A 102,678-nucleotide genomic window follows, 5' to 3' on the forward strand; every position below is an offset into this window, starting at 1 on the left:
ATAAACTAATAAAGTTAGAACAGATACTAAAAACGAAAAAGTCCCATTCACTTATTTTTTTTTTATTTTTATTTTTTTGTTTTTTTTTTTTAAATTTTATTTTATTTTATTTGAGAACATACTGTACAGAGGGGTTACAATTACATGGGCAGGATAATGCATACATTTCTTACCAAGCATTGCAGCCTCCTCCTTTGTTTACCCGTCACCTCCCTTCCCAGCCTCCCCCCTCCCTCCCACCCAATCATACCCCCCTCCCCCCCCCCCACCGACATTGTAAAGCTGGTTTTGACATGACATTTTGTACTTCTCATTGTTGCAACAGGTCCACCTGAATCCTTAAATGACTTGTTTGTCCCCATCTCCTCCACATGTTATACTGACATCAAATATAGTGAAAGCGGGGGTTACACTGTGGAGGAGGGACATACAAAGCAACAAAGAAATAATCTTATAAATGCGTTAGAAACACATGCATGAAAGAAACAAAAACATTAAAATACATATTTGAGGTTTCGTTTTCCTAACATCACATTATCTGACTTTTTCCGCTTGACTCATACCTATACTAGATATTGCAAATAAGGGAAACCATGGGACCTATGTTTCTTTGGGCCTGGCTTACTTCACTTAATATAATTTTTTCCAAGCCTTTCCATTTCCTAACAAATGGGGAAATGTCATTCTTTCTGATGGAGGCATAGAATTCCATTGTGTATATATACCACATCTTCTTGATCCATTCATCTACTGAGGGGCATCTGGGTTGGTTCCATGTCTTAGCTATGGTAAATAATGCTGCAATAAACATAGTTGTGCTGGTAGCTTTAGTGTGGCCTTGTTTGTGATCATTTGGGTAAATGCCCAAAAGTGGGATTGCTGGGTCATTGGGGAGCTCTATGTGGAGTCTTTTGAGGAACCTCCATACTGCTTTCCAAAGTGGTTGAACAAGTTTACATTCCCACCAACAATGAAGTAAGGTTCCTTTCTGTCCACATCCCCTCCAGCATCTGTTGTTGTTAGAGTTCTTGATTTTTGCTGTTCTAACTGGAGTGAGGTGATATCTCAATGTTGTTTTGATTTGCATTTCTTTTATGGCTAGGGATGTTGAACATTTCTTCATGTGTCTATTGGCCATCCTTCTTTCTTCTTCAGAGAAGCTTCTCTTTAAGTCTTTCGCCCACTTACTTATTGGGCAGTTGTTTCTTTGAGGATTTGTTGTTGGGTGGTTTAATTTTTTGAGTTCCAAGTATATTTTAGATATGAGACCCTTGTCCGTTGTATGGCTAGTAAAGATCTTCTCCCAGTCCGTGGGCTTTCTATTGATCTTGCTAGCTATGTCATTTGCCCTGCAGAAGCTCTGCAACCTTATACAATCCCATTTGTCCAGCCTTTCTTTGATTTGTTGTGTTTCCGGGTCTCTATTCAGAAAATTTCGGCTTGAGCCAAGGAGACCCAGGGTTTCTCCTATTCCATCCTGTAATGTTTTCAGAGTGTCTGCTTTGAGTTCAAGGTCTTTGATCCATTTGGAGTTGATTCTGGTGCAGGGTGATATATAAGGATCTAGCTTTAGTTTTCTACATGTCCATTCACTTATTTATAACTCCAAATTTATTTCCTCCGTCCAGACCTTTCTCTGACCCTTAGACTTGTATATCCATGCATATTCAAGCTCTGCTGCATTTGCTCACCCTTCTCTCCATTTGTGCCCTCCCTATTGCCCTCCTCCCCCAAACATTTTTGTGAGGGGCAGTTTCTTTTGCTGTTTGTTTGGTGTGGAGGAAGAGGTTTGAGGAAGCTGGGGTTTTTTTTTGGACAACCAAGTGGAGCAAACAGATGTGAGCTCACAGTGGTGGCTTATATCTGTAATCCTAGCTTCTCCAGAGGCTGAACTCTTAGGATCGTGGTTCAAAGTCAGCCTTGGCAGGAAAAGTTTATGACTTATTGCCAATTAACAACCCAAAAAGCTGGAAGTAGAGAGGTGGCTCAGGTGGTAGAGCTCTAGCCTTGAGCACAAAAGCTAAAGGATAGTGCCTAGACCCTGAGTTCAAGCCCCAGGAATGGCAAAAAAAAAAAAAAAAAAGGAATTATTTGTTAGAATACATATTCCACATTCACCATTATGTCTTTAGTGTGCAGTACAGTGCTTGATATGCAACAGAGGATTTGTGACTATTGGTTATATTAGTATTTCCTGGAGAACTGAAATCACTTCTAATTTTGATTAAAAAAATTTCTGAGAACTGATGTGCTTTCTAAACTCTAGTTCAGTGTCTTTCAATTTTTTTTTTTTTTGGGTCCAGTTGTGGGGCCTGAACTCTGGGCCTGGGCACTGTCCCTCAGCTCTTCAGCTCAAGGCTAGTGCTCTACCACTTGAGCCACAGCGCCACTTCCGGCTTTTTTCTTTTTGCTTATGTGGTGCTGAGGAATCGAACCCAGGGTCTCATGCATGCAAGGCAAGCGCTCTACCACTGAGCCACCTTCCCAGCCCCAGTGTCTTTCAATTCTTTACTTCATGAGAACCATGAGAAGAGGTGGGCTGCTGGCCGCTACCCCCAGTTTCTGATCCAGTGGGTCAAGACTGCAGTAGAAAATTATTATTGAAGTATTATTATTACTATTATTACACATGCACATGAGCCAGTTCTGGGGTTTGAAATCAGGGCCTGGGCACTATTCCTATTCTTTTTTTTGCTTAAGGCCAAGTCACTGCTCTACTTCTGGCCTTATTTGTAGATAAGCGCCTCAGATGAGAGTCTCATGGACTTTCTACAGCCTCCTGAGTAGCTAGGATTAGATGTGAGCCAGTGGTACCCAGTGTGAATTATTATTCTTGACAAGTTCCTAAATGTTGTTGGTGATACTATTTCTGGATCCACACTTTGAGAAAAGCTGTCCTAAACTGACCTCTATCTTGTTGAAATCACTGTCATTATTAGACAAGCTACAGATTGAACTGCTTGGTTTGGCCCTTGGTAGGTGCCAAGTAACCCTGCTTAATTGGTTCAGTCTTTAATTTCCTCTCTTTCTCATGGCTTCACCCTTGTGAGTCCAATATTGAAGTTTAGAGGAATGAGTCATAGTTTAATAAAGACGCATTTCATAGATACCAGGTTTGTCTTTGCCTTGGAAGCTAGACTTAGCTGACTTGTTTTTTCAATGCAGTTTCCTCATCTGCAAAATAAGAACCCAAACTGTACTTATCTGATGGGACTGTTGTAGAGATAAAAAAATAAGTATAGGGCTGGGAAGGTGGCTCAGTGGTAGAGCGCTTGCCTTGCATGCCTGAGGCCCTGGGTTTGATTCCTCAGCACCACATAAGCAAAAAGAAAAAAGCTGGAAGTGGCGCTGTGGCTCAAGTGGTAGAGTGCTAGCTTTGAGCTGAATTGCTGAGGGACAGCGCCCAGGCCCAGAGTTCAGGCACCAAGACCAGACCCAAAAAAATAATAATAAGTATAGGGCTGGGATGTAGCTCAGTGGCAAAGCATTTGCCTAGCAAGTACAACGTCCTAGGTTTGATCCCCAGTACCAAAAAAGAAAAGACAAAAAAATACAGTTAAAAAAAATAAGTATAAAGCTTCTCACTCAAGCTGGGTGCCAGTGGTTCACACCTGTAATCCTAGCTACTCAGGAGCCTGAGATCTGAGAATTGTGGTTCGAAGCCAGCTGAGCCAAGAAAGTCTCCTGGAGACTTTTTTTTTTTTTTTTTTTGGGTCCGGTCATGGGGCCTGAACTCTGGGCCTGGGCGCTGTCCCTCAGCTCTTCAGCTCAAGGCTAGCGCTCTACCACTTGAGCCACAGCGCCACTTCCGGCTTTTTTCTTTTTGCTTATGTGGTGCTAAGGAATCGAACCCAGGGCCTCTGGCATGCAAGGCATGTGCTCTACCACTAAGCCACCTTCCCAGCCCATCCTGGAGACTCTTATCTCCAGTCAACCCACTCAAAAACCAGAAGTGGTGCTGTGGCTCAAGTGGGAGAGCACTATCCTTGAGCACAAAGAGGCTCAGGGACAGTGTCCAGGCCCTGATTTCAAGTTTCACAACTGACAAAAACAAACAAGAAACCCTTCTCACTCAAATCCAACGCCTGTGGGAAGAGACATCTCTACTAATTGATCTTTCCTTAGTCTCCACATTTCTTTCAAGCATACTTCCTGTTAAAAATCCTGTTATTTGTTGCCCTGACTTTCGCTATCACACTATAAGCTCTTGATAGGGCATGCTAGCCTTGAGAAAAAATAAAACAAAACAGCTAAGGGGACAGTGTCCAGGCCCTGAGCCCCAATACTGGCATGCACACACACACACACACCACCACCACCACCACCACCACCACCAACAACAACAACAAGAACAACAAATAACATTGTTGTGCACATTTTACAATTTGATTACAAACACTCACTGGAGGAATTTCTCTAGGTATTCTGTATTCAAAAACATATACTCTCGGGGCTGGGAAGGTGGCTCAGTGGTAGAGCACTTGCCTTGCATGCATGAGGCCCTGGGTTCGATTCCTCAGCACCACATAAGCAGAAAAAGCTAGAAATGGTGCTGTGGCTCAAGTGGTAGAGCACTAGCCTTGAGCTGAAGACCTGAGGGACAGTGCCCAGGCCGAGTTCAGGCACCATGACTGGCAAAAAAACAAAAAAAATATACTCTCTTCTGAAAAGCTTATTTTAATCTTCAGATGCCAAAAAGCTGGGGATTGTGTCTCCCTCTTTTCTTTACTTCTAAAAGAGCCAAACAAAGGATGTGCTCCTATAAGAGTACCTATAAACTAGTCTTTACTAATTTCTGTCCTTTTTTTCCCCTCACTCTATTTCCTTTATTCTTTTATATTGTATCCCTATGGAAAGAAGAGGAGACAAATAACTAAACTGAGCATTATCTTGTCCTGTCTCTCCAGGAGCTCCAAATTCTGAGAGATTCTGTAGATATGAGCCACTGCAGATTTTGTTGCTAAGCATGGACATGCTAGACCAGGAATAATTCTCCTTTATCTAGAACCATTCCTCTGAAATAAAGTCAAAGGACTTGCCAGTAGTAGCCTGGCAGAATATTTTACTTCAATTATCAATTGTGGCATCTATTTTTCTCCCTTCCTTTCCTACCTCCCCCTCTTCCTCTTTAAGATTTCCCAGAACCTGTACTTGAATAGAATTCTGGAAATAATGGCTACAAGCACAAGCTGATACACCCTTTGAGGATGGCATTCTGATTTCTAACTCTTCTAGGAAGAAATCGTTCCTGGCTTTATTCCCAGATCATTTTCTGTCTCCATCAAAGTATGAAGTTACTGTATTTTGAAAATCTGTGGTCTCCAAACTGGTTGATCACTACTTAATGGCACATCTTAGTGAGCTCTGTAACTGTCAAAGGATTTGTCTCTGTGTCCTGCAAATCATGATTTCAAAAAGGCTTCTAGTTGTTTAATCCAATTGATCAATAATCCTGTGATGTCTAAAAAATAAAAAAAAATACTGTGATGTCTGACTTACTAGGAAGAGATACAAAAAAGCCATTGTATGTATTTGATGGATGATAACACACACACACACTTTATTTTTTGTCGGTTGTGCGGCTTGAACTCAGGGTCTGGGCAGTGTCCCTGAATTCTTTTGCTCAAATGCTAGCGCTCTACTACTTACTTCCCGTTTTCTGGTGGTTAATTAGTGGTAAGAGTCTCAGGGACTTCCCTGCCGGGGCTGGCTTTGAATGGCAATGCTCAGCTCTCAGCCTCCTGAGTAGTTAGCATTACAGGCATGAGCCACCAGTGCTCAGCTGCAATCGGCTATTCTCAGTCTGCTCACTTCCCTTTTTGGAGCACAAGCTCATGGTTATTCGGATTCTCTCCGCGACCCCGGACTTTCACAGGCTCTGACAGGTCCTCAGAGGAACAACAACTGCGTTTCATTTGTGGTAGAAAGAGACTCCCTGGCAGGTGCTGCGGCTGGGCTCACTGCGCAGGCGCTCAGCGGGACTTGAAACTCAACGATCCTCCGCGGCACCGCCCCTCTGCCGCCGGCCGCTAGGATTGGACGAGGGCTGAACTCGGTTGGCCAATGGCGAGGCGGCGCGCAGGGTCCCGGAAGTGGCGGCGCGGTGGGGCCGGGGTGGTCCCGGCTTCCGCGCCTGGCAGGGGGCGGCGGCAGGGTCTTGTCTGGCTTCGGTGGCGCCATGAGCTCCTTCCAGGGGCAGATGGCCGAGTATCCCACCATCTCCATAGACCGCTTCGACAGGGAGAACCTGAGAGCCCGTGCCTACTTCCTGTCCCACTGTCACAAAGGTGAGTCCTCCGCGCCCCCAGTCTGGGGCTGCCGGGGTCAGAGGTCGGTGCCGCCTTGCAGAACTGTGATCAGGGGCTGCTATTGCATTTTTGTTTTATTGTCTTACTTTTGTGTTGGTTCTGGGGCTTGAACTCAGCGCCTCACACTCTTCTTTGGCTTCTGTGCTGAAAGCTGCCTCTGCCACTTGAGCCCCTGTTGGGTTCTTCTGGTCGCTCTGCTAGTAGAGATGGAGATTTTTGAGGTTGACTGAGCTCTTCTCCTGTACTCCTCCACTTCTCTTGACCCTGTGTAAGAAAAACAGATTCCAGGTTAACCAGTTACACCCTCAAACGTTAGTTAGCAAGCACCCTGCCTCCTCCATAGACACAGCCAAACAACCTCCTCGGCTTGACAAATACCAGCTACTGTTCATTTAGCTATCATCACTTACAGAGCTCGGGCCTGCTTTGAACTGGCCATCCTCCTGCCTCTGCCTGCCCAGGCATGCACCGCTACTGTTGGCTTCCCTCACTTTTCAGAAGTTCTGTCCACCTCCAACAGAAGACCGGTGGTGCTAGTCGTAGTTTGTTGTTAGCATTTGTTAGAATGACTCATAAATCACCAATTCTACCAACAAAAGCAGTTTTATTCACAGTGCTAATTAGCACAACCATTAGCACTGATGAGAAATCAAGATAAACTGGAATGCTCCAGTGGCAGCCTCTTCCAGTGCTACCTTCCACAACAGCTTGAGAAGGAAGGTCTGAACTCTACTGTAGAAGAGTGAAGCCGACTCCCTCTCTCTCTCTCTCTCTCTCTCTCTCTCTTTCTCTCTCTCTCTCTCTCTCTCACACACACACACACACACACACACACACACACACCCCAACACTACTTATACTTACCTAGTAAGCTGGAGGCTTTAAGTTAAATCCCAGGACTGGAGGACAGGAGGGGAGAAGAGGGCCGGGAGGAGAAGAGAAAAGAAGAAAGAGAAGAAAAATAGAGGCAAAATAGTACTGTGACCAGTTGAGGTCTGTGATTTTTCAGAATAATATTTGTGGTTTGGTTTTATTGAGAAACTACTGCTGGATGAGGATGCCTTGGTTTTTATGGTTTTGGGTTGAGTCTAGAATTCAAAGTGTGATAGCTGTTAAGAAGAAAATTCCTTAGTCCTGAGCCTCAGATTCCCTTAGGACCAATTGGGAAGGGGATTAGGGTGAGGGAGGATCCATGATGCAAAGCTATAGGGTGCCACCTACTGAGTTAGTTCAGAAACATGGAGTACAATCTTGATTCACCTTCCTTTTTTTTTTTTTTCCTTTTTTTTTTCTCTGTGACACAGCTTCTTCGGAAATGGATTCCTGGTTGGGTTAATGTTGCTGACTTCTTGGTTTTCACTGGGTACAGGAAGCCCCAATTATGTATTCCTTCAGTGGTGGTGGTAATTAAGAGATCAGACATGGTTTGATTTCGTTCCACAATTTAGAAGTGTTTGGTTGTCTAGGTCTTTACAAGCCAAGGATTTGGAAAGTATAATAATACATACTTTGTATAGAGTATTGCTTAAGGGTTGGCTTTTTCATTTGTCTCTGTGGATTGGAGGGTTGAGGCTCAAGTCTACGTGACTGTGACATCCCACCTTTGAGTCCTGAAGTCACTGGAATGATTTCCTAGCAGAATCCCTGGAAGCAAGCTTGGAAGTCTAGGTGAACTAACTTTGTGGTGGAAACTGAGCGAGGCCCAGGGTGTTGTGAGAAGACAGTGAAGAGAAGGACTCTCAGTTCTCCACACATGAAATTTCAGTTCCTTCTTCTACCAAAAACTATTTCTGTTTCAGTGCTTGGAATCAAACACAGGGCCTCAAGTATTTCTAGGCAAGTGCCCTACCCTCAACTATACCTCGACATTTTTTTTTTCTGTTTCTTTTTTTTTTTTGGTGCTGATCCTAGGGCTAGAACTCAGAGCCTGAGTGCTGTCTCTAAGCTCTTTTGCTCAAGGCTAGTACTCTACCACGTGAGCCACAGCTCCACTTCTGGCTTTTTGGTAGTCTCATGGACTTTCTTGCCTGGGCTGGCTTTGAACTGTGATCGTCAGATCTCAGCCTCCTAAGTAGCTAGGACTTTTCAGTTTGATTGGTCTCACTGTGTAAACCAAGCTAACTTCAAGCTGATCTTCTAGGCTGTCTGGTGCCTGTCTGGGCTAAATTGCCTTCTTTTCTTTTTTTAAAAATAGCAATAGTCTTGTTTAATCATAGAGCACCAATAGATATTAGATAGGTACATGGAAATTTCTGATTAGGAACCACATCTCTTGCATAATTCTAAGGTTACTTGGAATCCTTTAAGGTTTTTTTTTTTTAAGAGGGAAAACATACATTTGAGATGTGATTATTTAATTTCAATGTAGTAGTTCAAGGTTGGACAGTGTTTAGTGATTCCCGTCCTTTTACCCAAAGGATTCATCAGCCAGGTGCTGGTGGCTTATGCCTGTAATCCTAGCTACTCAGGAGGCTGAGATCTGAGGATTACAGTTCAAACCCAGCCCAAGCAAGGAAGTCTGTGAGGCTTTTTTTTTTTTTGTCTGTCGTGGGCCTTGAACTCTGGGCCTGAGCGCTGTCTCTCAGCTCTTCAGCTCAAGGCTAGCACTCTACCACTTGAGCTAGATTCTTACCACTAAAAAACTGGAAGTTGAGCTGTGGCTCAAAGTGGTAGAGCACTAACTAGCCTTAAGCAAAAAAAGCTCAGGAACAGCTCCCAGGCCTTGAGTTCAAACCCCAGTGCTTCACAACAACAACCAAAAAGGGTTTGTCATCTAGAGAAGAAAGAGCCAGTGGTCAGTGGAGAGGAAGGTTCTGTATTTTCTCTCACTAGGAACTTTAAGATGGCAGTTCCAGTGGCTTAGGCCAAGGAATCCTCTGATAAAGAACATGTTTATGATTCCTATTCTTTTGCTTGTAGATCACATGAAAGGATTAAGAGCCCCTACCTTGAAAAGAAGGTTGGAATGCAGGTAATAAGATACTACTGCTGCTGCTGCTGCTGCTGCTGTGTGTGGGTAATAATTGAGAGAAAATATCAGAATATCTAGACAACAAAGTACATGCATCATAAGGGACAATGCAATGCGATGGAAGTTTACCACCTGAGCTTATATCCAGATGGGAGAACTTGAACCAGTACCCGAATTCCAGGCCCTCTGCCACCTCTCAGTCAACCTTCCTAAAAGATAACTTAAAAAAAAAAAAAAAAAGATAACTTCTATTTAGGCTTTGTACCATGGGTTAGCTTCGATTGCTTTTGAACTTTCTTTTTTTTTGGTCAGTTGTGGGGCTTGAACTCTGGCCTTGAGTACTGTCCCTGCACTCTTCAGCTCAAGGCCAAAGCTCTACCAGTTGAGCCACAGCACTACTTCTGGTTTTCTAGTGGTTTATTGGAGATAAAGAGTCTCAGGGGCTTTCTTGCCGGGGCTGGCTTTGAACAACGATCCTCAGATCTCAGCCTCCTGAGAACTAGGATTACAGGTGTGGTGAGCCACCAGCACCCAGCTGCTTTTGAACTTCTGTGAATAGAATCATACCCAATAGACTCTTTGTTTTTGCAGTACTAGGATTTGAAGTTAGGGCCTTGTGCTTGCTAGACAGGTACTCTCCCACTTGAGCCACACTCCAGTATTATCATATTTACTTTCTTCTATATAACTTTTATTTTCATGTGGTTCTTCCATACTAGGGCTGAAGCAACAACTCATTTGTTTTCATTTTATAGGTGTGTGTGTGTGTGTGTGTGTGTGTGTGTGTGTGTGTGTGTGTGTGTGTGTGTGTGTATGTATGTGTGTGTTTGGAGAGACAGAGGGAGACAGAGAGAGAGAGAGAGAAGAGAGAGGATGGTGTTCCATTATCAAGAATTCTATGTACCATTGTTTTATTTTCTTTCTTTTTTGGGGGGCAGGGAAGAAGTTTAAGCTCAGGACTCTAAGCCTGCTAGACAGGTGTTCTAGGGTGTCGCGCCTCAACCCTTTTTATGTTCTTGTTATTTTTCAAATAAGGTCTTTCTTGTGTTTGCCTAAGACAGTCTTCTGACTTATGCTTTCTGGTGCAGCTGGAACTAATAGCACGCACCTCCACACCTGGCTTGTTGAAATGGGGTTTCATTTACTTTTTTGTTCAGACTCCTCCCAATGTCTGCCTCCTGAGTATTTGTCATTGAATATTTTCTTAAACCTGAATGATTAGATTCTCTTCCTGAAGTTGTTGCCTCAATCTAAATTCCAAATTCTCAAGTATTATAGCCTGGAGAGCTAGCTTCAACTGAAGTTCATGCAATGCTTCTACCATATTTTGTGATTTAGGCACTTTCAAAGATATGCTCAGATTTAAGATGAGGTAGCTTCCTTTCCACTCAAAGAAGGATCTGGTTTTTGTTTAGTTTTGTTGTAGTGGGATTTGAACTCAGTGCCTTGGGCTTGCCAAACAGGCACTTAACTAACCACTTGAGCCATGCCTTCAGTCCAAGCCTGTGCTTTTGAGGGACATTTCAGTTCTAGACCATAACAGATATGTTGGGACTTCAGCTTAACGCTTTCTGTGCTAGCAATTTCTCAGTTATTAGAGAAAACCAATGTAAAGAAATAGATTTTGGAGTCCCCAAGGTGGCTCATTTTGGATCAAACTTAATTTTTTTGTCTTTTCCTTTCAGCTTGAAGGTTTTCTTGTACTGTTCTCCTGTTACCAAGGAGTTGCTGTTAACTAGCCCAAGATACAGATTCTGGGAGAAGCGAATAGTAAGTTTTGCTGTTTTGAATACTGTTAATTCTTGGGGAAGTAGGGGAGAAGTTTTAAGGGTAGATTGAAGAAAGCATTGGAATGATTCACAACGCAACTCTTTACCCACTACAGTGACCAAGTTAATTGAACAATTTAAGGGAGACATTTAGTCTTTTGTCACTCCACAGTTTAGGGAAAGTCAGCATTTAGATGTTGTTAATTTGTTTTTCTTCAAAAGTTTAACCTAGATCTTTTGCTTTGTTTATTTAGTCTTAAGGACCCTACATGTATTCTAATATTTTACAATATAGAACATCATTAGTATAATTGCTCAGTCTGTTTATTCAGCTCATGAGCTAAATCAGGAAAAATAAACATTTTATAGGTTAGTAATAAGAAAGGCATAAAAATGGCAGAATAAGAAAAGTAGAATGAAGCTAGGTGTGGTAGCACACACATGTAATCATGGGACACTGAGGCAGGAGGATTAAGAGCTTGCAGGCCAACCTGATCTGCATAGTAAGACTGTCTGAAAAAAAAATACAGAAGGAAGAAAAAGAGAAAAGAAAAAAATAGAACTTTTTTTTTTCCTGATCCTAAGGTTTGACCTTAGGGCTTCGGTTCTGTCCTTGAGCTTTCTCTCCCCCCCACAACCCCAGGCTAGCAGTATGCCACTTAAGCCACATCTCTGCTTGTGACTTTCGGGTGATTGACTGAAGATAACAGTCTCAAGGATGTTCCTGCCAAACTGGCTTTGAATCACAATCCTCAGATTTTAGCCTCCTGAGTAGCTAGGATTACAAGCTTGAGTCACTGTGGGTCCTTGGCTCAGAGTAGATAACTTTTTTTTCTTGTTAGAATTTACTTTATTGTTATTATAGAAGTGATATACAGAGAAGTCATTCCCTCCCGCCCATCTCCACCCACAAGTTCTATAGTTCACTTTCATCAATGTCCTGTGCACTCCACTGCTGTACTTTTTCACCTTCCTCCCACCTTCCCACAGATTTGCATGTGAATACACCATATATAAGGTAAAGAATTCAGTGTCATCAGAAAAAGAAAAGAACAAATAAAAAAAAGTCTTTTGTCAGAATAGATCACTTTTAATCTAGCAGAATGAAATAGAAAATGCATATATAGACAAGATTGTGCAGTTGAGTTGTTATTATAAATATGTGACATTCATTATTATAAAATCTGTAATAGTCATTATTATGAATATGAGCAGATATAATACAAATCTTGATCAAGAGATGAGCTCTCAGCTGAGTTTTAATAAAATAAGAAAGATCTATTACATTTTTTTATTTATTTGATTATTTATGTGCTATGTACTGCTGGTCTTGGGGCTTGACCTCAGGGCCTAGAGGCTATGTTCCTGAACTTACTGTGCTCAAGGATAGCCTTCTACCACTTGAGCCATTCTATTTCTAGTTTGTTTGTTTTGTTTTGATAGTTAATGGGAGATAAGAGTTTTACAGACTTTCCTGCCTGGGCTGACATCAGACTTTGATCTTTACATCTCTTATACACAAGAGCTACCACCATTAATCTACAAAAGACACAGATAAAACACAAGCATGAATAAAGATTCAAATAGAATGAAAAGGAAGGAAATATGCCAAGCAGTATTTCAAAACATCTGAGTGATAATTTTTATATCTTAGGTAACTAGAGCTGAAGGGCAAAATCAGGCGTTTGAAAGGTCAGGACTGTGGGGTTTGTTTTTGCAATTTACTGTAATTTCAGATCAGAACAATGTGACTATAGATGCAGTTGATAAAATGGTCTCATACAGTGAAAACTTATCAACACCTGCTGTGCCTCAGGCTTCTTCAGAGAAGGAGGGCCCCGTGTGGGTAGGGTTTAAGGAACTCTGTGAACTGTCAGAGAGTACACAGCTGTCATGGAGAGTGATTGATGTCAGACTGTTGAAAACTTTCAAGTTCCACCTCTCCTCTGCTGCCCCACAGTTGGGCAAGCTGATATGTGTGTAAATCCCTACACATGCATGTATACGCATGTGCATATGCAAACACACATGTATATATACACATCAATGTGAAGTTCAAACAAAGCCAACCCAGGCCAACCCCTTTGCCACAATAAAAACTTACTCTCAGCTGGGTGCTGGTAGCTCATGCTTGTCATCCTAGCTACTCAGGAGGGTGAGATTTGAGGATTACAATTTGAAACAGCATGGACAGACAAATCCATGAGACTCTTCTCTACAGTTTAGCAGAAAAAAAGTGAAAAGTAGAGCTGTGGCTCAAGTAGTAGTATGCCAACCTTGAACAAAAAAAGGAAGCAAGGCTTTGGGTTTCAGCCCTAGTATTGGTTTGTGTGTGCATGTACACACACAAATGTCCACGTCGAAGATATAAGACATTTAATCCATATTGCTAGATCACCTTGGTTTGCTTGTTTTTATCTTTTTTGCCAGTCCTGGGGTTTGAACTCAGGGCCTGAGCACAGTCCCTGAGCTTCTTTTTGCTCAAGTCTAGCACTCTACCACTTGAGCCACAGAACTACTTCAGCTTTTATTGTTTATGTGGTACTGAAGAATTGAACCCAGGGCCTTGTGCATGCTAGGCAAGCACTCTACTACTAAGCCACATTCCTAGCCAGATCACCTTAATGTTATAAATCTGCTCTCCAAGAATCATAGGGGCTGGGAATGTGGCTGAGAGGTAGGGTGCTCACCTAGCATGCACAAGGCCCTGGGTTCAATTCTTCAGTACCACATAAACAGAAAAACTTGTGGCTCAAGTGGTAGAATGTTAGTCTTGAGCAAAAGAAGCTCAAGGACAGTGCCCAGGCCCTGAGTTAAAGCCCCAGGACTGGCAAAAAAAAAAAAAAAAAAGAAGAAAAAACCATCATAGCAGTTACAGTGATAGATTAAAAAAGAATTGGCTCAGCAGTTTTAGTAAACTTTGGCCAACAGTCAAAAACCTGGCAAGCAAGCACACAGGACAGGCTACTCCCTATTTATCCCTAAGGAACCCGTAGCAGGCCCCGCCCTCTGCTTAGATTGCTTGGTGATTGGCTAGTTTGAATAGGGTAAAATGTATTTACATAAGGTGATTTTGAAATAAGATTAACAGTAAACAAGTAATCTCAAAATATCCCCCCCCCTCACCCTCTGCTAATTCTTGTACTATCTAAGATGTGTCTTAATTCCATCTTGAAAAGAAACAAGTTTAAGACAAAAACCTTACATTTCAAAAATCCTTCCTTATCCCAAAGCAGTTCTTTTCCTTAACAAGAGCCTAGCCACCAGGCCAAAGCAGGAACTTTTAAGCAACTTTTAAGAAAAGACAGTGTTTCTTATGCTTAATACAGGTTTTTGTTTTTTTGTTTTTGTTTTGTTTTGTTTTTTGGTTGTGGGGCCTGACCTCTGGGCCTGGGCGCTGTCCCTCAGCTCTTCAGCTCAAGGCTAGTGCTCTACCACTTGAGCCACTTCTGGCTTTTTCTGCTTATGTGGTGTTGAGGAATTGAACCCAGGGTCTCATGCATGTGAGGCGAGCACTCTACCACTGAGCCACCTTCCCAGCCCCAGTACTGGTATTTTTGCTTTATCATGTTTCGAACATAATGAAGTCAAATTGCTCTGTGTGGAATCTATGTAACTTCTTCCCTTAGTTCTCTCTAGTCTGCAAAGCATGAAGAACTGATAGCATGCTTCATCTCGTATTTCAACAGGTATCAATTGAAATTGAAACTCCTACCCAGGTATCTTTGGTGGATGAAGCCACAGGCGAGGTAACTATGAATTGTTTTTGGATTTTCTTCTTACTGCAACAATGATAGAATTGCTCTTTCTTTTTGACTTTGAATGCTCATTTAACCGTCCATTAAAATTATTAAACTTTCTGGGGAAAAAAAGCAACCAAGACATTTGTGATTGTTTTAGACCCTGTGAGCTGCTATCACAAATCTGCGGTAGGCTGGGGCGTCTTGCATAATTCTGCTTTACAGAAGGCTGCTATGCACTGTGTTGTCCTGTAAGAGAGGGGCAGAAAGCTCCCCTTTAAAGGGCAGGTCCCCACATGCACCTCCATGTTTACTGCAGCACTGTTCACAATAGCTAGGATATGGAAACAACCCAGATGCCCCACCACAGATGAATGGATCCAAAAATTGTGGTATCTATACACAATGGCATATTATGCAGTCATTAAAAATGACAAAATAATGGCATTTGCAGGGAAATGGATGGAGCTAGAAGAAATCATGTTGAGCGAGGTAAGCCAAGAGCAAAGAGACAAAGGGTACATGATCTCCCTGATAAGCGGATGTTAAATCCAAAATGTTAGGTGATACAACAAAATTAACAGGACTTAAGAAACAAAGAACTTCCACTCATCTGCTCGAACCACTACTACATAACCCCATGCTGCTGATCACATGTATGGTGTATATGTGTACACCGTTATATGTTATAGACCGTGATAGACAATTTGCTCCAGGAAAGTTAGAATGAACTTGTGACTTTAAATGAGCATCATTATTCCACAATACTGTGAAATTTGGGAAATTATATAATCACTTAATCACAATAAAAAAAAAAAAAAACACCAGAAAACTAGAAGTGGCGCTATGGCTCAAGTGGTAGAGCATGAGCCTTGAGCTGAATTGTTCAGGGACAGCTCCCAGGCCTAGAGCTCAAGCCCCACGACTGACCAAAAAAAAATGAGAGATCTTTCATGCGATTGTTTCTAACAATATTTATAAGATTATGTCTTTGTTGCCTTGTATGTCCCTCCCCCATGGTACAACCCCTGCTTTCACTATATATGATGTTGGCATATGTGGAGGGGAAGGGAAAAAACAAATTGTTAAAACAGGGATACAGGAGGACCCATTGCAACAATGAGATGTACAAGTCGTTATGTCAAAAACGAACTTTACAACTTTGGTGGGGGGGGGATGGGAGGGGAAGGGGAGGTTATAAAGGGACTGGAAGGGGAAACAAAGGAGGAGGCTACAATGCTTGATAAGAAATGTGCTCATTATCTTACCTATGTAGTTGTAACTCCTCTGTACAGCATGTTCACAATAAAAATAAATTAAAATAAAAATAAAGGGCAGGTCCCCAGTTCAAGCCCCACAATTGACAAAAATAAATTAAAAAATAAAGTAAAATAAAATAAAGGGCAGTGACCCTATCGGGGAGGTCCTCCTTTCAGAACTGAGCCCCTCCCTCTGAACAGCCAGGTAAAATCACTTTGGGAGCTAAGAAAAATTCACCCTATACATTCATTCAGTCCATAAAAGTACTTACTGCCCACATTGAAAGATTTGAGCATGACATTATTATTATTATTTGTTTTACCAGTTCACAATGGGAACTCTAGTTATTATGTGATATAATGGGCACATTTATTACCTTTTTTCATATATATTTTTTATTGTAAAAATACTATACAGAGGGGTTACAGTTACATGAGTAGGGTAACGAGTACATTTCCTATCAAGCATTGTTACCTCCTCCTTTCATTTATTACATTTTGTTACAATTTTTAGGATGTGAAATAATGGTTAATATTTTTACTTGTTTTTTTTTTGGGGGGGGGGTCTGGTCGTGGGGCTTGAACTCTGGGCCTGGGCGCTGTCCCTCTGCTCTTCAGCTCAAGGCTAGCACTCTACCACTCAAGCCACAGCGCCACTTCCGGCTTTTTTCTTTTTGCTTATGTGGTGCTGAGGAACCGAACCCAGGGCCTCAGGCATGCAAGGCAAGCGCTCTACCACTGAGCCACCTTCCCAGCCCAATGGTTAATATTTTTAAAGTGAATTTATTTCTCTTTGTTTTGTTTTGTCGGCCATGGGCTTGAACTCTAGGCCCGGTCGCTGTCCCTGACCTCTTCAGCTCAAGGTGAGTGCTCAACCACTTGAGCCACAGCGCCACATCTGTTTTTCTGGTGGTTAATTGAAGATAAGAGTCTCATGGACTTTCCTGCCCAGGCTGGCTTTAAACCGTGGTCCTCAGATCTCAGCCTCCTGAGTAGCTAGTGCCACCAGTGCCCAGCTCATTGTAACTTCTTTTTTTTTTTTTGGGTCCAGTTGTGGGGCCTGAACTCTGGGCCTGGGCGCTGTCCCTCAGCTCTTCAGCTCAAGGCTAGCGCTCTACTACTTGAGCCACAGTGCCACTTCCGGCTTTTTTCTTTTTGCTTATGTGGTGCTGAGGAATCGAACCCAGGGCCTCATGCATGCAAGGCAAGCGCTCTACCACTGACCCCCTTCCCAGCCCTCATTGTAACTTTTTATTGAGTCATTTTCTTTTTACTTTCTTTTTTTGTGCCAGTCCTGGGGTTTGAACTCAGGGCCTGGGTACTGTCCTTGAGCTTTTTTGCTCAAGGCTAGTACTCTACCACTTGAGCCATGCTCCACTGTTGCTTTTTAGTGGTTAATTGTAGAGAAGAGTCCTATAGACTTTCCTGCCTGGGCTGACTTCTAATTTTGATCCTCAGATCTCAGCTTCCTGAGTAGCTAGGATTACAGGCGGTAAGCCACTGAGCACCTGGCTCAGACCACATTTTGTTTATCCATTCATTCATTGCTTGACCCACATTAAGATATATTATTGAGAGTTATCTGCTTTATTTATGTAAGTTTTGGTGATTACTTCAGTTGTTATGTTTTTCTTTTCAGACGGAGGAGATTGTTGTGACTCTCTTACCAGCAGGTCACTGCCCAGGATCAGTTATGTAAGTGGGGCTCTCTACTTTGTTTCTTTACTATAGATAAACATGTATTTTATTTGTAGAAATCATGTTTTAGGATCTGAAAGATTGCTATGGGTAGGGAGATTTGCCCATTTTCCTGGCCAAGTTCAATCTCTAAATTGAACTTGGGAACCTTGGTGAAGGTTGAATTTGAAATGTGGCTTTCTGCTTGGTGGCAGTCTTCAGTAGTTACTTCTCCAGTTATTTTGCTCAGTCTTAGCACCTGGAGCTTTCTCTTCAAGAACGAGATCCCCAGGTTTAATTTTGAGGGGAAAGTTAACTACAGGACACACTAACTACATGTCAGTAGTATCTGCATTGTTACTCCTATCTCCGTGTGTGTGTGTTTGTGTGTGTGTGTGTGTGAGAGAGTGATATACTGTTTTTTATAAAGGATGTGTGTAGTAGGAAGCACTTTCCGTGGATTTGGCAGGTAGAGTATGAGGACAGTAGACCTTGTCATCAGCCATCTATGGTTCCAAGAATAGTACCAGTGAGGAAACACCCGCTCATGCTTGGGTTGCAGAGCTCAGTGGCGTACTACGCATGCGTGATTCATTTTCTCCCTCAGTGACCCAAGTTCCGCTAAAGACATGCCACGGAGCTCAGAAATTCCACTTTATCGCTTCATTTAATCGCATGCCCTTTCATCGTGTTTTTTGGGGGTGGGGATGGGGTGCTGGTTGGTGTTTGGAAGGTAGATCTTCACACAGTTAAGGGCAGGGAAACACTGAGCAGATCACACAGAAGTTTAATTAGGCCATCGCCCAGGGAACAGGAGCATCCTGCATCCGCGCAGCCGCCTCGCCCACCTGCGGGACTTAAAAATCACTGCTTTTCCCTCCTAGCTGGGGGCTGGATGTAAATAATAAACATCTGAAGTATGTGTAGGGTCCTGTGCCTAATCACATTGACTCAAGCGTGGTGTATGCGGAGAGCACTGCTGTGGTACAACTCCTTTGAATGAAGAACTCATCATCTAACAAAATGAATACCTGGAGGCTGAAGTGTGGGGGGTGTGTGTGTGTGAGTGTGAGTGTGTGTGTGTGGGGTGAGATCAAGAGGAGGGGGCAGATGAACGGAGAGAGGAAGGGTGTGCGAAGGCAGTCATAATACTCATTGTATAGATGTGAAAATGGGACCAGGGAACATGAGGGCAGGGATGGATGGGTTTGGGGAGAGACTGAGGGAGAAGGGGAACAATGATCAAGATGCGTTGCACCCACAAACTGACATGTTGAATTGAAGCCCTTTGTACAACTGTTTAAAGATAGTAAAAACAATTGTTTTTGAAATGTCTTTTGATTTTAAAAAACATTAGCTTTTTAGTGTCACTTGGTCAAAACCATGTATAATAAATCCATGCATAAGGCAGGTTTCCTCTTCTTCCTTTACTAGGACTTTGTCTGAGACTTGCAATATTTCCTCTTCAGGTTTTTGTTCCAGGGCAACAATGGAACTGTGTTATACACAGGAGATTTCAGACTGGCTAAAGGAGAAGCTTCTAGAATGGAGCTTCTGCACTCTGGGGGCAGGTACTGGACTTTCTCTACTTCTTGACTTTCCTAAGGAAATGTTACTGTTCTTTTCCCACCAAACACAAGCTTTTGTTCCTATTGAAAATCAAATATGGGATCTGGTGTGTTGGCACATGCCTGTAATCCCACCCAGTTACTCAGGAGACAGAGGTAGAAAGACAAAGTTAGCATTCAATCTTAACTGAAAAACTGTAAAGCAAAGGAACTGTTGGCATGGCCTTGGAAGTTCAAGGCACTGTGTCAATTCCCTCGTGCTACAGAATGAAATGAAAAAAATTGATTGTAATGATTAAATTGTTCAACTTGAAATGGGCCCATAGAACTTTCTGTGGGTTGAATGGAGTAGATGGCTTTGTCAAAATTGATTGGATCCTTCATTTAAATCTGTAGTCTAGCCGGGCGCTGGTGGCTCACGCCTATAACCCTAGCTACTCAGGAGGCTGAGATCTGAGGATCGCGGTTCAAAGCCAGCCCGGGCAGGAGAGACCTTGAGACTCCTATCTCCAATAAACCACCAGAAAACTGGAAGTGGCGCTGTAGCTCAAGTAGTAGAGCGCTCGCCTTGAGCTGAAGAGCTGAGGGACAGCGCCCAGGCCCAGAGTTCAAGCCCCACGACTGGCAAAAAAAAAAAAATCTATAGTTTGTTGTTTAGAAAAGATTTCCTCATAAAATGGCTTAATGTAATTAGAATTCCAAATGGAACAGAGCTCCCTGTAAAATAATTTTACATGTAGTTTATGTCACATGATATGTATGACTCACACGCCTTTTCTTTTTCAGGGTGAAAGACATCCAGAGCGTTTATTTAGATACTACTTTCTGCGACCCAAGATTTTATCAAATTCCAAGCCGAGTAAGTCTGCCTGGGGAAATGGGTGATGGCTGGGCATAGCTGAGTGTCTAGCTGGATAAGTGTGGGATGACTTGTGTTGGAGAGAGAGGGACGGGGTAAGGTTCTTCAGAGTGTTCAGTGTTTCCTAAAACTCCTATGTAGGAGGAGTGCTTAAGTGGAATCTTAGAGCTGGTTCGAAGCTGGATCACAAGGAGTCCGTACCACGTGGTGTGGCTGAACTGCAAGGCAGCGTATGGCTATGAGTATCTATTTACCAACCTCGGTGAAGAACTTGGGGTCCAGGTACTGTGGCCTTTGCTCTTCCCTTCCATCCTCCCTACTTCATCCTCCTTTCCTGTCACCCCTCCTCCCCTTCCTATCTCTCCCTCTCTGCCTTCCCCTTCCCCTGTGCCTCTGAGTAATTTCTGGTCACCTGCTTCTATTGGTTATTTCCTGCAGGTGCACGTGGACAAGCTGGACATGTTTAGAAATATGCCCGACATCCTCCACCATCTCACGACAGATCGCAGCACTCAGGTCCATGCGTGTCGGCATCCAAAGGTACTGTGTGTGTGTGAATGAGTACTTCCTATTTTCTCAGCATCCCTGCAGGGCAGAAACCTTCCTGTATATCAAGGACTCATAGATTCTGGTTTTTATTTTTTTCTTGGGTGCTGTCAAGGCTGGCACTCTACCACACTTCTACTGCAGGCTTCTTGGTGGCATAGAGTCTCATGAAATAGTCTTCCCTGAGCTAGGTTCAAACCATGATTCTCATATCTTGCCTCCTGAGTTGCTAGAATCACAAGCATGAGCCACGGTGCGTGGAGAGATTGTTTTGAGGTTTTTCATGATCCTAAGGTATTAAGTGGAAATCATACATCTATGTATAACTGTATCCCATGAACATATGCTTCAGGATTAATAATAGGCAAACTCTGAGTTCTTCTTTGTAATGAAATTTAGCCTGAGACATTTATTTGTAATAAAAGTAGTTACATGGTATAGCCTACAACTTATACAATATGTTCATGTTCCACTACTATTTTTTGTTGTTGTTGGTCATGGGGCTTGAACTCTAGGCACGTGAACTACAGGGCCACTTCCAGTTTTCTGGTGGTTAATTAGAGATTAAAAAAAAAAAAAAAACCTTAAAAAAATCCTTTTAGTTTTATCTTGAAAGCTTTTTTTATTTTTTGTCAGTCATGGAGCTTGAACACAGGGCCCAGGTGCTGTCCCTGAGCCTCTGTGCTCAAGGCTAGTGCTATTTCTGGCTTTTTCTGAGTAATTTATTGGAGATAAGAGTCTCTTGTAGACTTTCCTGCCTGGGCTGGCTTTGAATGGTGATCCTCAGATCTCAGTCTCCTGAGTAGGTAGGATTACAGGTCTTAGCCACTGTCACCTGGCTTTAAAAAACCTTTTTAAGTAGTAAAGTTGACAGATTTGTTCAAAGAAGATGATTGCCTTCAGCACAGAAGCCCTTTTACACCAGGATAGTTCTCTCACATAACTGCAGTCTGATTCCCTGACTCAGGAACTTTAGCATCAGTATAGTACTAGTAGTAGCTAGAGTGCAGAATTCCTGTTCAGACTTCTCCTGCTGTCCTTTATAGATTTTGGAGAGAGGAGCCATCCAGGAGTTCACTAAGGGTGATACATTGCTGTCAGTCTGCCTTGAATGGTCTCTGGATCCGGTGTCCAGCCTTTTTCTTTCTCATTCTGAATTCGGAACCGTCCAGCCCAATCATCTTTCAAAATGTTTCTCAAGTTGGAATCACTCACTTGTTTCTTCATGTCTGAAAACTTAACCTATATTTATATAATTTTACAATTATATGTTTTATATATATATATATATATATATATATATATATATATAATGTTATTGAAAATCTGTAATATGTGTTCATCTTCTTTTAGGCAGAAGAATATTTTCATTGGAATAAATTACCCTGTGGGATGATTTCCAAAACTAAAGTTCCACTGCACACAATCAGTATTAAGCCATCCACCATGTGGTTTGGAGAAAGAACGAGGAAAACAAATGTAATTGTGAGGTAAGAAAGCAATGACACACAGGGCACTGGTGGCTCACACCTGTAATCTTACCTACTCAGGAGGCTGAGATCCCAGGGTTATGATTCAAAGCCACCTGGGGCAGAAAAGTCTGTTAGACTCTTGTGTCCAATTAACCAACACACACAAAAAGCTGGAAGTGGATCTGTGGCTCAAGTGGTAGAGGGCCAGCCTTGAGCAGAAAAAACAAAGCAAGAGCTTAAGTCCCTAAGTTCAAACCCTAGTACTAGCATAAAAACAAATAAAATTTTAAAAGGGGATATGCTCTAATTCTAGGAAATAATTTCTTTAATCCACAACTTAAACTAAAGGGATGTTACTTCCAGTTCCATACTAGCCGGTGTACCCAGAAGTCTGTTGTAGTGAGAAGATGAGATGTGATGGTTGGAGCTCCAGGGAATCTAAGTGCTGTCTGTGAATTAGAGTTGTTGATGGAGAGCGTGGAATTCATTGGAAAGAGGCCTTTCCAATGATCATACCTGAGCGGCGTTGAGTTGTTTAGAATGTTGGAGAACAGATTTCTACTTTAGAAAAAGTTTACTCCTGTCCCAAGAAGTTGTTTCTGGTTATTTGATGGTGTTATCCTGGAATAGCCTAAATGGGAAAGGCGTTGAACTTGGTTCACTTTTTTTTTTTCCTCAGTGACTTTTTTTTTAATGTTGGTTGTGGGGCTTGAACTTGGCCTGGGCACTGTTCCTTAGCTCTTCAGCTCAAGGCTAGCACTCTGCCACTTGAGCCACAGTGCCACTTCTGTTTTTTTTGGTAGTTAATTGGAAATAAGAGTCTCACGGACTTTTCCTGCCTGGGCTGGCTTTGAACTGTGATCCTCAGATCTCAGCCTCCTCAGTAACTAGGATTACAGGTGTGAGCCACTAGCACCCTGATTTCAGTGACCTTTTTTTTTTTTTTTTTTAAGATTCTTGAAACACTTTACCATTTGTTTTCCAGGAAAAATACAACCACCACCCATCAGAAAAATATAAGTGCATTTAATTATAATCTCATTAGTATTGAATATGGTTTAATCTTTGCTGATGTTATTTGGAAAATGGTATTACATTATCACAGTATTTATTTGTGATGAACACTTCTGCATAGTTATTAGTCAATGCTTTCTCTTTTGAAACTAATTATCACATCTTTCCTTTTCAACTCTGATAATGTATTCATTCACTTGCTCAACTATCTATTTAGTGCTTGTCCTGGGGCATGAACTCTGGGCCTGAGCACTGTTCTTGAGCTTTTGTGCTCAAGGCTAGTGCTCCACTAGTTGAGCTACAGCTCCACATGCAGCATTTGTTGCTTAATTGTAGGTAAGTCTCACAGACTTTACTGCCTGGGCTGGCTTTGAACTACAATTTCAGATCTCAGCCTCCTAAGTGGGTAGGATTACAGATGTGAGCCACTTGTGCCTGGCCTATTTTTTAATTGTTATTATAAAGGTGATTTACAGAGGGGTTTACAATTATATAAGTTGGGTAAAGAGTACATTTCTTTTTGGACAGTGATACTTCTTTTGTTTCTTAAGGAAAAAACAACTTGTTTCCACTTCCTGGAATTCACTTTGATACATGTCTTATATGATCAGAGGCACAGTCACTGATGTTTTCGTGTTGTGTGTTTGTTTGCTTTAGGACGGGGGAGAGTTCCTACAGAGCCTGCTTCTCCTTCCACTCCTCCTTCAGTGAGGTAAGGCGCTCCCCTAGCTCAGGCCTGAGCTGTTGTGCAGCATTCAGGGTGAGAAGGCTTCCTTCATGTCTGTTCATTGATCTCCTTTCCTTTCAGATTAAGTTTTAGAAACAGGTGATTCTTCTTGTGCATGGATTCCATATTTATCTGTTTGCTGATTTATGACACATCTGTCAACTCCACATCAATATTTACAGTGCTTTAGGCATCTTGGCAGACATAGTGAAAATGTGGACCACTTGATAACACATGTGATTGGCAGCACCAGTTGAACCAGGTGACACAATGCCTTTTTTTTTTTTTGCTGGTCCTGGGGATTGAACTCAGGGCCGGCCTGGGCACTGTCCCTGAGCCTCACTGTACTCAAGGCTAGCACTCTACCACTTGAGCCACAGTACCACTTCTGACTTTTTCTGAGTAGTTTATTGGAGATAAGTATCTCACAGACTTTTCTACTTAGGGCTGGCTTTGAACTTCAGTCCTCAGATCTTAGCCTCCTGAGTAGCTAGGATTACAGGATTGAGCCACCAGCGTCTGGCCATTGTCTTCTTGTTTTAGCTTTTTGTATTACAAACAAGGGTTCTTTTTGTAATCTAATGAATGCCATCATTTTCAAGTTTTTTTTTTTGGTCAGTTATGGGACCTGAACTCTGGGCCTGGTTGTTGTCCCTCAGCTCTTCAGCTCAAGGCTAGTGCTCTACCACTTAAGCCACAGTGCCATTTCGGCTCTTTCTGCTTATGTAGTGCTGAGGAATCAAACCCAGGGCCTCATGCATGCAAGGCAAGCACTTTACCACTGAGCTACCTCTTCCCAGCCCATTTTTCAAGTGTTTATGCTTTTTATTTTTCTGTCAGTCATGGGACTTGAACTTAAGGCCTGGGTGCTTTCCCTGAGCTTTTTTGCTCAAAGCTAGCTAGCACTCTACCACTTAACCCACAGTGCCACTTCCAGTTTTTAGGTGGTTAATTGGAGGTAAGAATCTCATGGACTTTGCTGCCTAGGCTAGCTTTGAATTTGGATCCTCAGATCTCAGCCTTCTGGGTAGCTAGGATTCTAGGCATGAGCCACCAGCACCTGGCTTTTTAAATTTAATTTTTAAAATTTATTATTATAAAGGTGATATACAGAGGGGAGTATATTTCTTTCTGGACAGTGCCATCCCTTCCTATGCTCTCTTCCAGTTTTCCCTTCATGATCTTGTTTTTTTTTTTTTTTTTCTTCATTTCCTGGAATTCATTTCAATAAACATAATTTTATACTATCAGATGCACACACCTTGTTTTCTTATTTGCATTCTAGTTAACTCAGTTATAGTTAACTCACCTGAAATATTTGTTAAATATGAGCATCTGACTTTTTTGGAGGAGACAAGGAGATTCTATACTGAAAATATGGAATCTTTGAGTCCCATTAATCAGGGGCCTGTAGCCCTTCCTGTGGAGCAGATCCCCTGAGTGGAGTTGGAGTGTCCTGGCTCCCAAGACCTGCTGCAGCTCCGTGATGCAGCGAATTTGGAGAGGGGCCCCCTATGTTGCCTATTTTTCTCAAGAGGTTCCGGATGATGTCCCATGTGTAGCCAGCACCAAGAACCACAACCATACAAATTTTGCTTCTCTTTCCCATGGCTTCCTCTTAAGCCTTCTTCAACACCCCAGATTTTTACTGTAGAGATTAATTGTTCCTTTTATGTTCCCTCTAGATAAAAGATTTCTTGAGCTACATCCGTCCTGTGAACGCATACCCAAATGTCATTCCTGTAGGTATAACTCTGGATAAAGTTAAAGAAATGTGAGTAGTTCCTACTTGTGGGCCATGCCGCTCCCTTGCTGGGTTTTGTCTAGGAGACAAAAGGGTGCTTTTGCCTCCAAGTTTAAAAATGTAGAACCTATTTCTTTCATTCATTTCCATGTTTCCTTTCCATTCTTTGCATAGCTGAATGTCCAGGAAGTGTTGCCATGTTGTCCTCAGTTGAGTCTTAGCTCCACCATTTCCTTATGTGACTTGGTCAGACAAGATGGCAATTTAACTGACAGAAGAGGCCTAATGTTGAGAACCAAATATGCCATAAAGGGTTAAACTTGAACATACGATGGAGTGGTTGTTAAATGCGTCCCCCCTAGCTTATATTTCTATGGAGCAATTGTGTGGTAGGCAGAGAATGACCTCCTTTTGCACAAAGAAGTGGTAGCACAGCAGAGGTTCTAGAAGGTTCCAGGAGATGGATATGAACAGGGATTGTGGGATGTGGAGGCCTTGTGGTGGGCAAGGGATCTTTGAGGCTCTCTACAGGTGGGATGTTAGGTTTTTGCTACCTGGCAGAAGCAAGCAGGTGCAATGAGGGGAAAACCCCTTCAAATCTTACTTCTGTGTCTTAGCTTTCAGCCTGTGGCTCTAGAATGAGATCAAATTCCTGCAAGATGTAAATAAATCCCATTGAGTAGGATCTGGGAAACAGCAGTGTTTTGTGAATGCCAGAGGCCATTGTCTTACTGTTTTAGGATAGGGTCCTACTGGTCTGTGTTGTAAGAGCAAAGATCAAAGGTTTGTTTTAGTCTACTAGGAATTCCTTCACCTCTGCCAATTCTACTGGTTTGTATTCAAGGACTTGTATTTACCACTTATATACTGAAGTCATGTTGTCATTATTAAGCATTATTTTCAGTGTTTAAAAGTAGTGGTACGCTGGGTACTGGTGCCTCACACCCATAATCCTAATATTCAGGAGGCTAAGATCTGAGGATTATGGGCAGGAAAGTTCATGAGACTTTTATCTCTAGTTAACCCCCAGAAAGCCAGAAGTGACGCTGTGTGTCAAAAAGTGGGAGAACACTGGCCTTGAGCAAAAGAGAACTCAAGGACAGAGCCCAGGCCCTGAATTAAACGTTCACAAGGGACAAAAAATAAAAAATAACAATAGAAAAGTAGTGGTGTGTTTTCTCCTGTGCCATTTTTTCTAAGATCTATAAGTGATGTTTGCCTCCCAGCAGCTCTTCCCAAAGGAAACATCAAATATTCTCATTAATTTCAGCTTAAAGCCTTTATGTCGGTCTTCCCAAAGCACTGAACCAAAGTATAAACCCCTTGGAAAGCTGAAGAGAGCTAGAAAAATCTACCTAGACTCAGGTAAGAATGGTCCTGGGTTCAGTGGTGTGGATTTCCTGCAAAGACTGCTTCTCAGGGTGTTCTGGTTCGTGAATGTGACCTTGACAATTAAAAAAAAAAAAGTAAAGCTCATGCCTGTAATCCTATCTCAGGAGGCTGAGATCTGATGATTGCTGTTTGAAGCCAACTTGTGTAGGAAAGTCTGTGAGACTCTAATTTCCAATAAACTAATCAGAAAAAGCCAGAAATGGCACTGTGGCTCAAGTGGTAGAGCACTAGCCTTGAACACAAAGAGGGCTCAGACAGCGCCCAGGCTTTGAGTTCAAGCCCCAGGACTAGGAGGGAAGGAAGAGTGAAGGAGTTAAAACTCCTGGAGGAGTCTACAATGAGTAAGTTTTGGCCAAATAAGTGAATTGGCAGCTTTTGAAAGGGACAAATTCTCTGAAACAGCCAAAATTACTCAAGAACATTAACTTGACTACTTAGTCCTATTACTATTAAAGACACCAAATTTGTAGTTAAAACTTTTCCCCAGTGAAAATCTTGGTCTAGGTAAATTCTACGATGCTAATTCACCATAAGCTTTCCCAGAAAACAGGATAGAGGAACACTTCACAACAAATGCAGCAGTGTTCTGATATCAAACTATACAAGGTTCGTCAGAATATCCTAAAATAAGAGGCCTTTTAATTTGTCTTTGATGAAGAGCAGAACCTCTATTCTGTGCAGTTCCAACAATTAAAAACATAGGTAATGCTACAAATGAAATGATCATTGAAAGCACAAGCTGACTCCCTTTCCCTTTATCTCGTCTTTGTCTTGTACACCTGTCTCACTTGCTCCACAGAGGAGGAAGACGATCTCTTTGATGACCCCCTGCCAGTACCTTTAAGGCACAAGGCTGCACACCCAATAACTCTTGAGCCTGGGGTATTTCCAATGACTGCACTATCACAAAACCAGCCAGAGAAACTGATGCAAAGCATCAAATGCTGCAAAGCAGAGAGTATTCAAAGCTCTTCTTTGGCCAACTTTATAGACTGTGAAGAATCCAACAGTGAAAGTGAAGAAGAATCAGAAATCCCACCTACACTGCCTAGAGCTCTGGGCTCTGAAGAATTTCCCCAGCAGAGTGCTGATGTGGATGTACCACAATGGGAAGTATTCTTTAAAAGAAATGATGACATCACAGATGAGGGTTTGGAAATTTTCCCTTCTTCCACAGAGACAGGGGGCTCTCAGTCACCCAAGCTTTTCAGCGACTCTGATGGGGAATCAACCCATGTTTCCTCCCAGAATTCTTCTCAGTCAACACATATAACAGAACAAGGAAGTCAAGGCTGGGATAGCCAGTCTGATACTGTTTTGTTATCTTCCCAAGAGAAAAATATGGGGGATCTGACCTCTTTGAACAAAGGTGTCAAGAAAGCAAAAGCCAAAGAGAACATTCCTGTCTCACAGATGGAACAAAATGTACTCTTCCCAAAGGACATTCACTCTGATGTTAAGAGCAGAGAGCAAGAAACAAGCATAGTTCCTAGTGTGGAAGGACCAGCTATTGTGAGCGATGAGGAACAGCTGCCTGTGGAGGAAAGGTTGCTGAGTCTTAGCTCAAGTGCAGATTCACAGAATTCCTCTGACTTTGAAGTTCCCTGCACTCCAGAAGCTGAGTTACCTAGACAAGAACACCTACGTTATTTATATGAGAAACTGGCAAAAGGTCAGAGTATAGTAGTTGACAAAAGAAAATGCTCACTTTTAGATACTTAAGAGTTAAAACGCTGTCCTACAACAGTCATTAAAAATATTTCACAAAATGGTAAGTTACAATGAGTCAAAATTTTCAAGTCAGCCGGGTGCCAGTGGCTCACACTTGTAATCCTAGCTACTCAGGAGTCTGAGATCTGAGGATCGAGGTTCAAAGCCAGCCTGGGCAGGAAAGTCCATGAGACTCTGATCTACAATAAACCACCAGAAAACTGGAAGTGGCGCTGTGGCTCAAGTGGTAGAGCGCTCGCCTTGAGCTGAAGAGCTGAGGGACGGTGCCCAGGCCGAGTTCAAGCCTTCAGCACTGACCAAAAAAATTATTTTTCAAGTCATTTTTAAAAGGAAGGATCTAAAGGGAAACATGAAAAAGAACAGAGGAAGGAAATAAACACCTAAAATGATAGAACTACATCTGAAAAAGTAATTACACTAGCTGGATGCTGGTGGCTCACGCCTGTACTCCTAGCTACTCAAGAGGTTGAGATCTGAGGTTTGTGGTTCAAAGCCAGCCGGGGCAGGAAAACTCCATGAGACTATTATCTCCAATTAACTACCAGAAAACTAGAAGTGGCACTGTGGCTCAAGTGGTAGAGTGCTTGCCTTGAGCTGAAGAGCTCAGGGACAGTGTCCAGGCCCAGAGTTCAAGCCCCATGAGTGACAAAACAAAAAAAAAATAATTACACTAAATATAATTACTACACACGAATGAAAAAACAGACTCAGGGATAGAACTAGAGCCCACCTCTGTGATGTCTACAAGAAACTTAAACCAAGTGATCAAGTTAAAAGTGAAGGGATAGAAGAAAAGGCATATCATATAAACATTTAAAGAGAAGTGGCTATATTATCAGATAGTTTCCTAATGACATAAGGTCCGCTTCATTAAGAAAACATAATAATCCTAAATGTGTATGCTTTAACAGTTTCAAATATATGGAGCCAAACCAGCTGAGAAATTTAAGTTCAATATGTTAATATACTTCTCTTAGTAAGAGAACTAGTATATATACAAAAAATAAGAATTGAGTGAAACTATTGACCAGCTAGACCTAACTGAAATTTAGAGGATACTCCAACTGAAATTTAGAGGATACTCCAACATCTTTTGGAAGTATGAATAGAAAATTCACCGCATTACATATCCTCAGTCATGAAAAATAGTTTAGGAGAATTAACTTGAATCTATTACAATAAAACTATTGGTTCTAGGGGAGGAAAATCAGGATCTTATCTCAAAAGATGTTGGACCTCTTTAAAAATAATAATTTTATTATTAAAGTTTTGTGGAGAGGTATTACCAATTCATAAGTCAGTTAATGACATGGACAATGTCCCCACCCCCTTTGCTTACTGTTGTACCTCTTAAAAAAAACTTGGAGCTGGGTGAGGGTCTACAAGCTTGTAATCTCAGCTACTCAGGAGGCTTAGGCAGCAGGATCTTAAGTTCTAGGCCAGCCAGGGCAACTTAGCAAGATCTTGGTATGAATAGGGTGATAAAAATAGAACAATTAGGATAGTTGAGAATTAAATGGCTAGACTGGCTGGAGCTTCGCATCTATACAAGACAAGTGTGCATAGGTGAGCAAACTGGTGAGCAAGCTGACTGATAAAAAAGCTGAATCTGGGTGTCCATCCCAAGATGAAGGTGAAGAAATGCTCGCTCAGTCTTGAGTTTCCACTGCAAGGCAAGGCAAGGTACAGAGGCTAGAGCTGAGTCTGTCTGAGTCTCCACTCCGAGACAAGGAAGGGTGAAGAAGTGAGTGACCTGGCTGCCCAGAGCTCAGCATCTGGGCCTGCCCTAGTCAATGAGGAGCACTGGAGTGTGTGAGCCAGATCTACAGAGCACCTAACCTGGTTGGCTACACACAAGTGGCAGACACTGTTTGTCCTTTATCTTCCAAAACATTCAACTGGAGGTCTAGGAAGAAAACAAAACTTCAGTACAGTCAAGCCAGAGCTATCACTGGATTCCCTGAGCCAGGCAAAGCTGAGGCACGTAGAGGGACAGTGATTAACCACTAGTTGGCTCAGACTTCTGCCATCCAGTCCCTTTTTGCTGTCACATTCTGGGAACTACCCCACTAAATCCAGGCAGAGTAGCTCAACTCTGGAGTTGCTGCTATTAAACAAGATCTTCCCTGCCTCACTCCAGCTGGTGACCCTGACCTAGGCCTAAACTGCAGGCAGAAATCTAAGGACCACCCAGGTGCCAGTGGCTCACACCTGTAAGCTTAGCTACTTAGAAAAGGTTGAGATCTGACAATCATGGTTTGAAGCCAGTACAGGCCGAAAGTCCGTGAGACACTTATCTCCAATAAACTATGCAACAGTCAGAAGTGTGCTGTGGCTTAAATGGTTGAGTATTAGCATTGAGCAAAAAGGCTCAGGGACAGTGTCTGGTCCCTTGAGTTCAAACCCCAGGGCCGACAGAAAGAAAAAAACTAAGGACTAGAGACTAGAGGAAATCATCCATTATATTGCTACAATGCAGCATTCACTCTTCAACAAGGAAAAAATAAATTTAAAAATATTTTTCAAATATTTTATATTGTCATTTCTTTACTCTCCTATCTTTTGTTTATAAATTGTTTATCAGGTGCTTTATTCTGTCTCCTCCTTTTTCCTTATTTTCTATCCCTTTGCAACCCTTGACAACACCACCTTCTAGAAGAATTGAAATACAGGAACTGGAGGCACATCTTAAGTGGTAGAGCACCACCAGACTTGAGCAAAAAAGTCAAGTGAGAGCATGAGGTCTAGTTCTTTTTTTTTTTTGGGTCCAGTCGTGGGGCCTGAACTCTGGGCCTGGGCGCTGTCCCTCAGCTCTTCAGCTCAAGGCTAGCGCTCTACCACTTGAGCCACTTCCGGCTTTTTTCTTATGTGGTGCTGGGGAATCGAACCCAGGGCCTCAGGCATGCAAGGCAAGTGCTCTACCACTGAGCCACCTTCCCAGCCCCTGAGGTCTAGTTCAAGTCCAAGTGCTGACACACAGAAAATTGAAATACATTTGTGCACAATAGTATATTATCTGCAGTGCTCAAAACTTCACTGTCAAGCCAGGTGCCGGTGGCTCACACCTGTAATCTTAGCTACTCAGGAGGCTGAGATCCGAGGATCGCGGTTTAAAGCTAGCCTAGGCAGGAAACTCCGTGAAACTCTTAAATCTCCAATAAACCACCAGAAAACTGGAAGTGGTGCTGTAGCTCAAGTGGTAGAGCACTAGCCTTGAGCTGAAGAGCTGAGGGACAGCGCCCAGGCCCAGAGTTCAAGCCCCATGACCTCATTTCTCCTAATTTTCTAACTCCTATTCAAATAAAACTTATTTTTCTAACCCTCCACTGTGCCATTAGAGAATGGTAGTTCCATTTATATATAACATGATTGGTTGTGTAGATAATATTGCCAATAGTATATTATACTTCATGTATGTATCTGGTTTGTTGAAATGGTGAATTGTTATTTCTAAATTAGACCCCTAGGGGGTGAGAAGTGGATGCTAATCCTGCCAATACTAGTCTTGCCAGGACATATGAAACAATTCAGTGGAAAGACATCAGGTTACTAAAGGCTGCCAGCCAATGAATTGACTACAGATGACCAAATACCAAAGTAGAAACACAAAATATGAGAAAATAAACATGGTATGAAAAAATTAAACAGTCATGCAAGAAAGGATCAGAATGATAGTGGATTAAAGGAAATCTCAATTACTCAGGACTATGGCAAGAATGATCAATGAGATGAAAGAAGACATGCATAAATGTCCAAAAAAATAAAATACAAGAAAACAAAAGACATAGAAATTTAATTCAGAGATGATACAATTAGAAGTGGCAAGTAACCTATAAAGTCAAGTCCATCAGAATAACAGCAGATTTCTCAACAGAAACCATTAAAGCAGGGATGGAATGAGATATTTTAAGTGCTGAAGTAACTAGTATCCTAGATAACTATTTAGCAAACCTATCATTCATAAATGTAAAATAAAACCCTTCTGCGATAAACAGAAACAAGTGATTTATGACTCCTAAAGCACTGCAGAAGATACTCAAAAGGAAACCTATACACAAAAGATGAAGATAGGGGCTGGAAAGATGGCTCAGTGGTAGAGTGCTTGCCTTGCATGCATGAGGCCCTGGGTTCAATTCCTCAGCACCACATAAGCAGAAAAAGCCGGAAGTGGTGCTGTGGCTCAAGTGGTAGAGTGATTGCCTTGAGCTGAAGAGCTGAGGGAAAGCATCCAGGCCCAGAGTTCAAGCCCCACAACCAACAACAACAAACAATCAAAAAAAAATGAAGATACATGAAAATACAGAGGGGGAAAAAAAATCACAGCAGATGAGTAGATAAGCAAGTGAAAAGCAGGACTCATGCTACAGTAATAGCAGGAATTACTCTATATCTTTCAATACCAACTCTGAATGCTGTCATCTCAGTTTTCCCAAAGACAGTCTGGTGAGTTGGAGTAAAAAGCAAGACCACCATTTACTGCATACAAGAACCATATCTTACTGGAAAAAAAAACAACACACACACACACACACAAAACCAAAAGGGTGGAAAAATGTCTTCCAAGCAAATGGACTCTGGAAACAGTCCATTGATAGGTATACTTATCAAAGTATGTATCAAATCAACATTAGAAGACTGACCATTTCATACTTAATAAAGAACAATCGTGAAAATAACAGTTGTTAACATGTGTACCAAATGTAGCTCACCAAACTTCATTAAACCAACACTACTAGATTTAAAAGCACAGAAAGACTCCCCAACACAATACTAGGGGAATTCACCTCCTCACGCTCACACACACACAAATATCAGTTAAAAATCAACAAACTTCAGAATTCAGTTGGAAGTAAGCTGGGTGCCAGTGACTCATGCCTGTAATCCTACCTACTCAGGAAGCTAAGATCTAAAGATTTTGGTTCAAAGCTAGCTCAGGCAGAGTCTTACCTCCAGTTAATCACCAAAAAGCCAGAAGTTGAGCTGTGGTTCAAGTGGTAGTGCACCAGCCTTGAGCAAAAAGAAGCTTAAGGACAGTGCCCAGGCCCTGAGTTGAAGCCCCAGGACTGGCACAAACAACAAAAAAGTCATGTATGGTTTTAGGCCTAGAAGCTGTGATTGTTTTCATCAGTTGTTGGGGCCTCTGGGTGCTGTTCCTCAGCTCTTCAGCTCAAAGCTAGTGCTCTACCATTGAGCCACAGCACCACTTCTGGCTTTTTTTCTTATGTGATGTTGAGGAATCAAGCTCAGCACCTCATGAATGTGAGGCAAGCACTCTACCACTGAGCCAACTTCCCAGCCCCAGCAGAATGATCTTGACCATGTTAAAGTTACTCAATCAGGCCAGGCACTGGAGCATCATGCCTATAATCCTAGGACGCTGAGATCTGAGGAGTGCAATTCAAAGCCAGCTGGGGCGGCAAAGTCTGTGACTGATCTTCAATTAACCACTCGAGCCATAGCTCAAGTGGTAGAGCACTAGCTTTAAGCAAGAGCTCAGGGACAGCGCCCAGGCCTTGAGTTTCAAGCTCTAAACCAAAACAAAAATAAAAACAAACTTACACAACCATCCAAAGCCTGTTACCTTCTGTGTAATATAAGAATGAAAAAAAAATTTGGGAGATTTATAAGAAGTACATGAGTATATGAGTAAAGAGTACAAACCTTAATGAGTATTAGCTCTGAATTCTAAAATTTCTTAGCATTTCCAGGGAGTATTTAGCATAAAATAATTACATACCTGCTGACTTAACTGCTCACAAGTTTCAGAAGAAACATAGATATGTTTTGCTATTTAATTGTACATTTAATGCTCTAATGATTGAGTGCTTAAAAGGAAAATAAAATTTAAATCAACTACAGAAACCTGGGATTCATACTGTCAGAAGATAACAATGAAATCCTTTTGTGTATAACTAATGTAAGTTGATTTTTTAATAAAGGAAGATCAGCTGGGCGTCAGTGGCTCATGCCTGTCATCCTAGCTACTCTGGAGGCTGAGATCTGAGGATTACTGTTCAAAGCCAGCCCAGGTAGGAAAGGCGGTGAGACTCTTATCCTTAATTGCCAGAAAACCCGAAGTGGTGCTATGGCTCAAAAGTGGTAGAGTGCTTACCTTGAGCTGAAGAGCTGAGGGACAGCGCCAAAGCCAAGTTCAAGCCCCATGACCGACATTTAAAAAAAAAAAAAAAAGGAAGATCATAAAATGTTTAACTTGAGAGAATGGTAACTTAAAGTAAGCTTGGCACAGGGGCAACCTGCAAGCCCGCGAAGCTTCCTCACTACTGCACTACATGAATAATTTCTCATAAAACACAAGAAATGTCCTTAAAATGTTTTGATACAGTTCACAGAATTTTGATTAGTAAACATAGTATGAAGTCTCAAACATGCAAACACTGTTTCCCACATTGTGAACACCCAAAGTCACATAATTGCAATATAACAATAAAATACAGCTTCTCCCAAGGTTAAGGATGAAGTTCTGCCTTCTTGTACTCAGTTCAGTTTCACACTTCATAGGTCACTGAAGCCTCCAGCAGTGGGTGTAGGTAGAACTTATTCAGGAACGCTGAAAACTACATTTATTTGGTACATTTATTTTCATGTTGGTCACCAAGATTAGAAAATCCAAAATCAGAGATGCAGATGGTTCTTTCCTATTGAGGTCTTACAATAGTGAGGAAAATCTGATTTCACTTTTTACAGATCAACTAATAAAAGATCTCAATTCAGGCACATAATTCGGCCAAGTTTAGCTTTATTTCATTGAAAAATTCTTGTTCAAATATAGAGTATTTTTTGGAAGAATCTGTAGGTGGAAAGGAGACATAAGCCTGCCTAACACAGAGGGTAGTATTATCAGTGGGTATTACCTTACCTCCAGGTACTGTCGCTCCCTAAATGTCTTGCTGCACTGTTTAGAGCAGAGGTACTCAACACAGATCTCTATGTACATGGCACTTAAGAGAATGCCATTTCCCTTGCCTGTGATGCCAAAAAAAGTCCTCCTAGTCCCATGGTCCTGTCCTTCCAAGGAAGCTTTGTGTCCAGCCATTCTGAACTTTCAGAGGGATTTTTATTTTCGAGGATTTGATTTACTTTTAGAGCATTAAAATATCTTTAGAGAATTATAGGTTCAGATGATGTAGATTGCTTTCAAAATATAAATTAGAAATTTTACATTTCATTTTATGACTTGTGTATATAAGTGAAATGCCAGTGTTTTAAGGAAAAAGTAAAAAAAATTGTGTAAAAAACTCAATATCTCCTATTGTTCAAGATTAGTATTAAACAGGAATAACAACACAGAAATAAAAATAGAATGTGTTTATCTGCACAAATGGGATCAACTGTTTCTCTGAAATCAGGGTGAATGCTGCATCTCAGCAATTGTAACCTTATGAGTTCAAAAACATGCAAGGGGCCGCTTTCCTGACCACACAGACCAAGCATTCATGTTCATCCATAAATAGTTTGTCTTCCACGTTTGGTTTCTAATCACCAAATACATATACTTCAAGTTAGAAATCAGTCTTTGTGACCCTGAGTCCTCTTCAGAATCAACAGTGATGATTTTGGCAAATGTCTTGAAATAATGGACTTTAAATTAACAGGAATAATCTTGATAATATCAAAGAGTCTCAAATGCTTTAAATATGAACATTACGGAATAAAATACGGTTCTCATCAGGTCTCCTTCCTGAAATCTCAGTTGAGGTAACCCCTGCAGGTCACTGCCCCGCATTTGCATACAGTTCTGGCCCTCTTTCTGGCAGGGCTATGGTCAAGGGAGTCTGAAGATATATCTCCAGAACCTGAATATGCAGGAAAAAGACAAAAAAAAAAAAAAAAAAGAGAAAAGAAAAGAGGAGAGAGCTGACTAGAATGCACTTAAAATGTTCTTTTAAGGTAACAAACTCAACATCATCACTCAATACCATTAGAGTAAGTTAATACCCTTTGTATTTATAAATGTGGATATTCTGAGATAGATATGAATTGTTTTCTAAGGATGAGCTAGTAAGAGGTACAACTGGTACTTGGCTATCCTTGTGGGAGTGGCTACGTGATGTGAAATTTATGAGAAAATCCAACAGAAAACCCCTTTTTCCTGACAGCACAGCAATCATATGTGAAGGTCATCATTCTTAGAGAAACAGAGGAAAGGAAATATTCCCATTGTTACAATCAAGCAAATAGCATTAAATGTTCTCTCAAAAGTCAGGTTCAAGGAGGAGTAGGTTCACATGTCATTTAAAATCATACTTTGAATCTTGTGAATACATACATATATATACATACATACATATGTATATATACACATACATACACACACACACACACACACACACATATATATATATATATATATATATATATATATATATATCTTAGTAAATCTTCACAGATGAGGGCATATGAATACAAGTGGCATTGAGAAAGTTGCTGCAGTAACTTCCAAAATGGAAGTTTTGAAAACAAATCAGTAGGCAATGTGGTATGTAAGAAAGACCATTCATTCCCTAGCCAAGTCAACCAGATTTCGCCTCTAGCTCTAGCCACCAGATGAACTTTGGACCTTATGTAAGGTAACAAAGTCTTACAGCCTCAGTTGATTTCATCTTTTTTTTTTCTTTTTTTGGTGCCAGTGGCCAGGCCTTATATATACTCTTACTTGGCTTGTTCACTCCTAGCACTCTACCACTTGAACCATGCCTTCAGTCCAGAATTATACTGGTTAATTGGAGTCTCTTGGACTTTTCTACTCCAACTAACTTTCAACTGGGATATCAGATAGCAGACTCCTGAGTAACTAGGATTAGAGGTGTGAGCCACTGGTACCTGGCAATTTGTTTCATTTATATTAATTTGGTTGGGGTAATCTAAGGTCTTAGATATACTTCCTCATACTGAAATGAACACCAATAAAACTATACTTGAAAACCATACCTTTCATTTGATAATCAAAAGTCAGCTCTTCTCCAGCATGTATGGTTCTTGTGGAAAACAATGCAATTCGGGGAAGACGAGTATCAAGGTTGTCAATGAAAACATTGAACACCTGAAGATTTGGGTCACACTAAAAGAGGAACAGGAGAGCCATGTAAGTGAAAGTGATGTCAAGGAGCTCTTTTACATGCCATACACAAAAATTTCAACTTACCGGTATTTTTTTTTTGTACCAATTCTAGAGCTTGAACTCAGGGCCTGGGTGCTATCCCTGAGCTAGCACCCCACACTTGACCTTTTTTGGTGCTTAACTGGAGATATCTCATGAACTTTCCTGCCCAAGCTGACTTTGAACCCTGACCTAAAGATCTCAGCCTCCTGCGTTGCAAGGATTACAGGTGTGAGCCACTGGAGCCCAGCTCAGAGTATTTTTTTTGTTTTTTTTGGTTAGTCGTGGGGCCTGAACTCTGGGCCTGGGCACTGTCCCTGTGCTCTTCAGCTCAAGGCTAGTGCTCTACCACTTGAGCCACAGCACCACTTCTGGCTTTTTCTGCTTATGTCGTGCTGAGGCATCGAACCCAGGGCCTCAAGCATGCAAGGCAAGCACTCTACCACTGAGCCACCTTCCCGGCCCTCAGAGCATTCATTTTTAAAGTTCTGTGGGCTAAGTTGTTTATCATGGAATGCATCTTCAAAAATAGTTTTCACTTATAGAAACTTTAGATACACATGAGGGAAAATAATGCAGTAATTCTGTAAATACAACTATGCAGCTTAACTATTAATGGGTCTGCCAATCTTGTTCATCTAGTCTCATTTTACTCTGGAGACTTTTAGTACAAGTCCAAATTAACATTATTGTTTAATCTGTAACTATTTTGATTCAAATTTTATGTCACAGAGTTTTACTGCTTAAATATTTATTTAGATCTGTTCAACATTTTGAGAACTGTATACTACCGTATGGAATATGCAAGTAGAGAGATTAGGGAATTATATAGAGAAATCAAAACAAGTGTTTAATAATAATATATTAGTTAATTAATAATATATTTATGTTGGGAGGTGGCTATCTTTGAGTTCTGTATCCAGTTACCTTCAGATTCAATAAAAATGAATTAAAATGTGTAAAAATGATACTTGTACTGAACATGTACAAACTGATTTCTCTCGCCAGTATTCCCTAAATAATAGAGTGCAACCAATAGCAACCCTCTACTTATATTATTAGCAATCTAGTCATGATTTAAAGAATAAGAGAAAATGTGCAGGTTGTAGTCAAATACTATAGTAGTATTATTTAAGCTACTGGAGCATTGAAGTATTTTGGTGCCTGCAGAGAATCCTGAAGCCAATCCTGAGATACTAAAGGATTACTGCACCTCAAGTTTATTAAGAAAAAAGTTTTAGCCAGTATGGTACAGTGGCTCATCTTAAGCCACTGTAAGATGGACTGGATTATAGTTCGAGGCTAGCCTTCTCAACCAGTTCATGAGATGTCAACCAATAGCTCAGCATGGTATAATGTATGTCATCCTGTTATGTAGGAGGCTGAGGCCAGCACGGGGGGAAAAAATGTGTGAGACTTTGTCTCAACAGAAGCGGGTATGGTGGTGCATACCTGTCATCTAGCTATTACAGAAAGTATAATATAGATCATGGCCCACATACAGACATGGGCTAAAAGTGAGAACCTATCTCAAAATAACCAGGGCAAAAAAGACTGGAGGTGTAGCTCAGTAGTAAAATGCCTGTTTAGCAAGCATGAGGCCCTGAATTCAAACCCCAGTTCTTTAAATAGCAAACAAACTTTTGTTTTTGTCAGGCCTAGAGCTTGAACTCAGGCCTGAGCAGTTCCTGAGCTTCTTTTGCTCAAGGCTAGCACTATTATCACTTAAACCACAGTGCCACTTCCAGCCTTTTCTGTGTATGTGGTACTGAGGAATTGAACCCAGGGTTTCATGCACGCTAGGCAAGCACTCTACCACTAATTCCCTGCCCCAGCAAACAAACTTTAAGAAGTTTAAAGACTAAAAATGCAGTTAAGTTTCTTACATCTCATTGCTAAATCACACACCAGTTTCTTGGTATGCCATCAACCAGAAGTTTTAACATGATTACATCTTTATAAAGTCAGCTAACTTTACTCCTAGGTGAATTTTATTATCTATATTAGCTATAAAATAGAGTTCATATTGAACACATTGCTTCTCTACCTAGCACCTAGAATATAAGATTCTGTTAGGATTACAACTCTTAAGTTCTTTCAAGTGTGAATTAAACATTTAAGGAATGCTAATAATTTGGAAAACTGATCCTAAATGCTTTCTATACTCCACAAACCCTTAATTATATACATAACATGTTCACATTCTAAGAAACTACATTTATATTCAGCTGCACAGTCGTGACCCTGGGTGGATGCCTGAACTGCACATAATGCCAAATGCTTATTATGTACTATACTTACAATAAAATGAACTTACATATTAGGCACAGTAAGAGACTAACAATAGTGTGACTAACACTATAATAAAATTAAGCAACTGTGATGTGTCCCTCAAAATCAAGTTGTCTTTTCTCCTTTAGAAACACTCTTCACCTTTTTTGCATATCCAAATTGCTTATATCAGTGCTCTTTGTGTGAGGCTAACTTAAGTAAAATAAGGGCCCTTTGAAGACAAGCACTGTGATACTTTGACAGTTAACCCAGTGAGCTAGAGACTAACAAGTGTGTAGGTTTATACAGTGTGGACATGCCGGACAGAGAGCTGACTCACATTATAGATAGGGTGACATTGAACAGTGACAGAGCTCATCTTTCAGAATGGCATGTAACTGAATATTTATCAATTATTTAAATTTTCCACTGAGCATTGGCAACTGACATCAATAACAAACTATGGGAAGGAAGGGAAAATGGTCTAAGAGTTCACCAGGTCAGCTTCCCTAAAACATGATTAGACTCTTGCATAAACATTTTACTTCACTTCCTCCTCTGATGTGGTGATAGTATTTACTTTATTGTTAGAACATTAACATGAACTAACCTAAGACTCGTGCAAACACGTTGGGTTTTTCTGGCACTCTATCCCTTGGGCCACACCACCAGCCCTTTCTCCTTTTACTATTTTCCAGACAGGGTCTCAGGTTTATGCCCAAATCAGTTTCACATTTATGCTTGCTACATAGCTGGGATGGCAGGCAGCATTTATTGGTTAAGATACCTTGCAAATTTTTTTTTGGCCTGGGCTGGCCTCAACAGTGATCTGACCCAATCTCTACCTCCTGAATAGCTAGGGTTACAGATGTGAACTACAATACCCAACCAAAACATGGTCTTCTAAGCACCTTGATGTTTACCTTGCTAGAACAGCAGTAAACCATGGCATAGCAGAAGAGGCCCTTAATATTACAATACTTGGGAAGAGTTTATAGTTTTAAAGGTACTTATCCTTTATGGAAAAGTTATTAAAAAACAGGACCAAGTTGAATTGGTCTTGTCTATAAGTATTTCTTACACTGTGATTCACAAAATGGGAAATATTTCCGTAGCGAGCTGCATCCACTGTGAATTCATCAGATTCATAGTCCAGATCAAAGAGGTATGTGATTCCTTTGTTGTCATAGAGCTGTCCTCGTCTTTCAGCTTCTTCACTTGTGATTACCTAAGGAGAAAAAGCTACTATAGTTTTTTTTCTTCTTTATTTTTTTGAGACAGAGAAATCTTTCTATGTTTCTCAGACTGTTCTCAAACTCCTGAGCTCAAGTGATCTTCCCACCTCAGCCTCCTCAGCAGCTGGGACTCCCGGTCACATCATACCAGCAAAACCATAGCACTTTATGTTATGGTTTTTTATTACTGCTGATCTTAAGAAACATTCATTGCCTAAAAATATATATTGCCTAAAAATGTTTACTGAAAAATTCAAGTGTCATCAAAACAAATGTTCACAAAAAAACTAAAAGCTTTTTTTTTTTTCTTTTTTTGGTCGGTCGTGGAGCTTGAACTCTGGGCTTGGGCGCTGTCCCTGCACTGTTCAACTAAAGGTGAGCGCTCTACTGCTTGAGCCACAGTGCCACTTCCAATTTTCTAGTGGTTTATTGGAGATAAGAGTCTCACGGACTTTCCTGCCCAGGCTGGCTTTGAACCATGATCCTCAGATCTCAGCCTCCTGAATAGCTAGGATTACAGGCGTGAGCCACCGGTGCCCAGCTTCTAAGAGTTATTTTTGAAGTGGGGAAAAAATAATTTGTTAAATAAAACATGGGACAATGAATATGTAGAAGCATAAAAGCACTACTTTTATTATGATTAGGGCCATTCAATACCCTTTACAACTATAGCTCTCTGCAGCCTATAACTGAAGAGTACTACATTTATGAGTATGTGTTCCAAATGTGCTCTGAAGGTATTGTTTTCCTATAACCAATCTCTATGCAGTTATAAATGGAAGTATGTTACAATACAGGAGAGAAGCTAGGATAAATATGCAGGAGCTAGGGATATAACTCAGTGGTAGGGCATCTGCGTACCATGTGTGAGGTCCTGGGTACAATCCCAGTGCTACAGAGGGAAAATGTCATCTAGAATTCTGCTCTTAAGAACCTAGCTTTATCATAAAAACAGCTCAAGAAACCAAAAATCTATCAACCAAATCTAGTTGCTGCTTTCATTCAGTACATATTTTCTTTTTCTTTTCTTTTTTTTGGTCAGTTGTGGAGCCTGAACACAGTTCCTGAGCACTGTCGCTGAGCTTTGCACTTAAGGCTCATGCTTTATCACTTTGAGCCACAGGTCTACTCCCGGTTTTCTGGTGGTTAACTGAAGTCTCATGGACTTTCCTGCCCAGGCTGGTTTTGAACTGTGATCCTCAGATCTCAGCCTCCTGAGTAGCTAAGATTACAAGCATGAGCCACTAGTACCCAGCCTCAGCCAAAATTTAAAAAAGAAAAAAGAAATGAGATTGTCATACTCATCCCCAAAACAGGCAAAGACCCAACAAAAAAAAAGAGAACTACAGACCAGTCTCTTTGATGAACACAGATGCAAAGCTCCTCAATAAAATTCTAGCCAACAGAATCCAGAAACATAAAAAAAAATCATACATTATGACTAAGTAGGCTTCATCCCAGAGATGCAGGGATGGTTTAACATACGTAAATCAATAAGTGTAATCTATCACATCAACAGATCCAAGATCAAGAACCACATGATTATCTCCATTGACCGAGAATAGGCTTTTGATAAAATACAGCACTCATTCATGTTAAAAGCTGTGGAAAAAATAGGAATAGAAGGAATATTCCATAAAACAATAAAAGCCTTACATGACAAACCAACAGTCAGTATTATACTTAATGGGGAAAAACTACAACCAATTCCCCTAAAAACAGGAACAAGGCAAGGATGCCCACTGTCTCCACTCCTCAATATAGTTCTGGAATCCTTAGCCAGAGCAATAAGGCAAGAAAAAGACATTAAAGGGATGGATCCACATAGGGGAGGAAGAAGTTAAACTATCTCTTTTTGCAGATGACATGATTTTATACCTTAATGATCCCCAAAGCTCCATCCCCAAATGTTTAGAGCTTAAACCACTTCGGCAAAGTATCAAGATGCAAAATTAACACACAAAAATCAGTTGCCTTTCTGTACACCAACAATGTACAAGCAGAAAGGGAAATCAAGGAAACAACTCCATTCACAATAAGCTCAAAAAAAAAAATAAAGTATCTAGGAATTAACCTAATCAAAGATGTAAAAAGTCTATTTCATGAAAACTTATAAAAGCCTAAAAAAAGGAATCATAGGGGATACCAGGAAATGGAAAGACCTCCCATGTTCCTGGATAGGCAGAATTAACAGAATGAAAATGGTCATACTGCCAAAATTGATATATACATTCAATGCAATTCCCATTAAAATTCCAATGACTGAAGTAGAGAAAACAGTCCAAAAATTCATATGGAACAACAAAAGACCTAAAATAGCCAAAACAATTCTAGGCATAAGAAAAAATGCAGGAGGGATCACGATACTGGACTTCAAGCTCTACTAAAGAGCCATAATAACAAAGACAGCTTGGTACTGGCACAAAAAGAGACCCGAAGATCAATGGAATAGATTAGAGGACCCAGAAATAAAGCTGCATATGTATAGTCAGTTGATATTTGACAAAGGAGCCTGATACTCTGAAACTACTGCAGGACAGAATAGGAGAGACACTTGAACTTATAGGCACAGGCAGGAACTTCCTGAACAAGAGTCCCAGTGTCACAAATTGGAGAGAGACTTGATAAATGGGGCTACCTTAAAATAAAAAGGGTTTGCACAGATAAAGAAATAGCAACCAAACTAGAAAGAAAGTCAACTAATTGGGAAAAAAATATTTACCAGCAATATATCAGACAAGGGTCTAATATCTATTATATACAGGGAACTCAAGAAACTAACCCCTCACAAATCTAACAAACCAATCTTGAAATGAGCAAGGGAACTAAAGAGAGACTTCTCAGAACAGGTAAAAATGGCAAAGAAACACATGAGGAAATGTTTGTCATCCGTGGCTGTAAAGGAAATGCAAATAAAAACAACACTGACATACCACCTTACCCCAGTCAGAATGGCCCACATCCTAAATTCAGCCAAAGACAAATGCTAGAGGGGATGCGGAGAAAGAGGAATCCTACTGCATTGCTGGTGGGAATGTATACTTATACAACCACTTTGGAAAGCAGTCTGGAGGTACCTCAGAAAGCTAAATATAGACCTCCCCTATGACCCAGCCATACCACTCCTAGGCATCTACCCTGAACAACAGGAACCAGTATACAAAGACACATGCACCTCCATGTTTATTGCAGCACTATTCATAATAGCCAAGATTTCGAAACAACCCAGATGCCCCACTACTGATGAGTGGGGATCCAAAAACTGGGTACCTATATACAATAGAATATTATGCAGCCATTAGAAAGGACAAAATAATGGCATTTGCAGGGAAATGGATGGAACCAGAGCAAATTATTATTTTGTCAGTCATGGGGCTTGAACTCTGGGCCTGGGCGCTGTCCCTCAGCTCTTCAGCTCAAGGCTAGCACTCTACCACTTGAGCCACAGTGCCACTTCCGGTTTTCTGGTGGTTTATTGGAGATAAGAGTCTCATGGACTTTCTTGCCCGGGCTGGCTCTGAACTGCTGATCCTCAGATCTCAGCCTCCTGAACAGCTAGGATTACACGGGTGCCCGGAGGTAAGGTAAGCCAAGAATAGATTGACAAATGGCACATGGTCTCCCTGATATGTGGATGCTTAAGCCAAAATGCAAGAAGATATGAAAAGCAAACAGGGCTCAAGAAACAAAGGACAGCCACTCATTTTGTCTTACCATCACTAAATGACTCCATGTTCTTGTCCATATATATGGTAGATATATACACACAACAGGGGGAAGCCAGGAGGAGGAACAGAATAAGTGGGAAACAGAACAATATACAACCAAGGGGCCCATCAGCTGCACTGGACATAGAAGCAAAAGTAGTAAGCAACCCAAAGACAGTGATGGGAAGGGAGGAATGAGCGGGGAAGAGGGAACAGCCTACACTAAGCAAAAGGAAAGAAATGTAAACATCACCTGATGTGGAAGAAATAATTTGTATTGTCACAGCTCATAGAATTCACAAACTTTATAGACCATGATAATGATAATTTGCCTTGTGAAGGTTAAAATGTGGTTGTGACTTTAACTATCACTATTCCACAATACTGTGAAATATGTGAAATTTATGTAATCATCTAATCTCAATTTTAAAAAAAAGTGGGAGAAGGGAAGGATTAGGAGCAATGGATGACAATGTTGTCAGACACCTTGTATTCATATACTGTTTTGTAGAATGGGAACTTCTTTGTATAACTAGTTAAAGGTAATAATAATAAAAAAAAGTTAAAAAATGAGATCATATAAGATCTGGTAATTTCTAAGTATGAGAAAAAAAGATTCAAAGCAGGGATTTCATTTCAAAATTCTAGATTAATAGAGATAATTAAACATGACTCAATTTCAAAGAATCAAAGTAACCAGTCAGATAATCCCAGAAATGGTGACCCTTGTTATCTTTGTCACAGCTTAACCATCATTCAGTTCAAGATACTGTAGTGCAATGAAAAGAATAATTCTGGAGTTTTGAATCCTGCCTCTTGTTTTCTACTGAGGCTTATTACTCAATTGGCCTTGAGCAAATTACTCAATTTCTCTGTACCACAGTTTCTTTAGAATTGAGAGAACTCGTAAAATATGGTGCTTATTACAAGAGTATGGTGGCACATGAGAAATACTAGTTTATAGTTGTGCATACATATAGTTATATGCATACATATAAAAGTAAATTTGCTAGTATCTGACAATTTACAAAATGGTTTGTAATTCAAAGTGGCTGAGTTATAAAGAGATTTTTCTTATGGATACATGAATGTATATTTTATAATACTCATAAACCACTGGTCTATTAGATAACATTATGTTGATTCAGAGTATTTAATAAACTTAACCATTATTTGGCCAAATGAGTGAGGTAAATTATGCCTTCTAATTTCAAAGTCAGAATGTGTTTAGGATTTTCTTATGACGTGTATGGAAAGACAGACATTATATTTTAAAAAATATGCATCTGTGCTCAATGAATATGGATGTTTGTTGAAAGATGACTCTATTTTTTGCACATAAAACAATATTTCTCATCATGCTAGTGAACCCTTCTCCTAAACCTGAAAATGAGCTCCTATATATCTACAAATGATAATACAAAGACATATGAAATATTTATGTTGCTGCAGAACCAGGTATAAACCTTAAATATTGTTATGCAGTAAACTGAATATACCTCTCCAACATACTCCATGACAAAACTCATCCTTTTAATCTTCACAAGGGTTTTCACACCCCAGCCGCGGCCATTGCTAGTTCGAAAGATGCAAAGTGAATACTGCGTGCCTTTTTGTACAATCCTATTGGGACAATCTGGTCCACACTGGCACCTTGAGTTGCATTCATAGATGGGGGTACCAGGTGGGATTCTGATTTGTTGGTTCTTATTGTAAGCAAAAAGAACTCCAGCTTCCGTAGGACAGCATTTCTCATGGAAGCAATCTGTGCATGAACAACCAAAGGTAACTTCGCTGACTAAATTGATCCCGGGGGCTGGCTTGTATTCATTTATGTAGAAGAAGTCTGAAGGTGGGCCCTCCAAGTCAACAGTATTTTCAACTAATATCATTCCTTTATGAGTCTTGCTTCTGTTGAGTTCTTCTTGCCACCTCTGCAGAGCTAGTCTTTGTTTAGCTTTCTTCACAATATACTCAGCAACAGCAGGTTTTAAAGCTTTGTGGTCGTCTTTGGGAATTATGGCTTTGCCTTTCTTTACCTGAGATAAATAGTCATGCTTGTCATTATAAAATTGTTGAAGCAGTAATGGACACTTGAGATTTTGCAAAGGTTCCCAAGTATTTGTGGAATCTGGCCATCCTTTCCATTTTACAAGATAATATTCCATATCCTTAAAATATAAAAGAAAATGCAAATCAGATTATGACTGTGTCAATTACTTGAAAAAATGAGATATCACCATTTTTCTTAGTAAAAAGTTTAGAGTATGTACATGTTCACAAGTTCCTGACAGATAGCAAGTACAAATCATACAAATAAAACTACTTGCCCTTATGTTATGTAAAATACAGAATTTAGATATAGTACAACATGTTTGCTAACAGGTGAGAAGTATCTTACCTGGAGAAAGATAAAGGCACTGAAATTCACAAATACTTTCCTAAATAGTAAATTAGGCTAAACAAAAAAAGTATTTAGCTTGATTGTGGAAAGAGATGGTCCAAAGCTCACTAACTCCTAGGCTGATGTCTCGTTTGGCCCACTCGGATGCAGGTGGTTCTTTATGATCATAACTTCATGCTGGTCACTGGACATTAGGGAACTTATATTTCCTGATGTCATGGTCAGATATTCTTTAAATATTCTCAGCATTCGTTGTCCAAGTCACTGCTACACAATGTAGCACTATGGAGAACCTGAAGTGGGGCTAACATACTCAATTGAAATGTGCTTTAAGTATAATACACATTGAATTTCAAAGACATAATATGAAAAAGGAAAACACCTGACTTAAAACATACTAACTGCATGCTGAAATTGTATACATACACATATACACATATATGTATTCCACACATGAAATTATATGTAATGTGTGTGTGTGTGTGTGCGCGTGCGTGCATGAGCACATGTGGTGCTAGGGATGAAACCCAGGACTTGTTCACATTCTACTCAACAAGCAATTATTCGTATGAAAGAACTCTGCTTCACTTTCAAAACTGAATGCAATATATGCTTTCTTCTGTTAAAATGTGTTAAAAATATTGTCTGAAGATATATACAAAATCCATATTGGAAATATACAGCAATAAGTCTAGGGCACACTAAAATATTTGTCAAATTGGGCTTAAAGCTTAAAACTGTCTCTCATAATTTGGTACTTTTACACTACGATAGATCTTAAGACTTCTATTCTTTTTTTTTTTTGGGTCCGGTCATGGGGCCTGAACTCTGGGCCTGGGCGCTATTCCTCAGCTCTTCAGCTCCAGGCTAGCGCTCTACCACTTGAGTCACAGCACCACTTCCGGGTTTTTTCTTTTTGCTTATGTGGTGCTGAGGAATTGAACCCAGGGCTTCAGGCATGCAAGGCAAGTGCTCTACCACTGAGCCAACTTCCCAGCCCTTCTATTCTTCTTAATTCTAAATTTAATTTTTTTTCTGATGCCACAAAAAAGCAATGTAACCTTGGTCCTGGTTTTATTGCTATACTTTTTTTCCTACCATTGCCCTGAACTATGCCAAATAAATGTTGCCAGAAAATCCATGAAAGAAAAGGAAACAATGGCTTTAAGTCACATGATAAATTATCATCTAGAAAAACTAAAAATATGTCACTCAAGTTTATTTCCCAAATAGTACACAGTAGTCCCAAATAGTACACAGTAGTGGTTATTTAAGTCATTTGTACTTTAAGTGACTAAGTTTTATTGTAAATCATATTAGTAACTATGTAACTTATGGATAATAAATATACATAAAAATGTAAATGTTTTGGAAAATGGCACAAAATAGCACAAAAAACGTTTTATTTTGGGCTTGTAGATTTTTATCTTTAAAATTAAAAAATGGCATTTCCATTTTGAAAAGATAGTTTTTACCCAGAAAAATCACTGACTTTATGAAACAAATTCAATAACCTAAAATTCCAAATAAAACTTCACAACTCCTAGGCTTATCTATTATATCAGTATCTTATTCTTATCTGTAAGCAACTCTGTATTACCTACAGAAATGGAATACAGTGAAGTGGTGAAGTGAACCATAAGTTACCCCTGTGTAATTTGGAATGCAGTTATGCATTTCTTCTTTAAGACACTAGATTCTACTGCATTTGACATAAGCTCAATTAAATCACACAGTCTAATATTTCTACTAAGTACTTGAAAGGTTGCTCAGTAGGAAGCATGATGAAATATAGGGCATTATAGTAGTAAAATCTCATTGGGAGAACAGGCAACGTGTGGGATAGAAACTTGAGATATATTTAAATGTCAAAATACTTTAAGACAGTCAATTACAGTAAAAGAGAAAGAGAAAAGTAAATGTAGGACAGATGACCAGAAAAGAGAAGTAGAACAAACTACTCCATGAAAGACTGAACTTATGTAAGGAATACTGCACAATACTGTCCAACAACTTGTATAAATATTAGTTTAGGGATAAGATTTATACAAGTTGCTGGGCACTGGTGGCTCACGCCTGTAATCCAAACTACTCTGGAGGTTGAATGAGGATCATGAGGATCAAAGTTTGAAGTGTGAGAAAAGCTCTTTTCTATTAAAGTAGTTTGCTTCCTTTCTGTCAATCTTGTAAGAATTGTTTTTCTGAAAAGTGTCTGCTTTGGCCCATGGGCCCTTGTTAATTTCACTTTAGTTACATATATCCTTTTCCTGAGCACTTTCATTAAAACATCCTGTTAGAAATTCCTTAAATTTTAGTTGCATCCTGTTAATTAAGCTGCATCCTGTTAATTAAGCTGCATCCTTTTGCAGATGGTGAACCTGAGCTCAGCCAATGTGAGCAGAGGGGTGGGGCTTTGCTGAGTTAGAGATTAAAAAGGGAGCAGCAGGCCTGCTCTGTGTGCTTGCTTGCCAGATTTTTGGCTAGTGGTGTACCATTCTGATCCTAATTATTACTCAGGCTGAAATCCTAGGATCTTGGTTCAAAAAGCCAGCTCAGGCAGGAAGGTCTGTAAGACTCGTATCTCCAATTAATCACCAGAAAACTGGCAGTGGAGCTGTAGCTCAAAGAAGTAGAACACTAGCCTTGAGCAAAACAGCTCAGGGACAGCACCCAGGCCTTGAGTTAAAAACTTCAGAAACACCCACCACCACCACCACCACCAAAGTAGGACCTACTTGTCCTAAAGTTGGAATATCAAAATTTCTTCTTCATTCTCCTTTCCAACTTGCGTGTGTGTGTGTGTGTGTGTGTGTGTGTGTGTGTGTGTGTGTGTGTGAATAATATTTGAACTCAGGGACTGCTTGCCAGACAGGTGTTCTACCACTTGAGCCACACCTCTAACCCTTTTTGCTTTGGTCATTTTTGAGACAGGGCAACCTAGACTGTGATCTTATTTATGCTTCTTGTATAGCTGGGATGAGAAGTACACATCATCACAGTTCTATTGAGATGGTTCTTGCAAACTCTGCCTGGACTGGTCTCAAATCATAATCTTCCTTATCTCAAACTCCTGAGTAGCAAAGATTATAAGTGTGAGCCACCACACAGGGCTCCTTGTGTCCACCCGCCCCCCCCCCCCTCCAGACCACTTTCTGTCTACCATTTAATCTGGACTGTCCTTGGATGCCTTTTGCACTAAAGTGTTTATCCTCATTTTACCATCTGATGAATACTATATACTGTTCCACAACCAATGTCACATATATAACATTTTAGATAGTTTCAGAATTTGGAGTTCCATGTTAAGAAGTACTGTGCTAAATACTCTCTCTGGCAACAGCACCACTCCAATGGTTTAGACTATAAGTTATGTTGATGACACCCAACACTACCTACAAACACCCAATTCTAACAGCCTACTTGATGTACAACAGGTTCTTAGAGTAATCTAGACGGAATTCACCACTGTACTTCCTAAAGGGATTTAGATGAGACTGAAATAAGGAAGTGTTCACTAGGCAAACTGAGAGGTGTCATTCTAATTAGGGAGAAATTTGTGACATGGAAGCAGAAGGAGGAAATGGTCTAGTATGTTCAAGTACAAGCAGTAATTCAGTATAGCTACAGGACAGTCTATCAATGATACTGTAATGTGAAATTGAGCCACACAGGCATCCAGGGGCCTATTCCTTCTCCCAGTCCAATTCATCAGTTTCATTAAAGGAGGGCTTCTTCCTATCCATCTCTGTTACTGTAGCTTTAGTTACTTCTGGCTTCAATTCTTGCCTAGATTATCTTATCTAGATTATTGCATTAATTTTCTAAACAAATTTCCTGCCTTCAAACTGACCACTTTAATCCACAAAACTAGGTACTCTTTGTTTTCTTACTTGAAAATTATTAATAGTTCCACTATTGCTTACAAAATATGGTTCCAAATTTCCTATTAAAATGAAGAAAGCTTTTCTGAAATGGGGATGTAGCTCACTGTTCCAGCACTTGCCTAGCATGTTCAAGGTCCTGGGTTAGATCCTAAACACTGTAAAACAAAATCCCCTAACTCTTCCTTAGTAGGGTGGTAGTTCATACCTGTTAAGTCTCAGCTACCCTGGAGGCTATGGGACTTGAGCTCACAAGTCTGTTACCAGCCTGAACAACACAGGGATACCTTGTCTAGAAAACAAGGCCCCTGGTGCCTCTATGGCTCAATCTGGCGTTATAGAATCGTTAATAAACTAACCTGTAGCCATCCTGAAGTACTGCTTATAGTTTAACATTCCAGACTATTTGCTTCTTTTCTAATTACCCAATTAAATTGGCCTTTCACTCAGTGAACATGTATTTCAGTCTCATCCTTTTAGATGTAACCTGTTCATCTTTTAAAACAGGTCAAATACTACAGCTGGTTCTTTTATTTGTGACAGTAATGGCACTGGGGTTTGAACTCAGGTGCTCCTAATTACTAGACAGACCATACCATTTGAGCCACACACCCCAACCCAAATGTCACCTCTCTGTGAAATCCTTCCTATTCCTCTTGCCCCAAAAGAACTGCTGTCAACCATGTGTTCTCGTTTCTAATTTAAACTACAAGCAGTTTGTGAGAAGAGATGAAGCTTTACTCCTCTTGCAGGAAGGACTACCTTTCCTGCCAGCTTGCTTCAACCTCTTCTGACAGTTCTTCCTGCAAGTATTTCTTGTTGTCCTTCAGGATTCATTTTCTCTTGTTCTCATTTGCTTTACTTAGATGGTCATTTACCACTTCACCAATTCACAGTACAACAGCCAGAGTAATATTCTCAGCACATGCATCTCATCATGTCATTTCCCTGCTTAAAGCTACTACATAGCTCCTTGCAGTCTCGATTGCCTATGAGAAGTTGCATTTCCCAAGTCACATCAATTCTATAGCTCATCTCACTCTCTTCTTGTCGACTATTGACACTTGCTATTCCTTGAAGATTCTGTATCAAGATCCAATCCACTTACCTTCATTCTTTAGGCCTAAGTATCCTTAATGGAATAAGTTAGATCCTTAGGTTATAGAAGCACTCACCTCAACTATAATAGAGTACTTGGTATAAGCACTTAATTCTCTCAGAATTTCGTTATCTTATAAACTCCATATTATCATGCCCTATACTCATGTCCTTTAATGCTGAGATTCCTAGTTCCTAGTGCAAGACACGGCAGATGGCCAATAAATAACTGTTGAGATAACAAATGGGTAAATTTACCCATTCCCAGGAGTTCAATCTTTATCTTTTTGACAATTATTTCAAGGTCTCTTTTTCTAATTACATCTCACTTTTGATTTGGAGCCATATTTTCACCTTTACTTAAAAGTGTACTCAAGTTATTTCCCTCAGATCCAATTTCCTTCTCTAATATTCTTGGATCTTGAACAATAATAATATTTAAACCAATTCTATGCAAATCAGAAACTCATACTTTTCTAGATGTAGCTCCTTGATTGCAGAATCCTACTACCCCAACTACAAATCAAATATTCATAAATTTTACCTTTAAACAAGCCAGGTGCTAGTAGCTCATGCTTGTAATCCTAGCTATTCAGGAAGCTGAGATCTGAGCATCATGGTTCAAAGCCATCCTGAATAGCAAAGATTACAGACAGACTTAGGAATGCAGTCTTAAAATGGGTACCATGTTGAACTTGGGCAACTGTACCTGAAATGGAGCCTCGAAAGAGGTGAAGGTCATAGAAAGATTTGGGTGTCATGAGACAAACTGGTATAAGCAGAAGCCATTAGGAAAGAGGTCACCCAGACAGCAACTACAAAGTGAGAAGAAGGCCAAGCATAGAACCTTGGAAATTATCTACATTTCAGAGAAAGGTTGGATAGAAGACAGTACAAGATTTGTAAAGAACATTGGAAATTGTAATCCTAGCTATGTGGGAGACAGGAAAGAGAGAACACAGTTTGAAGCCAGCCCAAGCAAATGAGATTCCATCTTAACAAATGGCTGGGTGCAGTGGTGCATACCTGTCATCCTCAATGAACAGTGGAAGGAAGAAGGAAGGCTGGCCCACTTCAAAATAAATGCAAAAAAACACACTGGGAGTGTGTCTTAAGAGATAGAGTGCCTGATTTCAAATACAAGGTCTTCAGTTCAATTAACCAAACAAAAACAGGGTTGGGAATGTGGCATAGTGGTAGAGTGCTCACCTAGCATGCATGAAGCCCTGGGTTCAATTCCTCAGTACTACATAAACAGGAAAAGCCAGAAGTGGTGCTGTGGCTCAAGTGGTAGAGTGCCAGCCTTGATCACTGAGAGGCTCAGGAACAAAGCCCTGGCCCTGAGTGCAAGCCCCAGGACTGGTAAAAAAAAAAAAAAAAGGAGTACTGATACAGGCTAATGATAGTAAACACTGACATAATCACCAAATGTCACTGTCTTATTCTAGGTATTTTATACTAACTCATTTCATGTTAATTATACCTTGTGAGATGGCAATGTTACTCTATTTTATAGACAAAGAAGCAGAAGGACAGAGAGAAAGCTAGAATTTGAGCCACAGACAAGAATTTCAATGAGGAAAATGGAGCAACAGTGTTGAATGTGGAAAGACTTGAGGCCTTCAAACTTGACATTAGAAGGTCAATGAAAAGAGCACAAATCAAAAATGGGTTAAAAAGTAATGGAATTGTGTGGGCATATGCTGATGATCCCCGATACTGTAGATATAAGAGGATCATTGTTTGAGGCCCGAATATCAGGGTTCAAGGCAAGCACAGCAAAGTTAGCATAGATTTTATCCAAAAAACAAACTAAAAGTAAGAGGCATTTTTTAGGACAATGAAAAATGCTAAAATGACTAATTTCAGTATACTAAGCTTTGAATTGTAAATGTTATCTATGTGAATTGTATGATAGTATGCAAATTACATCTCAGTGATGCTAAGATGTAATGGGAAGTGAATATAGGAATACAGGAATGCTTGCATGAGTGGTAAGGGAATATAAAAAAAGATTTCTGGGCTAGGAATGTAGCTTACTGCTAAGAGTGCTTGCCTAGCATGCATGAAGCCCTAGGTTTGATTCCTCAGCACAATATATAAAGAAAAAGCTGAAAGTAGCTGGCCTTGAGCAAAAGAAGCTCAGGACAGTGCCCAGGCCGAGTTCAAGCCCCAGGACTGGCAAAAAATATAAGTAAATAAAAAAATTCTGTGGACAAGGTAATATTTGAATATGTTTATTGAGACAAATCAGTGAGAATGGAGCTTGCTATTAAAAAAGACACCAAGTTGGTATTGTAGCATGTGTCAGTTAATCTCAGCACTTTAGAGGCTGAGGCAGGATGGCCAGGAGTCAGAGGCTAGCATGGCTAGCCTAGCGAGACTTTCTCTCAAAAACTGAAGATACTGTCACAGGTCAAAGTCAGGATATTGAATAGGAAGAAAACAAAACACATCTTTAAAATGAAGAGTGCATACAGATAACTGGTGGGAAGATGAGGACTTTAGTCTTCAAAGATCTGTTCACTGAGGTAGAAGAGGAAGTATTCGGCTGAATATGAGAAAACAAGGGGTAGAGGAAGTGATCCAGAAAAACCAATAAATACTGAGAAAATAGGTATGAATGGTGGAAATAAAATAGATTAAAAAAAAACCTGTTGGGCTGAGAAGGTGGCTCAGTGGCAGAGTGCTTGCCTTGTATGCATGAGGCCCTGGGTTCGATTCCTCAGCACTACATAAGCAGAAAAAGCCGAAGTGGCACTGTGGCTCAAGTGGTAGAGCGCTTGCCTTGAGCTAAAGAGCTTAGGGACAGCACCCAACCCAGAGTTCAAGCCCCACAACCAATCAAAAACAAAAAAACAAAAAACAAAAAAAACCCTGTCAAGTAGAATTGATAGGTATGAGAATAGAAGTACTTGAAGGAGCCAAAACGTATGATCATCTGATTTCTCAGTGATGTGAATTTTTCCACAGCTTGTAAATGCCCTGGAGGATGGCTGGGCTGTTTCAGGAGCAGAGGGATGCTGAGGGCAGAGGTAAAAGTGCTTAATGGATGTAAGCGTTACTAAGCAGGAAAGGCAATGATACCAAAAGATAGACATTTTAGAGGAGAACTAGATTTGGTGACAGTTCAACAGAAGAAACAACAGAGTTAAAGCAGGATTCTTGACTCCTTCACCTGAAGAAACAGATTATTTACCAAGATAGTTCTTCACCAGAAGAAGTTATAAATGAATTTCTGAAAAATATATTTTACATGTTTTACATCTTAAAAAGCTTCTTATTTAATCATGGCACTCAATGTATGTATGTGAAAATGGAGTCACATAACTTGAAGGGATAAATGAGATTGGGAAAGATGGGGAGAGCAATGAAAAGGGTGACACTGATCATTTGCAGCCCCCTCCCTCTGTGCCCTCTTCCCAAAAACTTGTTTCCATTCCATGGTATTCATTTTGATAAACAGTTCAGTAGTTGGAAGAGCTCAATTCTTAAGAAGACTAAAGGAAAACCCAGAGAAGTTAGATGAACTTGCTGACATCAGTTGTGAGGTACTAAACAAAAGCCCCAAATGCCTTTGAAACTCAGGACATTGTTATACCACTGAATCTATTAAAATCTGATGTGTGAAATAACAAATGGTAATGCTTCTTGAGGACATTTAGCAACACTAACATTGGTTGAAATTCTAGGCTCATTTCAGGAGATCATGGGGGAGCTATAATGCAGGAACAAAATGACTGAAAGGAGAGACCAACTGTTTGCTTTGGTAATCCACATGGAGATAAGACTTGGATGTAGAGGGACAAAAGCACCTTAATATATTCTAGTGTTAGCGTTTTATGCTTCAAATTCCTGTCAGTATTACTTGGAAAATAGGTAACGGGACAGTATCAATGAATCACTACCTAGAATTTGAAACATTAAGAAGAGTTTGCTTATTTCCTTATTTATCGTTATGTCACAGAAATAGGAAATACTGAAGTGTGAATAGGTCTCTTTTAAGGATCTAGATATTTGCCTTACCTTTTCTACCTTGTAGTCACACAAGTATTCCACCTCATAATTGTTTTGATTCTTTTTGGTGACTCCCATCGATTTACATGTGAGCTTTTCTTGTCTACATAATTCCTGAAGAGTATCAAGTGAAACTAGGCAAGGAACACACCACACTACAATAAGAAAATAGAGTTCTTTACTAATGAAATAGCTACTCAGTTAAAACAAAATATGAGATACTTAAAACCTTTACATTTCTACCCTTCAACTGGTAATTTTGGTCTAAAAGTCAGTATGATAAGAAACCAATCATGTGTGTTCAAAAAAAAGCATTAAAGAACTGTGGTATTAGTTTTCTTGTGCTTTCTAATAGATTTTTATCCTACTATGTTTAACTGATTATTGGTTAATTTCTATTAAACCATGTGAGAAAGCCTTCATGTCTGTAAGCTATCTAAAGATTACATATAGAGGTCGATATGATGTAATGTTTTTGACTTTCCCATTATATTCTACATAGAATTACTATCTGAATAACACATATCTCTGGGTCATACTTAATGTTAAAAGTACATTGAAAAAAATATATATTTATTTTTTGGCTGGTCCTGGAGCTGGAAATCTGGTCCTGGGCACTGTCTCTGAGCTTCTTTTGCTCAAGGTGAGCATGCTACGACTTGAGCCACGGTCTCACTTCCAGCTTTTTTGAGTAGTTTTTAAATTGGAGATGGACTTTTCTGCCCAGGCTGGCTTCAAATTGTGATACTTGGCTCTCAGCCTCCTGAGTAGTTAGAATTACAGTGTGAGCCACCAGCACCTGGCCTAAAATATATTTTAAAAAATCGTAATTAAAAAGTAACTTTTCTGCCAGGAGCTCTTATCCAATTAACTACAAAAAAGAAAAAGGCTGGGAGCCCAGCTGTGGCTCAAAAGTGATACAACACCAGTCATGAGCAACAAAATTCAGGGACAGGGGCTGGGAAGGTGGCTCAGAGGTAGTGTTTGCCTTGCATGCATAAGGCCCTGGGTTCGATTCCTCAGCATCACATAAGCAGAAAAAGCCAGAAGTGGTGTTGTGTCTCAAGTAGTAGAGCGCTAGCCTTGAGCTGAAGAGCTGACGGATAGCGCCCAGGCCCAGAGTTCAAGCCCCATGACTGACAAAAAATAAAACAAAAAATTCAGGGACCGCAACCAAGCCCTGAGTTCAAGCTCAGAACCAGAAAAAAACCAAAACCCCAAACAAAAAATTATATAATCCTAATAATAATCTTTATTATGATAAGCATTCCCTTTAGTCTTTATTTTTCCTTTCATTAAGCTGTTGGGGTCTAGCATAATTTGACCCTTGTGACGAACAGCTGTTAGACCCTTCATTGACTCCAGTGAAAGACCACAGTTAAGCAGCCAAACTATGCTAGACTACCTGCTCTGAATCCTCCATTGTCTTGAGGAATCTACATAGCAACTACAACTGCTTAATGAGGTATTCTCTGGCTCCCCTGTGTATTGTCCCAGTTAGTACCAACCAGGTCAACTAGCTTGTGCAGGATTGTTATTATTATTTGCCACCACAAGCCTCAGAGAACTCTCAGCCTTCAGCCATTTCTACCTTGGCCAGAGGGAGAGCCTTTCCCTGGCTACCAGCAGCAGGACAAGGGCATGGAGTCATGCTGTGAATGCTGTGGTTGAGCAAGCACACTCTGTACTTACATGCTGGTGCATGCACCCTGGCCACACTTTCCTGGCCATATAAACAGGCTTTTCAGCTCACTCTGGGAGCCAGCTGGAAGATACTACCATGAGCTCGCTGGTGTTGCAACAGCAGACCCAATAAAAGGCTTTTCTCCAGTAGTCTTTTCTTGTCTCATTTTGAGATTTGTCTTTAGTAGAGGGAGCTGTGCTGATAACAAGCAGGACAGGGGAAATGGCAGCAGAGCAGTAGCAGTGGCAAAGGTGGCATCAGCCTGGCAGCTACAGGGGTGATGGACAGGTGAAGGGTTCCAGAAAGCCAAGGCAGAAATGAACAGGAGCAGAGGACACAAGAGACAGGAAGATCTGTGAAAAGCTGGAGAAGAGAAACTGAGAGTCCTGCTCACTGAAAAGTTCCAGAAAGCTGCCGCCAAGCTTGAAGGGCTAAATTGTTAGCCACCCTGGGCCCAAGAGCTGTAATATTTGCAGCTTAAGGTGAAGGGTCCTACTAAGGCCTGTGCAAATACATCAGCGATAGCTGCTTGCTGGGTCTGCTGATGGAGGCAAAGGGTTATAGAATAGCTTCCAAAGGCTCCCGCTGGGTAAAGCCCGCAGCCTTAAGCCCCTGAGTGCCCAGAGTAGGGCTTCCAAAGCCATAGCTGCAACAGGCTGCTAGCTCTCTGATCATGGTGCTTTAAACCTCTTGGGTCTGCCAGTCCAGCCCCTAACAAGGGTGGGAACCATCAAGTTCATAGGCCCACAAAGTCATATGGTCTGGCCATGCCAAGCCAACCACAGACAATCAACACATTGAGCTTTACAATTTTTATAGCAACAAAAATTTATATGTGAATCATAAAAGAAGACCAATTTTGAGGAACAAACAAAGCCCTCAGCCTTGTAGTACTAGATAGCAGGTACTACAAGAGGCTCGCTGCTCAAGGCCACGATTTCTATCCAGGTAGAGCTCAAAAGGACCAGTTTAACTGAGTAGGCCACACAAACACGGTGGCTTTAAAAGCAACAGCCTGTATCGACAGAGAACGAGATGTCCCTTGACTATTTATGAAACAATAGCACTACCATAAAAATCCCTGCACCAGTTAGCACTAACCCCACCATCCCTAAAAGAAGTACTATTTTAAAAGGGAAAATAACAATAATAATAATGAAGTCATAATGGGGTGAAAAAACACCTCGGAATTCTAGAATGTACTGCAAAGTTCCAAGCTTTCCGAGTGCCTAATCACACACACACACACACACACACACACACACACACACACACACACACACGCGTTAATTTTCCAGCTGCCAAAAAATAAAACTCCAAGTTCCTGCTGGGCAAAATAAGTTTCAGGGCAAGCCAGAGGTCGCACTCACAAATGACCACTCTCGGGGCCTCTCCTCCCCGTGTGGCCCCCGCGGGAGGGGGGCCGGCCCATCCTAGCACCCGTCCTCCCACCGACCCCCACGCCTACAGGCCCGGGCTCTTTCCAGTCGAAAGCAGCCAGCAGCGAGCCACAGCCTCAGCCCTGCCCGCGGGCGCCCGGGAGGGATCTGGGGGAGGCGGACACGGAGGGGCGGCGCGAGGGGGCCGCGACACGGAGAGGGGCGCGAGGGGCGACACCATGGGGGGGCAGATACGTAAAGGGAGGGACGACTGGGGGGGGACACAACCGGGGGGGGCAATAGAGGGGCGACCGGGGGGGGGGGAACAACACGGAGGGGCGACCGGGGAGGGGGGACAACACAGAGGGACGATCGGGGGAGGGGGACAACACAGAGGGGCGACCGGGCGGGGACAAGGCACGGAGGGGCGGCCCGGGGGAGGGACCCAACCCGGAGGGGCGGCCCGGGGGAGGGACCCAACCCGGAGGGGCGGCCCGGGGGAGGGACACAACCCGGAGGGGCGACCCGGGGAGGGACCCAACCCGGAGGGGCGGCCCAGGGGAGGGACACAACCCGGAGGGGCGGCCCGGGGGAGGGACCCAACCCGGAGGGGCGGCCGAGGGGGGGGGGGACACGGCACGGAGGGGCGGCCCGGGGGAGGGACACAACCCGGAGGGGCGGCCCGGGGGAGGGACCCAACCCGGAGGGGCGACCCGGGGGAGGGACACAACCCGGAGGGGCGACCCGGGGGAGGGACCCAACCCGGAGGGGCGACCCGGGGGGGGGGGGGGGGGGGAACACGGCACGGAGGGGCGGCCCGGGGGAGGGACACAACCCGGAGGGGCGGCCGGGGGGGGGGGCGGGGAGGGCACAACACCGAGGGCCCCGGGGAGGCGAGGAGGCAGCGGGCCGGGGCCGGGGCCGGGGCCGGGGCCGGGTGAGGCAGAGGCTGAGCACCGCGCGGGGAGCTGGCGGAGAGTCGGGTGTTCGCGGAGCGAGGACGACGTCCCACCAGGCGGCCGTGCGGTTAGCCCGCGAGATGGCGGGGACGCTGGCCGGGCCTCGGGCGCATGCCTGGGTACGGGGAGGGCGAAGCGGCGTGGGGTGGGGGTCGCGCTCCAGTCTCACCTCTCCGCGCTCCGGCCCCGGCTGTCGCCATCTTGGGGAGCATTCATTCAAATTCGCGCGGTCGAACCGAACAGCTCCGCCAGACGACGCTCCGCCCCCGGCGCGGCCCCGCGTGGGACTCGGAAGGCCGAGGCTGGAGGCTGAACTCCGCGATGCGTCGTGACGTCAGCGGGGGGCGCAACCCAGGCGACGACCAGCGCGCCTGCGCGAACCCACGGCACACGAGTGGAGAGGGGCGGGGCGAGCGCCAGCGTGTGGGCGTGGCCTCTCGCCTGGGCATATTTGGACCTTTCTCGGGAAGCGCTTTTCCCACGTTGCTGCGCGTACCGTGCAAACCCAGAGGACGTGCATCCTGGGGGAAGGGTGCGGGGGGGAGCTTCCCTCCCGCTCCCGTTCTCAGCCACCCGAACCCAAAAGCGCTTGTGAAGAAAGTCAGTGAGATTCCCAGCAGCTGAGATTCTCATCAGCACGGGGCCTGGGCAGTGTGTATTTATTTGAAAGCTTCCCGGGTAATTCTAACGTGCCCCGCAGCCTGAAACACGGGAATCGGAGATTTCAGTGCAGATTTGAATTCGCAAGTTACGGTGGGAAGCCCGTGGGTTTGTCTGTTGCTGTTGCTGGCCGGGACTGTGGGCACACTTCGGGGGCCAGGCTGCAGCTACTCCAAGGACCTCCTAACTGGTCTTCACTCTAGACCCCTGGACCCCACCAAGCCCCTATCTGTCCTTCGTGTTATCTATCGGTGATTATTCTAAACATCTTGAAGCAAATCTTGAGCAAGTCGTGAGAACTTGGTAGGCAGCCAACTGACATCTACTAATGATTTCTAAAAGATTTTTGTGAAAACTTACATGTTTCAAAGCATGATGGATACATTGGAAATGCTGGGAATAACTGTAGGACAGTATAAGCATGTTTAATCATTTGATTCCATTATAAAATACTGCCTGGCCATCTGTCTGAAAAATAAGGGCTGTTTATGAAACTTTTACATCTTAATATGTTAAAACCAAAACAGATTTCCCTGAAAGTTTCAATTTTGTACCCAAAAATGTAGAAGATAAAAGAATATAAAATCACTGTGATTTTAACTTATTTCTACATATTTAACCACTTCCTGTAATGACCATTTTGTTATCTTGATGGTTTTGGTTTGGTTTTTGCCTTGCAGGGTGTCTTGCTTGATCAGGACAGAACCACTTGAGCCAAGCCCACAGCCCTTCTTGACTTTTTTTTTTTTTTTTAATAGAATCTTGCTTTTTCCAAGATCTCAATCCAGGCTAGTCTGGATTTCTGTTTCTCTTATCTTACTTTGTGCCACTCCTTTTACACTGTTCTTTAGAACTTTCTCCCACTCATTCAGAAATCTTTTCTTCAGCATCTCCTTTGTGCTGTCAAGGGCTGAAATTCTAAGAATGGACAAAAAAAAAAAACTGTCTTCGTGGAACCTATTTCATAGTGTGGGAGTGGAGCACATCTAACCCTGAGGCCATTTAACGTTTGCAAAGACATTTGGTTTGAGCTTGGTATTGGTATAAAGAGACCCAAAGATCAATGGAACAGACCAAAAGACCCAAAAATAAGACCATATGCTTAGAGTTATCTGATATTTGATAAGGGAGACAAAGATATGCAGTGGAAAAAAGGATAGGCTCTTCAATAATTGGTGTTGGGAGAACTGGGCACCCATATGCAGAAAACTAAAAGTGGTTGACACCATGCACTAATATCAACTCAAAGTAGTTCAAAGGCCACAATGTCAGACTTGAAACTTTGAAATTACTGCAAGAGGGAGTATAGGAAAAACACTAGAATTCATAAATATAGCAGAAACTTTTTGAAAAGCATTCCAAGGGCACAGCAGATAGGAGATAGGTTTGACAAATGGTATTACATCAAACTAAGGTTTCTGCACAGCAAAGGACATAGTTACTAACCTACAAAGACAGCCAACAGACTGGGAGATCTTTACCATCAATACATCAAACAAAGGCCTAATATCCAAAATATACAAGATGCACAAGAAACTAAGCCCTCACCCAAAGTTAATAAGCCAATCATTAAATGGGCAAAGACACTAAGGAGAGACTTCTCAGTAGAGACAAGAATGGTAAAGAAACACAGGAGGAAATACTCATCATCCCTAGCTATAAAGGAAATGCAAATCAAAACTCTGAGATTCCATCTCACCCCGGTTAGATTGACTATGTAAATTTGAACAACAAATGTTGGTGGGGATGTAGGGAAAAGGAACTCTATTACACTATTGATGAGCATGTAAACTAATACAATCATTCTAGACAATAGTCTGGAAGTTCCTCAAAAAAATAAACACACGGGCTGGGAAGGTGGCTCAGTGGTAGAGCGTTTGCCTTGCATGCATGAGGTCCTGGGTTCGATTCCTCAGTACCACATAAACAAAAAGAAAAAAGCTGGAAGTGGTGCTGTGGCTCAAGTGGTAGAGCGCTAGCGTTGAGCTGAAGAGCTGAGGGACAGCGCCCAGGCCCAGAGTTCAGGCCCCACAACCGGACCCAAAAAAAAAAAATGTAAACATAGATCTTCCCTCTGACTCAGCCATAACACTCCTGGGCATCTACCCAAGATGTCACAAGCCAGGATGCCCTACATTCATGTTCGTTGCTAGTCAGATAGCCCAGATGCCCTATAATAGATGAGTGGATGAAAAAAAAAAAGTGGTATTCATTTACAATGGAATTTACATAACCATTAAAAAGTATTATGTCATTTTCAGGGAAATGGATGGACGTAGAACAAATGTTACATGTGGAAGCTAGATCTAAAATACATTGAGATTATACATGACTGTAGGCATCCACACACAGTGAGACCAAAGGATATTCTTGGGAGAGGAACACAAAGTGCGATACCTATGTGTGTCTGTTCATTATTTTTGTTGTTTTTTTTTGGTCAGTCGTGGGCCTTGAACTCTGGGCCTGAGCACTGTCCCTTAGTTCTTCAGCTTAAGGCTAGCGCTCTACCACTTGAGCTACAGCGCCACTTCGTGTGTCTATTCATATAATATTTATCAAAATGAACTCTAGGAAAGGGAAACAAAGATTTTTTTTTCCTTTTTGATTTCTTTTGTTTATCTATCTTTGGGAGAGTAAGGAGGCACAGAAATTGTGGGACAGAGTCCACAAATGCAGCTGTGGTACCCACCAGACACTGTTGAGAATGAACTCTACAACTTGTGGTGGGGACAGGAAGGAAAAACTGGGACAGAGAGGGAAGGGGTGACATTGTCGAAGAAGAAACATAATCTACCAGCTTGTCTTTTGGCTGAGAATTGAGACCACTGATATGCAGATACTACTAAAAAGCATATAGCAATTCCTGCCATTTTATTGGCACATAAGGATGATTTATATTTTTTAAGCTTTGAAGTGTAATTTTATTATATGGTTTTGCTTTTTTAAAAAGATTTCTACATAGCCTACATTGTCCTTGAACTCATGTTGGAAGTTTTCATAACTGGTAAAAATATTATCCAAGAACTTAGCCTTAGCTACACACAGCCATAACATTTGAATACATTTTAAAAACAGCATTTCACTGTCAAAGTAATTTTTTTCCTTATGTTGCCTAGGCTCAAGCAATGCTGCCATCTCAGTGTCCCCAGCAGCTGGGTCTCCAAGTGTGTGCTACTATGTTTGGTTGTAAAGTTATCTCATCGTAGTTCTGTTATAATCAAAGAATGAATGGAAACTCCTCTTGGGAGCAAATCTAGATCTGGTGATAGGTTTCAGTTCTTCCTGTAGAATGTTGCTGTTAAGACTCAGAGAATAAACATTTTTATTACACCATGAAGTGTCCCAGGGCCCTAGTGAATATTCTTTTTTTTTTTTTTTGGGGGGGGGTCTGGTCGTGGGGCCTGAACTCTGGGCCTGGGCACTGTCCCTCAGCTCTTCAGCTCAAGGTGAGCGCTCTACCACTTGAGCCACAGTGCCACTTCCGGCTTCGAACCCAGGGCCTCATGCACGCAAGGCAAGCGCTCTACCACTGAGCCACCTTCCCAGCCCTCTAGTGAATATTCTGAAGAGAGCATGGCTAGTCTCAATATAAACACAAGAAAAACGTGTTTGGTCTTCTAGATTTTGTGTTTTGATAAATAACTAGGAAAAAACCCAGGCTGGATACATGGCTCAAATGGTAGAGTACAAGCCAAGTGGGTACAAGGTCCTTGAGTTGCAAAAAAGTTAAACAAAAATGTTATTGTTGAGGCCCTGGGTTCAATCTTCACCACTTGAAAATTGAACCCAGGGCTTTATAAGCTATAAGTGAGCTATACTCTTGCCCTGGTATCTTAACTGCATATGTGTTAAGAGTTTAAATATGAAATGACTCCCACGAACTCATGAGCTGTGGGCTTGGCTGGCAGCTGATGGACTTTGGGGAAGTGATTGGAACCTGTGATCTCTGAGCTCATCAATGGACTCATCCCTTGATGGCATTATTGGAAGGCCGTGTAAAGTAGGACAAGAGGCTTCCTTGGTGGAGAAACATCACTGGGGGCCATGTCCTCTTGGGCTGTATCTTGTCTGGGCCTTTCCCTAGAGCATTCCCTTTCCTTCATTTCCTACTGTTCACACTCAAGTAGCCTTTGCAACATGCCCCCAGCCATGAAATTCTGCCTCACTACTGGGGATCAACATTCAAACCCCCAAGCAAAATAAGTAACTCCTCTCTTTTAATGCTTGAACATAGCAACAAACAGCTGAGTAGCAAAGAAATGAGGGTGAGTCCTTGGGTGATACATCTTGTGCTGAGCCTTTCCTGTAATCCCTAACTATGCTCCTGATCTTGTGTGTGAGTGACTCCACCGTGGCTTGCCATGGTAGGGTGAAATCTCTGAAACGAAACAAAATGGACCTTTCTTACCTCTTAGTTGTTTATGCTAGCCTTGATGAGAAAGCTAACAATACTATATACTTCTGCATTTTTTCTATTAATATAAAACTTAATTGTTTTCTTAAGTACCTTCTAAGAATCAAGAAAAGTATTTGTAAAATGGAAAGTTAGAAAAGTATAAAAATGCTAAAACATAGGATAAAATTTCAACCAATTCAATTCTAACAGCTTTATGGCCAAAATGCATGACAAAACTTAACAAAAAAGACGGCAACACTTACCAATATATTGTATTTTAATAGAAAAATGGCTATACAGGTCATTGAAAAAGTATTTTAATATAATCAGCACTTATACATAAAACCAAATAATATGAATAGCTCAAAAGTTATCTGAAACATTAAGATGCAACCTCAATGGTGATTGCTTCACATTTCCCAGTCTCTTGATCTGTGCATGTCACATGTAAAGATCCATCCCTAAGCAAACAAACAAAAATGAACATTCCATGAGCTTATTTTACAAAACCAGAAAGTCATTAATATGCTACTAAGGGCTTTTGAGTGAACATAATAGTTAAGCATATTAAGACAAAGAAGGAACATCATTTCATTGTCTATAAATTTAGTGGATGTTCTGAGGAAGTTCTTGGAGCTCCTCCCAGACCACTGCTGATTTAACAGCTGTTTCCTTGGAAATTCATGGTGATAAACATCCTATTTTTAGACTTTATAGAAATTCAAGATACAGCATGCCAGTTTCAAGCTCAGACTAAGGAAAACCACCCTTAATGAAATCAATATTCTTTCTAATTAATATTCTTGTTCCTAATGTTAATGTAGAAAGGATATACTAAACACATAGTAATATGATGGTCCGTTGTATTAGAAGGGTTAGTATTAGCAGTGTTAGAATGGTGTGCTATATTAGAACTGGATGCAATTAGGTTATTTCTTGTAGCTGTACTGTAGCACCAACATACCCTTCCATGAGGCAAAGGGTATCAATGGCATTACCTTAGAAAATTATGTGAAAACTGACAAAAATTACATTGCTAAGTAACATGGGGAGTTTCTTAGGTTGACTATACTGAAAAATGAAGAGCTCATAAAATATTCACAATGCAAATCACTTGAGATATACTCTTCTTTGAAGAACGTGATTCATTGACAATATTCCCTGAAATTCTTTAATTAACGACTTGCTAAGAATGAGGACTCAACAAACCCACAAAATTGGTCAAGTTTCAAAGTGTATTTTCTTAACTTTGTAAGTAGTTCAATTCTGTACCTTTTCATAGTAAGAACAGCTAATATATCACGTAATCCATTTTCTTTTTTATCTAAATCCTGAAGAACAACCTGTTTATACAAAAATAGTACAAAGATGATTTGGTACATTGAGATATTAATGAAAAGACACAGTTACTACTGCAAAAAGTAAACTTCCTTTCTTTCTTGGTTTTTTAGAGGAGTGCAGTTTCAACTCAGGACCTTGTACTTGTTAGGCAATGCTCTAACACTTGAGCCAAATCTCCAGACCTTTTTGCTTTACTTTTGGAATAAGGTCTAAAGTTTATGTACAGGTTGGCCTGCCCTCCTGTTTATGCTTCCTGCATAGCCGGAATGACAGGTGTGTGTCACTGAGCCCAGAAAGCCACTGAGTCAAGACTATAAGACTGCTATATGAAATTAGAGACCTAGTATACAAGAAAACTGAATATATCTGTAAAGCAGAATTATCAGGAGGAACTTATTTATTTTTAGTTACCAAATTTATGTAAAGATGTAGAATAAATTGTAAACTTCAGATGGTTTGGTGCAACGTACAGAAAAGGTAATGGTTACCCCAAATATGCATGCAGTGCCTTGGTGACCACAGCTACTCCATGGCTTTGAGGAATCAGCCTAAGCCTTAATTCCTGTGTGTGTGTGTGTGTGTGTGTGTGATTATGCTTTGGTTGGGAAAATAAAATGTAAAGCTATATAATAACTACACACCACACCACTAAAAATCATTCTTTTTTTCCAGAATAATGACACATTTTAGTCTGGTTTCTGGGCTTTTCTCTGAATGGGTATATTAAAAAACAAATGGAAGGCTTGGGGACATGTGACTCAAGTGATAGAGCACCAGCCTCGCAAACACAAGGCCCTGGGGTCAAACCCCTAGAACCACACATACAACAAAGAAAAAAATCAAGTAGATGCTAGAGGTGGTAACAAACCTGTAGGCCCAGCATTTAGCAGGCTAAGGCAGACCTATTTCAAAAGACCAAAATCCAAACCCAAACAACAAAAAGAAATATCCTCATACTCCACATTCTCTGTTACCTGCATTTGTTTTATTTTGACTATGAAAGTAAATTTATACTCATCTCCTACATTACCAATTATAAAAGAGAGATCATGTTTATAAAGCACAATACGTGGCATTTAGTAAAGAAAAAAAAGGTAATTTAATTGCTAAAGTGGGTCAAAAGCACAGAGAATCAATTAACTGTACTTTGTTTTTTGTTTCCCATAACTCTTTCAAATTAAAAATCAATTATTTTCCCCCACTGTTTCAGAAATGAGTTTCATAAAATAGCAGGTGCTCTATATATTCAGATATTAAACTGAATCCAGAAGGAAAGGCTAAACAGTTGCAAGTAACTGCGGCAATGCAGTTGTGTATTCACCTGTGCAAACTTGCTTTCTTCTGTTGCAGTGTTCTCCCCCTCAGACTCATAGAGTTCAAGGCAAACAGATGACAGAGCACCAGGGGCTTGTAAGGTGTGCTGTCTTCGAGCTGGCAAAGGTGTTCCAGATGGGAACAGTACTGTGAATCTGTTGAGTCCTGACTCATCCACACCCTAGTAAGCAGGAAATCAAAATGTATGTCCTATGACATTTACCTTTACACGCACAAAAAATGCTTGTGATGAACTCTTATTATTACAAATCAAATAAAAATTCTTTGTGGCTAATTTGGAAATTAGCCAAAGTAAAGAGAACAGCAATAATACTCAATTCCACCCCACTTTATATAAAAAAGTACTGAAACCTGAAACACACCTCACTCTACCCATGACAGAGATTGACAATGCAAATTGTACTTAACTTTCATCTCCCTAAGAAATTAGCATAATAAAATATAAATACGTTCTTGGGCTGGGAAGGTGGCTCAGTGGTAGAGCACTTGCCTTGCATCCATGAGGCCCTGGGTTCAATTCCCCAGCACCACATAAGTAAAAAGAAAAAAGCCAGGAGTGGCGCTGTGGCTCAAGTGGTAGAGCGCTAGCCTTGAGCTGAAGAGCTGAGGGACAGTGCCCAGGCCCAGAGTTCAGGCCCCATGACTGGATCCAAAAAAATAAAATAAAATAAATAAATAAATAAATAAATATATATATATATATGTTCTTTAAAAATTATAAAACTAAATTTAAATTCTTGACCTATATACATAGCTTATAACAAATTAGGGTTATATGAAGAGTTACAGCAACTATTTGTACTCCTTTTACAGAAAGGCTAACTTTACCTTCACTAAGATGTCTTTGGCTGAACACTCAATCACAAGAGAGTCTTCCACTGAGATGTTTTCTTTCCCAATGAGAATCCCTGCTTCCAGAGCTGCGCCAATAGGGATAACCTCATCTGGAGGGATAGAACTGAGAAGCTCCACAGCTGGGAAAAGGTCTTTAATCAGCTGCTGGAGCTTTGGGATTCGAGAAGACCCTCCACAAAGGACAACCTGGAACAGGGAATTTAACAGGCTAAGTCATCTTCAGCAAACCTAACAAGTGGGTTTTAGCATGCTATGTCACATAAAACTTAAGATAAAGAAACTTCACTGTATAAATACAGTGTGTACTACTAGATATTTGCCTATAACTATAACACTATATGTGAGGCTTAACCATAAACTTAATAAAAATATACTTTGTGTTATTCCAACATTTTATCTATTTGTTTATTCATTCATTCATTTTTGGTGCCGGTCCTGGGGCTTGAACTCAAGGTGTGGGCACTGTCCCTGAACTTCTTTTGCAAGGCTAGCACTCTACCACTTGAACCATGGCGCCACTTTTAACTTTTCTCTTCATTACTTAAGAAATAAGAGTCCCACAGACTTTCCTGACCAGGCTGGCTTCAAACTGCTTTCCTAAGATCTCAGCCTCCCGAGTAACTAGGATTACGGGCATGAGCCACCAGTGCCGTGGTTTATTCCACCATTTAAAAATAAATGTGTAAATAGATTGCTAACTTTTCTATGTGAAAAATGTGCCACAAACTTTTTGCCTTCATTGAAGCATACTATGGGTTCTGAGGAAACAGATGTCTTGTGGTTTTAAGATCTTGGTGTGATCTCACTAAATCTCATTGCTGAGACTCACGTGGAATGTGTCTTTAGCGTCCTCAATGACTCATTCATTTACTACTGACTAAATGAGATTTAGAATACTGAATATTCCAAATCTGAGACTATTCCTAGAATAATGAGGATATAGAAGCATACCTTGTTGATATTCTGTGCTGTGAATCCACTTTGATCTAAGAGCTCTTGGATTGCTTCTATACACTTATTGAAAAGCGGAGAACAGAGGAGTTCAAATCGTGCTCTGTACATGTGGATATCGTACATGGGAACACAAACACACAGAGAAAAGGCTCAGTAAGGATTCTTTCTCTTGTGAAGATTAATGGTAAAACTGGGTGTGATGGTTCTCAGGCAGATTTATAATAGTGTAGGGTATTTACATGTAGATAAAGACAATGTACTATCAAAGTCAATGCAAAGTGGCCTTGTCCATGGCCCACTTATAAGTTTTCCAAAAAATATCTCAGACCATATGCCCAATATATGGCATTCCCAACAAGCCCACTGACCCAAATGGAATAGTTATTTTGAATGTTTTTCTGTTTTTGAATGTTGTAACCATTTAACTCCTAATTACTTTTCTTTATAGTCTGATATGGTGCTGTACCTAAGTATAGTCCTTTTGTACTGCTTGAGAAACCTGAATGCTGGCAAATAATTTTAAAACAGATTTGTTCATGAATGTCGTCTCTTAATTTCATGCTCAAGTTCTCAAAAGGTAGATAAGTAATTTTAAAATCTATGCTATCAACAGATGCTAAAATATGCTTTTATGGCTGAAAACTATGAGATAAATGCAAAATTTCCTTAAGGAAAATTTATAAAACTTCCCTTTCCTCCTTCTTTTTTTAAAAATATGGTTTTGAATTCAGGACGTGGACACTGTCTCTGAGATTTTTTGCTCAAGGCTAGAGCTCTACCACTTCGATCCACAGTTCTGCTTCCAGATTTTAGGTATTGTAGATAAGACAGTCTTATGGTCTTTCCTGCCTTGGTTGGCTTCAAACTGCGATGCTGAGATCTCAGCCTCCTGGATTGCTAGGATTATACGTGTGAGCCACCAATGCCCTGCTTCTATTTCTTCTGTAACTACTAATATTAGTAAGGATATTCTGAGCATTTGGACAAACAGCACTAATATGGGAATATAAAAAACATTCCTCTCATGAGTTCAATAGGACTCTCTATCAAAATTTTGGGATATAGCACAAAATCTTCCTTTGGAGAGGCAGAATAGTACTGTACAACAGAACTTTCTGGTAGCTACTGGCCACACAGTACAGAGTACTTAACTGCAGCCAGTGCTGAGTAAGAAATTGGGTTTTACATTTACATTGCTATGGAAAGCTATTGAATTAGCAGCTGATACAGACTCTTCAAGAGGTCCTGGGAGAGTGAAGGATCAATTAAGAGGAAGAGGTAGCAGGGAGGCATATTTGTAATCTGGGCAAAAAAAAGTTAATCTGGGTATGGTGGTATATACCTGTCATTATATAAAATTATGGTACAGGTTGGTCCAGGGAAAGAAAAATGAAACCCTATCTTAAAAATAACCAGCTCAAAAAGGGCTGCAGGTGTGGTTCAAGTGGTAGAGAACCTAACTAGCAAAAGCAAAGCCAAATTCAAACCCTAGTCCTGCCAGAAAAGGAAGAGATGGAAAGTAAAGCTAACTAGTTACTAGGTTAACTAAAGGTAGCTGCTATTATTGGTAGTGAGGGTCTACTAGGAAAGGCTAAGGCAAGGTCCAGACATCTGCCTTTTGTATTTTCTGGGCAAATCACTTGTAAGCAATATGTAAAAGACTTGGATATTAAGAAAATGGTTATAGACATTAAATCTATGCCCAATAAATGTCATCACAGCTATAAAAAATGTAAAATACTGACAAGACTGAGCAAACAAAAACAAGGCAGTTGTTAATCTTCGCTGCATCATAATAGAGTATGAATGCTGCAGTCAAACTGTGGATTGAGTTCCATGTCCATCACTTACTAGCTCATTCTGCTCTTCATGAGTAAAATAATGATATAGTAGTACCTACCACCGAGCTGTCATGAAGATAGGACATGTTAGAAGGAAGGACTTAATCCATCCTGCCACCAACATTAAGTAGTAAGGAGAGATTAGCAAGCTCTCCTTCAACTTCTGCAACAAAGATCTGACAGGTGGGGCTGCAAGTTGGAGAAATCTGAATATATTGGACTAATAAATCCCATCTCACCTTTGAATCTAGGTGACTTTTTCACACATAGCTAACAGTAGATTAAAGTAACAGCAAGCAATCTCAACTGATGTAATTATATTTAGGAAATGAGCTATTTAAATCTAATAAAAATTGGACCCCAGTAGTATAAAAAGCCACATCTCCCTGTGATAGATCATGAATATATTCCAAGCTACAAAACAAACATACAACTTAAGGTGAGAGAGTTATACCTCTCATGCAACATGCTCTTAGCATGTTTCAGTGTGTTTTACCTGGACACATTGCAGTCAAAATCCTGACCTTCGTATAACGAATCAAGGAAACAATTGGCACTTCCTAAGGTCGACAGGGAATGCTTTGCCACCTCAGCGCTGTTCATCAACTTCATCATGGCTCTGGCATTTCTCCTCACATCGTGTTTGAAGGATCTAAATTAAAAACATAACCTTTGAAGTATAAAATTATGGAGTCATTTCGAATCTCAACTAAAATCTAGAAAATAATCTAATGTAACTAAAATCTAGACAACGGCTTTTAGAGCAATAATAAATTCATAAATCAGGGTTGAGATGTAGCTCAGTGGCAAAGTGCTTGCCTAGCAAGTGCAATGTCCTGGGTTTGATCCCCGGTACCAGAAAAAGAAAGGCAAAAAAAATTAATTCATAAACCAATACCATATGGCACATGTTAGTATTTGATTTTGTTTTTGTTTTTTGTTGGTCATGGGGTTTGAACTCTGGGCCTGAGCACTGTCCCTCAGCTCTTCAGCTCAAGGCTAGCACTCTACCACTTGAGCTCCAGGGCCACTTCATGTTAGTATTTGAATTCTAGTAATATTTTCTGCAATCAAAAGAAAGGTTCTGCTAGGAGTGGTGGTTCACACCTAAAACCCAGCTACCAGGGAAGTGGGATCATGGTTTGAGGTCAACCTGACCCAAACATTTTTGAGACCCTCATCTCAAACAAAATGGTTCCAATGTAAAAGTTCAGCTACTTGGGAAAAAGGGATTAGGAGGAGGAAATCTGAGGTCAACCCAGGCAAAAAAATTACCAAGATCTCATCTCAACAAAATGAACTGGGCGTAGTAGTGCATATCTGTCATCCTAGCCATGTGGGAAGCATAAGTAGGAGGATTATAGTTTGAGGATAGCTCCAGGGAAAAAATAAAACTCTATCTGAAAAATACCCTAAAAACATAAGGGGCTGGAGGTGTAGCTCAAGCGGCAGAGTGTTTGATAACCTGAGATCAAACCCAAATACCACCACCACACACACACACACACACACACACACACACACACACACACACACACACAAAGGAAGGAAGGAAGCAACATATAAAGGACTTGTAAAAGACATGTAAAAGAAGGAAGCAAGCAGCTGAGTGTAGTGGTAAGCATCTGCAATCCTGGCTATGCAAAGAAGCATAAATAGGAGGATTGTGATTCAGGCCTGCTCAATCACAGACATGAGATCCTTATTTGAAAAAAAAAAGCAAAAAGGGCTCGTAGCATTGTTCAAGTACTTGCTTAGAATAACATGGTCCTGAGGTTAATTAAATAAAAATGTTGATAACATACTATACCCCTCACAAGAGCCTAGCTTTTGAAAACCATTCAGATGGCCGTAAGGTCTTGCTGCCTGTACACTCTTACCTAGACACTGAGCAGCACAAAGTGAATTCAAAATTCAGACTTGAATAGTACATGCATGAGGCTCAGCCTCTGCTTCCCAGGACACTATAACTGTAGAGATGAAAATATAATTTCTGGGGCTGGGAATGTGGCCCAGTGGTAGACTGCTTGCCTAACATGCATGAAGATTCCTCAGTACCACATTAAGCAGAAAAAGTTGGTGTGGCGCTGTGGCTCAAGTGATAGAGCGCTAGCCTTGAGCAAAAGAAGCTCAGGGATAGTGCCTAGGTCCTGAGTTCAAGCCCCATGAGTAGCAAAAAAAAGAAAGAAGAAAGAAAGAACGAAAGAAAGGAAGGAAGGAAAGAGAAAGAAAGGAAGAAAATATAATTTCTATGCAATGAGAAAACCACATCCTTCTATGCAACAGAGTAATTTAAACTTGAAAGCTTCAATCAAAATGTCTTATGCAAGGCTGAATATGTTGGTGTAGGCCTATCATACCAGCACTTTGGAAGCAGAGGCAGAATTCTGAGTTTGAGTTTGTCAGTCTTGGTATATAGTGAGATTCCCTACCTAGCACATCTGAGGCCCTGGTTCCAAACCCCAGCAACACACACAGAGGCATACATAAATTACCCAGGCCATTAAGACTCACCTCTGGAACTCAGAAGCCAAATACTGAGCTAGGGTTTCTGTGAAATGTGCACCTCCGATATTATCATCAGTGTTTGTTGACAGAACCCGATACATTCCACTATTAACTTCCATAATGCTGAGAGATAAGGATGTGCCTCCAAGCTTAAATACCAAAACATTGCTTCAAGAGAAAGATAAAGCAAGTAATTTATTAAAGCATCCGAGCATGTTAAATAAAGCCAGACTGGACTTCAGAATCCACTTCATTTAATCCCTTTATACTACAAAGTAGGAAGCTGAAAATTTCAGATGAGTAAGAAGTCATCTATAATTAAAGGATGAATCCAGCCTCAAGCCCATACCTTCTAAATTCACATCTAAGTTCTCTCTATTTAGTCCTGTTTGCAAAACTATTCTTTGGAGTAACTATGGTTCAAAATACTCTTTTTCCAAAGTAAATAAAAGAAAGATCATACTAAGTTTTAAGAGAATTGAATATGAAAAATTCCATCTCAATATCATGCAAGTTACTACTTTCATATGTTCTAGAGACAGAAACAATATGCAAAACTAGAAGCTAACTTCCTATTTCTAGAATATGAAAACCCATCATTTCTAGTATTCCTATATTTATTTACTTAAAATAATTTCCCAGTGGTTCATATAGTTGCTTTAATTGTGAGAAACATCAATTAGAAGTAAGTACATCTTACTAGTTCTCACCAAAAAAATTCTTAAGGCTAGGCATTGGAGGCAGATATTGGGAGGACTGATGTCTGAGTCTAGTCCAGGAAAAAGTGAGAAACCCATCTCAACAGTTAGCTTGGCATTGTGGGTCTTCAATACTCAAGAGGCTGTAAGAAGGAAGCTCACAGTCTAGGACTGGCCCCAGAGTAAAACAAGGCACTATTTGAAAAATAAAGCAAAACAAGGCTAGGTGTGTGGCTCAAGTACAAAGCTCTGAACTAAATGCCAGTGCCATAAACAAACACCTTTCGCTACTTTCCTAGTGCTTCTTTTTCAACTATTTGAAAACCTCTAGGTGAGTCAATGTTATTCATTCATAAAGCATTATATAACAATCCTTTTGGACAAAACTGTTATAGTCTAAAATGTTTCTGCATTGAAAAAAGAAAACTGTCAGGATGGTTTTTACCTTTTTCCAGCAGGAGAATCTTGTCCAATTCCATAAGCAAGAAGAGCTGCAGATGGCTCATGGATTAGTCGTAAAACATTAAATCCAGCAGCTCCTGCTGCTTCTCTGTGAACAATTTGCTTTCAGTGAATTCAATGTTACAATATGTCAATTCTACACTTTAAGAAATGCTCTTAAAAAAATCTATGTGATAGCAAATACAATTGCACAAGGAGACACAGAGTGCAATGATATTAAGAAAGTAGAGCACATGAAATGGAAGGGACTTCAAGAGTCACTTTCTTAACAGAGAAAATAATGTGCCTATACTAAACATAAAACTACAGCTCTCAAAAATGTCTATGCTTTAAAAAGTTCGCCTTTTCTGTGGCATCTTTTGGAGTTTTCAGACACTGGGAGAAATCCTGCTACCATGCCATTCAGAACCTCCCATTCTTACCATGGTTTCAACATCACCCTGCTAATTCTGTGAGGTCAAAACTAGGCCTCCCCTGTCTCTGTGTACTTAACCCTGAATATAGTATAGCCTAAACAGCAAAAGTAATCAATAAATACAGGTTGAATGAACAACAAAAAACAAAGGTTCATACTTATTTTGGTTTAGATATTAAGCGCTAAGACAAGGAAAGAATCACTACTGCTTCCTACATTTGCATATTTTTATGTAAACCTAAATTGTATAAACTAGTTCATAAACATCTTTTTAACCTGGAAATTAAGAACATTTCCAATCAAAACAGCCAAAAGATATATATCATATCTAATTTTATATACCATTATAAAGGAAATATGAATTACTTTTACCATAGGAAAGTATTTACAATTACTTTTTAATATATAATGATAACTATAAAATGTTTTTAACTGAGCAAATAAGATAAATTCCATTTTATACTTACCCAAGAGCATTTTTCTGCTTTTCTCCAAAATCAAATGGAACAGTAATAACTACATCATTTGCATCTGAGCCCAAGACAGAATGTGCCGTCTCTGTACATTAAAAAGCAAAAATAAATTCTAATGACAGAATAAAGCTAAATAATGCTTGCTTGAGGTTCCTAAATTCATGTCAAAGAGTTCACTAAATACATTCCAATTTACTTGGATGCCACACCCTGTCAACTGTCTTTTCTTTTGCTCTTAAATCGGGCAGTACTTCTCCTAGTTTTGGTAAAGTAATGGCTTTGGGACATACTAAATCAATTAACCAAAGCACTTTCCAGAGCCTGGCTCTTTGGTCTCAGAATTTCAGCTATCTTCCAAATTACACTGGTTTCAAAGAGAGCTACAAATGCATGAGAGATGAGCTATAAATGCACCAATGTAAAGCTACAACATCATCTTAACTGAACATAATATAAGGGTCATTCCATCCCACTAGGTCATAACATAATTCCAGAGCAGATATGAGCCTCACAATCTACTCCAGAATTGCTCAAATTATTCCACTGCTGAAACACACTGAGCCTTAACCTGGAGTGGTGAAAAAAACCAGATCTACTCAAATCTGCCAAAAGGTGGAAAATATACTGTCAATCTCTGATCATTATTATTTTTATTAGTCAGGGCGGTGCTCCACCACTTGAGCCACAGTTCCACTACCAGCTTTTTGCTGGCTAGCTGCAGATAAGACTCTCATGGACTTTCCTGCTGCAGATGGCTTGGAAGTGAAATCCTGTTTCTCAACCTTCTGAGTAGCTAGGATTATTGGTATGAGCCTGGCTACTCTGTCAATCTTGAAGAAAAATAAAACATTCACTACTCACTGTTTTTTTTGGCTCACTGTTACTAGTAAGTTTTGAAAGTGCTAACATGGCCCAATCCACTTATATTATATTTGAATATGCCTCATCTGAAAACTTGAAATCTGAAATGCTCCAAATCAATTGATAAAGGCTTTGGATTTTGAAGAGTGTTTTAGATTTTTGGATTAGGGCTACTCTCAACTGGTATGATCTATGCAACTATTCCCAAGTCTGAAAACCACAAAATCTGAAATACTTCTGGTCCCAAGCACATCAGGTAAGGGATACTTGGTCTGTCCTTACAAAGAAAAATCAAAAGTTGTGGAAGGTAAGTCATTTATTTAACTAAGGTCACATAGACATTTGGTAGTGAAACCAGGCCTACAGTTTAGGTCTTCTTACTTCTGATCTATTCATTTCACTTCTCCCTAAATCCCAAATTACTTCTAGCTTTTTTGCGTTTGTGTGGCCGTTGGGAGGGTCTGTTTCAGTCCTGGAGCTTGAACTCAGGGCCTAGACACTGTCCTTGAGCATTTTTTGCTCAAAGCTAGCATTCTATCACTTGACATAGCTCCATTATGATGCCTAATTGGAGATAAGTCTCACAGACTTTCCTGTCCGTGCTGGCTTTGAACTGCAATCCCCATATCTCAGCCTCTTGAGTAGCTAGGATTATAAGTGTGAACCACTGGTGCCCAGTTACCTCTAGCCTTTTAAGGTTAGCTTTTAAAATATCATTTATTTTAAAATGTCATTTAAAGTTAACTGAAATTTTTCAGTACCTTTCATTTTACTAAATATGAGTCTGGCAACATCTTCTGGGTTAACAAATTTAGTTTCTTCTCCTGTATCTATTTCATATCGCAATTTCCCATTTTTTTCAACAACCTACAAAAGAAATTATAATTCTCAATACAGAGTAATTTAAATAAAAATGTTAAGTTTCAAGTCAACATTATGGCATGACATTTGGCAATTACTTTGTGTAGCAGGGAAGCAATAATGGAAGCATACTCACTAAACATTTACTTTCCGAGATGTATTTCTGAGCTTGTGGATCGTTGGAGCTGTCCATAAAGAAAGATATAAAGATATCTCAGGATCAAAATTGGTATTATAGATAAAAAAAGGCCTAAAGACCATACCATAAGCATTAAAATATAAATAATATTAAACTGTTCAACAAGTTTCAAATCATATGAGTTATAAATAAGTGGAGTATTTATACTCAGTGATTATAGTAATTCAGCTAAAATGTTCATCTTCACATCTGAAAATAATTCTCCCTTGTTCTGACCTCACTATGCATTTCAGAGTGACATTTCCTGATATGGATTTTATTCATTTGTACATTTTCACATCTGTGATCCTGATGATCCAACCACTGAAAAGGGCAAAAAGGAGTGGAAACTTAAGAGCAAAAATCCAACACCATCTTTGTTGGATCCTAAACATGAACACCCAAAACCAAAAGAGTAATAAGTATGAATGGTGTATATCGAAGTGTAGACTCATACATGTAAACACAGCATGGACAGATCCATACAAAGCAAGCGCTAAATGTGCATTTATGTTGCTCAGGATAGTAATACCAATTTATGCAAAGTACAGATTTCCACTTAATACTTTTTTAATGTCTATAACATCTAAGTGGGTTGTTAGGTATGTTTTACAGAGGGGCAGTGAGCTTACTACAGGGTAACATGGACAGGGAGCCAAGATGTGACCACCAGCTACTCATGTTTACACTTCAGTAGACAGGCTCCATTAATACTATCAAATGACCCCTTCAGGAGGGACAGGATCTCTCACCCTTTGTTGAACTTCATGTAGAACTTAAGCATCAGACTAGTATCCTTCTTAATAGTCTTTGAAGGAGCTGTGGCTATTCTGTTCAGAAACCAGCCTTAAATGTTTATTAAGAGCTGATGATTAATAGTGGCTAACTAACTGCAGAAGGGTTACAGAACTTGGAGGCTCTTAACCTGGACTAATCTGGCTTAGAATTCTTAAATACTTGCAGGTTCCTTACTTCCCCTACCACTGACAAAATTAATGGGAGGACAGGTGCTTGCCCAAAGTGACAAAGTTCACTAATGGCTTAATTGTCCAGCAACCAGACCTTCAATATAAAGTTTAACATTTTTTTCCATAACTCGCCCACTCTTCCCTTTCACTAACCCACTACCTGGATTGTACACCAGACAAGTAGGGATGAAACAATTATGTCCATAGTGAGACTCTAGATCAGTACTAGAATTTCAACAAGACATTTGCAGGCTGTTTTCTTATAATTTAACCCCATTATGTGTAGGCTATTTACTGCTCAGGGTAATTTTCAAGGATGAATATTTTATGGAATGTCTATTAACTTTTAGAAATGAAGAGAATTTCTCAACTGTCATGTAAAGACAGACTCTTTCATCTAAGTACAGAAAGTACAGTAGTTCTGAGGGCCGCACATGACACAAGCAGAACACTGGAGACTGCAAAGCAGGTATGTAAGGAAGCAGAGAATGAAGTAACAAAAGATCACAGGGATCACAGAAAATAGCAGACTTGACCAACAACTACACACAAGTAAAAACTTTATTTGTCCACACTAGGAATAAATTGTTTAACAGAAAAACAAAGCTGGTGGGAGGCTGGTATACAGTAAGCACCTTGTTCACATCATGGTCATCAGGATGCAGTGTCAACTCTACCAGTAGGCACAAACTTTAAAAGGGAGGCCATTTCCTCTTCCTCCTTCACTATCTCTTAGCCATCAAGCTCCCTGGCTTGGCAATACCAGCACTGAAGTACCTTCCCAACTCCTGTTATATCATTGTGCCTATGAGTTTAACAGCACTTTACATTCATTCATCTGTCCACTGGATCCTCACAACATCCCTGTGAGGTAGGGAGGACAACAGTTTCCACTTTAGATGAGGAACCTGAGTTATGGAATGGTGAAAGCCTTGTCTGAGTATGTCTAGGCAGTATAATGGTTAGAGCTTAGGCAGGATTCCTAGCTTGCTTTCTGGGATTTGGGCTCTCTTTACAGCAACTTCCCTGCATTGATAGTCAGTGTTTTGTTTACTTCTTCAGGACCTTTTCCTATCATATCTACATTATGGTTACTACGCCCATCAGATTTTTACAATACTATCTGTAAACTTTACTCCACTGCTACTTTTGTACTTCTCTTACTCAAAAGAAATTCCTGCCTAAGTATTTTGCTACTGTTAGTTATACTTTCCTGTTTTCCCAGAATATCTACTTATGTACTCATCTGTACTAGTGTTACATTGGTGTAAGGGACACATATCCTTCCATAGAACGGCTAAAACGAGTAACACAACATAAATTTATGTATCTATCTCAATGCCTTAATACATGCTTTCTGAAAGTAAGCACTCTGTACTAGTGTGGTGCTTAGATGTTCCAGGGCTATCAACAAACATCAACACCCAGAATGTAATTGTTAAAATACAATTGTTACCAGTACTTCAAACATGCATTAGTATGCCACTGTAACTGAAAATGGGAGTATCACACTCATTTTTTTTGGTAGTACTGGGGTATAAACCCAGGTTTTGTACATGGCAGGCAGGCATATACTCTACAGCTTGAGCCACTCCTTGAGCCTGTATTTTGCCTTAAACTATTTTTTAGAACTCAAAGGTACTAGGAAAAAACCAACCTACAACAAATATATTGATTTAGAGATAAAGAGCTTGAGGCACGATAGGGGCAAGTGATTTTGCCCAATGAAACCACTGCGACAGGACTGGGGTCCAGGAGTTTTAACTATATACCAGTGTATCCTACCACACTGGCTCCTTCACATACCCACCACTTTACTTGCCACATACACATGGCGCCAGGTGGGTCCCATTTGCATTGTCAGCAGTTAGATAAGCACCGGTTTATATATAAAACAAAGCCTTTTCCAACACGCCCTCTTATTTCTTTCCCAGCTAGACTGCAGGAAAGCTTTTTAAATCCCAGATGTGTGTTCTCTGAAAGTATTATGTTAACTACTAAAAGGATTGAGTGAGGGAAAACTGGGGATGTTGCCTACCACCACCATCACCTCTCCCAAAGGTGATATGTGTTGGGTGAGGACTGAGTTTAAAAGGAGTCTATCTACACCACCTCCAGTGTTCTCAAAACTAAAGGGAAAATGAAACTGGTCTATTTCACCATCTGCCAATGACCAGATCAACTTTTACCTAGGTCATCAGGCAAAAAGTAACTTTGGCAAGTTCCCCAAAGGGAAAGCTTTCTAGGGCCTTTAAAACATAGTAGGCAAAAACAACAAACAAAACAAACAAAAACCCCTAACAACAACAAGCTAATAGAAAAAAATGAAATTAACTAAAAGCAGATCTCAAACTGCTACAATTCAAATTGTTTCTCTAAGGTTCAAAGGGCAATTAAAATTTAAAGATGTAACTTATGCATAGAAAGGGACCCAAATAATATGAAATATAAAGAATTTACTTACACTTACTGTTTTATAAAACAGCCAATATCCACCTATCACAGATGATCAATAAGAAGCATTAACACTACTGTGACTCTCATTAGTTCTGTTATACCCTTAATAGGAGACCAAGAAGTAGTAAAAGGAAGGTTTGACAGGTTGGATTATTATCAACTGTGTTGACTAGTAGAAAAGTCAGAGACACAGCAATGAAGAATGAAACAAAGGGAAAAATACATTGTGCCTACATTAGTCTAATGAACCATAGGAGGATTTTAAAATCTAAGACCTCAAACTCCATGAAGCAGTCAAATTAAACTACCAGATTTAAGCAACAGGTCAAGGTATACAACCACACTTTTATATCCTGTAAAGTAATATGCTCTCCCTAGCCTTGCTCCAGCCAAGGCCATACACATTAATAACATACATTTATATAGTGCTTTTAAACCCTTTCACATCTATTAGCCACCTGATCCTCACAACAGCCCTGTGAGGTAGGCAGGGCAGGAATTAGTAGCTATCCCTCATTTCAAGATGAGGAAGCTATTGTAGAGAGGTAAAGGAAATTGCCTCCAATCATAGAGAAAGCCAAGACAAACTAGCTCTCTTGGATTTGATTCCATGGTTTCTACTAGGCACCTCTCATTTCTAAATGGTCTTTCACTTAGTGGAGAATCTTGATAAAAAGAACTCACAAGTATACTCCTGTTCCTCTGCATATCAACGATTCACTACACTTTTGTGAGGACAAAAAAAGGTGCTGTGGTATCAGAAGGCAGGTGTGAGGAGACTTTTGTTTATGAAGTATATTCTTTCACAGTCAGTTCCTAGCTTTTGGCATTTGAAATCAACTTTTGAAGCAATTTTTCGAGTCCTAGCTGAAAAGCACCAGTAGCTTCTTCCACTGCTGTTGCCAAGCGTCTGACCGCGATGACAGCATCCCTGCGCAGCTCATTGGCAGCATCTTGTTGGGCACTGGCCTCTTCACCAATAGCAATCAACCTATCCAGTTTTTCTTCCTCTCGCTTTGAAAGTTCTCGTGCCAACCTCCTGTTTTCTGCCAACTCAGCTGCAATAGTCCTGGCCACTGACCTCCTTCTTCGCCTTGCCCACCTTGGAGGGGGCTCACTGGCCAAAGGTCTATCTCCACCAGAGACCAAACCAACTGTGGAAGAGGAACCTGGAGGCTGTGAAGTGGAGGCTGCCCCAGGAGGGTTTCGGCTGGTGCTGGGAATGGGCTCACCTGACACACCCAGTCTGGTCATGGGACTGCTCTGACAGGGAACAGCTGCACCTCTGAAAAGGTTGTGGGAGCTGCTGTAGTTGGGGGTCCCTTGAGAGCACCCTGAAAAACAAAGCAACAATGTTGCAAAGAGGACACTCTTGCTAAGGGAATGTTGGAGCCAGCAGCACAGCTGAGATACAGTAAACTAGGGTAATTCTGAGGAAGGCCTCTTTCCACAAGGGACTGGAATAATCATTCTTTAATCTGGCTATTTGGGCCCATAGCACAAACTCTTGCCTTGCTAAATTTATCCTTTCCATAGAGCGCTCTAGCCCACTCTTTTCCTATAAGTTCCTAACTACCCATTACATACAAGGCTAAGACTAGTTCGGCTCTAAAGAGCATGTCTTGCAGGTTTCAAGTTCTAGTATCATATTTACTTAGGGTGGTAGCTTTTCAAACCCTGGTGCCCTTTGTGTATTAGGTTTGAAAAAAATAAGGGGCTGTTGTGGAGAGGGCATGGTCCAAATATCCACCGCTCTTAGAAGCAAGTGCCTCTGAGACCCCACTCCTTCACATGCTTGGGAGTTACCTGCACCCGACGATTCATCCCAGGAGTCCTCAAGGTCACTGGCTTCTCGAATCCGGTCACTGATTCTCAGCTGACAATCTTCATCTGATTCCTTAACTCTTTTCAAGAAAGGCTGACGATCAGTCACCTGAGTCCTTTCTGCTTTCACAATGGAAGTTCTCTTTTCCCTTGGGGTGTCAGAGGCCACCAAGTTCTGATCACAGTGCTTGGCCCAAGAAGCAGCCTCCATTAGGTTGTCTGGGTCAGTCACTACCTGATTTCGAAGAAGCTGATCCAGCGTATCATAAAATGGACAGTGCGGTGGATCCCCCATGCTGGTGGCGTGGGCAACATAGGCCTTTAAATATAATGCCTTCAGAACTTTAAACTTGGAGCGGCACTGGCGTTCGGTGCGGCGGAAGCCTTCCTGCTGCATTCGCTTGGACACAGCCTGATAGACATCTGCATTATGATGTACAGTCTGGAGGCGTTGAATATACTCTGCCTCGCCTAGTATGGAGAGAAGAGTTCGTGTCTCCTGTCTGGACCACCGGATGCCCGCACTGCTACTGGTGGTGGCCATAGTGAGCTGGAAAGGAAAGGTACTGCAGCAAGCTCCCGGGCCACAGGTGCACAAATCTGAAGATGTGGGGAAGCTCTGTGTACTCTCAGTGTATTTCCAGGAGCCAGTCCATTCTTCCCTCTCAGGGTATTTGCTGAGAAGTCAGGTCCAAGGACCACACTTCTGGATGGAAGGCCACAAGGGAATGGAGTAACACAGGGAGGGTGTAAGGATTTTTAGGCAGCAAGTAGTGCTGCCTATACGTAGGTCATAAATAGGCATGAGGCCCAGATTCAGAAAGCCCAACTTTGGGAGTTCACCCAGGGTAGGTACTGGACCAGGGCTTAATGGCTTCATAACAAAAGAATTGGCTCCTCCACAAAGGGCGGAATGCTTCCAAGGCTGAGACCTGGTACAACCATGTATCTGTAAAAATCACCATTGTCTGGTAAGTAGTCAAGCGGAAGAGGAAAAGAACCTCGCTCATGAGGCAACTAACTCTAGAGAACTAGTATGAGGAGGATGGTCATACAGCAGTATGTCTGAGGAGTACTTGACCTTTACTAACCTTAGCCTAGATACCATGTTGTGGCTTTTAGCCATCTATTACTATTGCACTCCTTGCTAGAAGGGACAGGAAAGTTGTTTGGCTAATATGAAGCTCTGTGAATAAGGCAGAAGACAGCCATTTCTTTTTTTCTAACCATCTATCAAATAGCAGTATAGAGGAAACAAATGAAGTTGGCTGAAAGGGAATGTATCTATGGAAATGTTGTTTCTTGATTCTATACCTGTGTTTCTGGATTGTGATATTAAACCACAGCTTTGCATGATGCTGGTACTGGGAAGAAGTACTAAATCTAATAAATAAATATACTGGATGCCTGTTTTGTTTTTTTATAATTGTATGTGAAACTACATTTACCTCAAAACAAAAGGGTTACTTAAAACAAATTGCTGACCCCCTCCATGATTCAGGCTTCAAGATCCATTACAATTTCCTGCTTTTGTCCAGATTTTATTATTTGAAAATATTTGATACCAATTTATTAATAGGCTTAGCACTGAATTTTTCCAATAGGAAACAAGATATTGGAATACATTCATCACAGAGATTTAAATTTTTTCCAAAAATTCTGTATCAAGTTTAATTTAACTGAAGAGGCTATACACAACTAATTAATATTAAATGTAATCTATAATCTGCAATTTATAAAATCAACTTAAGGAAATGTCTACTTAAATTCTCATTAAATGCAACAGAAAGGACAGACTGGAGTGAGGTTAGGAGACATGTAGAGCAGGTTATCTAGTTCAGTCTTTTAACTGACTTAGAAATACTAAAGGTTCTCTGTGCCTTGGTTGTCTCATCTATAAACAAGGAAGGATAGTACCTGCTCTCTGTTTTTAAAGGATGTTGAGAGGATTAAGTAATATAATAGACATGAAAGCACTGTGCAAGTTTAGATACACCATCAAGTACTATACTCTAGTATAAATAAAACCTCCTAATTATGATGGTAATCTATAATTTGAGGAGACAGAAGTCTTGACAGGCAAGCCTCTTTAATCTTCTAATCAAAGTTACAGCAGATGATTAACCTGATTCCTACAACAAGACATTGAGTTGTTTCTCGAATGATTAAATTTGTAAGCCAACTAGAAAAGTCAGTTCCCAGCCAAGTGTCACAAAAGGCCTTAAGAAAATCAATAGCAGCTATATCAAGTATGATTAATTGTAATATTTTGCAAAATCCAATCTATACACAAAAGTCTTCAAATTCTCACAAATCACTCAAATTCCTTCAGATAAAAAAATAGAAAAGTGTGAAAAGTCCAAACTAGCACCTCTGAATGATAAATCATCAAAAGTAAACAAGTGTTGACATTTATGAATGCTAACTGACTTGTGAATAAGAATCAATTATCTGTAAATCCTACTCTCCAGAATACCTAACAGGAATAACAAAAAAAGCAATCTACTGGGGTACCCTCTTGGAAACAATGCAGTCAAGAAAGACAACAAAATAATGGTGCTTCTAGTATCACTTTACACTATGCTCAGAACTTAAAAAAACACATTTCTGTTACAGCACTTTGAAGTATTTTACTCCATACCTTCTTCCCAGGATCTGCTTTACTTTCACTACTGTATTTGAAATATTTCTTATTCTACTTTGTTTTGCAGCCAGTCCAACCACCTGAAAAAAGAAAAAAGTAACATATCACAATGCATGTAATTTGTACTTATTTCCATGGACTGAAAAAAAAAGAGAGAGAGAACAGTAGTAGTACCTCTTCATTCTCGGAGTAAGCTACAACAGCAGGGGTAACTCTATCTCCTGCATCATTTGCAACCACATCTGCACGGCCATCCTAGAGAAAAGCATACAACTCTGAGTTAGTCCTTTTAAAATGAAATACACAGTCTCATTAGGAAGATTTGGATTATTCTGCTGATATTTTAAACTTGTGGGTTTTATTACTATTATTTTTCTGGATTTTATAGAACTCACTCACATTTTTCAGTCTGCTCCAATCAGTGAGCTGGACCAAACATAAACAACTTTAACAATAACAAGCATCATTCTACCTCTGGTCCTTCTTCCCAGAAATATACCTTAAAAAAAAAAAACCTTCAGTAAACTAAGTAGCAAATCTCTTTGCATTTTTCATACAAATCAATTGACATTTAAAACACAGGACCTAGGAGCAGGGGAGTTTCTCCTTCCTCGACCTTGAGGTTAGAGAAAGCCTGTCATTCACAGCACTCAGAGATGGCTCAAGCTCCAGATTAGAGCCAGCCTCCTTCTCCCCACTCCATCCCTCCCCCAAATCCAGTGGATCCCAGAAGTTGGGGCCCGCCCACCTCAGGAAGTGGCCTCAAACGAGAACCCTCCCGGTATCTGCTGCAAAGACTTGGCCCCGACATCCAGGAACCCCTCAAGGAATCCAGTGGCCCAGGAGTTCCCGGGACGCCCCTAGGCGCTCCCTGACCCCCAGCCCAGGGGTCTTGGGAGATCTGGAGACTCATCCGGACATCCTCTGGTCCTTCTCCTCGGACTTCTCCAGCAATCCCAGCTGCCACGATATTCCTGGGGCCCCTGTGGGCACCCCGGCGACCCCTCCGGTCATCCTGCGGCCCAGGTGTCCTGGGACTCCTGGGGTGGCCCGGACATTCTGGGGCTCTTCACGGTGGCCAGGACGTGATGATGAGAGTCCTGGGGGGGACCCGGACGCTCGGGGCCTCTTCGGGGTGGCCTGGACGCCCTTGGACTCTATGGAGCGGCCTGGATCTCCTGGGACTCCGGGGGTGGGCCGGACGTCCTGGCACTCCTCGGGGCGCCCAGCCGCAGGGGTCCCTCGAGGCGCCCTGCCTCCCCGGGACCCCGCGCGCCCGCGTCGCCACGTGCCACAGCGAGGGCGCGGCGGGCTTTCCCGGAAGAACTCCCAGAGCCGAAGCCGAGCTGGCCCCGGCCCTTCGCCTCGAAGCGTCCAGCGGCAACGCCACTCTTGCGCGACGGCCCTCGGCCGCCATGAGAGCTGCAGCGCGGCTCTCCGGGTCCCTTACCTTGTACACGGCCACACAGGCTGACGTGCAGCCCAGGTGCACTCCGATGGCCGCCATGAGGCGGCGGGACCGCGGCGGCTGTGAGCGAGGGGTCCCCGGCAGCAACAGCAACACGCCACAGAGCAGCCCCAGCAGGCACCGCGGAGACTTCACGTTCCCGCCCGCCCACTGCATCCGGTCCGCCGCGCCGGCGTTTCCGAGTGGCTGCCAATCAGAGCGAAGGTCCCGCCTTTTCTCACGAGCAGTCAGCGAATAGCTGTGGTGCGCCGCCCCGCGCAAGCGGTAGTGCGCACACTCCGTCCGGAAAGGGGACCGGAAGAGGCTCCTTGCTCCTCCTCCTCGCTACCCTGGTTTTTGTCACAGCCAATGGGAACTCTCGCTTGAGTTGCCTCATTTGTCCTAGCAACGCAGTGTCAGATCTTTTTTTTTTTTTTCCAGCCCAACCTCTTGGTGGTGGTGGACGTCCCCGGGAGCGGTGGTGTTTTGCACCTTCTGGCTCAACATGCGGTGTGCAAGCTCAGCTGCCATCGTGGCCTTTTGCACCGGGCTTTGGGTCTTTAACCTGGCGCTGGTGCCGGGCCAGGAGACCGGGAGGAGCCCGGGGTCCGACTGCGAAGGTGAGCGGTGTGTGACCTGCTTGCTTGGCGGTGGCACCGCAGCTGTCGTGGGGCTTTGGTTTCTCCCGGCTGTAAATAACATCTCATCCAAGAAATGCTGGGCCTTGGCCCTAACTTCAGATCGCTTCTCCTAAGCCTAGGTAAACCTTGACGCCTTGAGGCAAACCTGATTTGCCTGTTGAGTATTACATTGCCATCGTATTGGAATTTAGATCTGATTTTGTGCCAACGCTGCTAGATTCGGGTGAACTTGGCACCAAACCAATTCTGTTGGCTCTCTTGGCATAGAAGACGTTTTTCAAGTTCAAACTAGTTTGTGAGTCCCCACAGGGAAATCAAAACTCGACAATGAGTGGGGATGTGTGATCAGAGGACATAGCTACCATTGCTTAGTTAGAATTGCGTTACAAAGCGCTGTAACTACTTGAGAAGAGCAAGATAGAAAAGAATGGCTTATATTGTTCGGTTTTTAAGTTGTAGTAGACTTGTAGTTAGAGCCTCTGAATCTAGTCCCATCTAACCCTCCAGCTTTGAGACTGCTGTACCTGGCTTCACCCTTAGTTTACCCCCACCCCAAATCAGCATTCTTTACAGATGAGAGCAGAAAGAAGGGAATTGGCTCTGGCTAGCCCTCCTGGATTCCTCTGAGCTTGAACTGTAAGCTGTCTCAATACAGCGACGGAATAGGATGTATTCTAACTAAATAAAGTCTTAATACATGGAGTCCAGCTTTCTTCTATAAGCAATCATTCAATTTTTCTCCAGAAATCTAAAATATCTGCCTGATATTATTTTCAAACTTTGCTGGAGATGAAAGATATTTGTTTTCTCAGCTATCACTTTGCTTCACAATATCACTTGTGTTCTAAGCTTATGTATCTTTCAAAAATTTACTACAGCTGTTGGGATTAATTACTAACCTGTGTATAAATTTCACTGTTAGGCAAAGAGGCCGTGGAAGGAGGTATGTGGAACAAGAATTAGGTCTGAGATACAGCTCTATTACTGCTTGTGAGATTTTTAAATAAGTTGCTTAATTTTACCTTAATGTTATAAGATTAAAATACCAATAGACACATGAAGAAATGCTCAACCTCTCTAGCCATAAAAGAAATGCAAGGGCTGGGAAGATGGCTCAGTGGTAGAGCGCTTGCCTTGCATGCATGAGGCCCTGGGTTCGATTCCTCAGCACCACATAAGCAAAAAGAAAAAAGCCGGAAGTGGCGCTGTGGCTCAAGTGGTAGCGCTAGCCTTGAGCTGAAGAGCTGAGGGACAGCGCCCAGGCCCAGAGTTCAGGCCCCACGACCGGACCCCCCCCCAAAAAAGAAATGCAAATCAAAACAACATTGAGATACCACCTCACCCCAGTTAGAATGTCTAGAATCAAGAACTCTAATAACAACAGATGCTGGAGGGGATGTGGACAGAAGGAAACCTTACTGCATTGTTGGTGGGAATGTAAACTTATTCAACCACTTTAGAAAGCAGTATGGAGGTTCCTCAAAAGACTCCACATAGAGCTCCCCTATGACCCAGCAATCCCACTTTTGGGCATTTACCCAAATGATCACAAACAAGACCACATTAAAGCTACCAGCACAACTATGTTTATTGCAGCATTATTTACCATAGCTAAGATATGGAACCAACCCAGATGCCCCTCAGTAGATGAATGGATCAAGAAAATGTGGTATATATACACAATGGAATCAGAAAGAATGACATTGCCCTATTTGTTAGGAAATGGAAAGACTTGGAAAAAATTATATTAAGTGAAGTAAGCCAGGCCCAAAGAAACATAGGTTCCATGGTTTCCCTTATTTGCAATAACTAGTATATGTCTGAGTCAAGCAGAAAAGGTTGGATAAGTTGATGTTAGGGGAATGAACTCCAAGATAAGTATTCAAATTTTTTTCCTTTCATGCAATTGTTTCTATCATATTTATAAGATGATTTCTATGTTGCTTTGTATGTCCCTTCCCCACAGTATAACCCATACTTTCACTGTATTTGATGTTGGTATAATTTGTGGAGGGGAAGGGAAAAAAACAAATTGTTCGACTAGGGATACAGGTGGACCCATTGCAACAATGAGATGTACAAGTCCTTATGTGGAAAAACGAACTTAACAACTTTGGTGGGGGGTGGGAGGAGTATGGGAAGGGATGGGAAGTGGAAACAACGAGGAGGCAACAATGCTTGATAAGAAATGTACTTGTTATCTTGCCCATTTAATTGTAACTCCTCTGTATGGTATTCTCACAATAAAAAAATAAATACCCTGTATTTATTTTTTGTACCTGCTGATGCATTTTGTTAAGTTCACAAAGTCTTTTGAAAACATTTTTTAAAAAAAATTTAATTAGCTGCTTTTTGAAATTTGGATTTCTGACTGTTTTTGGAAACCCAGATTACCATCCACTCACTCACCCAGAGCACCTTCTAGTCCTGCCAGCTCTATTCATGGCCAGGACTATACATAGGTGAACCATTTTATTTTTGTCTCTTATACTGTATCTTTACAGTGCCTTTTCTATGGTTAGACACATTTACACAAATACTGTTATGTTACCCCTTGCCTACAGCATTCAAAACAGTCGTGTGCTGTACAGGATCCTAGGCTCTGTAAGCTTTACCTAGCCTAGGTAAAGGCAGGCTCAGCCATCTAAGTTGGCATATGTGTCCTCTATGTTGTTTCCATAGGAGAATACCTAATGATACTGTCCCAGGATGTATCCTATTATTAAGTGATGCTTGACTGTATATTTGTCTGCTCTCATTGTTTCCAACTGGATAAAATATTAAGATTCTCCAGAGATTCAGAACCAGTAGGATGTGGGGGGAGGAAGGGGTAGTCGGTCTTCACCTTAAAATTGAATTATATCCCGGTAACTCCATTATAAATTGAAATGATCCCCAAATCAAAACTGCATTTATTCTACCAAACCTAGGAAGCATCATAGTTTATTAACAGCACACTGTGGATATAAACACACGGGGTACACTCATGATCATGTGAATGACAGCTAGTAGTACCTGACTTTCCCTACATGGAGCTTTCCCTGAGAAACGTCACAGATCTATGGGAAAGAACACTGTAAGTGATGGCGAGCTGAGACCAGAAACAGAAGAAGCATATGTAAAAAGGTTTCAGGTATCAAAATGCTTATTAGGCATTGGAGATAAAATAAGATTTTTTTTCTGCTAAAAAAATAAAGGATGGGGACCAGTGGATAGCTCAGTAGGCAGAGCGTTTGTTCTAGTATGAGTGAAGTTCTTGGTTCAATTCCCAGGATCACAAATAAAACAAGATAGAAAAGAACTGAAAATATGGGAAAAAATGTCAAGAGGATACAAAAAACGTCTACTCATGTGGAAAAGAACCAAGTAAAGCTCTACGGATGAAATTGATGGGATTAAAAACATTTAGCTACAGATGAGAAAATGAATTAAGAATAAAGTAATTATCAAGAAGGAATCACTGAGAGATAAAAAGATAAAAACAGGAAAGAAGGGTAAAAGGTACAATAGAATAGAGAGGAGTTCTAACTTGTTTATTGACTTTTCAGGATAGAAGAGAAGATATACAAATTCAGTGTATTTCAACAGAGTATTAAAAATATTCCACTATCACATCATAAGAAAATCACACATCAAAAGAGAAAGGTCATCTTAAAAGCAGAGGGGAAAAAAGAGAAAATTCCTTCAAAAGAATTATTAGATTGAGCTTCACATGAATTTTAACAGCAACAAGGGAAGGCTCAAAGTCCCAGAGTAAAAATGCCACTCTTGGTGGAGTGCTTGCCTAATAAATCTTGTACAGGGCCTTGAGTTCATTTCTTAGCACCACAAGGCAACAACAAAAAGTAAAGCTAAGCTTTAGACTCTGAGTGTTGAGGGGTTGAACAGTGAATCAGAGAGCAGTAATTATAAGTAGTGTGGTTTGGGGAAACATTACAAATAAAATTGGATCAAAGAGTTGTCCAAATGATTCAAGAGGTTCTAAGTCTTCTTAAAGCCCTACCTCATTCTAATAGAGTCCCACCCACTACCTTCAAGATTGGTTTAGTGAGGCTTCTTTTTGTTTTTCCTTCCTTCTCTGAAAATTAAACTGGAGAAGATGATAGGATAGCTTTTTTTTTTTTTTTTTGGTCAGTCATAGAGCTTGAACTCTGGGCCTGGGAGCTGTCCCTCAGCCCTTCAGCTCAAGGCTAGAGCTCTACCACTTGAGCCACAGAAGCACTTCTGGTTTTCTGGGTGGTTTATTGGAGATAAGAGTCCACAGACTTTCCTGCCCAGGCTGGCTTTTGAAACATGATCCTCAGATCTCAGCCTCTTGAGTAGCTAGGATTACAGGGGTGAGCCTTTGTTCTAGGAGGTGTGGATAGAACTGTTGAAAATAATGTTCATAGCCAACTGGCAATTTTTTTTTTTTTTTTTTGTCGGTCGTGGGGCTTGAACTCTGGGCCTGGGCGCTGTCCCTCAGCTCTTTAGCTCAAGGCGAGTGCTCTACCACTTGAGCTACAGCGCCACTTCCGGTTTTCTGGTGGTTTATTGGAGATAAGAGTCTCACGGTCTCTCCTGCCCGGGCTGGCTTTGAACCACGATCCTCAGATCTCAGCCTCCTGAGTAGCTAGGATTACAGGCGTGAGCCACCAGCGCCCGGCCCCAACTGGCAATTTTAATAATTCCATGAACCTGAGCTTAATCATTGTGTCATAATTCACCTGACAAAACTGGAACTTTACTCCTGAAGGTGACATTATTATATTTTAAAATATTGTTTTATCCTTTCAGGTCCTGGCTAATAATTTTCTAATGAATCTATGATTTCACTTAAAAACTTTCAATTCCATTTATTAATATTAGCAAATATTTTATGAAGCATATTGGAAGTTTTTATAATAAAGATATGATGCGTTCTTTTTAAACAATAAACTAGGAAGTATTTCAAACAGAAAAAATTAAGTAATATATACCTATCCTCTAGATTGAATGTTAATATTGTTGTCTATCTGTTATCAGTACCTCTGTCTTCAAAAAATAAAATATTAGGTGTAGGTAATAACTTTTTTTTTTTGAGTCCGGTCGTGGGGCCTGAACTCTGGGCCTGGGCGCTGTCCGTCAGATCTTCAGCTCAAGGCTAGCGCTCTACCACTTGAGCCACAGCGCCACTTCCGGCTTTTTTCTTTTTGCTTATGTGGTCTGAGGAATCAAACCCAGGGCTGCATGCAAGGCAAGCGCTCTACCACTGAGCCACCTTCCCAACTCTAGGTGTAGCTAATTCTTTTTCCTTGACCCAACTAATATTTTCAGAGGAAGTAACAAACCAAAAGTTAAATGTGTACTTCTCATGAATTGTGTGTGTGTGTGTGTGGGGGGGGGTCCTGGGGTTTCAACTCAGGGCCTGAACATCGTCCCTGAGCATTTGTACATAAGAGTAGAATTCTACTACTTTAGCGACAGCTTCACTTTTAGCTTTTTGGTGATGAATTCGAGATAAGAGTCTCATGGACTTTCCTGTCCAGGCTGGCTTTGAACGTTGATGCTCAGATCTTAGCCTCCTGAGTAGCTAGGATTATAGGCATGAGCCACTGGCACCTGGCCCTTTTACATTTTTTTAAAAGAACTTGTACTATTAGGATATAAAGGATCTGTTTTGTGACCTTGAATCTATATAAATTTTACACTGTTCATATTCTTTGCAACATCTTTTTGTGGTACCAGGTTTTGGGCTCCAAACTTCACACTTGCTAAGCTGGTATTCTACTATTTGACCCAATTCCTCCCCACCCCATCCTTTTTACTTATTTTTCCAATAGAATTTAGTGTTTTGTCCTGGGCCAACTGGACTATGATCCTCCTATTTATTATATCCAATAGCTGGGATGATGTGTAGAGTTTGTAGTACAGCTCTCCTTTTAGGTGGAGCTTGGTTCCAAAGATTGATTGACTCAATAAGCTCATGCAAAGTGTCCATGGCTTTAGTAACAGGCTCCAGATCATAGCATTTGAGTCTATTGTCTCAATGATTAAAACCTACCTATTTTTTAAAAACTTGCTCTTTGGGTTATATACAGAGGTGGATAGAGGGTTATACCTGCAAATGTATTTCTTTATTCCTTCTAGTATGTAAAGAATTCTTAAACCGGTTCTACAACTCCTTAATTATCAGTGACATTAACTTTACACCGGACACCATAGAAAAAGAATTGATCAGCTTTTGCTTGGATGCCAAAGGAAAAGAAAATCGTCTGGTATGGTCCAATTCTATAATTTATTTTTCCTGTGTGTTTAGAGAAAACCACTAATAATTTAATGTCTTACTGTGTACTTGACACCCTCCTACTTATGTGCTTGCTTTATGTGTGTGTGTGTGTGTGTGTGTGTGTGTGTGTGTGTGTTTTGGGGGGGGGGGGCCCAGTTGTGGGGTCTGAACTCTGGGCCTGGGCGCTGTCCCTCAGCTCTTCAGCCTCAAGGCTAGAGCTCTACTACTTGAGCCACAGCGCCACTTCCGGCTTTTTTCTTTTTGCTTATGTGGTGCTGAGGAATCAAACCCAGGGCCTCATGCATGCAAGGCAAGTGCTCTACCACTGAGCCACCTTCCCAGCCCTTATGTGTGTTTCTTATCTTTTTCTTTTCTATGTTGCAGTATGGGGTTTTGAACTCAGTGACTTATGCTTGTTGGGCAGGCACTGTACCACTTCAGCCACATGTGTGGCCCTGTTATTTTTGCAATAGGGTCTTGCTTTCAGCCTGAACAGGCTAATAACCTGATATTTGTTTATTTTATGTTCCTCATTGCTTCTGGGATGAGAGGCAAGTATCATCACATTCAGTGTCACTTCTTCAACGTGGAGTCCCATGGACTTTTCTGCCATCTTGGAACCATAGTCTTCTTATTCTCAGCCTCCCAAGTAATACCTAGGATTACAGGCATGTGTCACTGGCTCAAGCACAATTCTGGAAGACAATAAGAAGTCAGTCATCCAGGGAAATATAGTTGTTATACTTTCATAATTCATTTTCATTTTGCTTCCTGAGTAAACAACCAATTAAATGTGAGACTGTAATACTGAATTGGTAATAAGAATTTACTGTCTTGAATTAAAAGTGGGTAGATGTTTCATTTCTTACCAAGACAATTAGTCAGTTATCAAAACACTTTATTATCACTTATAATATATAGTTCATATATTATAGATTTATGAAGTATACATAAATTATATATTTCCGGGTTTTTTCTTTTTTGCTTATGTGGTGCAGAGGAATCGAACTCAGGGCCTTATGCATGCAAGGCAAGTGCTCTACCACTGAGCCACCTTCCCAGCCCCAACATACATAAATTATATATTTCATGTTAAGTTTCATATATATATATATATATATATATATATATATATAGAGAGAGAGAGAGAGAGAGAGAGAGAGAGAGAGAGAGAGAGTGTGGGGGGGGGGGGGGGTAACTGCGGTTTGAATTTAGCATCTCATGCTTGCTAGGCAGATGCTCTTTTACTTGAGCCCCTCTTCTAGTTTGTTTTACACAGGTTATTATTTTGAGATAGGGTTTCATGTTTTGCCCAGGTATGTGTATGGACTGTGATCCTCTTATTTTATGCTTCCTGCTGTAGCTGCCATGACAGCACACAGAATCGCACCTAGTTTCTTCCATTAAGACAAAGTCGTCTGAACTTTTGTGCCTGAGCTGGACCAGAATCTTAATATCCCTCATCTCAGATTCCTGAGTAATATTACAGCCATGAGCTACAGTGATTTGCTTGTATTTTCTTGTAATGACATTTAGATGGTGTTTCCCTAGCTTAAAAGATGGTTTGGAGCCAGGCATTGGTGGTTCATGCCAGGAATCCTAGCTACTCAGGAGCTAGCCTAGGCAGGGAAGTCTGTGAGACTCTTATCTCCAATAAACTACCCAGAAAAAGCAGGAAGTGGTGCTATGACTCAAGTGGTAGAGAAATAGCCTTGAGCAAAAGCAACTCAGGGACAGAGCCCAGGCCCAGAGTTCAAGCCCCAGGACCAGAAAAAAAAGATGCTTTGCTTTAACAAAGTGTTTTATATTGCTAAAGACATTTCAGACTCCCTCTCCCATTCCTCCTCTTCTTCCCCAGGCTAAAAGTTTGCTATGTGCAATGTAACAGGACCAAAATGGTCATGTTGAATTTGGCAGTTAAATTTGCATTATTGACTGTTTCCCACTGACACGTGGCAAAACACTTGTAATTTATCTTGAGTTAAGGTGTTTGATATTTTCATATGTAAAATGCAGAAGTCAGGCAGCTTGAAAGGCAATATTGCATGATGGAAAAGGTCCATCAGAGAGCCAAAACTTTAAGATTTTTATCATTCTGCCTCTTCTCCTTGCTGGCTGGGTGACCTTTAGTCATCTGGATTACAACTTGTGGATCATTTGCTTCACAGAACTGCTGTGATAAATACGTCAGCTAAGGCTTTCCAAGCAATAGGAGCAACCTGGCCACAGAGAAAACGCTTCCTAAGTGTGAGCTCTTCTCACTCTTCTGTGAACTATGTGTAGGGAACTTCTAATTAGAATAGATATGAGGATAGACTCATTGACTTCTGCTGTCTTAATCAGTAGGGTTTAAAATTAAGTAACTGGACCATGAAAACTAGGCTAACCTCTCTTCTCCCTTTTCTCCAATTATTTATCTATATTTATCTTCCTTCCTTCCTCCTTCCCTCCCTTCCTTCTTTCTTTATTTTCTTCTCTCTCTCTCTCACTTTCGTTTGGTTTTTACACTCAAGGCTGGCACTCTACCAGTGACTTTTGCTAGTTAGTTGGAATCTCACGGACTTTCTTACCCAGGCTGGCTTTGAACTTCAATCCTTACATCTCAGCCTCCTGAGTAGCTGGAATTACAGGCCTGAGCCACCAGCAGCCAGTTCATTTCATACTTTTTTTTTCATTGCCCAGGACACTAAATTCTCTTCATTCTCCCTCAGTGTTATTATCTAGGGGCCACAAAGGATGCAGCCACCAAGATCCTAAGTGAAGTCACACGTCCCATGAGTGTGCACATGCCGGCAGGGAAAATTTGTGAGAAGCTGAAGAAGATGGACAGCCAGATCTGTGAGCTGAAATATGGTATAACAGAGCCAAGGATCTTTTTTTCCAATACATCTAACGTATTGTCACACTTCAAAACATGCCGCCGTGTTATCTAGAAGGTCAGGGTTAGAAGGAAAGGAATTCTCTTCCACTCTGGGAATGGCTTCTGTACCTAGTGCCACTTGAGTTTTTTTTAAGGAGGGGAAATAAACAGCCTAATAATAAACAACCTAATGCATAATCAACAGTAGGTTAAACTGCCAACTTAGACAGCGAAGTTTAAGCTAATTCACCAAGGCAACATCAGCCATATATGCCCAGGAAATTTCCAGAATATAAAAAGAGCCTCCACCAATGATGACTTAGCTCCTGGTAACCTATGAAAAAAAGTGGCATCTATTCAAAGAGGTTAGTAGGACTTGGAGGTTATAAATATGACTGCTATTTTCCTTCCTAGGTCTAGTTAACATTCTGCCTGCTATAAATTTTAGGAAATAGGTTAGTCATATCAAATAAGGTTTTGTCTGATAAAACAGCTTGTCAAAGGTACCTAAAATAAATAGCAAGGCAAGAGATGCCCTATTTAAAACATCATCCTTGGCCTTATAAAGTCCACATTGATCTATTCTTACACTGAGAATTTGTATCTGGGCCAGTCCTCTGAGTAGATAGAACAGATATGATAAAAGGCTAGGTTTTTTTTTTCCCCTCAGTGTCCCAACAATGGAACTTCCATCAACAGAGACTTGCTTCTTTTGCTTAAGTCATTGTTTTATGTTACATACCCAGCATACTACTATAAACTACCCAAGTAATGAACATCCAGCCAATCCTGACTTCCTTAGTCAGTCATATTTCCCAACGTGGCTGTGTGATATATGTAGACATCGTATTACACGTGGCAAACCTGAAATAGGTTTAAGTTACTAAAGACAACCTATTTCTCCACATATGCCACGCCAGGCCCTAACACCCAGGGTGGTTATTATGGGTAAGAGTCTCTTTTTATTGGCGTCAAAGAAATGAAGTAGAAGCAGGAATCACCGACTCCACATCTATAGAAACAGTATTTACAAAAGTGACACACCTGTGTTGGTTCTTTTATTTGATAACTTTATTTGAAAATCAATGTATAAACAGGATCTTACCAGGCTTCTGAAAGAAGGGTCAAAGGAAGCAGATATTATTGAGAAAAATGAATACTTACTCATATTTTTTGTGACAACACTGGCCACTAGAGGCCCTTGGGGAGCCATGAACGTATTTTTTTTGTGACCATTTTCTTGTAGTTTTAGGATATCATAGGGGTGCTGTCTTTTTAAAGTTTAATTGTGAAACTACATTTGCTAGAAAAAAAAAATCAAGGAAACTGCTGGTATTTTCAAGAAAGTATTTTTCCTCTTCAACTACTTTTCTCGACTAGATCAATAGTTTTAAATGCATCTTGGCTTACTGTTGGCAGAAGATTGAACAAGGCCTATATGCTGGGGATGTTGATTTTTTAGTATAAAATTTCCTGTTTTGAAAGATAGGCTGTAAAATTAACCCCCAAATTCACATGCAAGGTAAGAGTGGCATTGGTTAATATTCCAATGAGGAGGAAGACATTGAACCCAAAGATTAGTTTTCTCACTCAGTTCTCAAGATCCTTATAAAAATGTAAGAATTCTCTAGAACACAGAGTTTCATTTCATTGGCCCTCCAAGTTAAAAAAATCTTCCAAATTTAGCTTTTAAATTAGAGCACACTTACTGGAATTTTTTTTTGACAACTCACTTAATGATTCAATTTTTAATGTTTTAAAATGTTGTGTTCTGCTTTGCAAAGGAAAATAAAAAGGGCAGCACTTTTAAATGGAGGTCCAGCCAGAAAAGTCCTGGCTGGCACTAATGGCTTACGAAGTGAACTTGAACATTGTATGGGACACATGGTTACAGGTAGACTTGGTAATGAAAGCGGGGCAAAGGAGAATTCTTCAAAGGAGGAAAATCACATCTTTCTGCTAGAGAAGTAATGATCATATTGTAGATAAGCTTACTTTTTGATTTCCTGTTTTAGGATGTAGCAATAGAGAAATAGCTGATTCTTGATATTCTCTGCAGATAATGTGTAAGCAGAGAAAGAGTGTTCTTGCTAGGCAGGTGGATGTTGGTGACAAGTATTAAGGCAGGGATTTGGGGTCAGGTTGGCTGGAACTGAATCACTGGCATTAAGAAGCAGGTATTCCACAAAGGGCCGCAACATCAAAGCTGGGATAACTCAGGAGTCCCTGTCAGATGGGACATTAGGAGAGTTCACCCAGCAATCCCACACAATTGAAGATTGGTGACCATGTTCCTGATTTTATTCATAGGCTTGGCTTTCCTCTTCTTTTTTTTTGTGTACTGGTTTTGGGCCTGAGCTCAGGGCCTGAGTGCTATCCTTCAGCTTTTTTTGCTCAAGTCTGATGCTCTACCACTTGAGCCCACAGCTCGATTTCCAGCTTTTTCTGGTGCTTACTTCGAGATAAAAGTCTCAGGCACTTTCCTGCCTGGACTGGCTTGGAACTGTGATCTTCAGATCTCAGTCTCCTAAGCAGCTAGAATTACAGGCGTGAGCTACTAGCTTTTCCTCCCATTTTTACAGAAGACTACTGAGCTCATCTGTCTTAATGAGGATCAATATTATTATTATTAGCTTTGAGTAGTTTTACAAAAATTTCCATCTAACATGTTAGTTTATGAGTACAATGCATCTTGATCAGTATCATCCCTTCCAATATTCTCCCCTGTCTCTCCCAAACCACACATAAGATAAAATTTATATATAAAAAAATAAAGAATTACCTGATGGCTAATTATGACCTATGGCTTTCAGTTAGTCACTAGGGAGGTCATCCTAAAAATACTGTTTCTAATGAATTACTGTCTTTTCAACCTTAGGAGCAGTAGTTAGGATACAGTGCTATTTGTTTAGGGGCTCTAATATGAGAGCCCTGAAGGCCCTTGTTTTGAAGCAAGGTACTCTCTTAAGAGAGAAACCCAAATCATCATCATAACTCTATACAGTTTTCCTTGGCATACTGGAAGGGAGAGAATTTGGTCCCAGGACCTCCTGCAGATCCCAAAGTTCCAGACACTCAACCAACTCGCTAGGCAAAATGGCATTTTATTTGTATAGAACTTACACACATCCTACCAGATCCTTTAAGTCATCTCCAGACTACTTAAAATACCTCATCCAGGGCTGGGAGGTTGGCTCAGTGGTAGAGTGCTTGCCTTGCATGCATGAGGCCCTGAGTTCGATTCCTCAGCACCACATAAACAGAAAAAGCCGGAAGTGGCGCTGTGGCTCAAGAGGTAGAGCGCTAGCCTTGAGCTGAAGAGCTGAGGGACAGTGCCCAGGCCCAGAGTTCAGGCCCCACACCGCCAAAAAAAAAAAAACACAACTCATCCAACATGTAATGCAAGTAGTTATTATACTGTGTTGTCTAGGCAATAATGACAATAACAAGACGAATCATGTTCAATTCAGACTCCATGATTTGGTCCATGGCTGGTTGCCTTTGAGAATATAGAACCCACAGATAGGGGGTACGTTTTCCTTGCCTCGGATCCTATGAAAGCTCGAACTGTTTCCATATTGGATTTTTATGGGAGTCAGCACCATGTGCCTTTTTAAGTGTTTCACAAGGTTTCTTGGTTTTGTTTTGTGTTGTTATTGTAACAGTGCTTTTATTTTTTTGGCACTTAGAAAAGACTTTGGACTTGGCGTCTGTGGATCTGTGGAAGATGAGAGTAGCAGAGCTGAAGCGGATTCTGCATGGCTGGGGTGAAGAGTGCAGGGCCTGTGCAGAAAAAGCTGACTACGTGAATCTCATCAAAGAACTGGCCCCCAAATACCAAGTGGCGTATCCCCAAACAGAGCTCTAACCATGGACACCAGCACACTGTGGCTTAAATTAGGGAGAAAATGATGCTCAAGCCTGTGGACCAGTTCCAGGGTATCCTGGAACTGCATTGTGTTGGGTGTCAGACCTTTTTGTCTTTATAAGTATTACCTCAGAATTTTGTCTCTGACTAAACTTGGGAATTTTACTGGCATCTCACGTTTGTAGTGAGCCAAAGCCTGCAAGTGCCTTTCACCTGATGCTCCTTGCTGATCTTCTAAAACTGGGAAAACAGAACTGTTGAATACTGATGAGATAAGCTGATTTTAAGAGCAAAGAGTGTGCCCACATGGGGTGTTTTTGTATACGAGTTTAAAATCAAATACATTGAACTAGGAGAAAAGAAACAACAGCTTGTCTGACATACAACTCTAACCCTAATAATGACCTAACATAATCAACTTATTCTTTCCTTTTTCTTTTTTGACTGTAAAAAGATCTATTCTGGGTTTCTTTGCTCTCAGAATAGTAGGGCAGGGTCAATGGAAGTTACTGTTTTCCTCCTCAAGAAAACCTGCTTGAATCTACTTAGAGAAACCAGATCAAGCACCCATTCAAGGCTAGCCAGTGTTTGTAACCATACTTGCATTGGCAAGTGTTAGAGGATTAAAATGTCTCAAAAACATGCAGACAACATGGAGATTTGTGGTTTTTCAGTGCTATCATTGCTTTACACTTTTTTTTTAATTGTGAAAATACTATACAGAGGAGTTACAATTGCATGGGCAAGATAATGAGTACATTTCTTATCAAGCATTGTAGCCTCCTCCTGCTTTATACTTTTTATCTTTTATGTGGGTGTGTGGTGGTGGGGATGGAACTCAGGACATTGCATATGCTTCTCCACTTTCTGGCCATAGAGAAGTAGGAAGCCTCATGGATGGAGGCACTCAAGAGCTATATTTTCTTGGAACTTTCCGGATGATAGTGTGGCTTATATCTAGATTGGGGTGCTAATGAATGTGACAAGCACACTCATCTAGTAAGACCTGGACTTCTGATTGTATATAAGTTATATCTGAAAACTGCTGTGAAAATGACTGGAAATTACTGAAAATTAGTTGAGTCAAAATATCTTCTTTGTTTAAAGATTCATATTTAACCCAGGCATAGTAGCTTGAGCCTGTAATTTTAGGAACGTGGGGAGATAGGATACTTGTTCAAAGCTAGCCTGACCAAAAAGTTTGTATTACCCCATCTCAACAGAAAAAGCTGATGTGGTGATAGGTACCTGACACCTCAGCTACATGGGGAAGATATTAATAGGAGGATGACAGTCCTGGCTGGCTCAGACAAAAAGTAAGACCCTATCTATCTGAGAAATAACCAGAACAAAG

The 102,678-nt window shown here is 40.9% G+C and overlaps 5 protein-coding genes across 8 annotated transcripts; 2 read left to right on the forward strand and 3 right to left on the reverse strand.

Moving 5' to 3' along the window:
* The first annotated feature begins 6,093 nt into the window (after positions 1 to 6,093).
* On the forward strand, positions 6,094 to 28,815 carry Dclre1c (DNA cross-link repair 1C). 2 transcript variants are annotated; one of them, XM_042686273.1, is made up of 14 exons: positions 6,094 to 6,287; positions 9,228 to 9,279; positions 10,965 to 11,049; positions 14,738 to 14,797; positions 17,687 to 17,742; positions 19,194 to 19,295; positions 20,079 to 20,151; positions 20,293 to 20,433; positions 20,590 to 20,691; positions 22,051 to 22,187; positions 23,841 to 23,895; positions 25,596 to 25,684; positions 26,925 to 27,019; positions 27,846 to 28,815. In XM_042686273.1, the coding sequence occupies exons 1-14, from the start codon at positions 6,179 to 6,181 to the stop codon at positions 28,766 to 28,768; spliced, it is 2,079 nt and encodes a 692-aa protein (XP_042542207.1). In that variant the 5' UTR covers positions 6,094 to 6,178; the 3' UTR covers positions 28,769 to 28,815. The 2 variants fall into 2 exon arrangements, with proteins under 2 accessions (XP_042542207.1, XP_042542208.1); XM_042686274.1 differs by lacking the exon at positions 9,228 to 9,279 and having other exon boundaries at positions 6,248 to 6,287.
* Positions 28,816 to 36,053: 7,238 nt separating this feature from the next.
* Suv39h2 (suppressor of variegation 3-9 homolog 2) lies at positions 36,054 to 60,798 on the reverse strand. 3 transcript variants are annotated; one of them, XM_042686277.1, is made up of 6 exons: positions 60,700 to 60,794; positions 56,518 to 56,642; positions 46,608 to 47,279; positions 41,248 to 41,394; positions 37,727 to 37,856; positions 36,054 to 36,591 (listed from the first exon to the last, which is right to left on the reverse strand). In XM_042686277.1, exons 1-6 carry the CDS (start codon positions 60,740 to 60,742, stop codon positions 36,485 to 36,487), a joined length of 1,224 nt encoding a protein of 407 aa, XP_042542211.1. In that variant the 5' UTR covers positions 60,743 to 60,794; the 3' UTR covers positions 36,054 to 36,484. The 3 variants fall into 3 exon arrangements, with proteins under 3 accessions (XP_042542211.1, XP_042542210.1, XP_042542212.1); XM_042686276.1 differs by having other exon boundaries at positions 56,518 to 56,663; positions 60,700 to 60,792; XM_042686278.1 differs by lacking the exon at positions 56,518 to 56,642 and having other exon boundaries at positions 60,700 to 60,798.
* Positions 60,799 to 65,845: 5,047 nt separating this feature from the next.
* On the reverse strand, positions 65,846 to 87,865 carry Hspa14 (heat shock protein family A (Hsp70) member 14). The gene is made up of 14 exons (XM_042686275.1): positions 87,712 to 87,865; positions 86,436 to 86,516; positions 86,259 to 86,341; positions 78,327 to 78,375; positions 78,091 to 78,196; positions 76,463 to 76,553; positions 75,564 to 75,668; positions 74,427 to 74,588; positions 72,409 to 72,564; positions 70,069 to 70,171; positions 69,091 to 69,303; positions 68,249 to 68,422; positions 66,859 to 66,929; positions 65,846 to 66,047 (listed from the first exon to the last, which is right to left on the reverse strand). The coding sequence occupies exons 1-14, from the start codon at positions 87,766 to 87,768 to the stop codon at positions 65,969 to 65,971; spliced, it is 1,530 nt and encodes a 509-aa protein (XP_042542209.1). The 5' UTR covers positions 87,769 to 87,865; the 3' UTR covers positions 65,846 to 65,968.
* LOC122113287 (zinc finger and SCAN domain containing 29) lies at positions 79,880 to 86,338 on the reverse strand. Its single transcript, XM_042686279.1, has 3 exons — positions 86,259 to 86,338; positions 83,600 to 84,566; positions 79,880 to 83,127 (listed from the first exon to the last, which is right to left on the reverse strand). Exons 2-3 carry the CDS (start codon positions 84,159 to 84,161, stop codon positions 82,610 to 82,612), a joined length of 1,080 nt encoding a protein of 359 aa, XP_042542213.1. The 5' UTR covers positions 84,162 to 84,566; positions 86,259 to 86,338; the 3' UTR covers positions 79,880 to 82,609.
* Positions 87,866 to 88,143: 278 nt separating the features above from the next.
* On the forward strand, positions 88,144 to 101,947 carry Cdnf (cerebral dopamine neurotrophic factor). Its single transcript, XM_042686210.1, has 4 exons — positions 88,144 to 88,328; positions 94,458 to 94,585; positions 97,308 to 97,449; positions 101,146 to 101,947. Exons 1-4 carry the CDS (start codon positions 88,214 to 88,216, stop codon positions 101,322 to 101,324), a joined length of 564 nt encoding a protein of 187 aa, XP_042542144.1. The 5' UTR covers positions 88,144 to 88,213; the 3' UTR covers positions 101,325 to 101,947.
* The last annotated feature ends 731 nt before the right edge of the window (positions 101,948 to 102,678 follow it).

The sequence above is a fragment of the Dipodomys spectabilis genome, unplaced genomic scaffold (genome assembly GCF_019054845.1).
Source record: "Dipodomys spectabilis isolate Male_0828 unplaced genomic scaffold, ASM1905484v1 ptg000096l, whole genome shotgun sequence".
Classification (NCBI taxonomy): domain Eukaryota; kingdom Metazoa; phylum Chordata; class Mammalia; order Rodentia; family Heteromyidae; genus Dipodomys; species Dipodomys spectabilis.

Excerpts from the sequence above, each read along its gene's own strand:
- LOC122113287 (XM_042686279.1), bottom strand. The coding sequence starts at position 84,161 with ATGGCCACCACCAGTAGCAGTGCGGGCATCCGGTGGTCCAGACAGGAG. Across the intron at positions 83,128-83,599 it reads GGATGAATCGTCGGGTGCAG|GGTGCTCTCAAGGGACCCCC; the intron begins GTAACTCCCAAG and ends TTTGTTTTTCAG.
- Suv39h2 (XM_042686276.1), bottom strand. The coding sequence starts at position 60,742 with ATGCTCCCCAAGATGGCGACAGCCGGGGCCGGAGCGCGGAGAG. Across the intron at positions 47,280-56,517 it reads GTGACTACAAGGTAGAAAAG|GATATGGAATATTATCTTGT; the intron begins GTAAGGCAAATA and ends TTATATTTTAAG. Across the intron at positions 36,592-37,726 it reads TTTTGATTATCAAATGAAAG|GTTCTGGAGATATATCTTCA; the intron begins GTATGGTTTTCA and ends CTGCATATTCAG.
- Cdnf (XM_042686210.1), top strand. The coding sequence starts at position 88,214 with ATGCGGTGTGCAAGCTCAGCTGCCATCGTGGCCTTTTGCACCGGGCTT. Across the intron at positions 88,329-94,457 it reads CCCGGGGTCCGACTGCGAAG|TATGTAAAGAATTCTTAAAC; the intron begins GTGAGCGGTGTG and ends TATTCCTTCTAG. Across the intron at positions 94,586-97,307 it reads AAGGAAAAGAAAATCGTCTG|TGTTATTATCTAGGGGCCAC; the intron begins GTATGGTCCAAT and ends ATTCTCCCTCAG.
- Dclre1c (XM_042686273.1), top strand. The coding sequence starts at position 6,179 with ATGAGCTCCTTCCAGGGGCAGATGGCCGAGTATCCCACCATCTCCATA. Across the intron at positions 6,288-9,227 it reads CCTGTCCCACTGTCACAAAG|ATCACATGAAAGGATTAAGA; the intron begins GTGAGTCCTCCG and ends TTTTGCTTGTAG. Across the intron at positions 23,896-25,595 it reads TCCACTCCTCCTTCAGTGAG|ATAAAAGATTTCTTGAGCTA; the intron begins GTAAGGCGCTCC and ends TGTTCCCTCTAG.
- Hspa14 (XM_042686275.1), bottom strand. The coding sequence starts at position 87,768 with ATGGCGGCCATCGGAGTGCACCTGGGCTGCACGTCAGCCTGTGTGGCC. Across the intron at positions 74,589-75,563 it reads GATTCTCCTGCTGGAAAAAG|CAATGTTTTGGTATTTAAGC; the intron begins GTAAAAACCATC and ends TTTCTCTTGAAG. Across the intron at positions 68,423-69,090 it reads CCAAAGACATCTTAGTGAAG|GGTGTGGATGAGTCAGGACT; the intron begins GTAAAGTTAGCC and ends CCTGCTTACTAG.